Genomic DNA, 141,997 nt, shown 5'->3' with positions numbered 1-141,997 from the left:
AGACCGAAAAAGCCCTACAGCGCCCAGCATCCTGTGCATGTTTAGACAGGAAAGACTCCTCCAACTCCCAGCGTCCTGTGCATGTTTAGGCAGAACAAGCCGTACAGCTCCATGCTGGGATCGTCTGCTTAGGGCGCAATCCTATGCATGTTTAGACCGAAAAAGCCCTACAGCGCCCAGCATCCTGTGCATGTTTAGACAGGAAAGACCCCTACAACTCCCAGCATCCTGTGCATGTTTAGGCAGAACAAGCCGTACAGCTCCATGCTGGGATCGTCTGCTTAGGGCGCAATCCTATGCATGTTTAGACCGAAAATGTCCTACAGCTCCCAGCATCCTATGCATGTTTAGACAGGAAAGACTCCTCCAACTCCCAGTATCCTGTGCATGTTTAGGCAGAACAAGCCGTACAGCTCCATGCTAGGATCGTCTGCTTAGGGCGCAATCCTATGCATGTTTAGACCGAAAAAGCCCTACAGCGCCCAGCATCCTGTGCATGTTTAGACAGGAAAGACTCCTACAACTCCCAGCGTCCTGTGCATGTTTAGGCAGAACAAGCCGTACAGCTCCATGCTGGGATCGTCTGCTTAGGGCGCAATCCTATGCATGTTTAGACCGAAAAAGCCCTACAGCGCCCAGCATCCTGTGCATCTTTAGACAGGAAAGACTCCTCCAACTCCCAGCGTCCTGTGCATGTTTAGGCAGAACAAGCCGTACAGCTCCATGCTGGGATCGTCTGCTTAGGGCGCAATCCTATGCATGTTTAGACCGAAAAAGCCCTACAGCGCCCAGCATCCTGTGCATGTTTAGACAGGAAAGACTCCTCCAACTCCCAGCGTCCTGTGCATGTTTAGGCAGAACAAGCCGTACAGCTCCATGCTGGGATCGTCTGCTTAGGGCGCAATCCTATGCATGTTTAGACCGAAAAAGCCCTACAGCGCCCAGCATCCTGTGCATGTTTAGACAGGAAAGACTCCTCCAACTCCCAGCGTCCTGTGCATGTTTAGGCAGAACAAGCCATACAGCTCCATGCTGGGATCGTCTGCTTAGGGCGCAATCCTATGCATGTTTAGACCGAAAAAGCCCTACAGCGCCCAGCATCCTGTGCATGTTTAGACAGGAAAGACTCCTCCAACTCCCAGCGTCCTGTGCATGTTTAGGCAAAACAAGCCGTACAGCTCCATGCTGGGATCGTCTGCTTAGGGCGCAATCCTATGCATGTTTAGACCGAAAAAGCCCTACAGCGCCCAGCATCCTGTGCATGTTTAGACAGGAAAGACTCCTCCAACTCCCAGCGTCCTGTGCATGTTTAGGCAGAACAAGCCGTACAGCTCCACGCTGGGATCGTCTGCTTAGGGCGCAATCCTATGCATGTTTAGACCGAAAAAGCCCTACAGCGCCCAGCATCCTGTGCATGTTTAGAAAGGAAAGACTCCTACAACTCCCAGCGTCCTGTGCATGTTTAGGCAGAAAAAGCCGTACAGCTCCACGCTGGGATCGTCTGCTTAGGGCGCAATCCTATGCATGTTTAGACCGAAAAAGCCCTACAGCGCCCAGCATCCTGTGCATGTTTAGACAGGAAAGACTCCTCCAACTCCCAGCGTCCTGTGCATGTTTAGGCAGAACAAGCCGTACAGCTCCATGCTGGGATCGTCTGCTTAGGGCGCAATCCTATGCATGTTTAGACCGAAAAAGCCCTACAGCGCCCAGCATCCTGTGCATCTTTAGACAGGAAAGACTCCTACAACTCCCAGCGTCCTGTGCATGTTTAGGCAGAAAAAGCCGTACAGCTCCATGCTGGGATCGTCTGCTTAGGGTGCAATCCTATGCATGTTTAGACCGAAAAAGCCCTACAGCGCCCAGCATCCTGGGCATGTTTAGACAGGAAAGACTCCTCCAACTCCCAGCATCCTGTGCATGTTTAGGCAGAAAAAGCCGTACAGCTCCATGCTGGGATCGTCTGCTTAGGGCGCAATCCTATGCATGTTTAGACCAAAAAAGCCCTACAGCGCCCAGCATCCTGTGCATGTTTAGACAGGAAAGACTCCTCCAACTCCCAGCGTCCTGTGCATGTTTAGGCAGAACAAGCCGTACAGCTCCATGCTGGGATCGTCTGCTTAGGGCGCAATCCTATGCATGTTTAGACCGAAAAAGCCCTACAGCGCCCAGCATCCTCTGCATGTTTAGACAGGAAAGACTCCTCCAACTCCCAGCGTCCTGTGCATGTTTAGGCAGAACAAGCCGTACAGCTCCATGCTGGGATCGTCTGCTTAGGGCGCAATCCTATGCATGTCTAGACCGAAAAAGCCCTACAGCGCCCAGCATCCTGTGCATGTTTAGACAGGAAAGACTCCTCCAACTCCCAGCGTCCCGTGCATGTTTAGGCAGAACAAGCTGTACAGCTCCATGCTGGGATCGTCTGCTTAGGGTGCAATCCTATGCATGTTTAGACCGAAAAAGCCCTACAGCGCCCAGCATCCTGTGCATGTTTAGACAGGAAAGACTCCTCCAACTCCCAGCGTCCCGTGCATGTTTAGGCAGAACAAGCCGTACAGCTCCATGCTGGGATCGTCTGCTTAGGGCGCAATCCCATGCATGTCTAGACCGAAAAAGCCCTACAGCGCCCAGCATCCTGTGCATGTTTAGACAGGAAAGACTCCTCCAACTCCCAGCGTCCCGTGCATGTTTAGGCAGAACAAGCCGTACAGCTCCACGCTGGGATCGTCTGCTTAGGGCGCAATCCTATGCATGTTTAGACCGAAAAGCCCTACAGCGCCCAGCATCCTGTGCATTTTTAGAAAGGAAAGACTCCTACAACTCCCAGCGTCCCGTGCATGTTTAGGCAGAAAAAACCGTACAGCTCCACGCTGGGATCGTCTGCTTAGGGCGCAATCCTATGCATGTTTAGACCGAAAAAGCCCTACAGCGCCCAGCATCCTGTGCATGTTTAGAAAGGAAAGACTCTCCAACTCCCAGCGTCCTGTGCATGTTTAGGCAGAAAAAGCCGTACAGCTCCACGCTGGGATCGTCTGCTTAGGGCGCAATCCTATGCATGTTTAGACCGAAAAAGCCCTACAGCGCCCAGCATCCTGTGCATGTTTAGACAGGAAAGACTCCTACAACTCCCAGCGTCCTGTGCTTGTTTAGGCAGAACAAGCCGTACAGCTCCACGCTGGGATCGTCTGCTTAGGGCGCAATCCTATGCATGTTTAGACCGAAAAAGCCCTACAGCGCCCAGCATCCTGTGCATGTTTAGACAGGAAAGACTCCTCCAACTCCCAGCGTCCTGTGCATGTTTAGGCAGAAAAAGCCGTACAGCTCCACGCTGGGATCGTCTGCTTAGGGCGCAATCCTATGCATGTTTAGACCGAAAAAGCCCTACAGCGCCCAGCATCCTGTGCATGTTTAGACAGGAAAGACTCCTCCAACTCCCAGCGTCCTGTGCATGTTTAGGCAGAAAAAGCCGTACAGCTCCATGCTGGGATCGTCTGCTTAGGGCGCAATCCTATGCATGTTTAGACCGAAAAAGCCCTACAGCGCCCAGCATCCTGTGCATGTTTAGAAAGGAAAGACTCCTACAACTCCCAGCGTCCTGTGCATGTTTAGGCAGAAAAAGCCGTACAGCTCCATGCTGGGATCGTCTGCTTAGGGCGCAATCCTATGCATGTTTAGACCGAAAAAGCCCTACAGCGCCCAGCATCCTGCGCATGTTTAGACAGGAAAGACTCCTCCAACTCCCAGCGTCCTGTGCATGTTTAGGCAGAACAAGCCGTACAGCTCCATGCTGGGATCGTCTGCTTAGGGCGCAATCCTATGCATGTTTAGACCGAAAAAGCCCTACAGCGCCCAGCATCCTGCGCATGTTTAGACAGGAAAGACTCCTCCAACTCCCAGCGTCCTGTGCATGTTTAGGCAGAACAAGCCGTACAGCTCCATGCTGGGATCGTCTGCTTAGGGCGCAATCCTATGCATGTTTAGACTGAAAAAGCCCTACAGCGCCCAGCATCCTGTGCATCTTTAGACAGGAAAGACTCCTCCAACTCCCAGCGTCCTGTGCATGTTTAGGCAGAACAAGCTGTACAGCTCCATGCTGGGATCGTCTGCTTAGGGCGCAATCCTATGCATGTTTAGACCGAAAAAGCCCTACAGCGCCCAGCATCCTGTGCATGTTTAGACAGGAAAGACTCCTCCAACTCCCAGCGTCCTGTGCATGTTTAGGCAGAACAAGCCGTACAGCTCCATGCTGGGATCGTCTGCTTAGGGCGCAATCCTATGCATGTTTAGACCGAAAAAGCCCTACAGCGCCCAGCATCCTGTGCATGTTTAGACAGGAAAGACTCCTCCAACTCCCAGCGTCCTGTGCATGTTTAGGCAGAACAAGCCGTACAGCTCCATGCTGGGATCGTCTGCTTAGGGCGCAATCCTATGCATGTTTAGACCGAAAAAGCCCTACAGCGCCCAGCATCCTGTGCATGTTTAGACAGGAAAGACCCCTACAACTCCCAGCATCCTGTGCATGTTTAGGCAGAACAAGCCGTACAGCTCCATGCTGGGATCGTCTGCTTAGGGCGCAATCCTATGCATGTTTAGACCGAAAATGTCCTACAGCTCCCAGCATCCTATGCATGTTTAGACAGGAAAGACTCCTCCAACTCCCAGTATCCTGTGCATGTTTAGGCAGAACAAGCCGTACAGCTCCATGCTAGGATCGTCTGCTTAGGGCGCAATCCTATGCATGTTTAGACCGAAAAAGCCCTACAGCGCCCAGCATCCTGTGCATGTTTAGACAGGAAAGACTCCTACAACTCCCAGCGTCCTGTGCATGTTTAGGCAGAACAAGCCGTACAGCTCCATGCTGGGATCGTCTGCTTAGGGCGCAATCCTATGCATGTTTAGACCGAAAAAGCCCTACAGCGCCCAGCATCCTGTGCATCTTTAGACAGGAAAGACTCCTCCAACTCCCAGCGTCCTGTGCATGTTTAGGCAGAACAAGCCGTACAGCTCCATGCTGGGATCGTCTGCTTAGGGCGCAATCCTATGCATGTTTAGACCGAAAAAGCCCTACAGCGCCCAGCATCCTGTGCATGTTTAGACAGGAAAGACTCCTCCAACTCCCAGCGTCCTGTGCATGTTTAGGCAGAACAAGCCGTACAGCTCCATGCTGGGATCGTCTGCTTAGGGCGCAATCCTATGCATGTTTAGACCGAAAAAGCCCTACAGCGCCCAGCATCCTGTGCATGTTTAGACAGGAAAGACTCCTCCAACTCCCAGCGTCCTGTGCATGTTTAGGCAGAACAAGCCATACAGCTCCATGCTGGGATCGTCTGCTTAGGGCGCAATCCTATGCATGTTTAGACCGAAAAAGCCCTACAGCGCCCAGCATCCTGTGCATGTTTAGACAGGAAAGACTCCTCCAACTCCCAGCGTCCTGTGCATGTTTAGGCAAAACAAGCCGTACAGCTCCATGCTGGGATCGTCTACTTAGGGCGCAATCCTATGCATGTTTAGACCGAAAAAGCCCTACAGCGCCCAGCATCCTGTGCATGTTTAGACAGGAAAGACTCCTCCAACTCCCAGCGTCCTGTGCATGTTTAGGCAGAACAAGCCGTACAGCTCCATGCTGGGATCGTCTGCTTAGGGCGCAATCCTATGCATGTTTAGACCGAAAATGTCCTACAGCTCCCAGCATCCTATGCATGTTTAGACAGGAAAGACTCCTACAACTCCCAGTATCCTGTGCATGTTTAGGCAGAACAAGCCGTACAGCTCCATGCTAGGATCGTCTGCTTAGGGCGCAATCCTATGCATGTTTAGACCGAAAAAGTCCTACAACTCCCAGCATCCTGTGCATGTTTAGACAGGAAAGACTTCTACAACTCCCAGCATCCTGTGCATGTTTAGGCAGAACAAGCCGTACAGCTCCATGCTGGGATCGTCTGCTTAGGGCGCAATCCTATGCATGTTTAGACCGAAAAAGTCCTACAGCGCCCAGCATCCTGTGCATGTTTAGACAGGAAAGACTCCTACAACTCCCAGCATCTTGTGCATGTTTAGGCAGAACAAGCCGTACAGCTCCATGCTGGGATCGTCTGCTTAGGGCGCAATCCTATGCATGTTTAGACCGAAAAAGTCCTACAGCGCCCAGCATCCTGTGCATGTTTAGACAGGAAAGACTCCTCCAACTCCCAGCGTCCTGTGCATGTTTAGGCAGAACAAGCCGTACAGCTCCATGCTGGGATCGTCTGCTTAGGGCGCAATCCTATGCATGTTTAGACCGAAAAAGCCCTACAGCGCCCAGCATCCTGTGCGTGTTTAGACAGGAAAGACTCCTACAACTCCCAGCATCCTGTGCATGTTTAGGCAGAAAAAGCCGTACAGCTCCATGCTGGGATCGTCTGCTTAGGGCGCAATCCTATGCATGTTTAGACCGAAAAAGCCCTACAGCGCCCAGCATCCTGTGCATGTTTAGACAGGAAAGACTCCTACAACCCCCAGCATCCTGTGCATGTTTAGGCAGAAAAAGCCGTACAGCTCCATGCTGGGATCGTCTGCTTCGGGCGCAATCCTATGCATGTTTAGACCGAAAAAGTCCTACAGCTCCCAGCATCCTATGCATGTTTAGACAGGAAAGACTCCTCCAACTCCCAGCATCCTGTGCATGTTTAGGCAGAACAAGCTGTACAGCTCCATGCTGGGATCGTCTGCTTAGGGCGCAATCCTATGCATGTTTAGATCGAAAAAGTCCTACAGCTCCCAGCATCCTATGCATGTTTAGACTGAAAACGTCCTACAGCTCCCAGCATCCTATGCATGTTTAGACAGGAAAGACTCCTACAACTCCCAGTATCCTGTGCATGTTTAGGCAGAACAAGCCGTACAGCTCCATGCTAGGATCGTCTGCTTAGGGCGCAATCCGCAATCCTATGCATGTTTAGACCGAAAAAGTCCTACAACTCCCAGCATCCTGTGCATGTTTAGACAGGAAAGACTCCTACAACTCCCAGCATCCTGTGCATGTTTAGGCAGAACAAGCCGTACAGCTCCATGCTGGGATCGTCTGCTTAGGGCGCAATCCTATGCATGTTTAGACCGAAAAAGCCCTACAGCGCCCAGCATCCTGTGCATGTTTAGACAGGAAAGACTCCTACAACTCCCAGCATCTTGTGCATGTTTAGGCAGAACAAGCCGTACAGCTCCATGCTGGGATCGTCTGCTTAGGGCGCAATCTTATGCATGTTTAGACCGAAAAAGTCCTACAGCTCCCAGCATCCTATGCATGTTTAGACAGGAAAGACTCCTACAACTCCCAGCATCCTGTGCATGTTTAGGCAGAACAAGCCGTACAGCTCCATGCTGGGATCGTCTGCTTAGGGCGCAATCGTATGCATGTTTAGATCGAAAAAGTCCTACAGCTCCCAGCATCCTATGCATGTTTAGACAGGAAAGACTCCTACAACTCCCAGTATCCTGTGCATGTTTAGGCAGAACAAGCCGTACAGCTCCATACTAGTATCGTCTGCTTAGGGCACAATCCTATGCATGTTTAGACCGAAAAAGTCCTACAACTCCCAGCATCCTGTGCATGTTTAGACAGAAAAAGTCACACAGCTCTGTTAGTATCATCTAGTTAGGGCACAATCTTATGCATGTTTAGACAGAAAAAAAGTCCTACAACTCCCAGCGTTTCTCAGCCAGCCATGGTGGCTGGGGGATGCTGGGAGTTATAGGAGTTTTTTTTCTGTCTAAACATGCCTAGGATTGCAGCAAAACAACAAAGAGTCTCTGTGTATCAACTGCGCTGTATATAAACCTGGAACTCTCCATAATACTCCACGTGTCTGATGAAGAGGGCTATAACCCATGGAAGTTTATGGGAGAATGCATTTGTTAGTCTTTACGGTTCCAGAGGGCTCTTTGTCAATTATGCAGCGCACACAGAATCTCTCTTCTTCTTTTTGGGTTTCTGCTGGGGTCAGCCTTCGTTTTTTTCCTCCCTAGACTACACCAGGAAGAAGCTGGCACCAGAGACTCTGCAGTGTTCAGGTTTAACCTTTTTGATTTGTCTCATTCTGCCCCCCACCCCCGAAACAGGGACTCCCATCATACAGTCTCCCCAACTTGAACTCCTTTCACTTGCATCTGTGTCTTGGTCCTCTAATGGTTAAATCCACAGAGGCTGATCTCATGGCTCAAGAGGTCAGGTTTAATGAAGCTAAGACAACACTTCAGGCAATGGTGCAGTTAGGTAATTTAGTCTCTGGACTGAATAGTCTTGTTGGCTGGGGAATGCTTGGAGTTGTAGGCCTTTTCTCTGTCTAAACATACATAGGATTGTGCCCTAAGAAGATTAAAAGATTATAACACCAGATCAAAATTATGCTATTTTTAAAAACAATACCAATAAAAACCATGACTGGTGAATTAAGGAATGCCTCCTGGAACAGTGTTGTTTTTAGGAGGTGCCGGAAACAGCACAGTGTTGGTGCCTGCCTGACCTCCAGGGGCAGGGAGTTCCAAAGAAAGGGGGCCACCACACTGAAGGCTCTTCTGGTGGACTCCAGTCAGGCCATAGGTCCATGCATGCCGATGACCTCAGTGACCAGTCAGGTTGGTAAGGGAGAAGGTCCTCTCTCAAATCCCCTTTCTCTCTAGGAATCCATCTCCTTCGCTTGATTTAACTCTTTGATCCAGCTACAGGGCAGATCAACGCTTCCCTGGAATAAGTCCTTGCTTGTTTGCTTGCTTGCTTGTTGCATTTCTATGCCGCCCAATAGCCAAAGCAATCTGGGCAGTTCACCAATCAAAACTTTAAACCAGTGCCACCTCCAGGTTTCGGAGGCACCTTGGGCAAGACACCCTCAATGAGTCCCCTCCGTCAATTTCTCATCACTGTTGCAACCAACTTCTACTGTTCCTCCTCCTCTTTCTCATAATTGCCATCACTTGCTTGCTTGCTTGCTTGCTTGCCAGGCAGACAGCCGGTGAGCAAGGAGGCCAGGCATAATCTTCTGATCTTCCTTCTCACCCCACCATTGTCTGGGCCAGAGTGAGAGGCAGGTGAACAAGCAAGTTGCAGTGGTGAAGAGGAGGAGCAACTCCAAGCGGCTCTTGTCAGAGGGCCCCTGATGGGGTGTGGGCCCTCGGCAGGAGCCTGACCTGGCTGACCCTTGGCGCCGGCCCTGCTTTAACCCAGCCTCTCTCTGTGCATCAGCCTCCAGCTTCTCTCCAAGGAACATTTGCAGAAGGCAGGATGGGGAGGTGTGTTTTCCCTGGGGGATCCCCTCCTCCAATGCCCTTCCTCCCTAAGAATCCATCTCCCTCGGCTCATTTAACCCTTTGGGCAGGGGCAGGGAATGCATGGCCTTCCAGATGCTGGTGGACTGAAACTCCCATCAGCTGTGCCCTAGCCTGCATAACTAATGGTGAGACGATGGGATTTGTAGTCTAACATAAGGAGGCCCACACGTTCCCCATCCCTGCCTGAGAAGATGAAGGAACTGTCTTTCTCTAGGGGAAATCCTATCCGCACTTCCATAGGATTAAGATCTCCCTGGATGCAGCATACTTACTTCTGAGTAAGCATGCATAGGACTGGGCTGGAAAAGTAGGACCTAATGATCCTGCTTTTAGGACCATTAGCAAACCATTTAGCAGGGTTTGCTTTCTGCTTGGGCCAGTTTCTGCCTATCCCCCCCACCTTCGCAGGCTAAACTAGGAGGAAGCAGGCAGAGAACATTGTACTAATATGTGTTCATTTGGTTTCTCCAACAAGAGAGAAATTCCATTACCTCCTACCAAGCCCCCAGAACTCCTCTCAGTTCAGTGATCAGAACTGTGCCTGCAGCTGGCTGGGGCACGCTGGGACCTGCAGGACTTTTCTTCTGTCTAAACGTGCATAGCACAGCAGATGAACAATCAGTAGGACCAAGTGGTGTCAACTGTTGCCTGTTAACAACAGTTTAAAACAGGGCGACCCTCCAGATGTTGTGGGACTACAGCTCCCATCATCACTGACCAATGGTCATCCTGGCTGGGGCTGCTGGGAACTGTAGTCCAAAACATCTGGAGGGCTCCAGGTTGCATCACGGTGCTTGCCGCATTTATTATTACTATTATTTCATTTCATTCATCCCATTTCTATACTGCCCAATCGCTGAAGTTCTCTAGGTGGTTTACAAAGATTTAAAACCATTGGAAATACATTATACATAGAATAAAAAACCATTTACATATTATTATTATACATAGAAACAGACAGCACGCGCACACGTGCACACACACACACATCTAAACAATTTTAAACAATCAACAATAAGAAAAATCCAGGCCCTGATTAAAATCTCCTCATCTGGTGCCAAATGCCTGAGAGAACAGGAAGGTCTTGGGATAAAAAATGTAACAAGGTGGGCGCTAGGCGTCGGGGAGATACAACTGTGGGGCCACCAGCAAGAAGACCCTCTCCCTTATTGCCGCCTAATTACATCGGAGGGCCACGGTTTCCACCTGAACCCTCTAAAAATTACTGAAGGTTCAGTCGTGTTAGTATTTTGCAGCAAAACCAGCAGAGTCTTGTGGCACCCTGTTATAAAACTGGGGTGCCTCCAAGGCCTTTATTGCGATCCCTGCCCCAAGGATTCCCTGATTCCCAGTTGGACAGCATTGAAAACAGGCTGCAATCCCATACACACACATGGCTGTGGGTGAGTCCCACTGAACTCACCCACAATGGGACCCGTGTCTGAGTAGACATACATAGGATTGCAATGTTAGTCAGGCTGTTTTGAATGTTCTTATAAAGGGCTCAATAAGTTCATGGCATGCATGACGTCTCTCAGCAGCTGTTAACCACGAGAACTAAGAATGGAACCGCCACACCCAGGGGGCGTATATTTCTCGATAACGTACTGTAGCAGAACCCAGTTCCTAAAACTGAACAACGGGGCAAGATCAACATAAATGTATAAATAAAGGAAATCTTCAGTACAGAATTCAGGTAATAAAGGAGGGGAGGTCAATACATATAACAATGATGCCAGAGTAAACAAGTGCTTCCAGCACTGAAATAACTACTCTTGACAAAACTGTAATGCTCCTGCCATGGTTAGTTTGTTACAATTCTGTCAGGGCTGGTTGGGGAATGCTGGGAGTTGTAGGGCTTTTTTTTCTATCAAAACGTGGATAGGATTTCGCCCTTAGAGGTTTTAGTACATTAAGCAGCATACAAATGTCATTAATAAAGAAATAAATCACCGTGAGAACTAAGGGTAAAAATCCAACATGAGTCCTATGCTGGCTTTTACCTTAAGAATGGAACCTCCAACTGCAGGGGCAGTTCAACTCTCTGCTTTGCAAGCCCCACTTAAGTTTCTTAAGTGGTTATAATGTTGTAACATTATGTTATAATGTTATAATGTCGCAGAGGCTTTGGAGCAAATGCAGAGCCTGGGCAGACCTGCTCCAGCTAGACGCAAGCATGGGGCAGCCTGAGGCAAGAAAACACTCTTGGCACACTTGCACCAGCAGTCAGCAAGAGCATTCTCATTGCGGGTTTGTTTTGCCTTCTAAATTGGGTGAAATGAAAATGTTAAACAAGGGAGCTCTTGATTCCTAGAAAGAACCCCCCCCCCTCCCCAAATATGAGACCCGGATGTCAGCTGTGGCAGCCGCTTCCTGTTCTGGCCCCGCCCATGGGATCCCCCCCCCCCAATGTTTTTCTTCCCCATCCATGCCACGTGGGAGTGATTGGTGTCCAGCCTGCCCAGGAGGGTGACTGTGGGGGACCTGAGTGAGTCTGTGGGCGGAGGAAGGCGGCCGAGAGGCAGCAGTGGTCCAAGGGAAAGTTGCTTTGGCGGCTTCAGCAAGAGGAAGGGAGGCAAGAGAAGTCCCTTGCTGGAAGAATGGAGGAGGACAGGAAGGCAGAGAAACAGCACGCAAGTCATTAATCACTGGGCTGTTTGAGGGTTCTCCCCCACCTTAGGACATCTCATATGGAAAATTATTATAGAATAATAATAATAATAATAATAATAAAAAAGTGACATGCACGCCAATGAAGCTTCCGTCAATGAAGCTTCCCTCCTGATGTTCTGAAATACAACTCCCAGCATTCCTGACCACTGCCTATCCTGGCTGGGGCTGATGGGAGGTGAAGTGCAAAACATCTGGAGGGCTCCAGGTTGGGGAAGGTTGCATCAGAGTGCATATCGCTTTATTATTATTACAATTATAATTAATATATGGATATAAGAATATATCCATATATATGGTGTCCCATGTGGGGGCGGGGGGAGAACCTCAAACACAGCCCAGTATGAACTGAGCATACCCAGTGACCGCAGAATGGTGGCTTAGTGTGGGCAGGGTGGGGCGGGGCATGGAAACTTAAGTTGGGGGAAGCATGGAATAGAGTGCCTGGAATCCTGGTCAGCAGCATTCCACACTGTAATATTGAGTTAAAGCATCCAGTTGCTGTCCTTAATTTTGATTTTGCTCCGTACTTGTTTCATTGTAATATAGCATTTAATTTATCTTTACTGGATTGTTTTTGTATTTGATTTTTTTTTCTTATTGATGTCTTGTAACAAACTGTTATTACTTTTAAATGCTTTTCTTTCGATAATGTTTCTTGTGAGCTGCTTTGAGTATATTTTGCTGTAGGAAAGTGGCATGGAAATATACTAAGTAAATCGATATTCTGAAGAGGAGCAATCCATGCTGCAGCTTGTTGTTGTTGGTCCCACTTGTTAAATCAGGGGTGCAGAACCTGTTTCAGCCCAAGGGCCAAATTTCATTTTTGGAGACGCTTTTGGGGGGCGGCAGTATTGCAACCGAAACTCTCCCCATGACCTGAGTTCAATCCCAGCGGAAGCTGGGTCTTGGGTAGCCAGCGCAGGTTGACTCAGCCTTCCATCCTTCCGAGGTGGGTAAAATGAGTACCCAGCTTGCTGGAGGAAAGGTAGTCACAACTGGGGAAGGCAATGGTAAACCACCCCTCTACAATCTGCCAAGAAAACGCCAGCGCAAGTGGCGTCCCTCTAGGAGTCAGCAATGACTTGGTGCTTGCACAGGAAGAACCTTTCCTTTTCCTTTGGGGGGCACGTTTCAGCAGTGGGTGAGCCCAAAGGCAAAAAGGACAGTTCCAAAATACCGAAAAACACCTGCTGGTAGCTGTAGGCCTCTTTTCTGTCTAAACATGCACAGGATGGCGCCTTAAATCTCTTACTTCCAGTAATTAAGCCTTAGGAGAGATGTTTCAAGCTTTTAAAATGGGAAAATAATGTGCAAAAGCCAGGATGCCACCGAAATGTTGGAGAAAAGGGTGTGGGGCCATCTGGGAAACACCAGGTGGGTCCGGATTTGGCCCACAGGCCTGAGGTTCAACACCCATGATCTAAACCTTCATTCAAACTAACCCCAGGGCACATCTTAGGATTTTCCTTCTTCTTCTGCATTCCGACAGGTTACAGGAGAGTGAACAAGTGTGAGAGAAAAAACGACCTGCTGGAAATTCTCCAGGTTTCCCAGGATGAGAATTGGGAAAGCAGCTCTGTGGATCAACGCAGACTAAACAGGCGGCAAAGAAACCACTGCAGGGACAGAACGAGCAAACCTGTTCCTTGTGTGGCGATCGATGACACACATAAACAACCTCTAGCACAGCACCAGTAATGCTGGATGTCGTTCAGGGCAGCACAACTTACTTTCCTGCCCATTATCTCGCTGTAATAATGTGTACAATGCAAAATCTCTCACTCCTAGTGTGAGTTGTCCTGCCATTCCCAAGAGGCCGCAGCAACCTGGCAAAATATTACTCAAATATCTTAGGGGTGAGATCTTCTCACCATGGTAGAAGGACCCTAGTTGGCTCCCTCATCTCTCCTCCAAAGGAGGCTTGCAAGAGCTGGGTTTGGAAGTGAGGGTGGCACCTCTCCATATCTTCCTTGTTCAGGCTGCCATGCTATTTGGACACTTTCCAACTGGACACTTTTTAGTTGTCTCTGGAATTTAGCCAGACAGACTGGAAGCAAAAAAGGTATCCCTTCGCAAAATGTATTGCATGTCTTTAAAAACGTGCACCCTGGCTTTTTAACTCGAAAACTTAAGGGCAGCTTGCTTGCTTGCTTATTTATTTACTTGTGATATTTGTTGTTCAGTCGTTCAGTCGTGTCCGACTCTTCGTGACCCCATGGATCATAGCACGCCAGGCCTTCCTGTCCTGCGCTCTCTCCCGGAGCATGCTCAAGTTCATATTCATTGCATCCGTGATGCTATCTAGCCATCTCATCCTCTGCCGTCCCCTTCTCCTTTTGCCTTCAGTCTTTCCCAGCATCAGGGTCTTTTCCAGGGAGTTTTCTCTTCGCATTAGGTGGCCAAAATATTGGAGCTTCAGCTTCAGTATCTGTCCTTCCAATGAGCAGTCAGGGTTGATTTCCTTTAGGATGGACTGATTTGACCTCCTTGCAGTCCAGGGGACTCGTAAGAGTCTTCTCCAGCACCACAGTTCGAAAGCATCAGTTCTTCGGCGCTCAGCCTTCCTTATAGTCCAGCTCTCACAGCCATACATTACTACTGGGAAAACCATAGGTTTGATTAGACGGACCTTTGTCGGCAAGGTGATGTCTCTGCTTCTTACTATGCTGTCTAGGTTGGCCATAGCTTTCCTCCCAAGGAGCAAGCGTCTTTTAATTTCATGGCTACAGTCACCGTCTGCGGTGATCTTGGAGCCCAAGAAAGTAAAATCTGTCACTGCTTCCATTTCTTCCCCTTCTATATGCCAGGAAGTGATGGGGCCAGATGCCATGATCTTCGTTTTTTTAATGTTGAGTTTCAAACCAGCTTTTGCACTCTCCTCTTTCACCCTCAACAAGAGGCTCTTTAGATCCTCTTCGCTTTCTGCCATTAGGGTGGTATCATCTGCATATCGGAGGTTGTTGATAATTCTCCCAGCAATCTTAATTCCGACCTCTGATTCATCCAACCCGGCATTTCTCATGATGTACTCTGCATATAAGTTAAATAAGCAGGGTGACAATATGCAGCCTTGTCGTACTCCTTTCCCAATTTTGAACCAATCGGTTGTTCCATGTCTGGTTCTTACTGTTGCTTCTTGACCCTCGTACAGATTTCTCAGGAGACAGGTAAGGTGGTCTGGTACTCCCATCACTTTAAGAATTTGCCACAGTTTGTTGTGATCCACACAATCAAAGGCTTTAGCGTAGTCAATGAAGCAGAAATAGACATTATACCGCTAAATATAATAAAATCCCTCAGCGGTTCACATATAGCTGGGTTGCAGTTAAACCTCAAACACCCCCCCCCCCGCCCCAGATTATGGCAACCAGCTTGATTGATAACTGGCAAATAGAGGGAGAAAATGTGGGGACAGTAACAGACTTTGTATTTCTAGGTGTAAAGATTACTGCAGATGCTGACTGCAGGCAGGAAATCAGAAGATGTTTACTTCTTGAGAGGACAGCAATGACAAATCTTGATAAAATAGTGAAGAGCAGAGACGTCACACTGACAACAAAGGTCCGCATAGTTAAAGCAATGGTATTCTCTGTAGTAACCTATGGCTGCGAGAGCTGGACCAGAAAGAAGGCTGAGCGAAGGAAGATAGATGCTTTTGAACTGTGGTGTTGGAGGAAAATTCTGAGAGTGCGTTGGACGGCAAGCCCATACTCCAGGAAATAAAGCCAGACTGCCTACTTGAGGGAATGATATTAAAGGCAAAACTGAAGTACTTTGGCCACATAATGAGAAGACAGGATACCCTGGAGAAGATGCTGATGCTAGGGAAAGTGGAAGGCAAAAGGAAGAGGGGCCGACCAAGGGCAAGATGGATGGATGATATTCTGGAGGTGACGGACTTGACCTTGGGGGAGCTGGGGGGAGCGATGGCCGACAAGAAGCTCTGGCATGGGCTGGTCCATGAAGTCATGAAGAGTCGGAAGTGACTGAGTGAATAAACAACAATTAAAAGCACAACATTAAAAACAATTCCAGTTCCAATAAAAGCAATGCAAGGAGCAGTAAGATGGAGCAGCAGGATTAATTTAATTGCAGCCCAGGGAAAGCCTGCATGAACAAGTGTGTTTTCAGGAGGCATTTGAAGGATGCCACGTTTTCTGCCTCCTGAACTGCAGGAGGGAGGGTTTTCCAAAGGGTGGGTGACCCTGTTTTAACTACATAACCATCAGCACTCACTGCCTAGGTTAGCTATTAGATGGAGTAATTATTCAGCTTCCTACTGCTTGACAAAGGAAGGAACCCTGCTTGGAGTGACACTCATAGCCATATGTTCTGTTCTCTTATTTGTCAGTGGCCCCATTTTGGCTAGAATGGTGTTGGCACTCAACACCCAAGTTTATTATTATGGGGGGGGGGGAGAGAGAGAGATTTTATAGGATCTGTCTATCTTCTGTACCTGTGCGTACCAACTGAAAATAATACTTCATGAGTCTTGATTCAGTGGCATCTGGTCTGTGAAAGCTTATGCCACCATAAATATGTTAGTCTTGAATTTTAAGATGCCGCAACGCTCTTTGCGGTTTTATCACACAAGCCACTTTAACACCTGTGGGCCAAGCAGAAATTCAACACGCGAACATGTCTGCCCCCATCCCCAAAATGGGCTCAGCACCTTGGATAGCTGCTTTGGAGTTCTGGCTGTTTCTGACTGAAACCAGAATGAAATCAGAGCCACCAGCCTCCACTGACAAGTGGGACCCACAGCAGAATCTTGTAAAGTAAAATCATAGAATCACAGGGTTGGAAGGCGCCTACAGGATCATCAAGCTCAACCCCCTGCTCAGTGCAGGAAGCCTGATTCCCAGGTGGTCTCGCATCCATGTACTAACCAGGGCTGACCCTGCCTAGCTTCCGAGATTGGGCGCATCCAGCCCTTTGCTCAACTTATTTTCACCTTCCAATAGAAACTCCATACAGCCAGCCACACCCTACTCCAGCATACCATTCCTTCCCCCAACCCCTCTCCAGGTTTCCATTTTTTTCCTTTTCAACAGTCAGCATTCCACAGCTACTGAGCACGCTCCGTCCACGTTAGGTTGTTTTGGAGTTGTGTGTGCCTGTGTGTAGAAGGGGGTGTGCCTCCCTTATTACTGAAACAGAAATACGAGACATCTCAGGCCGCCTTGAGTGCCGTTTTGTGGTAGACAGGCAGGTATAAATCAAATAAATCTCACCATACTAAATCTTGCCATACTAAGTAGGACAGAGATCTCCAAACTAGGATAGGGTGTTCTTTCTGGCAGGGAATGGTTAAAGAAGCTCCTTGCAGCTGTTCCTTATGGCTGGTGGAGGAGGCCAAAATAGTGACACAATGTTCATCCTAGGAGACGGGCGAGATAGAAATCTAATTAATAAACAGATGAATGAATAAAATAATACTTTTTACTTTCTAACTAAATAAAGGTGTTCGGGACATAAGAAGCTGCCTTCTACTGAGTCAGCCCCTTGGTCCGTTTAGCCCGGTATTGTCGATACTGACTGGCAGCAGCAGCTCTCCAGGGTTTCAGGCAGGTTTCTTTCCTAGCCCTACCTGGAGAAGCTGGAGATCGAACCTGGGACCTTCTATATGCAAAGCAGGAGCTTTACCACTGAGCTACAGTCCCTCCCAGATGTTGTCATTCAGCATTTTGAATAAGCCCCCCCCCCGCCCCGCCCAGAAACAAATTGGAAGCCAATGCAGCTCTTTCAGCAGGGGAGTTATATACTTTGCAGAGTCAGCATCATTTGCTTTTATTGTAACGTTCGATATTTTATTTCATTATTGTACACCACTCTGTTATCTCTTGATGTGGAGCGGATTATAAATTCTATAATAAATAATCAGTAATAAGAAAAGAGGATGTCTGTCTGTCAGCTCCATAGTGCCAAGACCATGAAACCTAGACATCTGAAACTTGGCATGGGGGGCGGGGGGGGGCAAGGGGTCTGTAGTGGTGTTACTTGGGGTTACTTTCATTTTTAAAGTGCATTAATTAATTTTAATTAAGGTTAATGTGCCCACGTGGTTGAGGCCTGCAGTAACAGCTTCAGCAACATGGGGCAGACTTCTCTAACCAATACATAGTTTTGCTGTCCACACAGTTTGAAGCCAGGGGAAAGTAATAGACCAAGGGACAGAGTTATAGGCCAGTGCTGTGGGGCAGATCCTCTCAGGGGAATAGAGTGGGCAGACGCCTCCCTCAGGGTGCTATGGGGTGCACCATGGCAGGGGCTGTGCCTGCGGGTACCACTGGGCATGGCTGTATTCCGGCGGGGGGTGGGGCACAACGTGTCCAACCCGGACAGCCGCATGACTTTGCCAGAAGGCAAACCTAAGGGCTGTTCCCAACAGTGTGAAGCCGGGTCCATTCACGAGTATATTAATAAAAAGAACCTAACTTTTTAGGAGTTTAGGAGACTTGGGGATCTTCTCAAACTGGGGAGAGGTAATGAGCGGGGCAACTCAGTCCTGGGCCCAGTGTTCTTCCACATTTTTATGAATGACTTGGAGGAGGAGGTGCAGGGAATGCTGATCAAATTTGCAGATGACACAAATGGGGCAGGATAGCTAATACTTTGGAAGACAGAAACAAAATTCAAAGTGATCTTGATAGACTGGAGCGCTGGGCAGAAAACAACAGAATGACATTTAATAGGGACAAATGCCAAGTTCTGCACCTAGGAAAAAGAAACCAAATGCACAGTTACAAGATGGGGGATACGTGGCTCAACCACTACAAGCGAGAAGGATCTTGGAATTGTTGCAGAACACAAGCTGAATATGAGCCAACAATGTGATGTGGCTGCAAAAAAGGCCAATACTATTTTGGGCTGCATTAATAGAAGCATAGCTTCCAAATCCCGGGAAGTACTAGTTCCCCTCTAGTCAGTACTGGTTAGGCCTCATCTGGAGTACTGTGTCCAGTTCTGGGCACCACATTTTAAGAAGGATGCAGACAAGCTGGAGAGGTTTCAGAGGAGGGCAACAAAGATGATCAGGGGACTGGAAACAAAGCCCTATGAAGAGAGACTGAAAGAACTGGGCATGTTTAGCCTTGAGAAGAGAAGACTGAGGGGAGATAGAATAGCGCTCTTCAAGTACTTGAAAGGTTGTCACAGAGAGGAAGGCCAGGATCTCTTCTCGATCATCCCAGAGTGCAGGACACGGAATAATGGGCTCGAGTTACAGGAAGCCAGATTCCGGCTGAACATCAGGAAAAACTACCTGACTGTTAGAGCAATACGACAATGGAACCAGTGACCTAGGAAGGGTCTCCCACACTGGAGGCCTTCAAGACGAGGCTGGACAGCCATCTGTCAGGGATGCTCTGGCTTGGATTCCTGCACTGAGCAGGGGGTTGGACTCGATGGCCTTGTAGGCCCATTCCAACCCTACTATTCTATGATTCTATGAACTGCCAACTTCCTTGTTCCTCTAATTATGGTCTTTGTTACCTTGGCTCCCCATGGCTACTTCCCCCCCTTTTTCTCCTTGTGTCACCCCTGTTAATTTAATACGTGTCATAATGGCTGCGCTGGTGGAGAGAACAACCTCGATCGCCATGTAATATGGGGCCATCATTCAATACTAGAGCTGTGCACAAATGGCCCCTCAAAATTCTTGAGCCTATTTGTGGGCAGAGACAATTTCACCAAACTTCTCCTAGGGGTGGAGAAATTCTCTAACAGTTTCTCGCAGACAGGGCTCACTATTGGCAGGGGTTGCAGCACAAGTTCATTCCTTTTTCCCTCAGGGTTTTTGGTTTATTGCACTGCTTCTGTAAGTGGCAGCGGCATCAACTGTGTTGAGGCTTCCACTCTTTTGAGACAGAATTTTGAATTTCTTTTGGTGGTACTTTTGAGCTTGTCCTCTCACTGTGAGGTGGCTGAGGGTGCTTTTCCTGAACTGAAAAAACACCCATGGGAGGAATTGCCTTATGATGTCTTCCTCATGATGGCTTTAACTGCAGTGTGGGAAGCCAAGGAGGCTACAAGCTGCCACAGAGATTACTGTACAATGACAGGACAGTCATGCACACTCCTCAGCCACCTCATAAAGTAAGCACAAGAATCCCAAAGCCAACCCATGAGGATTTCTCCTAAATTTCTTCTCCTTTGAATTTCTTTGGGCGGCATTTTTGAGCGTACCCAATCATTGTGAGGTGGCCAAGGGTGCTGTTTGTGTTTTCTCTCTCTCTTACCCATCTTTCCATGGCTCCGCAGCCTCCCAGGCTTCCTTTTTCACCTGCACTTTGTGAACTGAAAAAGCCCACGGGAGGAATTGCCTCATGATGGCTTTAACTGAAGTGCGGGAAGCTGAGGAGGCTACAGGGTGCCACGGAGATTACTGTACAGTGACAGACAGGACACTCACGCACACTCCTCAGCCACCTCACAAGTAAGGTAAGCACAAGAACCCCACACTCGACCCGTGAGAATTTCTCCGAAATTTCTCCTCCTCTGAATTTCTTTTCCAGAGCCATTTCTTTTCTACCAAATAGAACGAGAATGGTCGGAAAAGAAATGGAGGAATTTTCGGCACAGAATGGGAGCTTGTAGTCGCAAAGATTTGTACTGGTTGCGTGAGGCTCTTCTGCAGGGGGAATGAGGGAGAAAATGCCGGAAGGGCCACGGAGGCCCTTGTGGGTTTTCCTCAGAAATAGTGGACCCCTTGGGAAATTCTAGGAATGAGCAATGCAGTGGGCTGATGTCCAGTAGGTGGCAGGCGTAGAACTTACTTTGGCTCTGCGACGCCATTAAACAATAGGCAGAAGGAGGAGGACAAGAAGGAAAGGGAGAAAGAATGGCTGCGGCAGGAGAGGTGAGTGGAAGGAAGGGGGAAAAGAGCCTCTGGGCAAGGAACAGTGCGCCCTCCGGGCAAGCGGGGCCTGTAGCCCAGTGGTAGAGCCCCCGCTTTGCATGCAGAAGGTCCCAGGTTCAATTCCTGGCATCTCCGGTTAATAAAAGAGGATCGCTCTCCGGTGGCAGAACTGGGGAAGACCTCTCCGCCAGAGAGACCTTGTTGGTGAGTCACTGCTGATCAGAGTGGTCAATATTGGGCTAAGATGGACCGCTCTGGGTCCAGATGGAGGCTGGGGAAGCTGGTTGGAAGGGGGCACTGTGGGAACACCAGGTTATGTAGTGCTCAGTACCGCCGATCAGCTTGTTCATTGTTTCTTGTTTGTCGTGCCACTGACTGCGTGTGGACACATTTATTTACAGCTCGCCCAGAAAGGCTTCATTAGGATATTTTTGATCAGTTCTTTCCCAAAGGAGGCAAATCACCCACTTGCCTCCTTCACGGTCCAAACCACGGCCCAACCCCATGCTGTTGGCTATGAAATAAAAGAGAGTGGGGGGAGAAGGCATGTTGCTATATGCATGAGCCATGTCAGCATCCAGGGGTGTCTGAGGCCAAGAGGGTGTCTAGCGACTCAGCAGTGCCAGCAGCGTAATGGGTGGCCAGAGGCAGCTGCCAACAAACAACAACCCCTTTTTCTCTCAGCGGGCCTTTGACCTTCCAAATTGAATTCAGCCTACCAGTCTTGCAAGGTAGACTTCCAGGTCCTCACCAGTGGTTGTTCCATTTTTTGGCTGCCCGGTGGCCAGGTGTCCTGCTTCACAGAGCGTAGTCCTCTGTTTGAAGGACTGCCCAGCCGAAGTCTGGTTTAAAGATTAAAATCAGAAACATAAGAAGGGAGAACAGGAGCCTTGAAGTTGCACGCCAAGTGTTGGTGCCTGGATAGCCGACTGCGTAGGAGGCACGCAGGTCGCCCAGGCGAGGTCTAGACCTCTCATATCCGTCTTGCGCTTTTATATCTTGTAGCACACACAGTGACATCTGCGGCACTACTTGGGACAATACGGAATAAAAAGCAGGGAATAATGCTAGGAAAGCGGTATATGGAATGCGTAATATGGGAGCCAGTGTGGCGTAGCAGCTAGAGTGTTGGACTGGGAGTCGGGAGATCCGGGTTCTAGTCCCCACTCAGCCAGGGAAGCTCACTGGGTGACTTTGGGCCAGTCACAGACTCTCAGCCCAGCCTACCTCGCAGGGTTGTTGTTGTGAGGATAAATTGGAGAGGAGGAGGAGGATAATGTAAGCCTCCTTGGGATCCTTGCAAGAGGAAAAAGGCGGGGTATAAATGCAATCACTCAATCAATCAATCAATCAATAATGTGCCCCAACAGTTATCTGCGCACTCCAGTACCAACAAAACCCACTAGTATAGATCTAGTCCTGGTCACATTCTCATCCCCTGTGGTGAGTATTTTTCTATTTAAATCATAGGAATTCATTTTACATTTTTAACTGTGTTTTACAATGGCATTTTAGTTCTTTTTAACTGCGTGTAACCCGCCCAGAGAACATGAGTTACTGGGTGGATTAGAAATGTCCGAAATTAAGAAATTAAATAAATTAATGTGCATCAGTACGTGGCAATTGGCACGTGCAAATTTTATGCGGATCTGTGCCCTCTTTTGGGGGGGGCGAAGCTCAAGCGGCCCCCCCCATGTCCTGAGCGGGGGGGCAAAAACGTTCCTGGTTTATCGAGCCCTCAAGCAAGAAGCTGTGGCCGCTGGGGTGGTGTTTGGCCTGGCGTGTCATCACAAGTTTCGAGGTGCTGGGAGCCCAGTGGGCAAGATGCCATCAGTGGGGGTCACTTCCCTGAGCGCGCCCACCTTCTCTCCCCGCTGTTGTCCCTGCCCTCTTGCCTCTCCTAGCGCACCCAGTCTGCACAACGCCCCAGCGGGAGAGGACAAGGGGTGTGGCACACTTATTTCTCCTTCTCCTCCCTCCTCTCACTGCTCACTTGGTCTGAAAAAACAAGATGGTGCCTGCTCCGCCCCCCCCCCCATGCCACTTACAGAAGCTGGCAAGACTAGCAGTTAAATCTTACTTCAACCCTGGCAGTGGAATAGGGGCCTCCTTGTCATGGCCCCATCAGATGAATGGGTGGAAGAGTTAGAGGCCCCCACTGAGGACGATGCCCAGGCGCTGCCAGGACCCACGCCGAAACAGGGGCCTGCCTGAGTCCTTGGGGGAGGACTTCAGAGGAGGAGGCTGAGCGACCCCCAAGTCTCGGGGAATCCCAGAGAACGCAGGCCCAATCAGAAAACCTCCACAAAGTGCCAGGCTGCAGCAGAGTAGAGGGGCTCCTCACAAGTAGAGGCCCCTTCTCATGAGGAGGACTCTCTTCAATCAATGTGAATGACTGCAGCTGGGGCTTGGGGGGGGGTTCTTTCAGCTCCAGGATAAAAAGCCCAGTAGAAACCTACAGAAGCTGCTGGAAGCCATCTCTGTATTGGATTATAGCTGGCTCTCCTGTCTATAGACCCTGCCTTCTGTTTGGACCTGTCTCTATAAGTGTTGTGGATTTGATTACTCTCTTTGTATAACTCCTTTTGAGCCTTTCTATGTGAGGTATTTATTGTCTGCTCATGCTTCCTCACTTAGGGTAGTTTACGGTTCTTTACACAATGCTGCCGTCCTCCAGGGCCTCTCCCATGCTCTCCAACCATTTTAGCGGCATTTTTTCTACCAAGGAAAATCGGGTATTATTTGTGAATGGTGGGATAAAGCCTAGTGTAATTGTGCAATTCTGCTATACCACAGCACCACCTAGTGCTTGTGTAATGGAACATAAGGAAAGGAAGAGAAAGAACCCCCCCGGGGGGGGGGAACACATGTAAAGGAGCCAGTCTTACTCTTGCAAAGAATCCAGAAACAGAAGTCTTGGTAAAGTGGTGGGTTAAAAGCCTAATGTAGAAAAGCCCTTTATCTGTACTGCCTGACTTGCTATTTGTTACTCTGGATCTGACTCGGACTGTTTGTGGACTCTGGTTCTGCTTGCCCCTCTGTTGTACCTTCAGTCGTGGATTTGCCAGCCCCACCTGAGTACTGGTGGAGGGGAGATGGGACAGTCCTCTACCACACCTAAGGGCAGCAGGCCAGTTTATGGGGTGCAGGACAGAGTATGTGGCATACTCAGCTCTGTTCTCCAAGGGAGGGGAATGTCAAAGGGGCTCAGGAGGAACAGCTGAGAGGCTGTTCCTGCTGCCCCCCAGCACCTGCCACCTGAGGCAGTTGCCTCACTCAGCCTAATGGTAGGGCTGGCCCTACTTACTGCATTTTGAAGAAAGTGAAGTAATCTACTTTATGTATTTATTTTATTACATTTCTCTGCTGCCCAATAGCCAAATCTTTCTGGGTGGTTCACAACAGTTAAAACCACAGACTGCAGCGTAAGATACATTATCAAAAGTTTAAAAGTTTACAACTAGAGTATAAAATACAAATTACAACCAAAATTAAAACCTAGCAGCAATGCAGAGATTTAAAATGGAATAACAGATTTTAAACAACAGAATTAAAACAGAACATTACCCTCTAAAGAACACTGCCATGTGCACATGGTGGTTTGAAGTAGGTGTTTTTATCGTTTACTGTTTCGTTGTAGGGTGGGCCGGGTGTCCTACTTTACAAAGGACAGTCCTCTGTTTGAAGAGCTGTCAGAGGACAGCGCTGAAGGCCTGTCTTGACCAAGTCTGGTTTAAAGATAAAGAACCATCAGAAAGGAGGAAGAACAGCAGGGGCCTTGAAGCCGCCCATCCAGAGTTGTCCACCTGGACAGCCGGCTGAGCAAGAGGCATAGGTCACCTGGTCAGTTTTCTTTACTAGGGGGAGACTTACTGCATTTCTATTTAAATTGCAGCAATTGTTTCTAAATATGCAGCTGTACATATAAATTAGCATACGGCATTTCAGTGTGACCCTGTGTCCCCTTTTGCCCTGTTTTTTTGCCATGAATAATTGGCTATCCTATTTGAATGTGACATTTTTAATTTACTTGTACAGCGCCCAGAGAATTCCGGTTATTGGGTGGTCTAAAAGTGTAGTAGGTAAGTAAAACACGTTACCAGATGAACAGGCAGCAACAGCCAGGAGGAGAACCAACAGGGCGAGGTGTCTCCAGGGGTTGGCTGTGGGACCCCCTACCAGGACAGGGCCTTAGCAGCTGCCTGATAGTGCCGACTACTAACCCCAGCAAGAAAGACATAATATTCAGCACTAGGTGAACCTCTCTGGGAAAATATTCCAGAGGTGGGAGGCCACCACCAAAAAGGCCCCTTCCCCACCTCTACATGTATCCAAAGAAGGCCTCAAGATTCGGGCAAGATCATGGGAGAGTAGGTGGCGCAAGGCCGTCTTTAATCTGTGGACCCCTGCTTATGGACTTCCTACACCTACACAAATCCTGGGGGAAGTACCTGCAAGTGAGACCTGCAAACAGTGTGTCTTACTCCTAGCAGAAATGCTCCTGTTCAGTGTTCTAGCCAGCCAAGCAGTAGCAGGCTAAAGCAGGGCATTCTAGTGGGTTTTTTAACTGCACCCTAGTTTTCTGGTTTTCTTTTTCAACCATTATTGAACATTCCATGAGCATGTTCTGAGCTTCTGAGCATGTTCTCACTAAGCAGTTTTGGGGGGCATTTTGCCCCCTAGGTGTCTCTTAAAAAGCTTTTTAGTACTTCTGTAAACCTCGGAGGTTCTCCGAATATGCTGATAACGTCCTCTTGTTCTCAGTGGCCTTGTTTTGGCTAAATAGCCTTTGGCACACACCACCTGTGCTAGTTATTAGCAGGAATGATAGTTAGGCCTCCTACTACTTGACTGTGCTCAGCTGACAGTCAGAGCCAGTGCTGGCTCTGGGTTTTGGAGGGCCCTTGGGCAAGGCCCCCTCAGCAAGTCTGCCTTCTCACTGCCATGGCCACCAGCTTTTATGGCTCCTCATCCTTTTTCTCATCAGTGCTGCCATTTGCTTGCTTGACAGGCTGAGAGCTGGGGCGTGAGCAAGGAGGCCATGGCATTCCCCCCCCCCCCCGCCACCATTGTCTGGGCTAGAGAGAGAGGCAGGTGAACAAGAAGGCTGCAATGGTGAAGAGGTGGAGCACGTCCAAGGGGCTCTTTTGTACAGGGGTGTACTAGACTATGCAGGGGGCGGAGAATGTGGACAGGGAGACATCTCTAGTAATATTAGAATCCAGTGGGGTCATCCCATGAACCTGATCAATGGGAGATTCAGGACAGGTAAAAGGAAGGGCTTCTTCACAGAGTTCAGTTCACTTCCGCAAGATGTAGTGATGGCCACCAATCTGGATGGCTTTAAAAGGGGTTTAGATAAATTCCTGGAGGAGAAGGCTATCAATGGCTACTGGTTCATCAACTGGGATGTTGACCTGGTGTTGAATGGGGTACGGCTACCCTTGAAAGACCAGGTCCGCAGCCTGGGGGTCATTTTGGACTCCCAGCTGTCCATGGAGGCTCAGGTGTCAGCTGTGAGCCGGACAGCGCTGTATCAACTCCATCTGATACGGCGGTTGCGCCCCTTCCTTCCCAACCATCTGCTCCCATCGGTAGTACATGCCCTGGTCTCCTCTCGTTTAGACTACTGTAATGCGCTCTACGTGGGGTTACCCTTGAAGACGGTTCGGAAGCTGCAGCTGGTACAGAATGCGGTGGCTCGCCTGATTAATGGCAGCCACCGGCGAGATCACATCACTCCAGTGCTGAAGGAGTTGCACTGGTTAGCAGTTGTTTTCCAGGCCAAATTCAAGGTGTTGGTTTTGACCTTTAAAACCCTATATGGTTCCGGCCCAGCCTATCTTAAGGAGCGCCTCCAGCAGCACCAGACAGGCCGCTTAACAAGATCAGCCTCGGATGGCCTTCTCTCTGTCCCATCAGCCAGGACAGCTAGACTGGTGGGGACAAGGGAGAGGGCCTTTTCTGTGGTGGCCCCCACTCTGTGGAACTCCCTCCCTAGGGAACTCCGCCATGCCCCCTCTTTAATGAGCTTCCGCCGTGCATTAAAAACATGGTTGTTCAGGCAGGCATTTGGGGTGGGTTAGGGTATTTTAGGAAATGTTTTTATTTTTGAATTTTATTGTTTTAAACTGTTTTATTGTATGCTGTACATCGCCCAGAGTGGCTGGGTGACCAGCCAGATGGGCGATTAATAAATTTAATAATAATAATAATATTGTGTGCTCTTCGGTTTTAATTTTTGTGAACCGCTTAGAGAGCTTTGGCTATTGGGCGGTGTAGAAATGAAATTAAATAAAATAAATAAACAAATAAACAGTTGCTGGGGGACATGGGCAGGAGGGTGCTGCTGCACTTGTGTCCTGTTTGTGGGTTTCCTGTAGGCAGATGGTTGGCCACTGTGTGAACCGAATGCTGGACTGGATAGACCCTTGCTCTCAGCCAGCAGGGCTCTGCTTATGTTCTTATGTTGTTAGGGGCCCTCTGTTGGGGTATGGGCTCTTAGCCGGTGCCCGACCATGCCTAGCCTTGATGCCGGCCCTGTGAATCATAGCTGTATGTTCTGTTCTGGGTTTTCTCAGAACTTTCAACCCCTCTTTCTTTCTCTCTCTCTCTCTCTCTCTGTGCAGAAGAAACTTCCACTCAGTGGCAGTGTGTCCTGGAAATGCTGTTGGGAAGATAAGCAATTGTCAAGAGACCATGGTCATCAGCATTGCTAGCTGGAGACACCGTCAGCCTTGCTGTGCCCCCCTAGTAAGTTTGGAGACTTAAACTTTTTTTTTTTTTTTAGGATATCCAGAGAACGCTGGGGAACTCTAAAGTTCTTCAGGAGGAAAAACCAAAGGCCCTTCCCAGGTAGATAAGATGCCAGCAAAAGAAGATGCAACAGCATCTCTGGGTGTCCCCATCTGGGCTGCTCTGGACCAGTGGATGTATTCCAGAATGGTCAGTGGGAAACAGATGTCAACAGGGAAGGTTCCAGAAGGAGCAGGAAATGTTGCTTGTGCCATTGAAGATGGCGGCAGTCTGGATACCAGAGGCATAAGGGACCACAGGAAGGTAAACGTTGCCGCCCTACGAGGTGATGCTGTTGAAATGGAGGCGCACCGCCGGCACTTCAGAGGTTTCCGCTTTCATGAGGCTGAGGGGCCGCAGAGCGCGTATGTCCAGCTCCGGGAACGTTGCCACGCGTGGCTGAAGCCGGAGAGGCGGACGAAGGAGGAGATGGTGGACTTGCTGATTTTGGAGCACTTCCTGGCCATCCTTCCTGGGGAAATGCAGAGCTGGGTCAGGGAATGTGAACCGGAATCCTGTACCAAGGCAGTGGCGGCTGCTGAGGACTTTGTGTGGATTCTCGAACAGCAGGTGAGGATGTTCCATAGGGCTGCACAAAAATGTGTCATCATCCCCACACACACAATTTGCCACCTCATTTGCATACAGCAGTTCTGTAGGAGAGGGGGCAAGGGTGTTGTTAGAGATAGGCTCATGGGGCCTGAGCCCTGAATCTGTTTCCCAGTGCCCCGGATTTATTACACAGAGCCCTGAGTGTCCATTGCTGCCAGTGGAAGGGATCCTCCCACCTCAAATTGCCCTTCAGGGGGCAATTTTCAAAGGAGTGAAAGGGTGAACTCTCCCCTTCCCCCATGCTGCAACACCCCCTGCCACTGTCTTCCCCTGCAGGGCAATTCAGCTTAGAAAAAAGAACCTTTTCCATTGGTATGGGATGATTTGGATCAGGTCCAAATCAGCTGAAGAATTTATTTTATTTGGCATGATTAGGATGAGAAATTAATTGGCTTTGCCTCCTGTGGAATTTAAACAAATCCTAGTAATTATTTCTAGATTTGTTTATATAGGTATAAATTAGCACATGCAGATCTGTTTCTTATGAGCCTAGGCCCTGAATCTTTTAAGTGCCTAGCAACATTTTGGTGGATTGGGGGAGGGGAGAATGACTTATTGCTGATAACCAGAGCTCTTTCTGGTAGCTGGCAGCTGCCATTGTCCTATCCCACAAGCCCCTAGGAGTGATGCTACGTGATTTATTTATTCATTATTATGACATTCATATCCCACTTTTTTCCCTCTTGCAACAAACCCCAAACAGCCCATGCGGTCCTCCCCCCCCTCTCCATTTTATCCTCACAACAACTCTGTGAGGCAGGTTAGGCTGAGAGTCAGTGACTGTCCCAAAGTCACCCAGTGAGCTTCATGGCTGAGAGGGGACTCGAATCCAGTTCTCCCAAGTCCCAGTCCAACACTATGACCCATTTCGCCCATGGGAATCGCCCATGGGAACCGCCCATGGGAACCACCAACGGCGCCTGTAAAGCTTTCCACCCCCTGCCCTCTTCAAAACATTTTTTTATTTAAATCTTGAAAAACATTAGGGTGCCAGGTTCTCCTTCCTGCCCCTGAAGCTGCTGCTGATCAGCTGTTCAGTAGACAGGAAGAGAACAAAAGAGTTGCTTCCTGGCCCTAGCCAATGTTCTTCTGTCCACACAGGTCTTTCACCTTTGCTCTCTGTCCCCAGCCTTTAGTCTCGCTATTTCTCTCCCCCATCCCTTTCCTTGCTGTTTCTCTCTCTTCCCCGCCCCTAGCCTTCTTTCTCTCCCTCCCTAGCCTTGATCTTTCTCTCCCACTCACCCCTTTATTTTGCTGTTTCTCTCCCCTCCTAGCCTCTAGCCTCGCTGTTTCTTTCCCTACCACACACCTCTTTTGACTGGCCAGGTCCTCACAGCATCTATCCACAGCACAGGAGCCATTTTGTGATGGTGCCCACAGCAGTTTCTCAAATTCCCATGAGTCCAGAAAGGTTGGGGGGCCCTGCTGTAACCACTATGCCACACTGGCTTTTAGTGAAGATGTAGTTTTGCTCTTAGTGGCTTCGGGGAAAGGAAAATGCTCCCACAGCAGGAGCTCCAGGGAGTAGTGGTAAATTTGGCCTTGTCCTCTAAAATTTGTAAGGAGAAAAAGACAGAATAGCTGCCCAACATCTCCTGATAGTTAGTACCCTTGTTTGTCCCTCAGTTCCATAGGAACGATAACAAAGCGCCATTTGAACTCGCATCTCTCCACCTTGCGAATTGAAGGGATTGAAGTCACTCCCTTCCTATGTCTGAACTGTTGTGTGTTATTCATTCTGCCAGAGGGGGATTGAATGTATTTTGGAGGATGTTTTCTTCTTTTCAGGGCCTGGTGACCTTTGAGGAGGTGGCTGTGCGCTTCACCCAGGAGGAATGGGCTCTCTTAGATCTGGATAAAAAAGCCCTACATTGGGAAGTCATGCAGGAGAATTATGCAAACGTCATGTCTTTGGGTAAGGCATCAAAATGGTAAATGTGGTTCAATGTAAGCAAGTGTAAAATGATGCACCTTGGGGCAAAAGATCCCAACTTCACGTATAACAGGATGTGAACTGAGCTAGCAGTGACTGACCAAGAAAGAGATCTTGGGGTTGTGGTGAACAGCTCAATGACAATGTCAGCCCATGTGTGGCGGCTGTGAAAAAGGCAAGTTCCATTTAAGGCATAATTAGGAAAGGAATTGAGAATAAAACTGCCAATATCATACTGCCCCTGTACAGATCAATGGTGTGACCACACTTGGAATACTGTGTACACTTCTGTTCACCGCACCAAAAAAGAGATGATGTAGAGCTGGAAAAGGTGCAGAAAAGGGCAACTAAAATGATCAAGGGGCTGGAGCAACTCCCCTATGAAGCAAGGCTACAACGGCTGGGTTTGTTTAGCCTGGAAAAAGGTGAGGAAGGGGGGACATGATAGAGGTCTACAAAATTATGCATGGTGTGAAGAAAGCAGAGAGGGAGACATTTTTCTCCCTCTCTCATAATACTAGGTCTTGATGGAGTCACCCCATGAAGCTGATCGTTGGGAGATTCAGGACAGATAAAAGGAAGGACTTCCTCACACAACCCACAATTAAGCGATGGAATTCACTTCCACAAGATGTAGTGATTGTCACCAACTTGACTGGCTTTAAAAGGGGGTTAGACAAACTCCTGGAGCCAAGTGCCATTCCGCCTCCAGTCCTCCCGGAGCGGAGGTAAGTGGTCCCGATCTGCTGCGGTTTCCTGAGGCTGGATTCCAAAGAATCTGGCCTCATTTGAATCCGCAGAGGATTTCTCTGACATTCCTACCCCCAGCCCTTAGATACCAAGCCCAAAAGCAACCGTTGCAAAGATACGAAGCTGCAAAAATGTGCAAAAGTGTGATTAAATAGATGAAAACGCCCCTCTGTGCCTCTGTAAGGGATGGGGGAGCAAAGGGGCATCACAGAGTGATGCAGGCACTATGCACGCCTACAACACAGCCCCTGTAAGATGCGAAGTCAGTTTGGGGAAGGAACAGACAGCCCGCAACTGTGGTGGAACCTGCAGCAAACCCAAAAAATCGCAGTAAAATGACTCCTTGGAACTCTGCTTTTTCCGGGCAAAAACCATGGATGGCTGCGAAGTTGCAACTACGTCATCTGTCACGAGGGACCTCGACTCGCACCCACCCTGGGGTAAAAGCCCGGTGTAGATGGGGCCCAGGTTTGGGGGCAACTTTCTTTTCTTTTAGCCTTCTGGGAAATGTGCATTTTGTCATTGGCCGTGTCTACCATGGTAACCTTTTTGTGAGAGTATCCACAACACCCTCTCAAAATTCCAAATGCGCCCACTGATCCAAAACATTGCCAGTAACTAGTTGCCAATAAATTAAAGCAGGAGACATTTGTCTTAAGAATCTCTGCAGACTTTTTCATAACCCCCCAAAGAAGGCCTTAAAATAGAAAAGAGGCCGAAATGCATCAGGCTTTTCACAAATAAAACCTAGCTCCAGCATCCTGAGACATTCTCTCTTTTTTGGGGACCCCTGGTCTGGACCCTCACTCACGTATGGATTGTGTTCTTTTTCCATTCCAGCAGCTTATGGGCACCCGAGTGAGTCAGAAGAGACAATGGATTGGCAGGAACATCGCAATCCAGCAGAACCAGACAGGACGTCCCAAAGAAGGATGGCAGAGTATATTTCCAAGCTTCAGGGAGAGAGAAAATCACCTAAGGGTCAGCGTGGCCCAAAGAGGTTGCAAAATGCCCAGCCCAGAGGTGGCCCCAGGAGGCAACGAAACCCGGCAAGGAAAAGAATGGGTAAATCTGTACCCGTTGTGGCAAACGCAACCCTTGGCGAGAAGCTACCAGGGCACGAAGAAGAGGCACGCACTACGCCTGAGGAAGGCTGCAGAGAGAAATCAGGCCCTCCCAAACCCAGGAGAGTCTATAATCAGGAGACACCGTTCCAGTGCGGCGACTGCGGGAAGCGCCTCAGCCGCAAGGACCATCTCATGAGGCACCAGCGGCTCCACAAGGAAGAGAAGCCGCACAAGTGCTCTTACTGCGGGAAAGCCTTCAGCCAGAGCTCGCGCCTGATTGCGCACGGGAGGACCCACACCGGGGAGAAGCCGTACGAGTGCCCGCAGTGTGGGAAGCGGTTCCGTACCTGCACAGGCCTCGTCCACCACCGCAGGGTCCACACAGGAGAGAAGGTCTACAACTGCTCGTACTGCGGGAAAAGTTTCCGTCAGAACTCGCGCCTGGTGATGCACGAGAGGAGCCACGTTGAAGGGCGGCCGTACAACTGCTCGGTCTGCGGGAAGAGCTTCAGCAGCAACTCCGAGATCGTCCGGCACGAAAGGACTCACACGGGAGAAAAGCCGTACAAATGCTCCTTCTGTGGGAAAACCTTCACCCAGAGTTCCCACCGCATCGCGCACGAGCGGTCCCACACGGGGGACAACCCGTACAAGTGCCCCGTGTGCGGGAAGCGCTTCAGTTGCAACTCGCACCTTATCGTACACGAGAGAATCCACACCGGGGAGAAGCCGTTCAAATGCTCCGCCTGCGGGAAGAGCTTCGGGTCTCGCTCGCACCTTATCGTACACGAGAGAATTCACACCGGGGAGAAGCCGTACAAGTGTTCAACTTGTGGGAAGGGCTTCACTTGCAAGTCGTACCTCATTCTGCATGAAAGGACCCACACCGGAGAGAAACCACACAAATGCTCCGTCTGCGGAAAGAGCTTTGGCCGCAATGCAGACCTTGTCATACATAAGAGAACCCACACGGGGGAGAAACCGTACCAGTGCTCTGCCTGTGGGAAGGGCTTCAATCGCCACAAGCATCTGGCTGCACACGAAAAGACCCACATGGAGGTGTTCACGTTAATCATAAAATGATCCGTGATGGCATTAAAACTCTGAGAGTATGGGAGGAGGCATGCGGGTAGGAGGGTCATAGCCCGGTGGTGTAATGCATGCTTTTCATGAATGAAATCTCAGAGCATCCAGGGGTCCCCAATCTTTCTGGGTCAGTGGGTGCATTTGGAGAGGGTGTAGTGGGCACTCTCTCAAAATGGCTGCCATGGGCAGGGTTGCCCATTCATAAAATGGCTGCCATGGTGCCTGCAGCCAGACACAAAACACTCATTGCCCAGAAGGCAAAGAGCAGAGGCTAAAAGAAAAGTAACTTGTCCGCAAGCCCAAGCCATGCGCTCCCAAACAGCCTCTCAGAGATGTATTTTAAATGTTAAGAAATAAGACAAAAACCAGGAGGCTGGCAGGTGCCAAGAGAGCTATCTGCAGGGGCATTGGTGCCCACAGGGCCACACACTGGAGAGCCCAGCGTTAAAGGATCTCGGAACTGGGAAGGGGACCTCCACCTGGAACATGGCACCATTCAAAGGCAGGGTTTTGACCTATAAAGCACTTGATGGTTTGCTTTCTGCATGCCTCAAAATGGTTCCATCCCGATGTTTCAGTGTGCATAAAAGCCACGAGCTAGCACAGGTTTTTTTGCCCTGTGCGATGAGCCCAAATTCCTTTTACCATCATTCTTCAAATGACGCACGTACCAGCCTCAGCAGGAACTGCCAAGTTCTTTGACGGTTCAGACCCTCCCCTCGCGTTTCCGTTGAGCTGTCTGCCTTTTAAAAAGCGTGTTGGTTGGATTAAAGCGCTTTTTGTATGATTTTACATTTTCATTTCATTCGTTCCTTGATTCATTCGTTTTTGTATGACGTTACCTTTTTACAAGAAATAACTCAGCTCCTTTGTTTTTAAGTTGGAAAACTGCTCCAGGGACTGGGCAGAGAGTGCTTTGCGATGTCACAGGCACCAACCAATCAGCACCCCCGCTTTTGCTTCAAATGTGTGGAAGTTGTTCCTCTCACCCCACCCCCAAACTCCATCTTCAAGAGACAATTGTGACAACAGCGTGGTGACAACACTTTCAAGAGTCAAGTGGCTCCTGTTGTAACGTACATCTAGAGACACACACCAAGGATCAACCAATGGTGTCTTTCTGAGTATACCCTCTATGCCACGGATTGGATCCAGGATCTGTCTTCCAGGAGAGGAAGTGCCCTGCTTGTGGGAGGTCCCTCTGCCTGATTTTGGGGGATCCTCCTCCCCCAACATAGCTCACACCATTCAGCAGCGTCTCCTGATCCTCTGTGTAGCATTTTCAGGGGGCTGGAGGGGCTGCTGTGGGGAGGAGGAGGTAGGGAAGCCCACTTCTGCCAGTGCAGTCGATCCAGCATCAGTCTGGATCCAACCCTGTGTTCAAAGAGCAAGGGCACACATGTTTGTTCTTTGGGGCTCCCTTTAGATGGTTGGATTTCCTTCCTTTAGAACAAGGGTGGGGAACCTTTGGCCTACAGGCTGGATTCAGCCTACACAGCATCCCTGTCTGGCCTGCACGCCTCTTCCCAGGCTCCGCCCCGTTTCCTTGCCCATCTTTCCCTCGCTGCTGAGCTGCAGTCTCCGATCAACTGAGCAGTGGGAGGGGAGATTGCAGGGCCTGCTCAGCTGACAGTTCAGTAGTGGGGAAAAGCAGGACACAGTGCCTGGCTGTGTCCTGCTTCTGAACTGTCCACAGAGGGAGAGGGAGATTGCTCTCTCACTCCATGGACAGTTTGCTGCATTACCATGCTGCACAGTGAGAAAGGGAGCTGCTCTCACTCTGCACAGCACGCAAGTAAAGCAAGACCCCTCTCTTCCTCCATGGGCATCTCTCTTCTTCCATGCGTATCCCTCTCGTGTTTTCCCACAGCTGCTTCTGTCTTTTTTTTTTTTCTTCCAGTGAAAAATCCATTAAGGAACAAAAGTAGACAGAGCTGCATGATGGCTTCTGACGTGCAGTGCTTAGAGCCCTCCGTCTGGAACCACCCACAGGGAGAGAATGTATAAGCGTGTGAGAGAGGAATGTATGAATCAGGTGTGTATGCATGCGAATGGTGTGGTGTGTGCATCTGTATGACTGCTTTGGCCCTGCCCATTGCCTGTACATTCCCTCCGCCCCACCCTCCGACTGCTTCCCTGCCCTAGAAGTCCATCAGACGGAGAGGGTGTGTGTGGGGGGAGATTTCTCATGCCTTATGAAAGAGAGAAGAACCAATGGAGAGAAAAAGTATCACGGAGTGGGGAACATGTGGCCCTGTTGTGAGCCTGCTTCTGCAGGGAAACTTGGCATTTGGGGATGGGGGGTGAGGTTAATGCCTCTCTTCCCCATCACGAATCCTGTGTGTGTGTGTGAGAGAGAGAGGAGAGAGAGAGAGAGAGGAGAGAGAATGTGTGTGTCTGTGTGTCTGTCTGTGTCAGAGAGAGAGAAAGTGTGTGAGTGAATGTGTGTGAGTGTGTGTGAGAGACAGAGAGAGAGTGTGTGAGTGTGTCTGACTGAGAGAAAGCGTGTGTGCAAATGTGCCCTGCTCGCTTGAGCAGCCGCTGAAGCATTCCCTGCAGGCCGTGTGCCCCCCCCCCACAACCCAAAAGGTTGTCCACCCCAGGTCTATTGGAAAGTCAAGGTAATTTTGATGAGCCTGTGTAGTGACGTTGATGTGAGACATAAGGAAATCCTGGCTGAATCCCAAGACCCTTCCATAAAACTCACTGGGTGACTGTGGGTTAGTCTTTATCTTTCAGCCTAACCCTACTTCACAGACTTGTCGCAAGGCTAAAAGGAAGGGCTGAATCATGTACACTGTCCCAAGCTCCCTGGAAGAAGGGTGTGTATGTGTGTGGATAAAATAATTTCCACACCGGGCGACTGAGGGGAGGAGAAGAGCGAAGCTGAGTACCAAACAAATCAGGTGCTTTGTTTGTGTGGTGGGTGGGGAGAAGATGCCCAGAATCCACTCAAAACATTCACAAGAGTGGTGGATTCGGCCTGTCTGCTTGCCGCACTGCATATTCACTTGCCTTAATCCAGAAGGAGACTGAGTCCAGACAGGATGTCGACTCCAAATCAGTCCGCATCCGTTGTGACCCTTCTCTCTCTGTTGAGGAACATGTAAATATTTCTGGGATGGTGCAAGTTCCAAATCAATCATTGTATTCCGACAGGCCATACATACAGTCAGGGCCAGAAATATTGGAACAGGGATAACTGTTTTGGTAGTTGGCCTCTGTACACCACCACATTGAAGTTGAAAGAAAACACACCCAGATGGGAGCGAAGTCGGGACTTCCAGCTGTAATTCAAGGGGTTTGGCAAAAGTAGGGCACTAACCATTCAGGAAGGACAGCCAGTGGCATACACCGCCCCCCCCCATTGTTTGTGGCTCATAAGTAATGGAACAAACCAACATCATTTCAAACTTAAGGATCGCCTTTAATACCTGGATGAAAATCCTTTGCAGTCACTGACTGCCTGAAGTCTGGAAGCCATGGACATGACCAAATGCGGAGTTTTCTCCCTTGAGATGCTTTGCCAGACCTTTACTGCAGCTGCCTTCAGCTGCTGCTTGTTTGTGGGTCTTTCTGCCTTCAGTCTTGTCTTCAGTAAGTGAAAAGCATGCTCTATTGGGTTGAGATCAGGTGACTGACTTGTCCATTGAAGAACATCCCACTTCTTTGCCTGGAGAAACTCTTGGGTAGCTTTTGCTGTATGTTTTGGGTCATTATCCATCTGCAATATGAAGCAGCGTCCTATCAGTTTGGCAGCATTTGGCTGAATCTGAGCAGAAAGTATAGCCCTATACACTTCAGAATTCGTCCTGCTGCTTTTATCAGCAGTCAGGTCATCAGTAAACACCAGTGACCCGGTTCCATTGGCAGCCATACATGCCCATGCCATAACACTGCCTCCACCATGTTTGACAGATGATGTGGTATGCTTTGGATCATGAGCTGTTCCTTTCATTCTCCATACTTTTCTCTTCCCATTATTCTGGTACAAGTTAATCTTGGTTTCATCAGTCCAAAGAATGTTATTCCAGAACTGGGCAGGCTTTTTTAGGTGTTTGCTGGCAAAGGCTAATCTGGCCTTTCAGTTCTTGAGCGCTACCAGTGGTTTGCACCTTGTTGTGAAGCCTCTGCAGTTACATTCATAAAGCTGTCTCTTGACTGTAGATGTTGACAATGACATGCCTATTTCCACAAGAGTGTTCTTGACCTGGCTAGATGTTGTGAAAGGGTTCCTCTTCATCATGAGCAGAATTCTGCGGGCATCCACTTTAGTTGCCTTCCGTGGTCTGCCAGGCCTTTTGCTGTTGCTGAGCTTGCCAGTTAATTCCTTCTTTTTCAGGATATTCCAAACTGTTGTGCTGGCCACTCCCACTGTTTTTGCAATCTTTCTGATGGGTTTATGTTGTTTCCTCAGCCTAATGACGGCCTCCTTCACTCGCATGGGCACCTCTTTGGACCTCATGTTGCGGGTTTCAGTGAACAGCTACCAGATGCCAATGTAACACTCAGAACCACCTCCAGGCCTTTTATCTGCTTGACGGTCATGGGGCACCAAGGAAAGAGGCCACACCTGGCCATGCAGCTGCTTGTCAGCCATTCGTTCCATTACTTATGAGCCACCAACGATGTGGGTGTGTGTATGCCACCGGCTGTCCTTCCTGAATGGTTGGTGCCCCACTTTTGCCAAACCCCTTGAATTACAGCTGGAAGTCCTGACTTCGCTCCCATCTGGGTGTGTTTCCTTTCAGCTTCATTGTGGAGGTATACAGAGGCCAAATGCCAAAACAGTTATCCTTGTTCCAATATTTCTGGCCCTGACTGTAGCTCAGTGGGTAGAGCCCCAGCTTTGCACGCACAAGGCCCCAGGTTCAATCCCCGGCATCACCAGATAGGGCTAGGAAAGAATCCTGCCTGACTCTCTGAAGGACTGCTGCCAGTCTGTGTTGACAATACTGGGCTAGATGGACCCAGGGTCCGACTCGGGAGAAGGCAGCTTCCTATATTCTATATTGACAGCCATTATGGGGCCTTTTCCGTGGTCATTCAAACTCCTGGAGGCCTGGAGAACGTTCAGTAAAGGGTTCTGATTGGTTGTTGGGAGGGGTGTGTACGTGTGTGACATCGCAGAGATTGCGATACCCCTTTCTATCCATCGGGACGGTTTCCCCCTTCACTAGGGATGGAGGTATTTTCCATCCCACGGACATGAGCTGGTGGGACTGAATGAACGGAGGCTCGTGGCAGAGGCAGAAACTTGGAGCAAAAAACGCCTATGACCTATTACAGTGGGAATTGCTGATGAGTATTCTGATTGGCTACGGTAATGTACTCTGTGTGGGGCAGCTCCTGTAGACTGTCCAGAGGGCACTCAGCAATGTGACTGCTTTTCTCTTGTGTGGGAGCTGCCATAAGGGAATGTGGGATAGCAGTTCTCAGCTGCAGTAGCAGCAGCTTCCTTTTGCTTTCTTGGCACAATTAAAGGATCAGAAGCACTTTCACCCATCTAAACTCTGTTCATCGTTGAGATTGGATATAGCTTTGCCTTTTTGCCTCCTCCCCAGCTGGGAGAGAAAGCTGACTGGGGTGGGGGGTGAGCTAAACGTCTTTTCTGTTGTGAACCCTAGTCCAAGACAGGTCACCCTAAGCCAGGAACATTGAACTTCTTTCAGCCCAAGTGCCAAAATCCTTTTCGGAGAAGTTCTCGAGGGGCTGCAGTGGGTGTAGCTAAGGAAAAGGGGGTGGGGCCAGAGGCATATGGGCAGGGCCAGAAATACCAAACCTTCCTGCATAATTGAGCATAAAGCTCTTCCTGCCGGTCACTAAGCCATAGGGGAGGCATTTCAACCTTTTAGAATGGGGGGAAAATGTTCAAAAGCCGGGAAGCCACCCAATGATTGGTGGTAGTGGGAAGGGGGCGTGGCCAGCAGAAAGGGGGCATGGCCATCTGGGGCGCTGGAGGGCTGGATGGGGCACTTCTGCCTTGAGCCCTGACGTTGTTTGTCAGACTGGTATTTGGCTGTGTTGTTGTTGTTCAGCCGTTGAGTCATGTCCGACTCTTCGTGACCCCACAGGCCATAGCACGCCAGGCATTCCTGTCCTCTGCTGTCTCCTGGAGTATGCTCAAGTTCATGTTCATTACATCGGTGATGCTATCTAGCCATCTCATCCTCTGCCATCCCCTTCTCCTTTTGCCTTCGATCTTTCCCAGCATCAGGGTCTTTTCCAGGGAGTTTTCTCTTCGCATTAGGTGGCCAAAATATTTGAGCTTCAGCTTCAGTATCTGTCCTTCCAATGAGCACCAGGGTTGATTTCCTTTAGGATGGACTGATTGGACCTCCTTGCAGTCCAGGGAATTCGTAAGAGTCTTCTCCAGCACCACGGTTCGAAGGCATCAATTCTTTGGCGCTCAGCCTTCCTTATAGTTCAGCTCTCACAGCCATACGTTACTACTGGGAAAACCATAGCTTTGATGATATGGACCTTTGTCGGCAAGGTGATGTCTCTGCTTCTGACTATGCTGTCTAGGTTTGCCATAGCTTTCCTCCCAAGGAGCAAGCGTCTTTTAATTTCATGGCTACAGTCACCGTCTGCGGTGATCTTGGAGCCCAAGAAAATAAAATATGTCACTGCTTGCATTTCTTCCCCTTCTATATGCCAGGAAGTGATGGGGCCAGATGCCATGATCTTCGTTTTTTTAATGCTGAGTTTCAAACCAGCTTTTGCACTCTCCTCTTTCACCCTCAACAAGAGACTCTTTAGATCCTCTTCGCTTTCTGCCATTAGGGTGGTATCGTCTGCGTATCTAAGGTTGTTGATAATTCTGCTGGCAATCTTAATTCCGACCTGTGATTCATCTAACCCGGCATTTCTCATGATGTACTCTGCATATAAGTTAAATAAGCAGGGCGACAATATACAGCCTTGTTGTACTCCTTTCCCAATTTTGAACCAATCAGTTGTTCCATGTCCGGTTCTTACTGTTGCTTCTTGACCCTCGTACAGGTTTCTCAGGAGACAGGTAAGGTGGTCTGATATTCCCATCACTTTAAGAATTTGCCAGAGTTTGTTGTGATCCTGTTTCCCGCCTCCTAGCTGAGCAGAGCAGAGCAGAGCAGAGCAAGCTGCTCCAGGGACTACAGAAGCAGGCAAGCTCCCAGAGAGCGAGCGAACAGAGCGAGCGAACAGGGAGAGCGAGCGAACAGGGGGAGCAAACGGGACTTGGCCTGGGGAGTTCAGCAGGGGAGGTCAAGGGGGAGGCCCCTAACATTTTTTTAAATTTTGTAACTAACTTTTTCCCATTTATTTGTCTTGTAACACACACTTTCACACCAGTGGGACTCTGCTTTTAACTTCTACTGAGTAGAGGAGCAGGCACAGGCTAGTCTAGAACAATCACAAAGCTAGACACAAAAAGGGAAAAGAGGCTATGGAAGGACAAGACTCTCCAGTGGTGGTAACTTGCAAGGTGTGTGCAATGTTTGTTTTCTTGTCTGAGAACAACATGGCCTACACCTGCAACAAGTGCAAGTTGATCACACTGCTGGAAGAAAAAGTAACTGGACTGGAGCGGTGACTGTCGACCCTCCGGGGAATAAGAGAACACGAAGAGTTCTTGGACAGAATGGGGGAACTACAGAAGCAAAGGGAAGACCAGAAGCTTGAAGAGCAACAGCAAGATGAGGCAGAAGTGGGAAATGCTGAGGTGAAGAAAAATGGAGTAGAGGATACTCCTTGGAAAAGGGTGACAGGAGAAGAAGAACTAGATGCCACTCTGCACCAGTGGAAGCAGTGGAGCTGTGGAACCAATTCCAGGTACTTGCGGATGAGACTGGAGGACAGCCTGCAGAGGAAGAATCACAGGGGAACCTGCATGAGAGTGAGCAAAAGGCTGAAGGTCAGTCAAACAGAGGCGATGAAACCCAGGCCTACAAGAAGAAGAAGAGAAGAGTAGTAGTAGTGGGAGACTCCTTGCTGCGTGGGATCGAGACCCAAGTATGTCGCGGAGACCCATGGACTCGTCAGGTATGTTGTCTCCTGGGAGGACAGATTAGAGACGTGACTGAAAGGTTGCCTGCACTCATAAAGCCCACTGACAGGTATCCCTTTCTTCTCATCCATGTGGGAACAAATGTTACCGCCAAGCGGAGCTACGAAGAGATCACATCAGACTTTGAAGCTTTGGGAAGGAAACTCAAGAACTTTGGGGCCCAGATAGTTTTCTCATCCATCCTTCCAGTAGTTAGAAGAGGGATAGATAGAAAGGGAACGAAAAATACTCCGAGTGAATGACTGGCTACGAAGGTGGTGCCGATGAGAGAGATTTGGATTCTGGGACCACGGGCTATACTTCCTGGAAGATAGGCTGTTGGCTAGGGACGGGTTGCACCTCACAAAGGATGGGAAGAATGTGTTTGGCCACAGCATGAAGAACTTCTTCAGGAGGGCTTTAAACTGAATCCTACGGGGAAGGGAGATGTAATGTTGGGGGTAACAATGGACGTAGGCGCATGCACTGCAACGGAGAGAACTGCTCTGATAGCGCCCAATAATAGTCTTCAGACACATGTAGGAAGCCAGACTATGAAGCACATGGTCTTCGATGTCTATATACTAATGTCCAGAGTATGGGAAACAAACAGAACGAACTTGAACTCTAAATACAAGAGGGAAATTATGACCTGATAGGTATAACTGAGACTTGGTGGGATGACTCTCATGACTGGAATACAGCAATTGAAGGATATAACTTGTTCAAAAAGAACAGGAGGAACAGAAAGGGAGGCGGGGTTGCACTGTATGTGAAAAATACACATCTCTGCACAGAAATACAGGAGGAGGAGCTTGGTAGCCCCATCGAGAGCATCTGGGTTGAAATAAATGGAGCAAAGAATAAAAGCAACCTGGTGGTCGGAGTCTACTACTGGCCACCAATCAAGGAGAAGACAAGGATGAAACTTTTGAAAAGCAAATAGCCAGTGTTTTAAGGAAGCATGATGTAGTAGTAATGGGGGACTTCAATTTCCCTAATATTTGTTGGGAGACAAATTCTGCAAAACATGGCCCCTCCAGGAAATTCCTGACTTGTGTGGCGGATAACTTCCTCTTACAGAAAGGAGAGGAAGGAACTAGAGGATTGGCTATCCTTGACTTGATCCTAACCAACAGAGATGACTTAGTGGATCAAGTAGCAGTTACAGGAACTCTGGGAGAAAGCGACCATGTTGTACTTGAGTTCTTGGTTCTAAGGGAAGCAAAAGCCGAGTGTACTCAAACGCGTACCCTGGATTTTAGGAAAGCTGATTTTAATAAACTCAGAACAATGATCAGTAAGGTCCCATGGCAAGTGACGCTAACGAGAAAAGGAGTCCAAGATGGGTGGGAGCTTTTAAAAAAGGAAATTCTCAAGGCACAATCACAAACAATTCCAACAAGAAGAAAAGGTGGAAGACAACAGAAGAAGCCAATGTGGCTTCACAAAAAGCTTAGGGATGACCTGAAAACAAAAAAGGACACATATAGGAAGTGGAAAGAAGGCCAAGTAACAAAGGAAGAGTACAGGCAGGTAGCACAGAATTGCAGGGATGGCGTCAGGAAGGCTAAAGCTGAGAACGAGCTGAGGTTAGCAAGGGATGTTAAAAACAACAAAAAGTCTTTCTTCAGCTACATGCATAGTAAAAGGCAGAGGAAAGAAATGGTGGTTCAACTATTAAATAAGGATGGCAAAACAATAACAGATGACAAAGAAAAGGCAGAGGAGCTCAATTCCTACTTCAGCTCAGTCTTCTCCCAAAAGAGGGTCTATGACCCCCCTGGCAAAGGCGAAGTACAGGCTGAAGGGGCAGGATTGCAGCTTAAGATTGATAGGCAGATGGTCAAGGAACAGCCAATTACTTTGAATGAGTTCAAATCTCCAGGGCCAGATGAACTGCATCCTAGAGTCATAAAGGAACTGGCAGAAGAACTCTCAGAACCAATGTCTATTCTCTTTGAGAAATCATGGAGGACGGGGGAAGTGCCAGATGACTGGAGGAGGGCTAACACTGTCCCTATCTTCAAAAAGGGTAAAAAGGAGGAACCTGGGAACTACAGACCAGTCAGTCTGATATCAATCCCTGGGAAAATTCTGGAGCAGATGATAAAGGAATCCATCTGGAAGCACCTTGACAACAATGCCGTGATTACTCGAAGCCAACATGGATTTGTCAAAAACAAGTCCTGCCAGACAAATCTGATCTGATTTTTTGATCAAGTAACCTCCCTTGTAGACCGTGGGAATGCTGTAGACATCATATACCTCAACTTCAGCAAAGCTTTCGACAAAGTGCCCCATGATATCCTGATGAGCAAACTAGCTCAAAGTGGGCTAGGTGAAACAATGATCCGGTGGATCCACAGTTGACTCAAAGAGTGCTGATCAATGGGACCCTCTCAAACTGGGGGAGGTAACGAGTGGGGTACCGCAGGGCTCAGTCCTGGGCCCAGTGCTCTTCAACATTTGTATTAATGACTTGGAGGAGGAGGAGGTGCAGGGAATGCTGATCAAATTTGCAGATGACACAAAATTGGGTGGGATAGCTAATACTTTGGAAGACAGAAACAAAATTCAAAGTGATCTTGATAGACTGGAGCGCTGGGCAGAAAACAACAGAATGACATTTCATAGGGAGAAATGCCAAGTTCTGCATCTAGGAAAAAGAAACCAAATGCACAGTTACAAGATGGGGGATACGTGGCTCAACCACACTACAAGCGAGAAGGATCTTGGAATGGTTGTCGATCACAAGCTGAATATGAGCCAACAATGTGATGTGGCTGCAAAAAAGGCAAATGCTATTTTGGGCTGCATTCATAGAAGCATCGCTTCCAAATCCTGGGAAGTACTAGTTCCCCTCTATTCAGCACTGGTTAGGCCTCATCTGGAGTACTGTGTCCAGTTTTGGGCACCACACTTTAAGAAGGATGCAGACAAACTGGAGAGGGTTCAGAGGAGGGCAACAAAGATGATCAGGGGACTGGAAACAAAGCCCTATGAAGAGAGACTGAAAGAACTGGGCATGTTTAGCCTTGAGAAGAGAAGACTGAGGGGAGATATGATAACACTCTTCAAGTACTTGAAAGGTTGTCACAGAGTAGAAGGCCAGGATCTCTTTTCGATCATCCCAGAGTGCAGGACACGGAATAATGGGCTCAAGTTACAGGAAGCCAGATTCCGGCTGAACATCAGGAAGAACCTCCTGACTGTAAGAGCAATACGACAATGGAACCAATTACCTGGGGAGGTGATGGGCTCCCCCACACTAGAGGCCTTCAAGACGAGGCTGGACAGCCATTTGTCAGGGATGCTCTGTCTTGGATTCCTGCATTGAGCAGGGGGTTGGACTCGATGGTCTTGTAGGCCCCTTCTAACCCTACTATTCTATGATTCTATGATTCTATGATCCACACAATCAAAGGCTTTAGCGTAGTAAATGAAGCAGAAATAGACGTTTTCTGGAATTCTCTTGCTTTCTCCATGATCCAGTAAATGTTGGTGATTTTGTTACAAAAATTGTGTTCTTTTCTCTGGTAGACTTTCCAATTTGTTTACCAAGAATGAGAGGAGGCTGAGATCTGGTCCAACATGATTTTATTCTGCAGAATAAGGCAACCCTTGGGGCTAACGCTCCAACAAAGGTTACAATCAAGTGATGTGATTCAAAAGTTTATATAGGCAAGACCTTTGGGGCTGTCTTACGCTTGCGCTGTACTAATCTCTTTGTCTAGCTGAGAGGGAAACAGAAGACAGGCAGCACCTTTGACATATCTAGGCATGCGCAGAGAGGTAGCCTTGTACTCTAGTAAACACATTCTTGGCATTCCTGAGTCTCTGATAAGGCGCTGTGTCTTTGTTTAGCATGGCAGTCTCACACTGAGGTAAAACAGACATAGCCTAGCTTATAAAATCATGGGATAACAGACATACTACAACTGAAATTTCTATAACACTCCCCCCTCAAAAGGCTTTTCTTAAATCTCATACCTCTCTTTGGTCCAGCAGTGGACTACACACTTAAAGGCACAAACCATCATCAATAGTATCATAACAAACAAGACTGCATTGATTACAAGTTGTTTTAACCATGCAAAATCAGGGAGCCAGGAAGTCAACTATAACCAAGGATCACTTGCTCCTGAATAATTCTGTCCAATCATATCTTGTAGTTTGGCGATTTTATCTTCTATGGTTTTGTTTAAATCATGGAACTTTACTCTACACCCTTGCTTCACTAGGGTGCAGGAGCCACCTTGGCCTGCTAAGAGATAATCTAAAACAAACTGATACTGGGCCACTAGCTGGCTGAGATCTTCAATTTCAGATTGCATGGCCCTTACCATTATGGCTGTGGCACTGATGGTCTCTTCTAAATGGCAAGTGAGGCCTAGGATGCTTTTTCTGCAATAATTTCTGGGTATAAACCCAGGGTAAGCAATCCTGTAACTAGTTCACCCCCTACCCTGTTTGGTTCTGAATCTGACAGTTGTTTTCCAATTATTACAGTGTCATCACAGTTTTTACTCATTTGTTTTATAAGTTGCCCTATTTTTTAGTGGTTTGCTACTTTAACGGTGGCCTTCAGGTGGGTCAGCTTCCGGTGTGACCCTCTCTGGTGCAGGTGATGCTTTTATGCAGGTGTGATGGATCCACTTTTTTCTTCTAGCGACTTTTGTAGCCGTTTGAGTGGTGAGTAGAACCTGGAATGGACCCTTTCATTTCTAAGTAAGTGGTTCATCTTTCCAGGACTGGATCAGCACCTAATTACCAGGACTGAAATTATGCACAGGAGCATCTAAAGGCAAGGATTGGTATGGTGCTGTGAACCTGTGAAGACAAGACAAAAGAGACTGCAAGGCAGTAACATATTCTTGGATCTTTAAAGCCCTTACTTTTAAGTTTATATTTAAGCTATCAGCCATAGGTAACATCTGAGGTGGTCGCCCATATAACATTTAAAGGGTGTCAATTTAATACTTTCCCTGGGGGTGTACTGTATTCGAGTTGAAGCGATTGGCAAGGCCTGCGGCCATTTTAATTTAGGGGCTACACTGTGTCTCACGAGTAGATCTTCTATTGCAATTTTCCTTAGATGTGTAGCCTGGTGCAAGTCTCTCACTATAAAGCTCAGAAGAGGCCTGGATATGAACACTTTGCCTCTTGGGACTATCTACCATCCATCTTTAGTTTGCTTTGCCTTGTATTCAAGAGCTCTCTCATGCTCACCTGGAGAGTAGATTGGAACCAAATCTGTACTCAAATATGGGATTAGGTCTCTTTCATAATGCACCTCCTCACTTCTCATTTGTGCGGCTTCTTTTGCAGCCTTATCTGCCAAAGCATTGCCTCTTATTTTTTTCGGGATTGGCACTCTTTCCATGCGCTTTTTCGAGAGTAACTACTGCACATCTTGTATATCTACAAACACCTTAAGGTTTGGCTTTGGTAACAAGGAATCAGTGAGGTCAGGCCTGATCAGAGTCGCCTGACTCAAAATTTTTAAACAGTCATGACAATTTAGATCTGGCTTAGGGAGCAAGGTGGCAGGATGAGGCCTGGGCTTGAAAGCAGGGAGATCTCATAGCGTGACTGGCATGACGGATAAAAGCGCAGTTGATGCCACGGCCCTTAAGCAAGCAGGCCATCTCTTTGCGGTTGGATCCAGAGTCTTCGAGTAGTATCCTACAGGTCTCCAGGAAGGACCTGTCCTTTGGGTCAAAACCCCTGATGCCACTCCTTTATTTTCATGTACATAGAGCTGGTACGGTTTGTCGGGATCTGGTAAGGCCAGAGCGGGTGGTGACACCAAGGCTTGCTTCAGCTTAAGAAAAGCCTTTTCCATTTTATTTGTCCATTTTCAGTGGATGATATTTTTTTTGTCAAAGCTTCATACAGGGGCTTTGCTTTCCCTCCATAATCAGGTATCCACATTGTACAAAACCCGGTGAGCCCAAGGAAGGCTCGCAACTCTCGAGGGTCTTTAGGCCTCTGTGTCTTCTGTATGACATCCAACCGAGCAGTGCTCAGGTCTCTGGTTCCCTTTCGAATCAGGTAGGCCAAGAAGGTGACATGGGTCTGGCAAATCTGAGCCTTTTCTCTTGGCACTTTATAGCCTTTCAAGTTTAATTCTTGCAAGAGGGAGATAGTAGCTTTAGCACATGAGTCCTCTGTCTGGGTGGCCAGAAGAAGGTCATTTGAATATCGAAGCAAGGACATCCACGGCTGGTCCTCTTTCCCTTTTATGGCCACCATCGCCCCCCTCTTCTTCCCCGTTCGCTTTGGGCAGTCTTTTTGCCAATGTCCTTTCTCTTTTTTTCCCCTGCCTTTTCTGCTTTACAGCATTGAAATCTAACAGCATGACTGAAAAACATTTTTTTCATTGCAGGGCATGGTGGAGCAGATCTGGCAATCATACTGTTCTTCTGGCTGCACAGCCAGGGCCCATTAAGATCAAGGGAAGGGCATTTTTATATATGCAAAAAGTTTTAAGCCACCATTTTTGCATCGGCAACTCCACACTTTATGAATTTTGACAGAGTGTCAGGCTTGCCTCTGAGCATATAGAGTGTCCAGACAGTTCAGATTTTGAGAAAGAGCTGGAACACGTGGGGCAGGAACTTTCTCAGGCTTTAGAAGCACAGCTGGGCTTAGAGATGCCACAGGAGAAGGGGAGGGAGAATTTTCCTCTCTCACTTTTAAAGACAATTTATTGGCCCCCTTTTTTTAAACTAACTTTCGTAGTTTCTCTTTGAACTTTTTGAAGGCTGTTTCCTTTGTAGTCTGTGAATCTCTCAAAGCCTTGGAAATACAGCTTTTTATCTGAGTGTTGAAGTTACAAATCAAACTGTGCACTGAGCTGATCACAAACAAACACACAATCTACAACAACCGGAGTTTATGGCTATGACAAGCCTCACAGTACGGTTCATGGCAAGTCTCTAACAGTCTAAAGTTCTAATCCATGTGCAGAGTGCCTCTCAAAAATCCAAACAATAATGGATCCAAACAAAAAGCTTTGGGCAATAAAAATGGGATGTTAGCAAAGGCTGTCTGTCTTTTCATTAGTTTAAGAGAGGAAGGTGTAACCTTACACCTCTGTTAGATTCTTCGACAGATAAGAGCAAGGTCTGCTCAGCTTTCCAGCTGTGATGCTTTAACTTGGGCAATTCTTTTGCAAATCTTACTGTTTCTATTAGGTCCTTACAGACATCTTCTGGTGGGGCCGGGCAACCCCCCCTTAGCTCTGCTCTCAATAGACTGGCAGAGATAAGCTTACACAGACCCAGACATTGCTCTGTCTTTGTTCCTTTAATTTTGCCATAGTCTTTAAGACTTCAAACAAATCTCTTTCTTCAGAGTTTACAACTTTTGTTGTTGTTGTTGTAGCTGTTCTTGCTTCCTCTAACGAACTTGAATACACTGGAAGATGTTTCAACTTAGAAGGAGCTAGACCGAGCGAGACTTGGGGATGTAACAGATGGGTTCTCCGTGGGGGGGGCTTCTCTCCCTCCCCCCTCCCCCCAGCAACCTCTCCTTCCTCCCCCCAGCAACCTCTCCTCCCCCCAGCAACGTCTCCTCCCCCCAGCAACGTCTCCTCCCCCCAGCAACCTCTCCTCCCAACCTAACAGGCCAAATAGGGCAGGGGAAACCCAGGGAGTCTTGGGCAGGATCTCTTAATCTCCAAGCTCTTTCCGTGGGGCTTGAGTCAGGGAGAACAGGGGCTTTGGGCTTCATCTCGGAGCATACCATCATGACTTTACAATATTGACCTTTATGTTTTCTTATTCAATCAGGATTTTTCAATATCCACATTTGCCAAGCATCAATATAAGGCAGCTGATCCCCATGGTTATCAACAATCACTTTATTATATACCTTGGACCCAACATTTTTTTCAGCTTCCCCCAGTTGGCCAGCCAACACTAAATGTCACCCATTCCCCATTACAAAACTTTATGAGCTCATCTTTTGTCATCTTGACACCATAATCTAACTTAAACAACTTAAAATTCTTAAGCATGCATCCCAGTGGGTCTTGGCTGTTTTCTCCTACGAAAGTTTCGATCCTATCCTGTTGGCCAATTTTTTTTTATTTTTTCTTTCCCAACTGCTGCTACTTGAGCAAGGCTCAGTTAGACAAGATTGGGAGATTTGCACTCCCCAGACGGCCCAGACAGTGCGATCCAACTTACCTCGTAGCTCACCCTCCAAATGACCCCAGAGTCAGACAGCGTTTCGTCCTGTCCTCCAAAGACCGCCACCCATCTCGTCTCTTCAGGAGTCCTTTGCTAGCTGGGTTGCCAGGCAACAGCTGCCTCAAACCTCACGGTGAACCAAACAAGGTCCAGGGCGCCCTCCGCTTGGGTTGATCCAGCGTTTGCCTAGCTCCCAGGTCACACAGGGCGTCTCGGTGGCAGAGTCGCCAAATTTGTTACAAAAATTGTGTTCTTTTCCCTGGTAGACTTTCCAATTTGTTTACCAAGAACGAGAGGAGGCAGAGATCTGGTCCAACACGATTTTATTCTGCAGAATAAGGCAACCCTTGGGGCTAATGCTCCAACAAAGGTTACAATCAAGTGATGTGATTCAAAAGTTTATATAGGCAAGACCTTTGGGGCTGTCTTACGCTTGCGCTGTACTAATCTCTTTGTCTAGCTGAGAGGGAAACAGAAGACAGGCAGCACCTTTGACGTACCTAGGCATGCGCAGAGAGGTAGCCTTGTACTCTAGTAAACACATTCTTGGCATTCCTGAGTCTCTGATAAGGCGCTGTGTCTTTGTTTAGCATGGCAGTCTCACACTGAGGTAAAACAGACATAGCCTAGCTTATAAAATCATGGGATAGCAGACATACTACAACTGAAATTTCTATAACAATTTGATCTCTAGTTCCTCTGCCTCTTTGAAACCCAGCTTGTACTTCTGGTTGTTCTCGGTTCACATGCTGCTGAAGCCTAGCTTGTAGGATTTTGAGCATCACCTTGCTGGCATGAGAGCCAGTGTGGTGTAGTGGCAAGAGTGTTGGACTGGGAGCTGGGAGATCTGGGTTCTAGTCCCCACTCGGCCATGGAAGCTCACTGGGTGACTTTGGGCCAGTCACACAGTCTCAGCTCAACCTATCTCACAGGGTTGTTGTTGTGAGGATAAAATGGAGAGGAGGATGATAATGTAAGCCGCCTTGGGTTCTTTGCAAGAGGAAAAAAGGCGGGATATAAATGCAATAAATAAATAAATAAATAAATAAATAAATAAATGTGAAATGAGCGCAATTGTACGGTAGTTTGAACACTCTTTGGCATTGCCCTTCTTTGGAACTGGAATGTAAACCGACCTTTTCCAGTCTTGTGGCTACTGCTGAGTGTTCCAAATTTGTTGGCATATTGAGTGCAGCACTTTAACAGCATCATCTTTTTAAATAGCTCAGCTGGAATACTGTCATCTCCGCTAGCTTTGTTGTGACTAATGCTTCCTAAGGCCCACTTGACTTCACTCTCTAGGATGTCGAGGTCCAGTTCAGTGACCACACTATCATGGCTATCAGGGACATTTAAGATCTTTCTTGTATAGTTCTTCTGTGTATTCTTGCCACCTCTTCTTAATCTCATCTGCTTCTGTTAGGTCCCTGCCTTCTTTTGTCCTTTATCATGCCTGTCTTTGAACAAAACGTTCCCTTGATATCTCCGATTTTCTTGAAAAGATCTCTAGTCTTTCCCATTCTATTATTTTCCTCAATTTCTTTGCATTGTTCATTTAAGAAGGCCTTCTTGTCTCTCCTTGCTATTCTCTGGAACTCTGCATTCAGTTGGATATATCTTCCCCTTTCTCCCTTCCTTTTCGCTTCCCTTCTTTCCTCAGCTACTTGTAAAGCCTCTTGCTTTCTTGCATTTCTTTTTCTTTGGGATGGATTTCGTTGCTGCCTCCTGAACAATGTTACTGACCTCCATCCATAGTTCCTCAGGCACTCTGTCTATCAGGTCTAATCCCTGAAATCTATTCCTCACCTCCACTGTATATTCATGAGGGATATGATTTAGGTCATACCTGAATGGTTTAGTGGTTTTCCCTACATTCTTCAAGTTAAGCCGAAATTTTGCAATAAGAAGCTCATCATCTGAGCCACAGTCAGCTCCAGATCTTGTTTTTACTAACTGTATGGAGCTTCTCCATCTTTGGCTGCAAAGTACATAATCAATCTGATTTCGATATTGACCATCTGGTGATGTCCATGTGTAGAGTCGCCTCTTGTGCTGTTGGAAAAGAGTGTTTGCTATGATCAGTGTGTTCTCTTGGCAAAACTCTATTAGCCTTTGTCCTGCTTCATTTTGTACACCAAGGCCATGCTTGCCTGTTATCCCGGTGATTTCTTGACTTCCTACTTCTACAGTGCTGCAGGTATCAGGTTATCCGCCCAGGGTTCTGGGACAAAGAAGCAACAGCTGACTCCCATTTCTGAAAACATCCAAGCTGCCTGCTGTCTGGGTTTGTCTTCTGCCTTGGGCATGAGACACGCAGGTGCCTGGGCGGGCAAACAGCGGAATTAAAGAGAAACGTGACAAACTTTACATTAGCAAAGCCAGAGGTTAACTTTGGGTGACGCACAAGGTCTAAAAGTCTGCTGAAGCCAAATTGTGTGGTATTACCCAGTGGCTGAAGGGAGCGGAACCCTCAAAATTTAAAGTATTGCATTTTCAAAGTAGAAAATTATTCCTCTGGTTGTAGATTCTACCCTGAACAGCTAAATATGGCAGGGGTCCCCAACCCCTTTCAGTCAGTGGGCACATTTGGAATTTTGAGGGTTATGGGCACTCTCACAAAATGGCTGTCACAGAGGGGCTGCCCAGTCATAAAATGACTGCCATGGTGGGCATGGCTAAGTCACAAACCCTCCCTTTCCCAGAAGGCAGGCTGATAAGGTGAAAAGTGAGTTGTCGAAGAGACCAAGTACAAAGTGGAAGTGGGGTCTGAGCTCCGAAACCCCAAACCACTCTTTTTAACACAAATGAAGATGGTGCTGGAAGACAGCCCTGTGCTTTTCAACACGCCAGCCTCCCAGTTCAAAAAACATTGTCAATTTCCAAAAAGATCTTAAGAAAGATAATAAAAATCAGGAGGGGCAGGGAGCCTGGTGGGTGCCAAGAGAGGGGTCTGCAGGTACATTTCTGCCCCTGGGCACCATGTTGGAGACCCCAGAAATACGGTATTGTCCAAGGCACATAGGGGCTGTTCACATATCGCAACAGCATACATGGGTTAATTAACTCACAATATGCACAGGCGTTCATTTTATTTTATTTAAAACATTTGTATCCTGCCCCATATCATTAAGATCTCAGGGCAGTGTCCAGATAAAATCTATTTAAACAGTATAAAACAATAAATAATTTAAACAGCTAAAAATAAATCAAACCATTAAACAAGCTAATACCAATTAAAGTCTAAAACAATGAAATGGTTAAAACACTGTGCAACTTTAGGGAATGCATTTACCCCTCAAAAGCTTTGGTAAAAATGCCATGTTTTAACTTGGTGCTGAAATGAAACCAACGTCTGCGCCAATCGGGCCTCCAAGTGGAGGGGATTCCACAACCAGGGTGCCACAGCAGAGAAGGCCCTCTCCCATGTCCCACCATAGTATGTGTCTCGCACTGGTAGGATGCAGAGGAAGTCCCCTTCAACAGATCTCAGTGCTCGGGCAGGCATATATAGGGGGAGGCGCTCCCTCAAATATTGAGGTCCCAAGCTGCTTAGGGTTTTAAATGTCATCACTAGCACCTTGAATTCCGACCAGAAGCATATCGGCAGCCAGTGCAATTCCTTTAAGACTGGTGTTATGTGATCTTTACGTGATGTTCCAGTCAACAGTCTAGCCGCTGCATTTTGCACTAGCTGCAGCTTTCGAGTCACCTTCAAGGACAGCCCCACGTAAAGTGCATTGCAGTAGTCTAATCGGGAAGTTACCAGCGCGTGCACTACTGTGGCTAGGTTATCCCTGTCCAGGAAAGGCCATAGCCAGTGGATCAGCTGAAGCTATGTTGCTCACGAGCCACTTCCATTTTCTGTAAACAACCTCCAATCAGCGCGATTGGAGGCTGGCGGCATGATGTGCGAATCTGGAGGTTTGTTGGCATGTCACTCAGCATGACATGCGAATACACCATCGGTTAACCCATGGTCTGGGATTGGATGCCCCACTGCCAAACTGCAGTTGCGCCAATCGGAGATGGTTTACAGAAAGCGAAAAGAGTTTGCAGGCGGTGCAGGTTAAATAACCAAGGGATTAAATAACCCACAATTTGCCACTGTGATTGCAACTAGGTCACAGAAACCAAGGTTCATGAGGACCCCCCCTCTGAAAATCCACAGTTGGGCAATACCTTTAAAACTAGCTAAAATGTCATAAAATGTCTCCCTTTAGTATTATTTAGTAACTACCCTTTAGTTCCAAAATCCAGTTGGGCAGTAGCTTTATTAGGAGCAACCCAAATGCCACAAAATAGCATGTAACCTTTATGTGCTCCAGAAGTCTCCATCAAGCTAGCGGTACAAAAAGCAGGGGATGTGGGGAGAAATGCTTCCTTTGATCTGTCCCGAATCTCCCACCAATCAGCTTCATGGGATGACTCCTTTGGGTTATACTATTGCAATAAAAATTATAATGCAAAGTTGCACATAGAGAGAGTGCAATTCAGATAGCAACAGCACAACCCCATGCATGCTTCCTCAGAAGGAAGTTGCTCAAGATAAGAGCAAGTTCACAGATTGCTGAGTTAAACTAAGGAATTCACTTCCACAAGGTGTGGTGATGGCCACCAATTTGGATGGCTTTAAAAGGGGATTGGACAAATTCATGGAGAAGGCGATCGATGGCTATTAGTCCTGGTGGCTGGTCCAGTATCAGCAGTTGCTGGGGAACATGGGCGGGAGGGTGCTGTTGCAGTCAAGTCCTGCTTGTGGGTTTCCCCTTGGGTCAACTGGTCTGCCACTGTGTGAACAGAAGGCTGGACTAGATGGACCCTTGGTCTGAGCCAGGAGGGCTCTTCTGATGTTCCAATGTCCCACTTTTTCATTGGGCTTACTCCCAGGTAAGTGTGCACAGAATGGCAGTCTAAGGGTGCAATCCCATGCAGGTTTAGACAGAAAAAACTCCTGCAACCTATTTTTTAAAGAATATTTATATACTAAATAAATATTTAGAATATTTATATGGCAGTCTAATGTTGCAATCCTTTGCATGTTTAGACAGAAAAAAGTACTACAACTCCCAGCATGCCCTAGCCAGCATGACTGGCTGGGGCATGGCGGGAGATATAGGGCTTTTTTCCCGTCTAAACATGCATAGGATGGCACCCTTAGGTTGCCATCCTTTGCACACTTCCCTGGGAGTAAGCCCAATTGAACTCGATGGGGTTTACTTGTAAGTAGACATGTACAGGATTGCACAGTTAAGACTTTTTCAAACATGTGATCTCCTATTTCCCTTTAAGTATTTTTAAGCCATTCTAATATTGCGTGGGTGATGCAAAGCAAAACGAAATCCAAGGAAGGACGCTCCACGTTAGAGGCGGGGAGCGGACTGCGGGGGGGGGGGGAGAAATCTTGCACAAACCAGCCCCCACCCCTCATCTTGGTGGGTTTGGGGGCTGAGATGCACAAAGAGTTAAACAGAAAGAGCTTGCATTTCCTAGCGAGGACCTAACAATACTGGATTGAACACAACGCTCTTCCTGTTGTTTCCCCCCCCCCCCCGGAAAGTGTGTCTTTCTGTGGGTGCTTTGATTTGTGGTGCAATTTCTGCAAGGAGCGTGGCTCGAGGGTCTTTCGGGTGAGTTGGAAAGGGGGAGAAAAGGGGGTGGGTTCATTGATGAAAGAAAGGGGCTTTGTCAGCAGATTATGCCCTCCTCACCCATTTTCCCTGAAGGTTCTTATTCTGCAGCTGTGCCTTCCAGATGTGCTGGACTGCATGCAACCCCCCCCCAATTGGCCATGGTGGCTGGGGAAGATGGGAGTTGCGGCTCGACACATTTGTGGGCGCCGGGTTGAGGGCGACTGGTAATGCCGGTTTCTGCACAGCAAGAAGCTGTTAAAAGTGTGCAGGAGGGGGCTGTGCTGTTCTCGTCTGTTTATTTAATTATCTCATTAATTAACAATATATATGAGTGGCTTACATTAAGAGGAACGTATTTATTTAATTAGCAATATGTATGAATCATTTACATTAAAAGAAACGCATTTAATTAGTAATATGTACGAGTCCCTTACATTAGAAGAATTTTTTTTATTTAAGCAGCAATATGTATGAATTGCTTACATTAACAAAAATGGATTTATTTAATTAGCACTATGTATGAATTGCTGACATTAAAATCAAATGATTTAATTAGCAATATTTATGAATCACATTAGATTACAATCAATTATTTATTTAATTAGCAATATGTACAAAGAGTCGGACACGACTTAACAACTGAACAACGAGTTGCTTACGTTAAAAGAAATGTATTTATTTAATTAGCACAATGTATGAATCGCTTACATTAAAAGAAATGTATTTAATTAGCAGTGTGTATGAATCGCTTACATTAAAATCAAATGATTTAATTAGCAATATTTATGAGTCACATTACAATCATTTATTTATTTATATATTTGATTAGCAATATTTATGAGTTGCTTACATTAAAAGAAATTCATTCATTTAACTGACAATATGTATGAATCGCTGACATTAAAAGAAGTTTCTAAGCGATGCACAAAAAAGACAGTATAAGATCATAATGAAAGACTGTATTACTGTGCACAGAGGACAGGATAAGTTTCCTTGCTGGAAAAACTATGTTTTCAGTAGGTGCCGAAACCCAGAAAGGTTGGCGCCTGTCTAATCTGAGTGTTAGGGACTTCCAGAGACCAGGTGCTATGATACTAGAGGCGCTATTCCAAGCCATCATGGACTGGATATCCAAAATCTTGGGCACCACCAGGAGGGTTTCTTGTTGGTGATTGTTTCGGTGGTTGGTTTCCTGGTCATTTTGGGGGTTGCGGGGGGATCAGACCAAAAAAGATGTCTGAGGGCACAATGCTAGGCATGTTTAGACAGAAAAAAGCTCAAGAACTCCCAGCATTCCCCAGCCAGCCATGGTGGCTGGAGACTTTGGGGAGTTGTAGGGTTTTTTCCTGTCCAAACATAGCTAGGATAGCGTCCTTAGCCAGGCTTAGAGTAGACACACTGAAATCTGGGAGACTGAATTCAGGTCATGGCTAATTTAAGTCCCAGTGATTTTAGTGTGTCTGCTCTAAGCCTGGCTAAGGACGCTATCCTAGCCATGTTTGGATAGGAAAAAGCCCTACAACTCCCCAAAGTCTCCAGCCACCATGGAGCTGGAGCTTATCCATGAATAAGGACTCGACCCTGTGCATATTTAGACATACAAAAGTCCTACAACTCTCAGCATTTCCCAGTATTTTCTTTTAACTGCCGTTCCTTGGGTGGTTTGCCAGCTTTTGCATGTTTTTTCCTCGTTCTAATAGCCTGAAATGCCTCTCCTGAGGCTGAGTTACTGGCAGGAAAAAAGGTTAAGCTGGTAAAATATGCTGGTGTTTCGGCCTTGCCCCTTTGCCTTTGGCTCTGCCCGCCACTAGGATGTGGCTCCTGAGAGCTTCTTTGAAATGGAATTTTGGTACCCCTGTGCTAAACACTCCCAAAGTAATGTCTTTTTAGCCCTTTCTTAAACCTGTTGCTCTTCTGTTACCCCCAGGGTGAAACCTTCTCATGACCACCTAGAATGTGGTAACATTGTCCACGGCTCTTTACCATGAGTCCTTGAAACATTCGGATCGGCCAAGGTGTAGCCGGCATGAAAATGGAGCAGCAAGACTCAGCAGGCTGTGTGCAAGGGGAGGGGTCCCATAGTAGTGGGAAAGACCCTCAGGCTCTCCAGGCTGGAGGTCTTGGAGACGTCCTTCAGAGAATACCAGGAGCAACTCTGGTGAAACAGGAACCCTGTGAGGGCCTCCTTCAGCACTGGGAAGCCCAATGGCAGGACTTCCTGAAGACCGTGGAGGCCCCTCAGCCACACTGGGCAATCCCACCACTGCCAGAAGAGCCCAAACCATGGGGCGACCCTAAGGCCTTCCTCGCCACCTTTGAGCAAGTGGCTGAGGCCTGCCGCTGGCCCAGGGAAGAGTGGGCGGCCCGACTCTTGCCCGCCCTCAGCGGAGGGGCCAAGCAGGCCTTTAGCAGCCTGGAGGCCCGAGACAGAGAGGACTATGGGAAGGTGAAGGCGGCCATCTTGCGGTGGGACGGCCTGAGGCGGGAGAAGCAGCGGCAGCACTTCAGAAGCTTCTGCTACCAGGAGGCCGAAGGGCCGAGAGGGACTTACAGGAGACTCTGGGAACTTTGCCAGGGGTGGCTGAAAATCGAGAGACACACTAAAGAGCAGATCCTGGAGTTGCTGGTCCTGGAACAGTTCTTGACTGTCCTTCCTGCAGACATCCAGAGCTGGGTGAGGCAATGGGGCCCAGAGACGTGTGCCCAGGCGGTGGCTCTGGCCGAGGACTTCCTGCAGAGCGATGCAGAAAGGATGGAGAAACAGGTGAGGAGGTTTCAGGCAGGTGACCGTGAGTGGGCCAAGGTTTCCAATGTGGTGCCTGTGAGCGCCAATGTGATGCTTCCAGGTGCCAACGTGGCGCCCGTGGGCACCCGAATCCCCCCTCCCCGTTTTTTTAGTATACCTACATGGATTTGTATGAAATGCATACAACTTCCTAGCAATTATACATTGTTGTTCAGTCGTTAAGTCATGTCTGACTCTTCGTGACCCCATGGACCATAGCACGCCAGGCCTTCCTGGCCTCCGCTCTCTCCTGGAGCGTGCTCAAGTTCATATTCATTGCATTGGTGATGCTATCTAGCCATCTCATCCTCTGCCGTCCCCTTCTCCTTTTGCCTTCAGTCTTTCCCAGCATCAGGGTCTTTTCCAGGGAGTTTTCTCTTCGCATTAGGGGGCCAAAATATTTGAACTTCAGCTTCACTATCTGTCCTTCCAATGAACACTCAGGGTTGATTTCCTTTAGGATGGACTGATTTGACCTCCTTGCAGTCCAGGGCACTCGTAAGAGTCTTCTCCAGCACCACAGTTCGAAAGCATCAATTCTTTGGCGCTCAGCCTTCCTTATAGTCCAGCTCTCACAGCCATACATTACTACTGGGAAAACCATAGCTTTGATGATATGGACCTTTGTCGGCAAGGTGATGTCTCTGCTTCTTACTATGCTGTCTAGGTTTGCCATAGCTTTCCTCCCAAGGAGCAAGCGTCTTTTAATTTCATGGCTGCAGTCACCGTCTGCGGTGATCTTGGAGCCCAAGAAAATAAAATCTGTCACTGCTTCCATTTCTTCCCCTTCTTTATGCCAGGAAGAGATGGGGCCAGATGCCATGATCTTCGTTTTTTTAATGTTGAGTTTCAAACCAGGTTTTGCACTCTCCACTTTCACCCTCAACAGGAGGCCCTTTAGATCTTCTTCGCTTTCTGCCATTAGGGTGGTATCGTCTGCATATCTGAGGTTGTTGATAATTCTCCTGGCAATCTTAATTCCGACCTGTGATTCACCCAACCCGCCGTTTCTCATGATATACTCTGCATATAAGTTAAATCAGCAGGGTGGCAATGTGCAGCCTTGTCGTACTCCTTTCCCAATTTTGAACCAATCAGTTGTTCCATGTCTGGTTCTTACTGTTGCTTCTTGGCCCTCGTACAGGTTTCTCAGGAGACAGGCAAGGTGGTCTGGTACTGCCATCTCTTTAAGAATTTGCCAGAGTTTGTTATGATCCACACAATCAAAGGCTTTAGCGTAGTCAGTGAAGCAGAAATAGATGTTTTTCTGGAATTCTCTTGCTTTCTCCATGATCCAGCGAATGTTGGCGATTTGATCTTTAGTTCCTCTGCCTCTTCGAAACCCAGCTTGTACTTCCAGTAGTTCTCGGTTCACATGCTGCTGAAGCCTAGCTTGTAGGATTTTGAGCATAACCTTGCTGGCATGTGAAATGAGCGCAATTGTGCGGTAGTTTGAACACTCTTTGGCGTTGCCCTTCTTTGGAATTGGAATGTAAACTGACCTTTTCCAGTCTTGCGGCCACTGTTGAGTATTCCAAATTTGTTGGCATATTGAGTGCAGTACTTTAACAGCATCATCTTTTAGGATTTTAAATAGCTCAGCTGGAATACTGTCATCTCCGCTAGATTTGTTGTTACTAATGCTTCCTAAGGCCCACTTGACTTTGCTCTCTAGGATGTCCGGCTCAAGTTCAGTGACCGCACTATCATGGCTATCAGGGACATTAAGATCTTTCCTGTATAGTTCTTCTGTGTATTCTTGCCACCTCTTCTTAATCTCATCAGCTTCTGTTAGGTCCCTGCCTTCTTTGTCCTTTATCATACCCGTCCTTGCACAGAACGTTCCCTTGATATCTCCGATTTTCTTGAAGAGATCTCTAGTCTTTCCCATTCTGTTGTTTTCCTCGATTTCTTTGCATTGTTCATTTAAGAAGGCCTTCTTGTCTCTCCTTGCTATTCTCTGGAACTCTGCATTCAGTTGGCTATATCTTCCCCTTTCTCCCTTTTCGCTTCCCATCTTTCCTCAGCTACTTGTAAAGTCTCATCAGACAGCCACTTTGCTTTCTTGCATTTCTTTTTCTTTGGGATGGATTGAGTTGCTGCCTCCTGAACAATGTTACGGACCTCCGTCCATAGTTCCTCAGGCACTCTGTCTATCAGGTCTAATGCCTTAAATCTATTCCTCACCTCCACTGTATATTCATAAGGGATATGATTTAGGTCATACCTGAATGGTTTAGTGGTTTTCCCTTCAATTAAAGTTCTTCAATTAAAGCTGAAATTTTGCAACAAGAAGCTCATGATCTGAGCCACAGTCAGCTCCAGTTCTTGTTTTTACTGACTGTATAGAGCTTCTCCATCTTTGGCTGCAAAGGACATAATCAATCTGATTTCGATATTGACCATCTGGTGATGTCCATGTGTAGAGTCGCCTCTTGTGCTGTTGGAAAAGAGTGTTTGCTATGATCAGTGTGTTCTCTTGGCAAAACTCTATTAGCCTTTGTCCTGCTTCATTTTGTACACCAAGGCCATGCTTGCCTGTTATCCCGGTGATTTCTTGACTTCCTACTTTAGCATTCCAATCCCCTATGATGAAAACAACATCTTTTTTTGGTGTTAATTCTAGAAGGTGTTGTAGGTCTTCATAGAACTGATCAACCTCAGCTTCTTCAGCCTCAGTGGTTGGGGCATAGACTTGAATTACTGTGATGTTGAATGGTTTGCCTTGGATTCGTACTGAGATCATTTTGTCGTTTTTGAGATTGTACCCCAGTACTGCTTTTCCCACCCTTTTGTTGACTATGAGTGCTACTCCATTTCTTCTAAGGGATTCTTGCCCACAGTGAAGATATGATGGTCACCTGAATTAAATTCGCCCATGCTTGTCCATTTTAGTTCGCTGATTCCCAAGATGTCGATGTTCAATCTTGCCATCTCATGTTTGACCACCTCCAGCTTACCTTGATTCACTGATCTTACATTCCAGGTTCCTAAACAATATTGTTCTTTACAGCATCGGACTTTCTTTTCACCACCAGACACATCCACAGCTGAGTGTCCGTTCGGCTTCGGCCCAGCCGCTTCACCCTTTCTGGCGCTACTTGGAAACACCCGCTTCTCTTCCCCAGTAGTATATTGGACACCTTCCGACCTGAGGGGCTCATCTTCCGGCATCATATCTTTTAGCCTTGTGATACGTTCCATGGGGTTTTCTTGGCAGGAATACTGGAGTGGGTTGCCATTTCCTCCTCCAGTGGACCACATTTTGTCAGAAGTCTCCGCCATGACCTGTCCGTCTTGGGTGGCCCTGCATGGCATAGCTTATGGCTTCCCTGAGTTACGCAAGCCCCTTCGCCACAACAAGGCAGTGATCCATGAAGGGGAGCAATTGTACATAGGCTTCAACAAAGAGCAGACCAAATATCCAAATAAGTACACATTTGAAGGTGGCGTCTATATGCCACTTGTTCCAATATTGGAAGCGTTGTAAGGTCCTCAATCCATTGCATTATAGGAGGTGAGTGTTTATCATTCCAAAGTTGTACTATCAGTCTTTTAGCTGTCAAAAGGGAATCCATTTATGTGGACCATTTCTTAATTTCTGTGAAGCAGGTAAATAATTTGAAAGAGCGTGTACATCAATGAATATTAAAGACTGTTCCAGTACAGTATTTATCTGTGAAATAACCTCCTCCCCAAAAAGAAGCAACTACTGGACATTGCAGGAATATATGTTTAAAAGAAGCGTTAGCTGCATTGCAGCACCAGCAATTAGCTGAATTAGACTATCCCTTATTAAAGAGACATTGCGGTGGCCAGTAGACATGAAGCACGCATTTTTGCTGAATAAGATGCAGCCTATGAACCATAGAGTACAGACGCCAAGGCAGCGATCCAGTGATTAGGCATTTTTTTGGGGTGCCCACAACTGTTTCTCAAATTCCCAAATGTCCCCATGGGGCCAAAAAGTTTGATCTCTGTGCATTGCAGACTCCCTCTGCATTGGTCTGCTGCTGGTCTCCCCATCAATCAATCAATCAATCAATCAATCACACACACACAATTTATTGGACAAGCCAAGAATATCCCATCAAAAAATACAAATAACTGGGAAATTAAAAAGAGAAACATGTATAAATACAGTGTGTACCCTTACAGCCCCAGGTTCCCCCAATAAACCAACAAAGTTTGCTCTGATTTTCATTGGTGATGGTGCAAACATCGATACTCTTTAAGGAGCACTTCTCCCGACATGAACCTACCTGTACACTACACTCATCATCTAAGGTCCTCCTCCGAGGTCCTCCTCCAAGGAAGGCTCAGAAGGGGGCAAAAAAAGGACAGCGCCTTCTTGGAGGTGGCCCCCCAATTCTGGAATGATCTCCCCAACAAGGCCCGCCTGGCGCCAACATTGTTATCTTTTTGCTACCAGGTTAAGACCTTTCTCTTTTCTTGGGCATTTTGGCAGCATATGATGACTTTTAATCAGGTCCTGGATTTGTCTTATGGTTATGGTTGATTGCTCAAAGTTGTTTTTAGATATATACTGTCACTGTGTGTACTGTCTGTTTCTGTGTTTTTATGTAAATGGTTTTAAAACTTTCTATGTTGTTGTTGTTGTTGTTCAGTCGTTCAGTCGTGTCCGACTCTTCGTGACCCCATGGACCATAGCACGCCAGGCCTTCCTGTCCTGCGCTCTCTCCCGGAGTGTGCTCAAGTTCATATTCATTGCATCGGTGATGCTATCTAGCCATCTCATCCTCTGCCGTCCCCTTCTCCTTTTGCCTTCAGTCTTTCCCAGCATCAGGGTCTTTTCCAGAGAGTTTTCTGTTCGCATTAGGTGGCCAAAATATTGGAGCTTCAGCTTCAGTATCTGTCCTTCCAATGAGCAGTCAGGGTTGATTTCCTTTAGGATGGACTGATTTGACCTCCTTGCAGTCCAGGGCACTCGTAAGAGTCTTCTCCAGCACCACAGTTCGAAAGCATCAATTCTTTGGCGCTCAGCCTTCCTTATAGTCCAGCTCTCACAGCCATACATTACTACTGGGAAAACCAAGGCAGTGATTCATGAAGGGGATAAGACGCAGTATAAAACTTTCTATACTGTATAGATTTTAGGTATAATGGGTTTTAATCTTCGTAAACTGCCCAGAGAGCTTCGGCTATGGGGTGGTATAGAAATGTTGTTGTTGGTGTTGTTGTTAATAATAATAATAATAATAGAAGTGCTGATAACAGACTGTTTTTACATCTGAAGCAAACTGAAGAGATCCTAGGAGACAAGGACAAATGTAATTCTTACCCATATGCACATTTTCCCACCAAGCAAACACAAAACATCACTCAGTCCCATGCATGTCTGCTGACAATTAAGCTTCAGCACAACTGCTCTCATACCTGCAAAAACAACAATCCCGTTCTGTGTGGGGTGTTCAGAGTTTAATGGCCTTTAAATACCCCATTATCTCCAATCACTGTTCGGAGATAACAGCAGGAGAAACTTGCGGGCCGGCGGTTCCACATCCCCGTCTTAGAGGCTGCTGGTCTTCATCAAAGGCTTCTCACTGTGGAAATTGCCGGTGGTTTTGTCTGTGTCCTCGGAGCCTTCTTCCTAAAAGCGCTCCTCTCCTCTGTTTCAGGTGCTAACGCTGCTCGCTGAGGCAGCTGTCAGCTTCTCCGAGGCAAGCCAAGCACCTGTTGACACCGGGCAGAGGCAGCTCTGTGTGGAAACCAAACAGGAGGACGAAAACGGGGAGGCCGGCCTGCTAGGTAAGGACTGGTCATGTCTATATCCTTGCGTGGGCGGAGGGTTCGAGACATAGGTCAGCCGGGGACCGTAGCTCAGTGGCATTTATGTATGTATGTATGTATTTATTTTCTTTCCTACTTTTCTGCCCAAAAAATGGTGTTCAAGGCAGTGAACAGTACAATCCTGATGAAAAAGGAAATCTTCATTAAAACAGGATGTAGAAACAGATCAGTGAAATAAAACACCAATAGAGGGAAATAAGCAGAACTGGCCAATTAACCACCCTGACTTCAGCAACAGATCGGCATATATGTCAAAGGCCCATCTGACTGTTGCTGATTGTGCAAAGTTGTTTTAGATTTTTGTATGCCTATGGTTTATATTACGTTATGTAATTGTATTTTTAAGGTGCAATTCTATTTCATTTCATTTATTATATCTCTGGGTGGTTCGCAAAAATTAAAAACCATTAAAACACATTATGCAAAATACAAAAACCGTTTACATCAAAACATATAAACAGATAGCACACACACAGACAACATATATCTAAAAACAATATTTAAACCATCAGCCAAAGATAATCCAGGACCTGATCAAAAGACTCGTTATATGCTGCCAAATGCCTGAGAGAAGAGGGCAGTTTTAACCTGGTGCTGAAAAGATAATGATGTTGGCGCCAGGGAGATTGTTCCACAATTGGGGGGCCACCACTGAGAAGGCCCTCTCCCTTTTTGCCACCCCCAAGCCCCCCGAGCAATGCTGGCTGGGGAATGCTGGGAATTGTAGGACTTTTTCTCCATCTAAACATACATACGATTGCGTCCTTCGGGTTTTAATCGTTGTAAACCGCCCAGAGAGATTTGGCTGTTGGACAGAATTAGGGATGTGTGAATCCCTTACCTGGCTCCACGCAGGGGCATTCGCGGTGGGGGGGAGGCGCTCCGTCCCTCCCCCCAGAATCCTCCCTGGCCGGCTCCACTCCGTGGCAGCTCCATGGAGCCACTAGCTGGGGCCAGCCACAGCCGGAGTTCCAGCCGCGGCTGTGCTGCTGTGGCCACAAATGGCGGCTGTCGTAGCGGCCACCATTTGCATCCTTGCTAGTAGCCGTGATAAGCTACGTAAGTATTTACGTAGCCTATCACGGCAAAGAGCAGGGATGCAAATGGCGGCTGCTATGCCATTTGCACCCCTGCTCTTTGGCGTGATAGGCTACATAAGTATTTACGTAGCCTATCACGGTAAAGGCAGCCACGCAAATGGTGTAGCAGCCGCCATTTGCGTGGCTGCCTTTACCGTGATAGGCTACGTAAATACTTATGTAGCCTATCACGGCTGCAAGGTCGCAAATGGTGGCTGCAGCAGCCCAGCTGCAGCCGGCCGGGAGACCAGCTGCCGTTGCCGCCACAGCTGCCGCCACCGCCGCATCTGCCCCAGGTAAGTTCCGTCCCGGGGGGATGTGGCGGGGGGCAGGAGGCCATTCTGCCCCGGATTCCAGGGGGCCGGATTCTAATCCGTGGTGGAATTCTCTGCCATCCCTAGCCACGGAATAGAAATGTAATGAATGAATGAATCAAAACGTCTTTGCTTGCCGGCCGAAGGACAACACAGATGGGTCCAACTTAGCATCGCTCGGCAGGGAGTTCCACAGCCTGGGAGCGGCCACCAAGGAGACCTTCTCTCGTGTCCCCACCAAAAGCGCCTTTGGTCGTGGTGGCGGTTGCAAGAGAAGGGCCTCCCTTGAAGATCTTAAAACCTGGGCAGGCTCGTATGGGAGAAGGTGGTCTTTCTGGTAGCCTGGTCTGAGGTCACAAAGGACTTTATAGGTCTTGTGAAGTGGAGCTCCTGCTTTGGATGCAGAAGGTCGCAAGGTCAGTCTCAGGCGCCTTTGGCAAAAAGGATCTTGTAGCATGTGGGAAGGACCCTTCCCTGCTTCAGACCCCTGGACAGCCACTGTCAGAGTAGACCAGTGTCAGCGGGGCTGTGAATCCATCCTGGGTTTCAGCCAGAACTCTAAAGGAGCTATCCAAAGTGCTGAACCTATTTTGGGGGTGGTGTTCAGCACCTTGGAGAGCTACTTTAGACTTCTGGCTGAAACCCAGGGCGGATTTGCAGCTCCACTGACAGCGCAGCCCCCAGCCCCCACTGGAGTCAACCATACTGAGCTAGAGGGACCAAGCCTCTGACTCAGTAGAGAGCAGTTTCCTATTTGAGTTTCAAATACTTAGGTTTCATTACAGTAGGGCAGGGGTGGGCAACATTCATGGGTCTGGGGGCCAATTTCTCCTCCGCTCCCTAGAACGTACCAGGGCCCGCGCCCCTCTTGCTGCTGCCACAGCTGCCACCGTGACGCTGATTTTACTGCCGAAATTCAGCAGCACAGTGGCTCAAAAGCAGCGATTTTGCTTTAAAACAAGGCCTGCAGGAAGCGCACGTCTTCTTTTAAAGCAAAATCAAGCTTCTGGGGCTGCACTTGGCTTTAAAATACGTTGACTGAGTTTGCACAACACATCTCTGTGACAAAGACCCAGGTTTAAGATACACAGAATCCTAGAATAGTAGGGTTGGAAGAGGCCTATAAGACCATTGAGTCCAACCCCCTGCTCAGCGCAGGAGTCCAAGTCAGAGCATCCCTGACAGGTGGCTGTTCAGCTTCATCTTGAAGGCCTCCAGTGTGGGAGAGCCCACCGCCTCCCTGGGTAACTGGTTCCATCATCATATTGCTCTAACCGTCAGGTCATTTTTCCTGGTGTTCAGCCGGAATCTGGCTTCCTGTAAATTGAGCCCATTATTCCGTGTTCTGCTCTCTGGGATGATCGAGAAGAGATCCTGGCCTTCCTCTCTGTTTGACAACCTCTCAAGTACTTGAAGAGTGCTATCCTGTCTCTCCTCAGTCTTCTCTTCTCAAGGCTAAACATGCTTCCTGCATGCCTAGTTTTAAAGCAAAATGGCCTCTTTTTTTCCCCTGCCGCTGCGGTAGCAGCATCAAATATCAGCGGCGGTAGTGGAGCTGCAAAAAAGGCCAAGGGAGGCTGCCTACAGCATGTGGGCTGCTAGTTGCCAACCTCTGCAGTAGGGCATTGGGTCTAGGGGGCTGTGCCAAGGCATCATGTAAAAAGGTGGGTTTTGAGAAGGCATTAGAAGGTTGCAAAAGAGGTGGCATCATGCTCAAGAAATCATATTATTAATTTAATGATGTTACTTACAAGCCGCCTTAGAACAAACGTTCTTCTTCCTGATGTGGTTTTATTCTTCTCTTGGCTAGGGACTATTTTACTTTTGTGACGGGGATTCTCTCTTTTCCCCAGCTGCTAAAGGGTGTATGAACGTGTGCGAGGAAGAAAAATATACCCCGGATGGTTTGGAGCACATGGGACTGTCCGTGGGGAGAACAGAAGAGAGTGTCTCCCAGTGGGGTAAGCAGGAGAACTTCTCAGAGAAGAGGCACAGACGAGAGATCCATCAGGAAACCTGCCCAGACAAGAGGGCGCGTGAAGCTGTTCCTTGTAGAGGAGACCACAAAGATGTCAATGAGGCTACAGTTCTGCAAAGAATCCCCAATGGTAAGAGACCGAATGCAGTGTTTTGTGGGGAAACCAGAGGCCTACTGCCTCTGATACTGGAGGTAGCATATAGCCACCAGAACTCGTAGCCATCGATAGCCTTCTCCTCCAGGAATTTGTCCAATCGCCTCTTTCCATGAGTTAATTTGGCTGATCCCAAGTTGGCCCGGGTTCTCCTCACGCAGGAGTGCTTTGTTTTTCCTTCCCACAGATTGCAGGCCAGTGAGAGTGTGCAAAGAGCAACACAGTCAGCGGGAAAGTCTGGAACAAGTGGAGTGGTACGGGACTACTCCTGGAAGTTCAAGGGAAGGCACTTCCCTCCTGAGACGCAAAAGGGCCCAAATTCATAAGACGCCGTACCAGTGCGCCGAGTGTGGGAAGAGCCTCAGCCGTAAAGACAACCTCATGAGGCACCAGCAAACGCACGTGGGGAAGAAGAAACCGCACCAGTGTCCTTCCTGCCTGAAAACCTTCAGGGACAAGTCGCACCTGATTAGGCATGAGAGAATCCACACGGGGGAGAAGCCTTTCAGTTGCTCCGTCTGCGGGAAGAGCTTCAGTTGCAACTCGTACCTCATTGTGCATGAGAGAATCCACACGGGGGAGAAGCCGTGCACGTGCACCGTCTGCGGGAAGAGCTTCCGGTGTAACTCGTACCTTCTCAGACACAGGAGGATGCACACGGGCGACAGGCCGTACAAGTGCCCCGCGTGCGGCAAGAGGTTCACTTGCAGCTCAAACCTGATTCTGCACAAACGGACCCACACTGGCGAGAGGCCGTACAAGTGCTCCTCCTGCCCGAAAACGTTCCGCCAGAGGTCGCACCTCATCTTCCACGAGAGGATCCACACGAAAGAGAAGCCCTTTAAGTGCTCGGTCTGCGGGAAGAGCTTCGGCCGCAACGCGCGGCTTCTGCAGCACAAGAGGAGTCACACGGGAGAGAAGCTCTACAAATGCGCCGTCTGCGGGAAGAGGTTCAGCTGCGTGTCGTACCTGAACCAGCACACGAGGATCCACCAGCGGGACAAGCCGTACCAGTGCACCGAGTGCGGGAAGAGCTTCCGGCGGAGGGCGGAGCTCTCTTCGCACCAGAGGACCCACACAGGGGAGAAGCCGTACCGGTGCTTCGAGTGCGGAAAGACTTTCAGCTGGAGCGCCGGCCTGACTTCACACCAGAGGACCCACACGGGGGAGAAACGCTACAAATGCCCCGACTGTGGGAAAGGCTTCGGCCGTAAACAGCTCCTCCTCCTTCACAGGAACAGCCACGTGGAGGAGAAACTATTCTAAGCGCTCTGCCTGTGGGTGAGCTTCAGATGAACTGCGTGTCTTCGTGGACATGAAAAGAACACATACAGGGGAAGCCATATCAGTGGGTGCCGTCGTCTTCTCTTTGCGGGATCTCTGACAGAGTGCCGTCACCCGGCGAAGAAACCTTGGATGATTGGTCCTAGGAGTTTGTCAGATAATCAGAGCCTCTAGGAATGAATTTACCTTCCACTTAAGTAACCAATCTTTTAAAAATAAGTGAATGTCCCCCAGTGAAGTTTCAGGTTTCGTTACCTAGGAATACTTGACTGTCCCAGATAGGTGCATCCAAGTCCTTTCTTACAGGAAACTTGTTCCACCATCCTGGGGGCTGGGTAACATTAGCTCAGTCTCAGCATGCCTGGTTTGCATGCAGAAGGTTCTTGGTTCAACCCTCGTCATGTCCATTTAAGACAGGACTGGGGAACTTGGTACCCTCCAGATGTTTTGGACTAAAACTCCCAGAATGCCTGACAATTAGCCATGTTGATTGGGGCTGATGGGGGTTGAAGTCCAAAACATCTGGAGAGCACTAGGTCGGGGAAGGCTAAGGTAGCAGGTTTCCTATAAGTAAGGCTGGAATCTTGTACCTGCTTACCTGGAAGTAAGCCAAATGGACCTAAATGGGGCTTTGTTTTGAGCAGACATATAGGATTGTGCTGTAAATCTTTCTACATTTGTAGATGAGGAAAAAACACACAATAGTTCTAGGGAAGACCAATCATACTTCCCTTCATTTAAAAATTTTGTTTGAAGATGTCTTCTGCAGAATTTGTGTTTTATTGGCATGACACTTTAAGTAGATTTGATTGATTGATTGATTGATTGATTAAGGCTAGAGGATCCAGATGCAAGAGGGGATGGGGCTCCTGCACCTTTAATAGTTGTGTAGAAGGAATTCCCTCTTTTATACAACTACTAAAGTTGCAGAAGCCCTATAGATCATAAGAAGAGCCCTGCTGGATCAGACCAAGGGTTCATCTAGTCTAGCTTTCTGTTCATACAGTGGCCAACCAGCTGCCCCAATGGGAAGCCCACAAGCAGGACATGAATACAACAGCACCATGATGCTGCTCATGTACATGGTGTACATAGGTCTACTGGCTCTGGTACTGGAGGTAGCATAGAGCCAACAGGACTAGTAGCCATCGATAGCCTTCTCCTCCAGGAATTTGTGCAACCTCCTTTTAAAGCCATCCAAAGTTGTGGCCATCACTACATCTTGTGGAAGTGAATTCCATAGTTTAACTCTGTGCTGTGTGAAGAAGTCTTTCCTTTTACCTGTCCTGAATCTCCCATGGGATGACCCCTTTGGGTTCCAGTACGATGAGGGAGGGAGAAAAATGCCTCCCTGTCCACATTCTCCACCCCATGCATAATTTTGTACACCTCTCTGTCTTTCCCTTCATTTGCCTTTTTTTAGACTGAAGAGCCCTAAAAGTTGTAAACCTTCCTCGTGCATTGTCGCTGAAAGATTGCTTTATAACACAAGTCAAAGCGATGGGTGAAAATTGACAGATGTTTCTAGGCTGTCTTGAGCAACTCCGGGACATAGCTGGATGTTAATCCTATGAACATCAGAAGAGCCCTGCTGGGTCAGACCAAAGGCCTGTCTAGGCTAGCGTTTTGTTCCCACAGTGCCCAACCAGCTGCCTCTCTGGGAAGCCCACATTCAGACATGAGTGCAATAGTGCCCTCCTGCTTTTGTTCCCCAGCATACTGCCTCTGAGACTGGAGGCAGCATATAGCCATTACAGCTAGTCGCCTTGTCCTCTTCTTGCCATCCTAATTAAGTCTCAGGTAAGTGTCTATAGGATTGCAGACTTAATTAGGATGGCGAGAAGAGGACAAGGCGACTAGTTATAATGGCTATATGCTACCAAGTAAACCCTCTTGGACTAAATGGGACTGAGTAGATATGTAAAGGGTTATGTTGTAAAGCTACAGATGTAAACGTTTGGGAAATTTTGAGGCCATGGGGGAAAAAAATGTTTTTTTCCATTTTTTTTCCAGAAGAAACCCAGAAATTTTGGGAAACATTGAAAAATAAGCAATACTTATTTTTTAGCGCTCTTTACAGATCTAAAGTTATTTTGTTGCCTTAAGACAGCCTTCCCCAACCTGGTCCTTTCCAGATATTGTGGACTTCAGCTCCCATCAGCCTCAAGGAGCATGGCCAATGGTCAGGAATGCTGGGTACTGTAGTCCAAAACATCCAGAGGGGCTGCTCCAGGGACACTGAGCAGCCTTTCTGTTCCTAAAGTTATTTTATGTATGACTTAGTTTGCTCATAAAATTATCATTATATTTTAAAACTTTTAGAAGCAAACTCTTTGTAATTATTGTCTGAGATTAGAACTCCATTAAATGACTGCTACACCATCAGAAACACAGGACTGTATAGAACAAAACCCAGGCTGCCAAGAATACACGTTTACTGCCAAGAATGCTCAATGGTGACTCTACTCACATGTTGGGAAACTGAGCATAAATGTCCATCAGTAAAATAGACTTTAGATCAATAATTTTAATAAGGAATGAAAGAAATAACTATGCTGAGAATCTTACAGAGAGGATTAAAAAAACATTCCCCCCCACGGCTTCGTTATTTCTAGACATCTTATATCTCTAGTCTTTCTATAAAAGTGTTCTTATTACATAGTTTTAAGAAATCATTTTGTGGGTGTAATGGCTGGGTAACAATATATAAATACTTCGTCTTAAATTCTAAAAGAAAAGATTTCATCATCCAAAGCTGTTCAATTTTTCCAGTTTTTTGGGAAAAAACAAAAACAGTTCTCGGGAAAAAATGGATTTTTTTCCGGGCCTTCACATCTCTATGTAAAGCTCATATGCATAATCAACAGTTTTCTTTGATGGAGTGACTGTCCCGGTTAACAAGACATAACTCACTCTCGGCAAGCCCCAATGAAGTCAGTAGGAACAATCTTGATCTCACCTGATTAAGAGCTTTTCTACACGAGGCATTTATTGTGCACTCGTGATTACTCACGGTTGTTTACAGGCTCTTTAGACGATGTTGCGATCCTGCAGTTTCACAGATTCAGATTTTTTTAGAATGGGGAAAATGGGCTATTTTGTTTAGAACTAGGAAAATGGCGCTGTTTGTCCTGGTGTATTTGAGCTATTCTGCTATAGCGCAGCTCCGCCAGAGGTTATGTAGGAGAAAAGCAGGAAGAGAAATGCTCTGTGCAGAGCTCGGATTTCAGTGCTGCGACGAAACTGAAAGTAGATGCCGCGGTCAACAGCCTCATGTAGAAAAGCCCTAAATAAAGTTGGGAAATCTTTGGATTCTTACAGAGGGATGACAGAATAATAGAAGATGGGGATTGGAAAATGTTTTGTGAAGCTTTGGGCCTTGTGCAGACCAAACCCGGATCAGTACATGTACCGCTGAATGAATGCAAGGACTATTTGATTTTAATGTCCTACACTAGTCCATACTGCCTGGGTGACATAATAAAATGATTTCTTGGCTCAGTATTGTTGAATTGCTTGTGAGATGCTCTTCAGTGGCTTCACGATACCGAGAGGGACAACCTGAATTATTATTATACTTACTTTTAATTAAATTTAATTACAATAAATTATTTTTATTAAAAATAATAGTCATACGTATTATTATAATTATTATTATACTAACTTATTATACTACCAACCACAACAGAAAATAAGTTAATTTGATGGAAAGGGCAATGAAAGCCCCGAGATCTTACATCTGGATCTTACTTCATATTTTTCATAATTTGGTGACCTCAGGAGATTATGTTATGTTGCTTTTTCATTCTTGGGAAGAGCGGCCCTGTTGGACATGAGGCAGGATTAATCAGAATATAAAAATAGCTCCGCTGAATCATACCAATGGTTTGTCACAGGGGTGTTGAACATCAGGCCCACGGGCCAAAACTGGCCTGCCTAAGGTCCCAATGCAGCCCTCCAGTGTGTCCCAAATGGCCATGCTACCTTCCCCCGCCCCCAACTGCCAATCGTTTGATGGTTTTCTGGCTTTTGCGTGCCCTTGCCTGCCTCTCACCCTTCTTTTCTAAAAGGTGGAAATACCTCTCCTTCTTTCTTAAAAAGATTCTTTAATGTTCCAAAATAAAATTAGACAAATCAACAGTAAAAGAATAAAGAGCCAGTGTGGTGTAGTGGTGAGAGTGTTGGACTGGGAGCCTGGAGATCCAGATTCTAGTCCCCACTCGGCCATGGAAGCTCACTGGGTGACTTTGGGCCAGTCACAGACTCTCAGCCCAACCTACCTCACAGGGTTGTTGTTGTGAGGATAAACTGGAGGAGGAGTAGGATAGTGTAAGGCGCCTTGGGTTCCTGAAGGAGGAAAATAGGCGGGATATAAATGCAATAAAATAAATAAAATAAAAAACACATTGGATTTAAATACAATTATTGACTGAGGGTAATACATTTAACATATATGTATATTTTTCCTTTACCTTACAAACCAAGGTGTAGGTGGAATCCATAGGCTTCTTTCTTTCTTTCTTTCTTTCTTTCTTTCTTTCTTTCTTTCTTTCTTTCTTTCTTTCTTTCTCTCTCTCTCTCCCTCCCTCCCTCCCTCCCTCCCTCCCTCCCTCCCTCCTTCCTTCCTTCCTTCCTTCCTTCCTTCCTTCCTTCCTTCCTTTCCCATGCTGAGAGAAGCATGGAGAGAAGGACTCGGCTGGCGCTGGGAGGAATTCCAGACACCGGCCAAGTCCCTGGCTTTCTGCAGCGGCTGGCACCCTGCGGACACCCACAAAGTTACTCCGCTGCCAGCTGCCCTTCCCAGCGCTGACAGAGGCCCCCAACGTCCCACTCCTCCTTTTATCTCTGATCTAAGATCGGAGATAACAGCGGAAACGCCCTCTGGGAGGCGGAGCTTCCTTCCGGGGGTGGGGCTTGGAGGCCGGATTGGTGGGCCTAGTGGGCTGGATGAGGTTCGTGAGTTCTGCACCCCTGAATGAGACCAGCGGCTCTTTCCAGTGATCATGCCGTACAGGGCATGTCTTCCTTCAGTCATTCCAGAGTGGGCACTGAAATACATAATGTATGGCCATAGAGCTGGAAGGGACTTTGGAGGTCCTCTAGCATCCAGCTCTCTGCTCAATGCGGCACTTTCGGAGACGGGTGTCCAGCCTTAAATGCTTCCAGCGAAGGTGACTCTTGAGGCAGCCTGTTCCACTGGCTGGCGGCTGCATCCTCAGTGGGGCTGTGAATCCGCCCCGCGTTTCAGTCCGATCCAGTCAGAACTCGGAAGGATCCATCCAAGGTGCTGAACCAACCCCCCCAATGGGTACAGCACCTCGGACAGCTCCTTTAAGAGTTCTGGCTGGTTCTGACTGAAACCCGGAGCGGACTCACAGCCCCACGGATGTCGGAGCCACCAGCCTCCGCTGCTCTTACCACAAGGATGTTTCGCCTAATGTTTAGCCCACATCCGCTTCTTTGCCGTTTCCAACCACGTTCCTGGTTGCAGGCCACGCTGATGGCTGGGAAACCTTTCAGGGCTGCGCTGACGGGTCGGGGCGGCCCTGGCAGTAGATGGGGCTGCACCCGTGCACATCCATGCATCCTCCTTCAGGGCCAGCATCAAGGGTAGGGCCCGCACCCGATCCATTCGTCGCAGGAGCCTGTCTCAGACTGGCTGTTGTGGATGCTTTGATGAAGTGTGTAAGTGTATGTCTGGGTGTGTAACGGGAACTCTGCAGCCCCCCTTCATCCCTTTCAAGTGTTTTGTGGTGTGTGTGGATATACTTCGGAAGAGCCAACTTGAGGGAACAGGGATGACTGAAAAAAATCTAAGTATAACTAAGACATCCACATCCCATTAAGATAACTCTTCATAGAGAGACTGTTGAACGTTCTCTTTAATAGTTGGGACAAGGATCTGAGTGATTCAAATATATATTTATATTTTCCTATCCTGTCAGAATTGTTGGACATAGCAGGTTTTCTCCTCCTCCCTCCGCGTGGCCTGAATTGCAAATGTTCCTGCAGGGTCTTACTCCCTCCTACTCTAAAACACTAAAAACACAACCTAAAATCATGGGAAAGTTAACCCTTTCCCACCATATCTTTGGCCCCATGAGGCCTTCTCCTTGACAGTTCCCCCTAATGTTCAACCTAAACCCGCTTCCCCATAATTTCCACTCATTGGTTCCAGTCCTCCCCACTGAAGAACAGAAATCAAATCTGCTCCATCTTCTGCAAGACCGGCTTTCAGATATTTGAAGACAGCTATTGTGTCTCCCCTTATTGCTTTTGTTTTAAGCTACTTTGGGGCTTGATTTATCTAATCCCCCTCCTTTGTTTCCCCCCTCTTTTGATTGTATTTCTGATATTATTGCGTTCCAGTGATCTTGAACAGGGGCATTTGAACCTCTTTCAGTGTGTGTGAAAAGGCATTTCAACCTTTTAGACTGGGGGGAAAACCCATGCAAAAGCTGGGAAACCACCAAATGGATCAGTGGCCACGGGAAAGGTGGTGTGGCCAGAGGAATGGGCGGAGTCAAAGGAAGGGGTTTGGCCATTGTGGGTATCCTAGAAGGCCAGATTTGGCCCCCAGGTCTGCCAGATTTGGTTCTGTGCCCCTGCTCTTGAACGCCTCAGACATTCTGTGGCAAGGCGGGGTATACATGTTTTAAATAAAAGAATGAATCAAATCAATCCAAATGATTTATTTATTTATTTGGTTATTTAAAACATTTGTATCCCACCCTGTATCATTAGGATCTCAGGGTGGCGTACAGATAAAAACAATTTAGACAGTATAAAACAATAAATAATTTAAACACTAAAAACATATTAATTATTAAGCAAGCTAATACTAATCTAAAATCTAAAACAATAAAACAGTTAAAACGGTGTGCAACTTTAGGGAATTCAGTTAGCCCTCAAAAGCTGTGTTTTAACTTGGTGCCGAAATGAAACCAGAGTCTGCACCAATCGGGCCTCCAAGGGGAGAGGATTCCACAACCGGGGTGCCACAGCAGAGAAGGCCCTCTCCCACGTCCCACCGTAGTGTGTGTCCCGCACTGGTGGGACGCAGAGGAGGGCCCCTTCAACAGATCTCAGAGCTCGGGCAGGAATATATAGGGGGAGGTGCTCCCTCAAATATCGAGGTCCCAAGCTGCTTAGGGCTATAAATGTCATCACTAGCACCTTGAAGCCAGTGCAGTTCCTTTAAGACTGTGTTATGTGATCTTTACGTGATATTCCAGTCAACAGTCTAGCTGCTGCATTTTGCACTAGCTGCAAATTCTGAGTCGTCTTCAAGGGCAGCCCCATGTAAAGTGCATTGCAGTAGTCTAATTGGGAAGTTACCAGCGCGTGCACTACTGTGGCTAGGTTATCCCTGTCCAGGAAAGGCCGAAGCTGGTGGATCAGCCGAATCAAATCAATCCCTTGTCGCAAATGAACGCAGCCAGCAAAAAGAGCACCCTGAATGGTCATCTTAAGACTGTCGCACCTTTTCAGAGCGGGGCTACTGCTCTGCCCCGTTGAGCAACTTTCTGTCTTCCTCATATTTCTTTCTTCATCCAACCTGAGGAAGGTTTCTGTGATACTCAAAAGCTTGCTCACTACTTTGTGATCTTTCTATTGGCTCTAACAGAATTATTCTGTTCCTGTCAGGATGCTTTCTAGGAGTTAAAACGAGCGAGTTCCTAGGAGGACCTTTCTGTCTCCTAGAGAGGAGCAAGCGGAAATGCTATAACAAGTAGCCCAGGATGTAAACGCTGAAAGCCCCTTTTCCTGTTCCGTCCTTTTTCTCCCTCCTCCCGGAAATTGACTTCGTTGGGGGCTTTGGAATATATTTAAGGGGCTATTTTTTCTCTCCCTCCAGTTTTTACACAGTAAGTTTATGAAAGTGCTGAGTGAGAAGCCAAATTCTGAGAAATTGGGTGAGTATTATTGGTGAAAAGCAGGAAATGTATTATTATTATTATTATTATTATTAGGGGGCTAGGAAGCATGAACAAAGGAGGGAGTTTGCACCTCCAAATAGGGCACGGATGAGGAAGGTGTGGTGTTTCAGATGTTGTTGGACTGCAGTTCCCATGATCCCTCACTATTGGCTGTGCTGGCTAGGGCTGATGGGAATTGCAGTCCAGCAACCTCTTGAGGGCCACGCTTTCCCCATCCCTGAAACAGAACTTCAGCAGATGGGCTGGCCAACTTGTATCTGGACTCCACCAGTTCAGACAGAAGGAAGGGGTTCCTCAGGAAAGAGTCCTGACCCTTCCACTATAAGGTGTGTGTGTGTGTGTGTGAGTCTTTCACAAGATTGGGATGCTCCCCAAGGCTGAATGCGTCCCCATGGGCGGGCAACCCCTACAGGTAGAAAACTAGCAGGGGCAGGGTGGAGAACGGCGCTAGCCTAGCTTCCCCCTGACACACTAGTTTTCTTTTTTTCTCATGATATTTTCTTTTATTTTGAAATAAGGTTAACAAAATAAAGGCAACAAAAAGAAGAAGACGAATGTACATAATAATAAAACCATGAAAGAAATAAAGGAATTTACTAATTATAAATCTTAGTCTATAATAGATGTGTTTAAGGAACATCTACGCTAAAACATCCGGAGTAGGAGGTCAATATCTAATGAAAGTAAAAATACAAGTTCTACAAGATAAAAAAGGAGCGTGCGTAAGTATATGCCATTTTGTGTGTTTGTGTGTGTTAATCCAAAAAAATACAGGCAACTGTACGTTGTTGGAACTTTATTGAAAGTTCGAAGTGCCTGAACATAGGAAACGAATGGAAACCCTGGTGCCATAATATCATTCTTTGAGTTAGGATTCCTTGCTCACTGCACTTGCTGAGTAAGTCATACATACTCATAGTCTCCCAGGTTTTATCAATCCACAGTTCTTTAGTTGGTTGCTTTGGGGACTTCCAGTTATACGCATAACTTTGCAGCTGTATAGAATGGCTTAAAAAGGTCTTTATGCAGGAATCCCGGATCATTAAGTTCAAAAAGATGAAGCAGCACGGCTTTAGGAGTGACCAGTGGTGACCTGAAGACATTCCTGACGGTAATCAGCAACCATGTTCCAAAACTCCTGCACCTTAGAACATTCCCACCAAAGATGAAAATATGAACCAATGTGACCACACCCCTTCCAACAATATTGGCTATGATTTGGATATAACAATATTGGCTATGATTTGGATTACACGCCAGTTTTCTATATGCAGGTGTTTCTATGCAGGTTAAAACCTTAAGGTTATAAACCAGGGAACATTCGTATACTTTTTAACTCATCCCCAACCCCAATGTGGCGGGAGACACCTCCTGTGCATGACCTAGGGTGGCCATGTGTCCTCTTTTACAGTGCTCTGTTTGAACAGTGGGCAGAGGACCGTCCCCTATTTGAAGGCGTCCTCTCTTTGAAGAACTGTCCTGTCCAATTCTGGTTTAAAGACAAAGAACCATAAGAACTTTTGCCCATCCACAGTGAGCACCTGAAGAGCAGACTCATGCCATTAGTTTCCCCTAATATTTAACCTAAATCTGCTTCCCTGCAATTTTCACCCATTGGTTCTAGTCCTCTGTAAAAGAGCACACAGGTCACCTTGCCGCATTCTTCCACACAAAACAGTGAGATGTATTGTATTTCCATTGAAATTATAACAGTGACTTCTCAATTTGCATCTGTCCATGTACTTTAGCACATGCAAGTGTTATGCAAATTGGTGTAGTCGGTTCTGCTCATTCTTGGGGATGCATGTCCTCTTTTTTGGCACTTCAGAAGTGGCCACCCTACCCCTCCCTGGCACATCCACCCCCATCCTTCCTGCCTGTTATTATTGATCAGGACTCTGGGCAAGTGTTACACAGCAAGCAGAGTGTGTGTGTCTGTGGGAATGAATGCCAGGCAGTTGCGATGGCAGAAAATGCCTTCCAGCCTGGCTGTTCGACTTTCTCTTCTCCCCTCTTCCTGCTGCCCTGGATGCTCACTTCTCCTCCCAGCCCCACTGCTGCCACTGTTTCCTCCATTTTTCTTATGAACCAAGACAGCTTCCTTTGCGTTGAGTTTAATTGCGATCCTGTTTTGATGATGTGGATTTGTTTTTATGCCTACCCTTTAGAGAGGGTCCAAAGCAGCATGGCAGAACACATCCTCTGCATGTAGAGTCAGTCACTACCTTCTCCCCTCGAAAAAGAACCACGTAGCAGGTGATGGGGTGCAATGGCCCCAGGCCTGTAACCAAGTCACCAGTAGTGTTAGAAGGGCCAAGAGATCCATAGTGCTTTCTGCTTTGGTTCATTATTAGTGCAGTTCTCTTGCTAGTGGGCCTCTTGGCTGGTAAGATGAGTCAAAGGTCGATATCCTCGCCTCAGCACATTCCATGCAAATAGTCTGACCCAGTATAGGTCTATGTGACTAGGCTGTTCTCTACTACAGGCCCATGGGAAGGAAGCATGATATAACAGAGCACAGAGTAAATAAACTGGTGTTCACCACTTTGACCCGTTTTGGGGGGAAGTGGTATATACATTTGTTAAATAAATAAATGGATTAGTTATTTGTTACATTTATATCCCGCCTTTTTTTCCAAGGAGCCCAAAGCGGCGTACATGATCCTCTTCCTCTCCATTTCCTCCTCACAACAACCCTGTGAGATAGGTTAGGCTGAGAGTCATTGACTGGCCAAAAATCACCCAGTGAACTTCATGGTCAAGTGGGGACAAGAACCCGGTTCCTCACAGTCCTAGTTCAACACTCTAACAGTGGCTCTTAAATAAATCATAAAAACCAAGGAAATGTTTGCTGATTATTAGCTTGGAAATTGGAAGTTTTCACTTGTGTTCCTTCTTCCTTTTCTCCCCCCAGGAAGAAAGCCCCTTGGGCCAGTCTCTGTAACCTCCTGTGTGTGTTCCTTCTTAACTGACAGAGAGAGTCCGAGGGGGTGAGTGGGCGGCTGAGGCCTTGCCGCTGGCTTGAAAATGGAAGAGCCGCTGGCAGGCCTCAAACTGGTGGAAGGACTGGAGGGAGCAGGAAAAAACCCTCACGTTGTTCAGACTGGGAGTATCGGAAAATTCCCCAATAGGACATCGGTGCAGCAAAAGGTTAAACAGGAGCCAGGCGAGGGGATCCTTCAGTGTTGGGAAGCTCAGTGGCAGCAGTTCCTGAAAGAAGTAGAGTCGCCTCACTCAGGATGGGGGATTACACAGTTGCCGGAGGAGCCCACACCCTGGGACGACGCCAAGACCTTCCTGGCCTCCTTTGAGCAAGTAGCCGAAGCCTGCCGGTGGCCCAAGGAAGAGTGGGCAGCCCGGCTCCTGCCGGCCCTCAGCGGACAGGCTGAATGGGCCTTCAGTGGCCTGGAGGCCAGAGAAAGAGAGGATTATGGGAAGGTGAAGGCAGCCATTATACGAGGGGACGCCATCAGCAGGGAGAAGCAGCGCCAGCACTTCCGGCGTTTCTGCTACCAGGAGGCCGATGGCCCGAGAGGGGCTTACAGCCGGCTCCAGGAACTTTGCCGTCGGTGGCTAAAGGTCGAGAGACACTCCAAGGAGCAGATCCTGGAGCTGCTGATTCTGGAGCAGTTCCTGACCATCCTGCCCTCAGAAGTCCAGAGCTGGGTCAGGGAATGCGGCCCAGATAGCTGTTCCCAAGCGGTGGCCCTGGCCGAGGATTTCCTGCAGAGACAGCAGGAAAGCGAGAGGTGGGAACAACAGGTGAGGAAGTCGAGCCCCAATAACCCGGAGAGTGGGCATGGTGGGGAGTGGTGGTCGTGGGGTAAGATTCCACCCCTGTGTGGGAAAGAGGAATGGCAGACCACCCATGGGATGCTTCCAGGGTGGGTTTTTTTTAAACACTACTCAGGCATGGCTTTTCCTCTGCGAACTAGATCTGGAAATGTCACCGACTTTCCACCCGCTTTGTGCGGGTGTACATCCTGCTACGTTCCATCTACACTTGGGGCCATGACCGAACTGTCTGTGGTGTGGGAGGGACAATACCGTGTGTGTATTTAGCCGTGTGCTCGTTTTTTGGACCAACTTTTAAATATGTGCTTGTGAAGGTGTGAGGCCTACAGAGGCAAGGTAAAAAGGTCAGGCCTAGAGCTCCTTCACACTGGGCTTTTATCCCGCGATTGTGATGACTTCTTCACGGAAGTTTGTGGGCTCTTTACATGCTGCCGTGACCCTCCTGCACCAAATGCCCTTTGTTCCATTTTTAAAGAGATCGCAGATAATGAGCTATCGAATTACCCCGTTGTGTTCTGCTTGAGTTCCCTCTGTGAAAAGAGGAAAAGGGGCAAGAAGAGGAGCGAGATCAACGACAGATTGATCTGTCTGGACCAGCCTGGAAGCATCCCATGGGTGGTCTGCCATTCCTCTTTCAGATCAGTGACTCAGATAAGGGTGGCGGGGAAGGGAAGGGAAAAAGGAAGCACATGTAAAGGGAGTCACTTGTGATCCTGTATTTAAACGGAAGCAGAAATCCCCGTTTTAAATGTGGAATTTTAGGCTGGTGTAGAAATGCCCCTAGAGGCCTGAGGTGCTTTTCGGGGGGGAAGGGGGTATTCCTGAGAGGAGGAGTTTCATTTCCCTGGTTAGGTTTCATTTTCCCAAGTAGATTTCATTTCTCCACATCTGAAGCAGTACTTTCGGTTTGGGGGAAGGAGGGAATAAAAAGGCAGAGAGAGAAAGACCAGAGCATGAAGAGAGAGCAGGAAGAAGCAGCCTGGAGAAGTCTAAGTGCAACTAGGGTAGAGGTGTTTTAGCAACCTTTATTTTCTCTTAATGCCTTTTGTATCACTCAGCTCTATCCTGTAAATAGCATTAATTGTCATTTGCTTGCTTTAATTTACCAGTAAACTGTTGTGGTCAACACCCAAGTGTCTGGAGTGCTAATCACCCCACGTCTACAGCCTAAACCCCACGTTATTGGGAAGGGAAAGTTTAAAAGAAGGAAGGTGGGACTTCTAAAGGAGGGAAAAGATCCTTAAGGAGTTGCTCAGGGGTTTCCATGTCATAAGGGAAACCCTGAAAATGCTAAAATGCTTTTTCCCCTATGGTTTCAAAATAAAATAAAATGTACTTGCTTGCTTACTTATTTATTATTACATTTATATCCTGTCCTTTTTTTAGTTTTGCAGGGAACCAAAGGTGGCTTACATTGTCCTCCTCTCCATTTTATCCTCACAACAACCCTGTGAGGCAGGTTAGGCTGAGAGTCAATGACTGGCCCAAAGTCACCCAGTGAGCTTCATGGCCGAGCGAGGACTTGAACCTGGGACTTCCCAGTCCAACACTCTCACTGCTACACCATGCTGGCTCCAATATTTGTTAAATAGAGCTTAATTGTAATTGATCGTAGATTTTAAACATTTCTTTGCAAAAAGGCTGGAAAAATTTGCCACACAGGGAATGCACATTTCCCAAAGGACTTCTGTAAGAAATGGAACAAACGCATGATCAATTACAATTAAGCGCTATTCCATGAATATTTTAATATTTTCCATTTTAATATTTTACTTTTCAATATTTTATGTTTTAATATTTTACTACGTTTTACAGATGCATGTGAAAAAGCATTATAGCACAGATTAAAAATGTGGTTAAAAAAATACACACACTCCACAAACAGCTGGTTGGCCACTGTGTGAACAGAGTACTTGGCGAGATTGCAGAGCCTGCATTGAGCAGGGGGTTGGCTGGATGATCCCCGAGGTCCTTTCCAAATCTCTGTTTCTGTGCTTTTTATGCCCTACTTTTAAACTTTCCAGCAGCAGAAAGAAAGCTTTACTAGATGGACCTTTGCTCCAATCCAGCAAGGAAATCCTTACCCTAGCTACTGGAAATCCTTATGCTAGCTACTGCCTTATGCTACAGAGAGGGGGAAAGCAATCCTTATGCTGAAATCCATATAATTATACTGCCTTATGCTACAGAGAGGGGGAAGGCAATCCTTATGCTGAAATCCTTATGCTTATACTGCCTTATACTACAGAGAGGGGGAAGTCAATCGCCCCTCCCATGGACTTCGTGGCGGTATCTTGGCTGTCCAATGTCAGGAACAGAATGCTAGGTTAGATGGTGTCAAGAATGAAGGCCTGCTTCTGCCGTGAGAATAGGCCGGGCTGTCACATCCAAAGCGTTATCTAACCGTTTCTCGGCTCTGCAGCTCAAGGCCAGGCGCAGTCCCTGTTAACTGGGAGATAACAGCTGGGTTTGGTGGGAAGATCCTGCCTCTTCTGAGGTGAGGGTGGTGTGCACTGGGCCTGAGCTTTGGTTGGCCATTTGAATTATAAGGGCATTGCTTTTTTCCCGCCTCCCAGTTGAGCAGAGCAGAGCAGAGCAAGCTGCTCCAGCTGGTCCAGGGACTACAGAAGCAAGCAAGCTCCCAGAGAGCGAACGATCAGAGCAAGCGAACAGGGGGAGCAAACAGGAGTTGGCCAGGGGAGTTGCAGTGGTTGAAGAGACAAAGGAGACAAAGGAGGCAGAGGCTAAGAGATAAGTGGGCTTCAGGAAGCCCAGCGGGCTGCCCTTTATCCTTCTGAGTGGCTGTGAGCTTACCAGGTGCTTCTGAGAGCTCCAACTGAATTGGGGTCATGTGGCCTGAGTACTCCCAGCAGCTGAGTGGGCGGGAAGCTTCAGTCTGTTTCCCGCCTCCCAGCTGAGCAGAGCAGAGCAGAGCAAGCTGCTCCAGCTGGTCCAGGGACTACGGAAGCAAGCAAGCTCCCAGAGAGCGAGCGACCAGAGCGAGCACACAGGGGGAGCAAACAGGAGTTGGCCAGGGGAGTTTGGCAGGGGAGGTCAAGGGGGAGGCCCCTAACATTTTTTTTCATTTTTCATTTTATTTTATTTTTTAACTAACTTTTTTCCATTTATTTGTCTTGTAACACACACTTTCACACCAGTGGGACTCTGCTTTTAACCTCTACTGAGTAGAGGAGCAGGCACAGGCTAGTCTAGAACAATCACAAAGCTAGACACAAAAAGGGAAAAGAGGCTATGGAAGGACAAGACTCTCCAGTGGTGGTGACCTGCAAGGTGTGTGCAACGTTTGTTTCCTTGCCTGAGAACAACTTGGCCTACACCTGCAACAAGTGCAAGTTGATCATGCTGCTGGAAGAAAAAGTAAGTGGACTGGAGCGGCGACTGTCGACCCTCTGGGGAATAAGAGAACACGAAGAGTTCTTGGACAGAATGGGGGAACTGCAGCAGCAAAGGGAAGACCAGAAGCTTGAAGAGCAACAGCAAGATGAGGCAGAAGTGGGAAATGCTGAGGTGAAGAAAAATGGAGTAGAGGTCACTCCTTGGAAAAGGGTGACAGTTAGGAGAAGAAGAACTAGATGCCACTCCACACCAGTGGAAGCAGTGGAGCTGTGGAACCGATTCCAGGTACTTGCGGATGAGACTGAAGGACAGCCTGCAGAGGAAGAATCACAGGGGAACCTGCATGAGAGTGAGCAAGAGGCTGAAGGTCAGTCAAACAGAGGTGATGAAACCCAGGCCTACAACAAGAAGAAGAGAAGAGTGGTAGTAGTGGGAGACTTCTTGCTGCGTGGGATCGAGACCCAAGTATGTCGCGAAGACCTGTGGACTTGCCAGGTATGTTGTCTCCTGGGAGGACGAATTAGAGACGTGACTGAAAGGTTGCCTGCACTCATAAAGCCCACTGACAGGTATCCCTTTCCTCTCATCCATGTGGGAACAAATGATACCACCAAGCGGAGCTATGAAGAAATCATGTCAGACTTTGAAGCTTTGGGAAGGAAACTCAAGAACTTTGGGGCCCAGATAGTTTTCTCATCCATCCTTCCAGTAGTTAGAAGAGGGATAGAAAGGGAACAAAAAATACTCCGGGTGAATGACTGGCTACGAAGGTGGTGCCAACGAGAGAGATTTGTTGGATTCTGGGACCACGGGCTATACTTCCTGGAAGATGGGCTGTTGGCAAGGGACGGGTTGCACCTCACAAAGGCTGGGAAGAATATGTTTGGCCACAGCATGAAGAACTTCATCAGGAGGGCTTTAAACTGAATCCTACGGGGAAGGGAGATGTAATGTTGGGGGTAACAATGGACATAGACGCATGCACTGCAACGGAGAGAACAGCTCTGATAGCGCCCAATAATAGTCTTCTGAAACATGTAGGAAGAAAGCCAGACTATGAAGCACATGGTCTTCAATGTCTATATACTAATGCACAGAGTATGGGAAACAAACAGAACAAACTTGAACTCTTAATACAGGAGGGAAATGATGACTTGATAGGTATAACTGCGACTTGGTGGGATGACTCTCATGACTGGAATACAGCAATTGAAGGATATAACTTGTTCAAAAAGAACAGGAGGAACAGAAAGGGAGGTGGGGTTGCACTGAATGTGAAAAACACATATCTCTGCACAGAAATATAGGAGGATGAGCTTGGTAGCCCCATTGAGAGCATTTGGATCAAAATAAATGGAGCAAAGAATAAAAGGAACCTGGTGGTCGGAGTCTACTACTGGCCACCCAACCAAGGAGAAGACGAGGATGAAACTCTTGAAAAACAAATAGCCAATGTTTTAAAGGAGCATGATGTAGTAGTAATGGGGGACTTCAATTTCCCCGATATTTGTTGGGGGACAAATTCTGCAAAACATGGCCCCTCCAGGAAATTCCTGACTTGTGTGGCGGATAACTTCCTCCTACAGAAAGTAGAGGAAGGAACTAGAGGATCGGCTATCCTTGACTTGATCCTAACCAACAGCAATGACTTAGTGGATCAAGTAGCAGTTACAGGAACTCTGGGGGAAAGCGACCATGTTGTACTGAGTTCTTGGTTCTAAGGGAAGCAAAAGCCGAGTGTAGTCAAACGTGTACCCTGGATTTTAGGAAAGCTGATTTTAATAAACTCAGAACAATGATCAGTAAGGTCCCATGGCAAGCGACGCTAACGAGAAAAGGAGTCCAAGATGGGTGGGAGCTTTTAAAAAAGGAAATTCTCAAGGCACAATCACAAACAATTCCAACAAGAAGAAAAGGTGGAAGACAACAGAAGGAGCCAATGTGGCTTCACAAAAAGCTTAGGGATGACCTGAAAACAAAAAAGGACACATATAGGAAGTGGAAAGAAGGCCAGATAACAAAGGAAGTGTACAGGCAGGTAGCACAGAATTGCAGGGATGGTGTCAGGAAGGCTAAAGCTGAGAACGAGCTGAGGTTAGCAAGGGATGCTAAAAACAACAAAAAGGCTTTCTTCAGCTGTGTGCATAGTAAAAGGCAGAGGAAAGAAATGGTGGTTCAGCTATTAAATAAGGGTGGCAAAACGATAACACATGACAAAGAAAAGGCAGAGGTGCTCACTTCCTACTTTGGCTCAGTCTTCCCCCACAAGAGGGTCTATGACCCCCCTGGCAAAGGCGAAGTACAGGCTGAAGGGGCAGGATTGCAGCTTGAGATCGATAGGCATATGGTCAAGGAACACCTAATGACCTTGATTGAGTTCAAATCTCCAGGGCCAGATGAACTGCAGCCTAGAGTAATAAAGGAACTGGCAGAAGAAGTCTCAGAACTGCTGGCTATTCTCTTTGAGAAATCATGGAGGATGGGGGAAGTGCCAGATGACTGGAGGAGGGCTAATGTTGTCCCTATCTTCAAAAAGGGTAAAAAGGAGGAACCTGGGAACTACAGACCAGTCAGTCTGACATCAGTCCCTGGGAAAATTCTGGAGCAGATGATAAAGCAATCCATCTGGGAGCACCTTGACAACAATGCCGTGATTACTCGAAGCCAACATGGATTTGTCAAAAACAAGTCCTGCCAGACAAATCTGATCTCATTTTTTGATCAAGTAACCTCCCTTGTAGACCGTGGGAATGCTGTAGACATCATATACCTCAACTTCAGCAAAGCTTTCGACAAAGTGCCCCATGATATCCCGATGAACGAACTAGCTCAAAGTGGGCTAGATGAAACAACGATCCGGTGGATCCACAGTTGGCTACAGAATCGGACTCAAAGAGTGCTTACCAATGGGACCTTCTCAAACTGGGGGAGGTAACGAGCGGGGTACCGCAGGGCTCAGTCCTGGGCCCAGTGCTCTTCAACATTTGTATTAATGACTTGGAGGAGGAGGTGCAGGGAATGCTGATCAAATTTGCAGATGACACAAAATTGGGCGGGATAGCTAATACTTTGGAAGACAGAAACAATTCAAAGTGATCTGGATAGACTGGAGTGCTGGGCAGAAAACAACAGAATGACATTTAATAGGGATAAATGCCAAGTTCTGCACCTAGGTAAAAGAAACGAAATGCACAATTACAAGATGGGGGATACGTGGCTCAACCACACTACAAGCGAGAAGGATCTTGGAATTGTTGTCGATCACAAGCTGAATATGAGCCAACAATGTGATGTGGCTGCAAAAAAGGCAAATGCTCTTTTGGGCTGCATTAATAGAAGCATCGCTTCCAAATCTTGGGAAGTACTAGTTCCCCTCTACTCAGCACTGGTTAGGCCTCATGTGGAGTACTGTGTCCAGTTCTGGGCACCACACTTTAAGAAGGATGCAGACAAACTGGAGAGGTTTCAGAGGAGGGCAACAAAGATGATCAGGGGACTGGAAACAAAGCCCTAGGAAGAGAGACTGAAAGAACTGGGCATGTTTAGCCTTGAGAAGAGAAGACTGAGGGGAGATATGATAGCACTCTTCAAGTACTTGAAAGGTTGTCACAGAGAAGAAGGCCAGGATCTCTTTTCGATCATCCCAGAGTGCAGGACATGGAATAATGGGCTCAAGTTACAGGAAGCCAGATTCCGGCTGAACATCAGGAAAAATTTCCTGTCTGTTAGAGCAATACGACAATGGAACCAATGACCTAGGGAGGTGGTGGGCTCTCCCACACTGGAGGCATTCAAGATGAGGCTGGACAGCCATTTGTCAGGGATGCTCTGACTTGGATTTCTGCATTGAGCAGGAGGTTGGACTTGATGGCCTTGTAGGCCCCTTCCAACCCTACTTCTATAGTTCTATGATTCTATGATCCTATAATTGTCCCTTGGGTTGCTAGGGCCAGACCTTAAATAGAGGGACTGAGGAAGAGGCGGGCTGTCTTCTTGTCCCTGATGGTTTGGGGGGTACGTTGCAGTCTGGAGGCTGTCCTGGAAGGCCCATAGCTTGGTATGTATAGGATAGATTAGCCAGCTTTATTGTTTTGCTCTTGGGAGTGCATATAGAGGCTCTCTGCATTTCTGAGCATTTCTTATACTTGTAACCTTGCTTGCAATTTCCTGTACAATCGACTGCCTCTCCCCTTCCCTTCCCCATCGTGCCTTCTCCTAATAAACTTTCCCCAGCTTTTAATTGGTGTGTGTTTCTGAATAACTTCAGCGCTAATTTCAGTGCCTGCTGGCCAGAGTTGGAGGCTACTAGGTTATTGTGGGAATCTGTGGCCAGGTTTGGCCAATCCTACCTTGCAGGGTTGTTGAGTCTAGGCTCAACTACCCTTCACAGATGGAATTTCGTCTAATTTTGAAAGGTGGTTCTTGCTTCTTTCCAGGCATTGTTCCCTGTGCTAACGTGAGTCTTCACTGCTGTTTCAGGAGCTCATGCCGTTCGAGGAGGTAGCCGTGGGGTTCTCAGGAGCGGAGCATGCTTCCCTGCATCCAGGCCAGAGCCAGCTCCACAGAGAAGCCAAGAAGGAGAGCCACTGCAACGTCCATGTGCTAGGTAACGGCTGCTTACATCCTAAATTCTTGGATGTTCTGAGGTTCCGCTCCCCCGCCGCCACCTCCCTGCTGCCAAGTGGGGTTTGTGTAAAATTCTGACTTGGGAAACTTTCCCAGATTTTTTTTTTATGGGAAGTTTTCTGATGCCCTAAATTGGTTGGGATCTGACTTGGGACATTTCTTTGGCTGATACTTGGTAAACAAAACTTTAAAAACACACACAACTAAACCATGTTAGGTATTTCTCATATCTGAGAAGGACAGACAAACAACAGGTTAATTTCAAAATCTATTTAGCGCTCAACATTTCGCCTTCTGCCCTCATCAGTATCTGTGACGTTGCTAAGTATATTTTGAAATTTCTATCTTTCTTATATATTTTACCTTGGGGCCACCTACACGGCACTGCTTTCAACGTTCTCTCTGTTGTAACTGCGCAGCATCGCAGCTGCGAATTAGCTTCTGCTGCGGTACATGCGTGATTTACTGTGGACTTCTCCAGCGGGAAAATCTGCTGTGCCCTGACACATGGCCGTTAAAGCGAAGTAAACTGTGGCAGTCGCACTCTTTTTTTTTGACCATTGTATTTAAATACGCAACTGTGCAGCCATGAGAGGGTGGGGGTGTGACACTTTGGGTTTTAGTGGCCGTTTTGTATTTTAGGGGTTCTTTTGTGTCTGTCCGTTCCTCTTTGGTAAGGCGTGGGTAGTCTGCTCCTTTGATACCATACCAGCTGCTTGTACGCAGTCACAGCGGCAGTTGTCCAGCCTCGCACTCTCGCGATGGTTCGCACATGCGAAGGGGTGTGCCCATGTGAGAGGTACGCGCCTACCCATCATTCCAAAATGTATCCTTCTGAGCTTCGGTGTAGTTCTCTGCTACTGTGCGGCTGCAAAGGAATGGAGGAACAGGGAAGAGTGAAAAGGCGCCACAGAGTGACGCGATCGCTAAGCACACCTACCCCACGCCCACCGCAAATTGTGAAGTCAGTTTGAGGAAGGGACAGACAGCTCAGCAACTGCGGTAAACCAGCAGCAAGCTAAAAAATCATAGCAAAACGCCTCTGCGGAAATCTGCTATCTTAGGCTGCAAAGTAGCGACTTCGTCGTATGTCCCAAAGGTCCTCTGATTGCAGCAGCCCCAGAGTAAATGGCTCATGTAGATGGGGCCCTTAAGTCTGACTGCATCCATATTGGATCCAGAGCCTCCTTGTTTCTTTGCTGTTGGGCTGCTTTACACCTCTCTCTCTCTCTCTCTCTATATATATATATATATATATATATATACACACACACACACACGCACACGCACAATATTTTCAGTAGCCAAAAGTACTTGAGCTAAAATATTTCAAGTGAGGACAGAAAATAAATAAAACAGTTGCAGTGCAACACTCTGCATGTTCACCACTCAAGAATTTTCTTATTTATTTATTTTCTTTGATTTGTTTCATTTATATCTTGCTTTTCCTCCAGGGAGCCCAAGGCGGCATACGTGATCCTCCTCCTCTCCACTTTATCCTCACAACAACCCTGTGAGGTAGGTTAGGCTGAGGGTCAGCAGCTGGCCCAAAGTCACCCAGGGAGCTTCAGGGCTGAGTGGGGATTCGAACCCGGATCCCCTGAGTCTCAGTCCACTACAACACACTGGCTCTCCAAATTTTTTTATCTATCTATCTATCTATCTATCTATCTATCTATCTATCTATCTATCTATCAATCTCACACACGCACTTATATTTATAACCTCCCTGAACACACTGACTTTAAAGCGGCCATTCTGGAGCCAAGGAATTTCAAAGAGATACCGAGGGTGGACTAGAACCCGGGTCTCCCCGGCCCTAATCCAATGCTCTAACCACTGTTTGTTTATTTGTTTTGTATCCCACCTTTCTACCTAAAATGGCACTCAATGGCACTTACACCATATTAGCATTCACTATTTTAAAGATAGAGCAGTTTATAAATGTTGTAACATAAAAACAAATGCTTGTTCAGAAGTCAGTCCCATTGTGTTTGTTGGGCTTACTACCAGGTACATTTGCTGCTGCAAGTTAATACTCATACAGGGTAGAATAGGACTGCACCGTTAAGTCAACTAAGGGAGCAGCCCTGTCCAGATGCCCATCAGCCTCTGAACCTGGAGGCTGATGGGCATCCTACTGTGGCAGATCAAGCAAATATTTCATATTTGCATGGTCTTACCCCTGCTGCTCAATTAGGAAATTCTATAATTAAATGCCTCCAAGAGAATTCTGGCATTAAAAATGGGATCTCAATGGCTAAGATCACTCAGTATGGGCTTCTGACCCAAGCGTAATTAAAACATCTTAGCTCTGAGGTTTGCCAGATGAGAGACAATTGTACCAGGCAATTACAAATAGATCCTTTTATTGCTTAGAAAGGAATCCAGATAAGGAGGTGTCAGTGTTAAATTTCGGTTTACGACTTTCAATCAGTAGAGTCTCATAAAGTCATTAGGTCAGATGGGCCATCAGATAAGAGACTTCACTGGGGACTGTAAATATGTAAGAAAAATAAGCTCACAAGACAGGATGATATTGAGTGGATTTGTGTCAAAAACATACCTGTAACATGCCAAAGAAAGTTAAGATGTTTGGATAAGTATGTTGGTATGCACATGAATCTCGATAAGAAACTTCAAAATTTGATACTCTTATTTAGACATTTAGAGTAGAAAGGTTATCTTTGGAATTCTTGGATAAGAAATATAAGCCGTAGTAAAAATAGTTTAGACATATTTTATAGCATCCCAAAAGTATATAAAGGAGACTCAGAACACACAACAGTGGAAGCTGCCCTTTAGGATCAGCTTTCCCCAACGTGTTGCCTGTAGAATCAACCTGGTAAGCTTGATCTTGATTATCGTTGAGAGCTAGCAAATGTACTTGACTCTGCTTAGAAGCCTTTGGAGTAAAAGACAAAAAGACAAAATCTTGTCTGAGAGAGTATTTCCTAGGAACTAGAATTCTGTATTACTCATATCAGAGTGAAGTATTGAACTGGCTCTAGATGGTATCTGGTTGTAAGAGAGATCTGATTGTATACACAGTAGACAGGGGGATCAATGGTTACCAATGCACTGACAGTATTATTTGAGAGAATCTCTGAATCAGGGCATATTTATTTATTTATTTATTTATTTTCTTAATCGCCCATCTGGCTGGTCATCTGGCTACTCTGGGCGATGTACAACAGTACAAACAGTTTAAAACAGTAAAATTCCATGTTGAAACATTGTGTCTCTAAAACTACCCTAACCCACCCCAAATACCTGCCTGAACAACCACGTTTTCAATGCATGGCGGAAGCTCATTAAAGAGGGGGCATGGCGGAGTTCCCTAGGGAGGGAGTTCCACAAAGTGGGGGCCACCACAGAAAAGGCCCTCTCCCTCGTCCTTACCAGCCTAGCTGTCCTGGCTGATGGGACAGAGAGAAGGCCATCCGAGGCTGATCTTGTTGAGCAGCCTGTCTGGTGATGCTGGAGGTGCTCCTTGAGATAGGCTGGACCGGAACCGTATAGGGTTTTAAAGGTCAATGCCAACACCTTGAATTTGGCCCAGAAAACAATTGTAGCCAGTGCAACTCCTTCAGCACCAGAGTGATGTGATCATGCCGACGGCTGCCTTTAATCAGGCGAGCCGCCGCGCTCTTCACCAGCTGCAGCTTCTGAACCATCTTCAAGGGTAACCCCACGTAGCGCGCATTACAGAAGTCTAGACGAGGAGACCAGGGCATGTACTACCGATGGGAGCAGATGGGCGCAGCCACTGTTATCAGATGGAGTTGGTACAGCGTTGTCGGGCTCACAGCTGACACCTGAGCCTCCATGGACAGCTGGGAGTCTAAAATGATCCCCAGGCTGCAGACCTGGTCTTTCAAGGGTAGCTGTACCCCATTCAACACCAAGTTGACATCCCCCAACCTCCTCTTGTCTCCCACCAAAAGTACCTTGGTCTTGTGAGGGTTCAGCTTCAGCTTATTCCTCCCCATGCCACACTATGCAGGGCGGAAGGTGCACGGAGGGGATCATTGCCTTAGAGCTCCTCTCACCCCACATTTTTGCTAGACAGGCTTTTTTGCCCATCTAGCTGGGGCTGTGCGGAGTGGGAGGGAAGGAGGCTGGGGCGGCCGGAGGATTCTTCATAAGCCGGCTGCCCCGGTCTCCTCCCCTCCATGGCCACAGAACCACCCCCTTTCCCTCCTCTCCAAGTGTGTGTTTGCGAGCTCGGAGAGGCAGCTGGCGTGCTTTTCTCCATGCCAGCTGCGAGAGGGAGGAGGTGGGGAGCTCGGACTCCTGGCTTTGAGGCCGGAGCGCTGTCTCTGGCCTCGGATCCATGAACCTGAAAAATCCTGTGGCCCCCCCAGATGCTGTCTAGGGGTCAAAGGATTGCTCTCTTAGATTTCTTGAATTGAGGGAGACAGCTCTACAAATCATTTCAAAATTCTTTTCTTCCTTCTCTCTCTTTTCCCTTTCTAACAGATTACAGGCAAGCGAATGATCACCAAGAGAGAAGTGCTATGCGGGAAAGACCTGAGCAAGTGGACCCATGCTGGGCGTCCCAAAGAAGATCTGCCGAGAGCAACTCCCAGGGTCTCGAGCCAGGAAAAGCGACTCTGAATCAGCACAGGCCAAAGATCCAGCGAGGAAACCACGGGAACGAGAGAATAGCGGTCTCTGTCCCTTCCGTAGCACACAGAAAAGTCCTCGGCGAAACGCCGCTGCTCCAAATGCAGAAGCCAGGCGACGTGTCTGGAGGGGCCTTCCGACAGGATTTGGGTGACAATGTCCCCGTGCAGGAGAGGCCTTATCACAAATGTTCGATCTGTGGGAAAACGTTTGGTCAGAGTTCACATCTGACCTTCCACCAGAGGACCCACGACGCGGAGAAGCCGTTCCAGTGCGCACAGTGCGGGAGCAGTTTCCACTCCCGCCAAGGCCTCATCTACCACCAGCGCAGCCATGCCGGGGAGAAGCCATACAAATGCTCGTTCTGCGGGAAGACGTTCAGCCAGAGCTCACACCTCCTGGTACACAAGCGGAGCCACACAGGCGAGAAGCCCTTCAAGTGCCCGGCCTGCGGGAAGTGCTTCAGCCGTAACTCGCTCCTCACCATCCACGAGAGGACCCACACGGGGGAGAAACCCTACAAGTGTTCGCAGTGCGGCAGCCGCTTCCACTCGGGCTCCGGTCTCATCAACCACAAGAGGATCCATGCCGGCGTGAAGCCATACAAATGTGCCGAGTGCGGGAGGGATTTCATCCGGAAAGCGCACCTCACGCGGCATCAGAGCGTCCACGGCGAGGACAAGACGAGTGCTTGATCTGACGTTTTGGGGGAAGGGGGAGAACTTCCTTCAAGGACTCGCAGCTCATGAGATGGAACAGAAGCCAGAGGGGAGATTGGCCACTGCTTCTGCCTGAATAACAGCTGTAGCTCACACTGGGGCTGTTCACACAACACGCTAACCAACACTCAGTGGTTTGACTTTGACTGGGATTCCTGCATTGAGCAGGGGGCTGGACTCGGTGGTCTTATAGGCCCCTTCCAACCCTACTATTCTATGATTCTGTGGTTGAACCCTGGGTCGTTTATTGAACCGTGGGTTAGCATGTTGTCTGATCCCAGGACGTTTTCCACAGGTTGGCTTGTTAACCATGCAGTGTGGCTTGTTAACCACCCTGAACAACCCAACAACAAACCATGGGTTCTCAAGGTGGTTTGTTTGAGAAAAATAAGCCACACTGCATGGTTAACAAGCCACCATGTGGAAAACACACTGCATTCAGGCAACATGCTACAATGGCAACCCATTGTCACTGACAACCCATTGTTCAACAATGACCCACACTCAGCCGCTGAGTGCAGGTTAGTGTGTTGTGCGAACCCAGTCATTGGGTTAGGGGCCGGAGTGAAAGGAGCATTCTTGTATGGCAGAGTGTGGGGAGGTGAAACCCCCAGAATTCATGGCCTTGTAAATAAACCCTCAAAACTTGCAAGCAAATTTTCACTAGCTTGCTAAGAGGCTATCATCCTGCCTTTCCATGGGCATGAAGGAGGGAAAGTTCCCCCCTTTGTTGCCAGCATAGAAACACAGGCCTCTAGCCGCTTAGGAGGCTAGTAAAAATATTTACTTTCAACCAAGTGGATTGGTGGAGAACAGATGGAGTGATCCGTTTCCCCCTCCACTAGTCTGCATTGTTTCCATCCTGGTTGTGGAGGAAAAGACTCCCTCCATGGTTAGTCTGGAAACCAAGCCCACCTGCTCGCCTGCGTGGAGTTCCTAGTCGCCTGTGGTGACCAGGCAAGTTGTTAAATACAAGGCTGGCTTATGTTGATTTCCTAAGTTTGGTATTTCTTCCCAGTGCTCTGGTTTATTTAGATCATCTACCTGACTTAGGATGGTGCTCTCTGAAAATGGATCCAGTGTGGCTTAACAAAATAATACCCATATTGTGGCCTTCCCAAGTTCAGCATTCCTGTGGATTTGGGTTCTCCTGGAGTTTGCAGAATGACGACCTTTTCCTTCCAGAGGTTACCAGCACAAAGAGAAAGCCATCTCAGCAGTCATCGGCACTTGAGAGAGAAGGAGGGGTAGAAAGAAGCCCTGTTCCCATTATGTAAAGCAGCAATAATCCACGAGTCAATTGATAGTGGGTGAGATGCGTATTATACAGGGCTGGAATAAACCTTCCATGCCAGCGATTACCCATTCGACAGATTGTGAGGCTTTGGCATGCAGCCAAAAACAGAGCAGGAGGCTGGTTTTCTAAAGAGTTAACTACACCAGCCACAAGCCAGACAGAATTATGACCCAACCGAACCCATCTTGGGACTTTGACAAGCCTGTGAGCTCCCCAGAGTTCTCCGGGTGGGCTTTCTGTGGAAGACCCAAATGCTAGAAGTGATGGTCTGATCCAGCACGTTCTGTTCATAAGACAGAAGCAAAATGGGGGAATCTGCCAGGTATCCAAGGCATGCCTAAGGCAGAGTGTGTTTTTTTTGTTTCGCTGCTCTCGTTTTATTGAGTAATGAAACGCGAGTGGTTAATGAAATTGAGGGGAGGGCACGTGGCAGGGGTGTTGAACCTCTTCCAGCGGGAGGGCCGAAGCTTCCATTCCAGTGGCTGAAAGCAAAAGGGGCAGAACCAAACATACCCCAAATACCAGCTTATTTTAGCTTCAAGTTCTTACTGCTAGTGGCTAAGCCTTAGGAGAGGCATTTCAACCTTTTGGAAGGGGGGTGTGTGAGCCAGATTTGGAGCCCAGGCAGGCTGGGTTTGGCCTGCGGTGCTGAGTTTCAGTGCCTCTGGAACATGGCAAGGACAGCTGGGGAGATGGGTGCAGTGTACACGGAAATACAGAAAATCCCTCGCCCATCAGAGCTCTGTCAGTTGTGAACCCAAGCGACGCACGGCAAAGGGCTGGGCCCTTGACAGTTCAAAACGAGGTTGTGCCGGTGGACCGGTCAAATATCATCAACCCCTTTTTGGAGCATTTTAAAAAAATTATTCTGGGATGACAAAGTCAGCTTACCATTACAGTTTAAAAAAATATCATCAACCCCTTTTTTGAGCATTTAACTTTATCAGAACATCCAAAGAAAATCCTTTGATCATCCCCTGGATGCATATTGATGCAAATCACAGAAACGAGTTAGTTCTCTGCTATTGAGAAATGATGACGTCAAGTTAGAAATGAAGCAATGAATTATTGTAACATCAAAGAACGTGAGGTAAGGATTCTAGGAACTTGAACGATTCACTGAACTTTTTTTTTTTTAAGTAGTATTCTGGGATGCCAAGGTCAGTTTTTAAAGATGTTTCGAAAGCTGCCCATCTACCTGGTTCGTTCATCTTGGCTACCGCTGTCTGCTCCAGGGGTCCTCAACGTAGCACCTGTGGGCTCCATGGCACCCGTGGGGAACTCCAATGGCACCCACAAAGCTTTGCACTTAATAAAAACCTTGGAAAATGTTAGGGTAGCCTTCTTTCTCTCCCTTTCTGGCCTCTCACCTTGCTCTTTTTCTCCCCTCTATCTCTTTTCCTTGCTGTTTCCCCCTCCATCCTTGCCTCTAGCTTCATTCTTTCTCTCCCCCACCTCTTTTCCTTGCTGTTTCCCCCTTCCTCGCAGCCTCTAGCCTAAACACAGTAAGCGTTGATTGCTTTTGGCACATGGGGTCCTTAACTCTGCCTCAGATTTTAAATTTATTCCATAGAATTTATTGGGAAGTGACTGAGAATTGAGCCTCTCTCTCTCTCTCTCTCTCTCTCTCTCTCTCTCTCTCTCTCTCTCTCTCTCTCTGCATGCTTCTGCCCTCGTTCCCTTACCTTGGTCACATCAGAGTTTGACAGTACCTAGAAACTGGCGTAGATGAAGTTATGCACTCCCCCAAGTGGTTCCAAGGTAGGGTCCAGTTTCCATTGGGCAAAAAGAGCACCGGAGAATTATGGTGCGTGGTTTAGTATTTCCTTCATGGATATATATACACACAGGGCAGCACAACAAAGATGATCAGGGGACTGGAAACAAATCCCTATGAGGAGAGACTGAAAGAACTGGGCATGTTTAGCCTTGAGAAGAGAAGACTGAGGGGGGGATAGGATCGTGCTCTTCAAGTACTTGAAAGGTTGTCACAGAGAAGAAGGCCAGGATCTCTCCTCGATCATGCCAGAGTGCAGGACACAGAATAACGGGCTCAAGTTACAGGAAGCCAGATTCCGGCTGAACATCAGGAAAAACGTCCTGACTGTTAGAGCAATACGACAATGGAACCAGTGACCCAGGGAGGTGGTGGGCTCTCCCACACTGGAGGCATTCAAGACGAGGCTGGACAGCCACCTGTCAGGGATGCTCTGACTTGGATTCCTGCATTGAGTAGGGGCTTGGACTCCATGGCCTTGTAGGCCCCTTCCACCCCTACTACTCTATGATCTATGATTTTATGCCATTCTGCAAACTCAAATAGGGTTGGCGGAGCTCTGCCGAATCTTTCCGCTGAGCAAGCGGTTGCCCATTCTGGTTGTGCAAGAGCTAAAGTTACATTTGCGCAGGCATGGTTGCGCCAGCAGTTGTGCATTACTCTCGTCAACCTGTTGTGCAACCAGTTGCGCATAACTCTTATGCAACCGGTTGCATCATGGGTTTATTTATTGATTTACAACATGTGTATACTGCTCTACATCAAAACAGAGTACAGACCAACGAGGAATAAAATGAACAAAAGATAAAAAGTATGAAACATGATATTAAGATTATTCTTTAAAAAATAGAGTGCTGATAAAACCGAGGCTGGTTAAGCAAGGAAGGCTGTTTTTAGGAGGCGCCAAAAACAACCCAGAGTTGGCACCTGCCTGACCTCTGGAGGCAGGGAGTTCAGAACAGGTTGCACAAGAGTTATGGGCAAGAGGTTGCACAAGCATGATGCCCAGCCACAGGCACAACCATGCTTGTGCAAATGTAACTATAGCTGGATTCTCTCCTGCGCATAGTTCAGAATCTAGTTTCATAGAATCATATAATAGAATAGTAGGCTTGGAAGGGGCCTATAAGACCATCGAGTCCAACCCCCTGCTCAGTGCAGGAATGCCAAGTCAGAGCATCCCTGACAGATGGCTGTCCAGCCTCGTCTTAAATGCCTCCAGTGTGGGAAGCCCACCACCTCCCTGGGTCACTGGTTCCATTGTCGTATTGCTCTAACACGAAGTTTTTCCTGATGTTCAGCTGGAATCTGACTTCCTGTAACTTGAGCCCTTTATTCCGTGTCCTGCACTCTGGCATGATCGAGAAGAGATCCTGGCCTAGTTTCCGCTAGCACGACATCATTTGTGCTAATGGGATGACACAGTTGGATGCCGTCCACAGAGCACAGGGGAAGCGAGTAGGGAGGGGCTGTAGCTCAATCAATACAGCATCCGTCTTGCATGTGAAGGGTCCAACGTTCAATCCCAGCCATCTCCTGTAGAGAGTAGTGATGGTCACCAACTTGGATGGATTTAAAAGGGGGTTGGACAAGTTCCTGGAGTAAAAGGCTATCAATGGCTACTAGTTCTCATGGCTATATGCTACTTCCAGTATCAGAGGCAGTATGCCCATGTACACCAGTTGCTGGGGGACATGGGCGAGAGGGTGCTGTTGCACTCATGTCCTGCTTGTGGGTTCCTGGTTGACAGCTGCTTGGCCCCTGTGTGAACAGAATGCTGGACTGGATGGACCCTTGGTCTGATCCAGCAGGGCTCTTCTTACGTTCTTATAGGATCATAGAATTGGAAGGGGCCATTTAACCCATTGAGTCCAACCCCCTGTTCAGTGCAGGATTCCACTTTAAAGCATCCCTGACAGATGGCTGTCCAGTCCCTGCTTGAATTCATCCACCGACAGAGAGCCTATCACCTTCCTAGGCAGTTGGTTCCATCGTCTGACTCCTCTGACAATTAGGACGTTTTCCTGATGTTCAACCAAAATCTGCCTTCCTGTAACTTAAGTCTTCATGTCCTTCAGTCCTGGATGATAGAGAACCGGTTACAGCCTCTCCTAACAACCCTTTAGGTTAAGAGTCTCCAATATTTTTGGACCCATGAGCACATTTGGGAATTTGAGAAACTGTTGCAGGCACCACCACAAAATGGCTCCCATGGAGGATGTGGCTAGTCATATGGCTGCCGTGGGGGTCTAGCTAGTCAAAAGTGAGCTAAAGAGGAAGGTGGAGTAGTGAGGCTAGAGGCTGGGAGGAAGGGGAAATAGCAAGGCAAAGTGGGAGAGGGGAGAGAAAGAACAAGGCCTGTAGGGATGGCGGAGAATTTCTCCACGAATCTCGGGGAGGCCGAATGCCAATGCATTCGGCCCCCCGAAATTGGCGGTGAAATTCTCCGCCCCCCCCGGGATGGGACTTACCTCCCTCGAATGTCCCTCTCGGCGGCGGGTCCTGGCGGCGTTTCGGCGGGGGCAGCGGCCGGTCTTCCGACCGGCTGCCGCTGCCGCCATTACAAAGTGAATGTAAAACAAAACAAAACACACACACATGATAAGCTACGTAACGATTTACGTAGCCTATCACGGCTAGATTTCCAAAGTCAGCAGTGATAGGCTACGTAAATCGTTACGTAGCCTATCACGGGTGACTTTGAAAAAAAAAGAAAAAGTGCGTACGCAAATGGCGGCGCCCATGGGCGCCGCCATTTGCGTTCCTTATTTGGGACTGGGTAGTCTACGTAAAGATTTACGTAGACTACGGCGAAAATAAGGGCAACGCTATTTGCGTAAAGCGTTACGTAGCCTATCACGTATGTGTGTGTGTGTGTTTTTTTACATTCACTTTTTTATTTCGCGGCCGGGGAGACGGGGCGCTTCTCCCCGGCCTGAATTTCGGGCGGGGCGGGGCGCCTCCCCCCCTGGCCTGAATTTCGGGGGGAGAACCGAAGCGCCTCCCACCCACCGCAAAGCAAGCTGCGGGACCAGGTAAGTGACTTTCGTATATCCCTAGCCTGCTGCAGAACAGAGTGCTGCCCTCCAGCACCATCTTGATTTTGGTCCAAGCTAGCAGTTTTGTGTTTTGGAGCTCAGATCCCACACCTCGAGGGAAAGTCGCTTTTTTTTTTTTCCGTCTCACCGCTTTGCTTTCCAGGGAATGAGTGGTTTGTGACTGGCCATGCCCACCGGGGTAGCCATTTTATGAATGGGCAAGCCCTCCACCCCCATGGCAGCCATTTTGTGAGAGCACCCATAATGCTCTCTCAAAATTTCAAATCTGCCCACTGACCCAAAATGGGGGACCCTGCAACGTGACATCCTTTTTTTTTGTTTTGGACCAGCGATGTCAGGGGTTGAACCTGTGACCAACTGCATGTAAATCATATACTCTACCCCTAGACAGGCATGGCCACGTTAATTGCTTCACCTCCGGCTACTCATAGCTCAAAAAATAATATCTCTTCCTCTTCCCCCTCTGCCCTGCACTATCTGAATTCAGAACTGCTTTTAGCTGTTCCCTGGCTTCCCATCTCCTGGATGAGCGTCATATTCTCTGTGTTCTGATGGGTATCCCATTTCAAAAGCTGGAGGGAGATTCCCAGTCATCAAGAGACTTTCTGCTAGCCTCAGCTCTCACTGATGAAACATCAACCAGGCATCGTATTATTCGCAGGCAATGAACTTTACAAACCGGTGGTCTGTCGTCATAATAACTATATAAAAGAGCAGGGTGGGCATTGCTTTGGGGATGGGGTGGTGGTGGAAGGAAAGGGACGCTAGGCTATCGGCAGCAGAGAGAAACGTGTACGCCACAGGACTAAAGGTGATGTAGTACGTATTGCATGTGTTTCCCCCCCAATAAAGTTTAATTTTTTAAAAATAATAATTAAGAAACTGTTTTGAAACCGTTGCTGTGGTATCACTAAGATGATTCTGCAATTTGTGTAGCTGGGGTGTTGGTGTTGGAAGAGATTCTAACAGAGCCATCCCATGGCTGCTGCGCAGCGTCGGGGGGGGGCATAGGACACTTTGGAATCCCAGTTCCCCGAGGTCAGAGACGGCGCTCCAACCGTGGAGGAGGGAAAATGTGCTCCGCCCCCCCCCCGCAGCTGGTACACCAGCGATGGTCACCTCCGCCGCTCCTCCCACTCCGCGCTGGGCGCTCGTTGGCCTCTGAGTTCGGAGGGTGACGAGTGTCGAGGGTGTAAACAATAGGATTATGCCCTAAAGCAGTTCTTTGAGCCAATTATGAGGCTTGGGATTTATTTATTTTTCTTGTTGCAGTGAATACAAACTCGTATGTTATTTATCTACTTTATTTACAACATTTGTATACTGCTCCATATAGTTGGCCGCCTCCGAACTTGGAGGCGACCGACCGTCCAATGCAGGGCGGGCGGAGCGCGGAGTGGATCTTCTCCTCTGTGCTCTGGCCACCCTGCATTTGCGTCTCGGAGCGAGGTGGGGGAGCCGCACGGTGCATAGGAAGCGTTGTATTGACGCTTCCGCTGTCCCCGCCCCGCCCCCAGGAATGCCCTCTTTCCCCCCACTCTGCACTGCTCTTCAGAGCATGGAGCCAGGGACGAACCGTGCCACCTATGAGGGGGTGGGGAGTGGGTTTTCTGGGAACTGACCTCAAGGTCAGTTCCTGGAAAATGAAAAAAACCTATGGCTGTCTAGGATTGCACCCTGAAAGAATAAAAAGATTAAAACACCATATTAAAATTATGCTTAAAACACCCCAATGCCAATAGAAACTGGTCAATTAAGGAATGCCTCCTGGAACAGTGCTGTTTTTAGGAGGTGCCGGAAACAACACAGTGTTGGTGCCTGCCTGATCTCCAGGGGCTGGGAGTTCCAAAGAAAGGGGGCCACCACACTGAAGGCTCTTCTCCTGGTTGACTCCAGTCGGGCCATAGGTCCGTGTGGAATCATCAGGAGCAAGCCCTCCGATGACTTCAGTGAGTGGGCAGGTTGCTATTACAAAATGAAAGAAAAGGTCTAATTAGAGGACGTCAATAATTAAAGCCTCTCCCCACACCCAGCAGAAACAGAAACTGACATCAGGGCAATTTAGAGAGGCTATTCAGGGTGCTATTCATCACTAATCCCCCAGCTGGGTTCAACAGGAAGCAATACAGGAAACTTTTAATTGAAGGCGCTGGTGCCCTGAAACATCTCAATAACTCCTTGCCTGTCCACATTAGTGCACATTGAGTTTTATTACAAAAGTAAATTAAAAATGACCAGAAAATGGATCTGGAAAACACAAAAGGCAAAGAAAACCCTGGACTCCTACGATCAAATGACATAATTTCATTGTCACTTTTAATTTGTATGCCACTTTTTCCACATAATATGCCCCAAAGTGGCTCTCAGCACAGGAACAGTGTTAAAAATAAGAACGCATATCAATATATGAATTGCAATAATACGTCATTCCCAAAGCACACCAAGTGTTCATTTCACAAATATTAATGTAACATTTTAAATTAATTTCAAAATAGACAATATTTTGAATAGACAATATCAACCATTACGACGCCATATTAATGTATATTAATCAGCAATGCATAAGCCAAAGATGAATACACCATTTGGGTGCTCTGCAAAAAAAAAGGGGGGGGCAGGGAAAGGATGGCGATTCTGGAGAAAAGCGCTCTTCAGGTGCAATCCTATGCATGTTTAGACAGAGAAAAGGCCTACAACTCCCAGCATGCCCCAGCCAGGCATGGGGCATGCTGGGAGTTGTAGGCCTTTTCTCTGTCTAAACATGCATAGGATTGCACCCTTAGCTGTGATAGCTAAATGAAATCACGATGTTTAATGGCAGAATACCACTGAATAACAGTTGCTGGGATGGGGAAAGAGCAGCAGATGGCAGGGCAGCGCTTTTGCCTTTATGTCCTGCATTTGAGCTTCCCAGAACCAGAAGTACCTGGCTGACCTCCATCAGCAACAGGATGCTGGGTTAGATAGGTTTTTGGTCTGCTCCAACAGGGCTCTTGTAATGTTTTTATTAGAATAAGAAATATTACAAGTGGGACCTGCAACAAAAATGTTGGAAGTGGAGAGTGCTCCCTGTTCGGGATTCCTGCCACTCTTCCATTCCTCCATCTATCTACCCACCCGTTTTTTTAACCCCCTCCTCCAATAGTTGGCATTCCATGACCACAGAACAGACTCTACCTCCTTAAGGTTGTTTCCCCCCTAAAGTTGTTTTGTACTGCTGCAAATCTTGGCGTTTCCCCAAGCCTGCTGATAAGAACATAAGGAGAGCTGTGCTGGATCAGACCAAGGCCCTATCTAGTCCAGCATTCTGTTCACACAGTGGCCAACCAGCTGCCCCAATGGGAAACCCACAAGCAGGACAGGAGTGCAACAGCACCCTCCCGCCCATGCTCCCCAGCAACTGGTATACATAGGCTCACTGCCTCTGATACTAGAGACAGCATATAGCCATGAGGACTAGTAGCCGTTGATAGCCTTATGCTCTATTAATTTGTCCAATACCCTTTTGAAGCCATCCATGTTGGTGGTCATCACTACATCTTGTGGAAGTGAATTCCATAGTTCAACTCTGCGCTGTGTGAAAAAGCCCTTTTATCTGACTTGAATCTCCCACCAATCAGCTTTATGGGATGACCCCTTTGGGTCCTAGGATTATGAGAGAGGGAGAAAAATGTCTCCTTGTCCACTTTCTTCACACCATGCATAATTTTACACACCTCATGTCGCCCCTTACTCCCATCTCCTAAGCTAAACAGTCCCAGCTGTTGTAACCTTCTCTCATAGGGGAGATGCTCCAGCCCCTTGATCATTTTAATTGCTTCTTTTCTTCACTTTTTCCAGCTCTCCAATATCCTTTTTTAGGTGTGGTGGCTAGAACTATACACAGTATTCCAAGTGTGGTCGCACCTTAGATTTGTATAAGGGCAGTATGACCTTGGCAGTTTTATTTTCAATTATTTTCCTAATTATGCCTAACATGGAATTTGCCTAACATGGAACTTCCCTCTTGTGTGTGTGCCATTTTGGCTACATAAACAATGCCACTCCCAGCATGAATGTGGCAAATAGAGGGATTTTTTAAAAAACTAAATGAGCCCCCAAAGCTCAGCAATGCACGAGAGAGCGGTGTGTCACGGTGCTATGAGAAGCACAAAGCCCAGGGTTGCCTCCCCTCTGGTCAGTTCCATGACCAACTGTATTTATTTATTATTAACATTTATACAGCTCCTTATCTGCTAAAAAGCCATCAAGGCAGTGTATAACAATGTAAAATATTACAACTGTAACACAATAAAAAACAAGAATGTTAAAACAGGAAAACATTAGAGCTATTGCACATTTTAAAAGTTTAGAATCATAGGATAATAGACTCCTACAATAGTAGGGCTGGAAGGGGCCTATAAGAACCTCGAGTCCAAGCCCCTGCTCAGTGCAGGAATCCAAGTCAACGCATCCCTGACAAGTGGCTGTCCAGCCTCGTCTTATGCCTCCAGTGTGGGAGAGCCCACCACCTCCCCAGGTAATTGGTTCCAGTATTGCTCTAATAGTCAGGAGGTTTTTCTTGATGTTCAGCGGGAATCTAGCTTCCTGTAACTTGAGCCCATTACTCTGTGTCCTGCACTCTGGGATGACTGAGAAGAGATCCTGGCCTTCCTGGCTAAATTGAAAACATGTCTTTACCACCCTTTCGAAAGGCCAAGAGAGTGAGTGCCAACCGAAGTTCCTGGGGCAGCTTATTCCATATTTGGGGGGCCACATAGGAGAAAGCCCTTTTAAGTGTGCCCGACAAACAGCCCTCTGTAGGTAATGATGCCCTCAGAAGAGCCTCTCCTGCAGATCTTAGTACTCAGGCAGGTTCACAGCAAGCAGGCGATCCCTCTGATAGCAAGGTGCAATCCTATGCATGTTTAGGCAGAAAAGTTGTCAGACTTTTTTTCTGTCTAAACATGCATAGCACTGTCCCCTAAGCCGTCCAGGGCAGACTTCCCCAACTTGGCAACACCGACAGGCTGCTTAACAAGATCAGCCTTGGGTGGCCTTCTCTCTGTCCCATTAGCCAGGACAGCTAGACTGGTGGGGACGAGGGAGAGGGCCTTTTCTGTGGTGGCCCCTACTCTGTGGAACTCCCTCCCTAGGGAACTCCGTCATGCCCCCTCTTTAATGAGCTTCCGTGGCATTAAAAACGTGGTTGTTCAGGCAGGCATTTGGGGTGGGTTAGGGTATTTTAGAAAATGTTTTTACTGTAGAATTTTATTGGTTTGAACTGTTTTATTATATGCTTTGTACATCGCCCAGAGTGGCTGGGTGACCAGCCAGATGGGCGATTAAGAAATGTAATACATAATAAATTGGCAGCCTCCAGATGTTTGGGACTACAACTCCCACCATCCCTGGCTACTGGCTGATGGGGATTGGAGTCCAAAACATCTGGAGGCTGCCGCGTTGGGGAACCCTGGTGTAGGGCTTGAGAGGTTAAACCCCTTTTACCGCTTCGTTACTGTGCCGTGGTGCTGGAGCTTGAGCACCTCAATGACGTCATGAGCTAAACTGTGAAGGGACACCCAAGACGGGAAGGTCATGGCAGAGAGGTCAGACTAAATACGATCCCTGCGGAAGGTAACGGCAACCCACCCCAGTATTCTTGCCATGAAAACTAAATGGATCAGTACAACCAGAGAGATGTCGGTATACCATCGGAAGATGGGACTCCCAGGTCGGAAGATGGTCAAAATGCTCCTGGGGAGGAACAGAGGATAAGTTCAACTAGCCCCAGATGTGATGATGCAGCTAGCTCAAAGCCGGAAGGACGGCTAAAGGCTGACGGTGCTGGTGGTGAATGACGAATCCGATGTTCTAAAGATCAACACACCATAGGAACCTGGAATGTAAGATCTATGAGCCAGGGCAAATTGGATGTGGTTATTGGGGAGATGACAAGATTAAATAAAGACATTTTGGGTGTCAGTGAACTGAAATGGACTGGAATGGGCCACTTCACATCAAATGACCACCAGATCTACTACTGTGGACAAGAGGACCACAGAAGAAATGGAGTAGCCTTCATAATTAATAATAAAGTGGCTAAAGCAGTGCTTGGATACAATCCAAAAAATGACAGAAGGATCTCAATTCGAATTCAGGGTAAGCCATTTAACATCACAGTGATCCAAATATATGCCCCAACCACAGATGCTGAAGAAGCAGAAGTAGATCAGTTCTAAGAGGATCCGCAGCACCTACTGGATAGTACGCCAAACAAAGATGTTATTTTCATTAACTGCAAGAAAACCAAACCGGTCCATCCTCCAGGAAATAGAGCCAGACTGCTCACTGGAGGGAAGGATATTAAAGGCAAAACTGAAGTACTTTGGCCACATCATGAGAAGACAGGACACCCTGGAGAAGAGGCTGATGCCAGGGAAAGCGGAAGGCAAGAGGAAGAGGGGCCGACCAAGGGCAAGGTGGACGGATGGATGACATTCTGGAGGTGACGGGCTCGGCCCTGGGGGAGCTGGGGGTGGCGACGGCCGACAGGAAGCTCTGGCGTGGGCTGGTCCGTGAAGCCCCGACGGGTCGGAAGCGACTGAGCGAATAAACAACAAGCCGCTTGCTGAAAAGTCGCCCGAACTTCGGGGTGAAACTGCTTCAGCTGGCAGCGAAGTCCTGCCGCTTCGCGCTCAGAATCGCTCTCGCCCGTGCCGTTGCGGGCGATCCCCGCTGCCTGAAGCACGCTCTCTTCACGACCCTGCTGAAAACTCCCGGGGAAAAGGGAGGGAGGGGTGTGCAGCCCCCCGCAGAGGGTGCGGGAGACCCCTTGGCCGGAGCTCGCTCGCTCGGCGCATGCTTAGGCGGAGCAGCGTTGCTCGCTGCAGGCCCGCCTGGACGTCGCTCTTTACCGCCCTCCGTTGCCTCCCGCTCAGGTAAGTGCCGGATCGGAGCCTTACACGCATGTCTACTCAGAGGTAAGCCCCGGGGTGTTGAATGGCGCTTGCTCCCCCGTAAGTGTGGACAGGATTGCAGCAGCTTGAGTTAAGGATCCTTCCAAAAAGTAGAGCGAGGGAGAGAGATTTTTGGGGGGGGGGGAATGCTTAAAACAGCCTTCCCCAGACTGGGACCCACCAGACGTCCGGGACTACAACTCCCAGCATCCCTGACCCTGGGCCATGCTGGCTGGGGCTGATGGGAACTGAGGCCCGAAGCAGCCGGCGGGGCCACCAAGTTGGGGAAGGCTGGGTTGAAATGTTGCATATGCCTTGATTAGAGTTACTGGGTTGAATCCAGATGTAAGATGGATTACCCGCGCTGGCGAGGTGGCCCCCCCTTGCACCCCCTCCTTCCCACAGCGGCCTTTCCAGCCCCCCTGAAAATGAGACACAAGAGAGTCAGGGATGGGGTGAGCGGTGCTGGGGGGCAGGGGAGCCCCCCAAAATCAGACAGTGGGAAGGCAGATCCTGGATCTAAGCCGTTATGCACTTTGATAGAGCATTCCATCCATGCTTTGTAATCAATTAAGGTATTGACTGTGTATATGTTCAGCAAAATTGCATTATTTGTATTATTGCCCTTAGCTTGTTGGGTAGCGTTCATATTCTAGCCATTCAGCCTGGCCCAGAAGAGAGCAATTGTACTAGAGCAGGTAGGCAACTTTGGGGTGATGGTGGTTCAGGGGCCATTTTTGCCCCCCATAGCCCCCCCCATAGTGGGACATTGGAGGAAAAAAATGGCTGTTTGCTGCTGAATTTGCATCAGATCCCTACAGTGCACTAAAACAGTCAAATTTAGTTTGAGAACAAGCTAAATTTGACCTTGTATGTGCTCCGTAGCACTAAAATTGCCGTCCCCCCACCCCGCAGTCTCCTGCCTCTGTTGAGTTTGGCAGGGCAGGAGGGCGGGTGCCTCGAGCGCACCCCTGTACATTTATTTATTTATTTATTTATTTGTGGCATTTATATATCGTTGAATGTGATAAAATCTCTCAGCGGTTCACACTATTAAAATGCAGTATTAAAAACGCAACATTAAAACACAGCATTAAAAACACTTACCAACCACAGTAAAAAATCAAAGAGAGGTAAAATGGAATGGCATGGTAAGGCCTTGCTGTTTTTACAGATTTGCGCTCACTACTTATATAGGATCTGAGCGTCCAGGAAAGAAGGTTTTCCCAACGTCTGGTGTGCAACCAGGACATCTCTGCTACACATTCAAGCAAACTGAGCCCTCTCGCTCACCCAGCCTGGACTCCCCAGTGTCTCATGACTAGACGAGGCACTGCGTGAACATAACGTGCCCCTTTTTACAGTCGGAATGGATACTTTCATTATAGAATTCTGTTACAAAGATGTCAACGTGAAAGAAGATGGAAATAATTTCACCGCTGACTGCCGAATTTGCCCAAATAAGACAATATCAGGGAGCATCAGAAGTTCCAGCAACTTCCTGAAACACGTGAAAGTAAGTCCGCCTAGCAAACGCAAGCCAATTTCATATTTACTGACTGCAGTTACAAGCACATGATGTTATAACAGGGTCCTCTGCTCCCCTTTTATCCTCACAACAACGCTGTGAGGCGGGGTTAGAATCATAGAATAGTGGTGTTGGAAGGGGCCTACAAGACCCTTGAGTCCTTGGATTCAAGGCAGGAATCCAAGTCAAAGCATCCCCAACAGATGGCTGTCCAGCCTCGTCTTGGATGCCTCCAGTGTGGGAGAGCCCACCACCTCCCTGGGTAATCTGCTCCATTGTCGTATCGCTCTAACAGTCAGGATGTTTTTCCTGGTGTTCAGCCGGAATCTGGCGTCCTGCAACTTGAGCCCATTATTCCGTGTCCTGGAGTCTGGGTTAAGTTAAGAGCGAATGACCAGCCTAAGCAAACCCAGGGAGTGTCATGGCGGAGTGGAGGCTTGAACCTGGGTTGTTGTCCAGATCGTAGTTCAACAGTCTAAACACACTATGCCACATTCACTAATGCTGGTATACCTTGGTTCGCATCGCGGGCTGACGAATGGGCACCCATGTTCCCTTGTTGCAGAAATGTTGCAAAAAATCTATATTTAAATTTCTGAAATGGTTTGTTTGAAGAAGAAGTTGATGTTCAGCCTCTGTGGGTCATGATTCATGTATATAACTCACACATACACACACCTGACACATATATATGCTCAGTGCTCCAGGGTTTGGCGGTCTCTTGGGCAAGACACCCTCAGTAGGCCTCAGTGAGTCTACCACCTCACCGCCATTGTCGTCTCCTCCTCAGTTCTCATATTCTTTCTCATCATTGCTGCCACTGGCTTGCTTGACAGGCAGAGAGCCTATGAGGCTGGGGCAGCTACTTGTACTTTTTACCACCATCACTGTTTGGGTCAGAGCAAAAGGCAGGTGAGCTAGCAGGTTGCCATGGTGAAGAGGAGAAGCAAGGCCAGGGGGCTCTTGTTGGTTGGATCCTGCTGGGTTGTGGGCTCTTGGCAGGTGCCCAAACATGCCGACCATTGGCGCTGGCCCTGACTATGATTTGGGCTTGGCCCCAGAAACCATACCCCTACCAATGCAGGGTCAGCTCCAGGTTGGATGGGCGTTCCCAGGGTCAGCTCAGTAGGCCCGCTCCTACCATAGTGGGCTCTCGCTGGCTTTGGGGTTACCTGGCAACAGGAGCAGACAGCCATGAGCCGCCATTTTAAATTTTCCACAATCTCCTAGCTAAGGTGCTCTGGGGCACCGAGGAAAATTGGAAATGGCATAAAGTAATTACATTTAAGAATCCTCTCTCTCTCTCTCTCTCTCTCTTTATGTCATTTCAATTTTAATTTTTTATGGAAAGAATGACAAGAAATATACACAATAAATGAATAAACTTATCCTACTAATACACAAATTCAAACTAATGAAAATAATGGATATGGCCAAATGCTTTCCCGGAATTTATCATTCCAAAATCTAACACACGTGCTCCATTTTTCAATAAAAGTATTCTTAGACATTTGATGCTCTTATATATACATATATATTCCTCTTTTAGGTACAACACCCCCTCCATTTCAAGGAGTACGAAAGAGAGAAGGATGTGACTTGGAAGAAGAAAAAGAGGGTATTATAGGAGGTTGCATGCTAGAGGGATAAATTAGTTTTTTAAAAAAATATTTTATTTATTTAGCTATTTCATTTCTATACCGCCCAGTAGCCGAAGCTCTCTGAATATGAAAAAATGAATATAGGATGATGAAACAAAAAGAGGTGATCAGAAAGGGATATTCCTAGAGGCGAAACCAGATTCACCCCTTCATTTGTAGTCTAACACATCTGAAAGGTTGGGAAAGGCTCACCTGAGCTTCCATGGACCAGAGTCCACTTCATCAGGTGTATTTATTTATGCATCACATTTATATCCCACCATCCTTTCAAGGAGCTCAAGGGGTGGGTGGGGGGATGCGTGGTCCCTGCCCCAATTTCTATCCTCACAAGAGCCCTGTAAGGTAGGTTAAGCTGAGAGATGGCGGTTGGCCCAAGATCACCTAGTCAGTTTTATGGCTAAGTGGGATTTGAACCTGGGCATCCCCAGTATAGGCCCAGGGATGGGTTGTTTTGGATCATCCCTTACTGTTGGCTATGCTGCCTGGGGCTGGAGGGACCTGTACTCCAAAAGACCTGGAGGGCATCAGGTTGTCTACACTTGCTCTAACCATTACACTACACTGACCCTCATATAGGTTAAATGAGCCTTTCCCAACCTGTTGCCCTCCAGAGGGTTTGAACTACAACTCCCACCAGCCCCAGCCAGCATGGCCATTGGATGTGTTGGCTGGGGATGGTGGGGATAGTAGTCCAATGCATCTAGAGGTCACCAGATTGGAGAAGGCTGGGTTAAACACTCAAAAGGATAATATTACCTCCTTTTGAGTACATATAAATGTTATTATTTTGTGTGTGTTTTTTCCAAAAAGTGATGCTCCAAAGGAGAGTTTTAATACTTTGGCCTTTCAATATTCAGTGGGGAAGGAATTTTTTTTCCATCTATTTTTTAAATTTAAAACATTGACTTTTTGCCCTCCAGGGCAATTTACAAAACATGCTAATGCAATTCCTCCCCACCACCGCAAAAGTGGAAACATTTTATTTCTGTTCATTCCCTCCTCTCCGAACTGCTTCCAAACCTTTTCCCTCCCTCAGGGAGAAGCTTCTCGTGTCTGCCTCAAACACTGTGGAACCGGACAAAGCATAGCCAGAAACGACATGGAAGGCTCTGTTGAGTCCAAACCACAGAAGGGGTCAGAGGCAATAGTGAAAGTCCCTCGCATCATCCAAGTTGGGAGTATCAAGGACTTTGTCAATCATGGACCAGTACAACAGATTAAACAAGAACCAGGCGATGGCCTGCTCCAACACTGGGAAGTCCAGTGGCAAGAGTTCCTGAAGACACTCGAGTCTCCTCACTCAGGACTAGAAACACCACTGTTTGTAGAGGAGACCACACCCTGGGATGATGCTAAAGCCTTCCTGGCCTCCTTTGAGCAAGTGGCCGAGGCCTGCCGGTGGCCCAAGGAAGAGTGGGTGACCTGTCTCCGACCGGCCCTCAGCGGAGAGGCTGAGCAGGCCTTTGACAGGATGGATTGCCAAGACAGAGAGGATTATGGGAAAGTCAAGGCAGCCATCTTGAGAGGTGACACCATGAGGAGGGAAAAGCAACGACAATGTTTCCGCCATTTTGGCTACCAGGAGGCTGAGGGGCCGAGAGGAGCCTACAGCCGACTCCAGGAACTTTGCCGGAGCTGGCTGAAGGTCGAGAGGCACTCCAAGGAGCAGATCCTGGAGCTGCTGATCCTGGAACAGTTCCTGACCATCTTGCCGCCGGAGATCCAGAGCTGGGTGAGGAACGGTGGGCCCGAGACCTGTTCCCAGGCGGTGGCCCTGGCCGAGGATTTCCTGCTGAGGCAGCGTCAGGCTCAGGTGTGGGAGCAGCAGGTAAGGGGTAGTGTGATGGATTTACTCCAGTGGAACTGACGGCGGTGATGGATTGTCCGTCGCTGGAGGCGTTTAAGCAGAGGCTGGGCGGCCCTCTGTCAGGGATGCTTTAGTTGCACCCTCGGCGGAGCCTGCATTGAGCAGGGGGTTGGGCTAGATGACCGCTGAGGCCCCTTCCAACACAATGATTTCAGCGGAGGTTGGTGGCTTCGATTTTAGCGGGGCTGTGAAGCCACTCCGGGTTTCAGTCAGAACCAGCCAGAACACTAAAGGAGCTATCTGAGGTGCTGAACCCAATCCCCAGCATGTGGAAAAGCTCCTTTAGGGTTCTGATTGGTTCTGACTGAAACCCAGAATGGATTCATAGCCCCATTGAAATTGGAGCCACCAGCCTCCGCTGACTGATTCTGTGACTAGCATAGAGGACATTTTGGGTTCCCAGAGAACGGGTTTATCAGTGGCAGGAGCCATCTTATAATAATAAAAGAGAATGTGGTGGGTCTGTCTGTCCGCACCATAGCAGCAAGACCATGAGACCTAGACAGCTGAAACTTGGCATGCATACTAAGGGGACCCTAGCAGTGCGCAGCTTGGGGTTATTTTGTTTTTAAAACATTTATTAATTCATATTCTTTAAACTTTGTCCATGTAGTTGAAGCCTGCAGTAACATCTCCAGCCACTAGGATCAAACTTCCCTAACCAGCTCATTGCTTTGCAGTCCATTAGAGTTTGAAGCTAGGGGAGATTAGTAGGCTGAGGGACAGACCTATGGGCCAGCCCCTCCCTGTTGCTGTGGGGCAGCACCCCTCCGGATAATGGAGTGGGCAGACCCCTCCCTGAGGGGGCTATAGGGGCTGTGCCTAGGGGTGCCAGCAGGCGTGGCTTCATCAAGACTGGGCGGGAACAAATAGCCCAACTCGGACAGCTGTGTAGGTGTCACAAATCCCTTGGCCCCCTCTATCCTTAAGCACTCTCACATCCAAAACAGAGAGGCTTCAGTCTCACGCCTTTAATTCATTAGTCACAGGTTCATTACAGATGCAAATCCTCGAAGACTCTCCGGCTACAAAGGGATGCCTCCAGGGGGTTCAAATGGGATCGCTGACAGTTGCCCGCAGTTTGAAAGGGCGGCTGTCTGGCTAGGCTAACTTAGGGAGGGAGGTCCCACCAAAAGATGGCGGAGAATTCTGCCACGGACCCCAATGAGGCCGGATTCCAAAGAATCCGGCCTCCGGAGTCCATGGCGGAACAGAGCACTTACCTCCGCCTCCCTCCGGAATCCGTCTGACCCGGTTCCTCTGTGCGGTGATCCCGCGGAGCTGGCCACCGGTTCCGCATCGCTGGCAATACAGCCGGCTGCCATTGCCATGCTGTATTGCTGGCTGAGTGAGGGCTAACTCCAGACGCAGATGGCGTAGTGGATGCCATTTGTAGCCATAAAGCTGTTAGATTAACCTAAATGCAGCCATTTACGGTGCTGGTGGCCGGCTCTGCGGGATTGCTGCGGAGCGGAGCTGGCTCAGATGGATTCTGGGGGGAGGGAGGATCCCCACCTGGACCAGCAGGTAGGGAATCTGCCCATCCCTAGTCCCACCCCTAGTGTGATGCTGCCCTGCATAGCCTCTCACGCGTCGCTGCCCGGTTTGACCGTCTGAGCTCCGCCCCTGACGTTTCCCTCTTAGCTCTGCACCGCCGCCTCGCGTCTCTTAGGTCTCAGTCCCCAATCCCCTCCTCCTCCTGCTCACTGCTTCTCACAGAGGGGGGCAAGGAGGAAGCTTCGTGCCCGGCCACTTCGGAGTTGGTAACCTGAGAAGCACGCCTACCCATATCTGAACTGGCTTGTGAAAAAGCCTCCCCCAGTTCTGGCTGCTCCTCTTCTGAATCTGAGCTGCTAACTATCACCCTGTGCTCAGAATCCATCCTGACATCCGGTTTGCTTGAAGGCTTCGTGGTATCAAAGCTGGGTCCATTTGCTAGCAGTAAATAAATAGAACTTCCACATCCAGAGGCAGTGTACCACTTCATCTCTGTTGCTTGGGGGGCAAACAGTAGGACTGTTGCCTTCGCGTCCTGCGTGTGGGCTTCTGGAGGCATAGGGACAGCCACTGCTGGGTGCAGGATTCGGGACTCGGTGGACCGTTTTACACCGAACAGGCGAGGGAGCTCTCAAGTTCATGCCAGTAATCCTAAATCAGCCACGGCGCAGTGATGGCATATGGCAGGGGTGCTGAACTTCAGGCCCGAGGGCCAAATCTGGTCTATCTGGGGTCCAATCCAGCCCTCTGCAGTTCCCCAGATGGCCACACCCCCTTTCCCCCTGAAACTGCACAAAAGCCACGAAGCCACCAAACGGTGGGTGGTCATGGGAAAGGGGGTGAGGCTGCAGGAATGGGGTGTGACCATCAGGGGAACCTGGTGGGCCGCAGTGAAATCCCAGGAGGGCTGGATTTGGTCCCGGGCCTGAGGTTCTACACCCCTGGGTTATAATATACTACTCTTTTTTATTTTGAAGCCGCATTGCTAAAATTTAATAGGACATCCCAAATACATAAGCCCATCATTCTTCCTTGCCGATTGCAGTCAACACTGTCAAGGTCAAAGCTGGCTCATTGCGGAGCACACCCTGGTCGTCTTCCCTCCCCACCCACCCCGATTCCCCCTGTCTTGTCCCTGTGCTCTGAAAGGTTTCCTCGGGGTTGTTTTAGGGTCTGGCAAAATTTGAGGAGGCCGCTGGATGTTCCACGGAGGCAGAGTCAGCACCGTCTTGTTCAGAGAAGAGGCCGCAGCATGAGAGAATCAAGCAGGATGAAGATGGGGATGCCAAACTTCTGGGTAAGGATGGGTGGTGCCTAAATCCTTGGATGCTCCAAGGTTCATCCGGAGTTCAACTATGACATCTTTCCTCCCTGCGTGGGGGTTCTGGAGCTGCTGCACTCATTTTATTGAGAAACTTCATAGAATTTTTGAGTTGTAAGGGACCCTGAAGACCAGTATAGGAATTTTGTAACAACAGCATCCCTGGTAGAAGGCCATCCAGCCTCTATTTAAATACTCCAGTGAAGAGAACCCACCATCTCCCGAAGCAGCCTGTTCCACTGTCGAACAGCTCGTGCTATTAGCAAGTTTCTCCTAATGTTTCGCCAAAATCTGCTTCCTTGAAATTTCCACCTGTTGGTTCTAGTCCTGTATATAAATAGGATCTGAATAGATGAGCTGGAATTCATATGATACAATTAACTGACAAGTTAAATACTTACTGAAAAGTATAAAATGCAGACTCACACACACACAAACGGGATATTCAGTGTAATTCCTGTCCTACGAAGGAATTTGGATGTGCTGCCTCCTCTGTTAGCTACCAGTAGGAATGATCTCTTTGGAATGGAAGATTTCAGGAGGTTACCAGGTTGAGGAAAGCTGCTTTAGCTGGTATTGAAGCTTCCTTGTTCCAAACCCAGAGCATGCTTATATTTTGTGTGTGTAGTCATTTCCCCAAAGCTAATATTATCTAGCTGTCCCATAAATTAGGGCTCACAGTCTCAACCCCCTAAAATATCCATAAAATTAAAACATATGAGGTAAACTTAGAGAGCACTCCTATGGTCGCTAGTCAGCAACTAAACAGCCATAGGATATGTGGTTTTCTGGGTACCAACCTTGGAGCTCGCGCTCCAAGGTCGGTTCCCAGAGAACTGACTTTCCCCCACCTTCCGCGCTGCTTCGCAGGGAGCACAGAACGGCCCTGCTCAGAAGAAGAGCACAGAGAGGCCGAAATGGGGTGTTCTGGGGGGCATTCCAGGGGGCGTTCCGGGGCTGGGAAGGCGGAAATGCCGGTACGACACATCCTATGTGTCGTCCGGCAGCCTCCTCCCCCACCCTGCCATCCTGCGGCTAGACAGCTGAAATCGGCTGTCTAGCCGCAAATGCAGGGCAGGAGAAGTGCGGAGGGAACAATCCCCTCCGTGCTTTTCCTGCCCTGCATTGGATAGGCGGTTGCCTTCATCAAGTTCGGAGGTGGCCGCCTATCCCCATAGGATTGCGCCCTGATAGCCTTTCTACATGAGGCATTTATTGTGCGCTCATGATTCCAAATGGTAGTTTCTGGGTCCTTTACATGATGTTGTCATCCAGGGCCTCTCATAAGAACATAAGAAGAGACCAGCTGGATCAGACCAAGGGTCCATCTGGTCCAGCATTTTGTTCACACAGTGGCCAACTAGCTGTCGACCAGGAACCTACAAGCAGGGCATGAGTGCAACAGCACCCTCCAGCCCATGTTCCCCAGCAACTGGTGTACATAGGCTCACTGCCTCTGGTATTGGAGGTAGCACATAGCCATCAAGACTAGTAGCCACTGACAGCCTTTTCCGCCAGGAATTTGTCCAACCCCCTTTTAAAGCCATCCAAATTGGTGGCCATCGCTACATCCTGTGGTAGTGAGTTCCATAGTTTAACTGTGTGAAGAAGGACTTCCTTTTATCTGTCCGGAATCTCCCACCAATTAGCTTCCTGGGATGACCCTGTGTTCTAGTATTTTGAGAGAGGGAGAAAAATGTCTCCCTATCCACCTTCTCCACACCATGCATAATTTTATAGATCTCTATCATGTCTCCCCTTATCCTCCTTTTTTCCAAGCTCTCCTGTGCTTTTCAACCATTTTAGCATGTTTGTTTCCCCGCCCCCCTTTTTAACAAAGATGGTCTGGTATTTTTGTGAATGGTGGCATGGAACCCTCATGTGGTTCCACAATTCTTCTGCACCACAGCACCACCTAGTAGTTGTGTAATGTAACATATAGAAAGGCAGAAAAAGACCCCCCCCCCAGAAAAAAAGTGTAAAGGAGCTGATCTTAATCCCACAATGAATCCGGAAGTAGAAGCTTCAGTAAAGTGGTGGATTAAAAGCCTCATGTTGAAAGCCCTTTAACATGCACCTTTCAGGCTAGATAAGATTAATTCTGAATTACATCTTTGAGAAAACAACTCCTAACACAAAGTTTACTAATTAAACCTAAGCATAAACATTCTTCTAGAGCTCATCAAGCTCATCAAGTTTTTTGATGTTTATATCTCATACAATATTTTTTGCTCATTCATTGATAAGCAAAAACTTTAAGTATACTTTTGACCCTGAATATCACTCTTCGTTACCCAAATAACTCTTGATCCAAGCATTCTCGCTTTAGATACCATCCAGGTAATCTTGCCAATTAGTTTTTGATGTCAGTTACCCAGCATTCATTGTGAACCGGCTTGTGTCTTTGTGTGTCTTGTCTTTAATACCATTTAATAACATGACATCCTAATTATTGCTTGGAGGGAGGTTGGGGTAGCGGTTTCATGGTTTTCCATCCACCATCTCTGATATCCTGCTGTAGTTGCCTCCCTCCTGAGCCACTGGGGTTGTATCCAGACTAAGGGCATTTCTACGTGAGGTCTTTATCCCACACCTTTACCATGGCTTCTGCTTCTGGATTCTTTGCAGGGTTACGCTCGCCTCCTTTGCCCATGCTTTTTTCCGAGGGGTTTCTTTCTCCGCTGTTCTGTATGTTTCATTATACAGCCACTAGGTGGTGCTGTGATACAGTGGCATTGCACAAATACACGGAGCGTTTCATAGCGCCATTCAGGATATTCCAGACTTTCCTCAGTCTAAAAAATCCCATGATAATGGTTGCAAAGCACAGGAGAGGCCCTGGAGGAGGATGACGTCATGTAAAAGACCTGCAAACTAGCATGAGTGAGCAATCACGAGTGCACAGAGAAAGCCTCATGTAGAAAGACTTGGAAGTTAGCTGCACTTACTTGCTGGCCCCATTAATTTCTATGGAAGCTAAGTCCATCTAATTTGTAGCACAATCCTATATGTGTCTTCCCAGAAGTAAACCCCACTGAGTTCAATGGGGTTTACTCCCAGGTAAGTAAGTATAGAATTCCCCCCATTTATCCTCACAACAACCCTGTGAGGTAGGTTAGGCTGAGAGAGAGTTACTACCCTAGCATCACCCAGTGAACTTCATGGCTAAGTGGAGATTTGAACCCAGAACTTCTTGAACTCAAGTCTTTTCAATAATCTCATGGGGTAGTTTCCAATGGTGGTGCAGCACTAGTGCGAATGGTGTTGCACTAGCATGAATGGAATGCTTACGCAACATCATTAGCACTTGCTAGTGCAAAGATGAAAAGTGATCAATTGCTGCTTTTCCCTTTCCGCTTGCACGTGCTAATGACATTGTCGTGCTTGTGGGTTCCCCATGGGCAGCTGGTCGGACACTGTGTGAGCAGAATGCTGGACTGGATGGACCCTCAGTCTGACCCAGCAGGGCTCTGCTTATGTTCTTATGTGCTAGTGTTTGGGTTACGCTAGTGCAATGTCATTAGCGGTAGCACTGTGCCATCTATAGATGCTACCTATGCTCTTCATTCCTTAATTTTGTTTTATTTTTCACTTATTTATTTATGTTAAGATCCTGCCCTTCCTTGCAAGGAGCCCCAGGCAGGTAACAACCCATATAACAACAATGCAACCCATAAAAACCGTGAAAATCAGAACTCTAAAATTACAAATACACAATAAAATACCATAAAACCATCACTACTACACTAGAAAACAGATAAACTCTTGCCCAGGACCCAAAAGCACATACAAAAAATACATTTTGAATTGGTACCTGAATAACAACAGCATGGGGAAGAGCCAAATCCCTACTGGAAGGGTGTTTCACTGCTGGGGGGATGCCACCACCGAGAAGGCCCTGCCATGAGTGGTAGCCCACACTTTCCTCAATGGCACTATGAAAACAGCCTCCCCAGCTGATCTTAGATCCCGGGTTGTTCGGTACCGAGGAAGGTGGTCCTTCAAGTACCTGGGTCCTGAGCCATTTAGGGCTTTGTGAACAACAACAACAACCCAGGAATGATTTGCCTTTTTTTCCCTCCAGTTTCAAAAGAATGGATGAGCATTGGTGAAGGCGGAAAGTACATAACCAACACGTTGGAACTGGTGGGTCTTCATGAAACATCTGCAGAGAGAACAGAAGATAGTTCTTTGGAGAACACTGCTGAGATTCAGCAAAGATTAGAAATTCAGCAAGATGCCCATCCAGGTAAAGAAATAAGGGAAATGGCATCCCAACAACAAACCAGCATTGGTAAGAGATCCAGCACAAATTATATTGGTGTGGAAAACTCGGGCCAGAATCTTTTGAAATGCAAAAGAATCCACACCACAGAAAAACCACATGGATGCTCGATCATGGATGCTCTTTTTCTGAGCTCTGTGCTCATCCCTCAGCAGAAAATCCATACTGGCGGAAGCCAACACAGCTTCTCAGAGACTGAGGATGCTCTCTGTTGCGATTCACCATCCTACAGTCACAAAAGAATCCACACAAAAGAGAAACCATACCTTTGTTCAAACTGTGGGCTGAGATTCAGCCACATTTCTCACCTCAGCGAACATCAGAGAATCCACAGAGGAGAGAGGCGGCACCTGTGTTCACACTGTGGAGAAACCTTCGGTCAGAGTTCAGAACTCACTATGCACCAAAGAATACACACCAGGGAGAAATCGTACACGTGCTCTACCTGTGGGAAGTGCTTTATCAGTCATTCCCACCTTATTGTACATGAAAGGATCCACACGAGGGAGAAATTGTGCACGTGTTCACGGTGTAGAAACCAATTCTATTCAGCCTCGAGCCTTATTAATCATAAGAGAAGCCATGCAAGAGGGAAACCATATCTGTAGAGGAGAGGCTTTGGTGGGAGGTCATATTAAAGACTCCACAGCCAGATCTGTGTGTGTCATTGTAGTTCTTGAGCTCCACCTGTTAAGCGACAGCAGAGGTAAGGATATATGAAGAGCCGTGCTGGATTGGAGCAAAGGCACTCTTGTACAGCAACCTGATTCCCACAGTGGTCAGCCAGATGCAGGTGAGGAGGCCCACAAGCAAGGCCTGAGCACAATAGTACCCCCCCTCTGCTATTCTCCAGCAACTGGGGTTCAGAGGCGTACTGCCTCGGATAGTGGAGGTTCAATCTATCCATCATCATCACGCCAATAGCAAACTCCGAGATGCATGCCAACAGGATTGTAGCCAAAAGGGGGCCACGAAGAAACAACAGGGAGGTGTCAGCATGCTCAGGGGAACCCTAAAGTTTGCACAAGTAAAAAAAAAAAATTACACCCCCCCCCACACAAGGGGCCAAAATAGCTCATTGAGGATTGAGCATATTCAGTGGGTGCAGAATGCTGTGAAACTGGGGCAGCAGGGGTGGGGCAGAGGAATGGAATAGAATACCCTGGAAGAGGGCATGGCTGGCTGGCACCCTGAACAAGATCACTCCACACTGCAGTGCTTTGCTGAGAGTCCTACTTTTTCCAGGCTGTTTTTCCAAAATAACTCTTATTCCCTGGAAAGGGTAGCAGAACATGGATTTGTGGAAGATTTGTGGAACAGTACTTCTTTCCCATCTAGTCTAATATAATGTGCATTTGGAGGTATGGATAGATTAGAAGTTGGTAACCTGGCCCATTTTTCCGGAATACCATTTATTGCACGGGAATAAGTACCAGAACGTGGATTTTATGGACATTTTGTGCCTTATTACATCATTCCCATCTAGTGTGACGGGTGAATGTGGTTGGTTTGGAAAGGTCAGAAGTTGGCGTTCCAGGTTATTTTTCCCACAGTCCCATTTACTGCTTGGAAAGGGTACCACAGCATGGATTTATCTGGAACTTTCCTGTGTCTGGTCTGCTTGTCCTTTGTGGCATGTGGATTTAGCTCTAGACCCAGCCATACTAATCTGTTTTTTGTTTTCTTGAATCTGGCTGGAATGGGCTGATAACATTTTAATAAAGCAGGGATTTCATTTCTAAAACATTGCTTTTCTGCGTATTTAGTACATCCCGTTAGGCTTCTTTGGCAAATCAATTCAATTCAATTAAAATGTCCATTGTGTTCTGCTCCAGGGGGATTCTGGTTGTGGAAGGGTGAATAAAAATACAATAATTTGAGAGCTATAGTTCTAAACTGTTGTCCTCAACTGTCTCTAACACATCTAATTGCTATCTGTGCTGTCATCAGTGCTCAGGGTGCTTCTCAAAGTATATGAGGACAAGTCCCTGCCCCAGGAAGTTTACAATCTACAATCAAGCAGAGTGAAAACAGAGGAAGGTGAGGGAACTGGAGTGGGGAAGCAATACCCAGTTATTCCAGTTACACCCAGGGCCAGCGTCAAGACTAGGTATGAGTGGGCGCCTGCCCAGGGCCCACAGCCCAGCAGGGGCCCACTGACTAGTGTCCCCTGGAGTTGCTCCTCCTCCTCTTCGCCACGGCAACCTGCTTGTTCACCTGCCTCTGGCTCAGGCCCAGACAATGGTGGTGGTGAGGAGGAGGCGAGCAGATGCTGCTGCAAGTGGTACCAAGAGATGGGTGTCAGATGTGTGCCGAAGGCTTTGCTGAAAGCGATTGCATCCATTTTATTCAGTCATTCTGGCCCCTTCTGTGCCGGCTATCATACAATCGTCCTCGGATGAAGTATTATTGTCATTGCTTCTCTCGGGCCGAAAATGATGAGGTGATGAACGAAACAATGAAATGAAGGTCATCTTCTACTCCATCCTTCCCCCAGCCTGTGCCCTCCAACTCCCCACATTCCTCCAGATGTGTTGGACTACAACTCCCAGCATTCCTCCAGATGTGTTGGACTACAACTCCCAGCCTCCAGGCGGGCTGGAGGGCACCAGGTTGCGGAAGAGGGCTTTACTGCAGCAGTCCCAAGAGCTTACGGCTGGGATCGTTCCAACCTCTTCCTGTAGCTGTGTCCCTTTTGACAGCAGTTTGATCTATGGATATTGGGAAGGAAGACCTGGTGAAACTCCGCCCCAGGAAAAGCTCCAGCTGTTGATTACTCCAAGTCTAGTGTATCTTATAAGGCACAGGAGCAGGCTGTTTCCCCCCCGATCAGTTGGCAACCCTTAACACCCCCCCCCCCCCAACACACACAAACAAAAAAATCCACCGGGCCTTGTGTGCCTTTACTCAGAAGTCAATCCTGCTAAGTTCCATGAGACTTTTTCCCAAGTCCATACTCCTATACCCACTTACCTGGATGCACACTTGCTTTCTACTCCCATTCCCCCCCCCCCCCCGATCCTTGCCTCTAAGGTTTTAGGCTCCTTCTTTCCTGGCTGTTCATTTTATATTATCATAGAATAGTAGGGTTGGAAGGGGCCTACAAGATCATTGAGTCCAACCCTCTGCAGGAAGCCTGAATTCCAGGCGGTCTCCCATCCAAGTACTAACCAGGGCTGACCCTGCTTAGCTGACGAGATCAGGCGCATCTATTATATCATCATCATCAATATCGCCCAATAGCTGAAGCTCTCTGGGCAGTTCACAAAAAATACACATCCTAAAACAAGATAATAAAAACATAATATAAAATATCTTAACATACAAAATTTAAAACAATTTAGGGTGCAATCTTATGGATGTTTAGACAGAGAAAAGGCCTACAACTCCCAGCATGCCCCAGCCAGCATTGCTGGCTGGGGCATGCTGGGAGTTGTAGGCCTTTTCTCTGTCTAAACTTCCATAGGATTGTGCCCTTAAAGAGCTAAAACATTTGCAGTAAGATACTGGAGAGGCCTGGTGAGAATTGGGGACTTCCCGGGGCTAATAACAGTCTGAAATACAATTTAAATAGACCGATATCAGAGGTTTGCAAGGGTGTGATTTGTGTTCAAACTTTCTGGCCTTACTCTGTATTTGAGGCCTTGCTACCCCGATCCCAGCACAAGCTGGGTCTCAGGTAGCCGGCTCAGGTCAACTCAGCCTTCCATCCTTCCGAGGTGGGTAAAATGAGTACCCAGCTTGCTGGGGGAAAGGTGGTCACGACTGGGGAAGGCAATGGCAATTTGCCATGAAAACGCCAGCGTCCTGAGTTCAATCCCAGCAGAAGCCGGGTCTCGGGTAGCCGGCTGAGGTCGACTCAGCCTTCCATCCTTCCGAGGTCGGTAAAATGAGTACCCAGCTTGCTGGGGGAAAGGTAGTCACGCCTGGGGAAGGCAATGGCAAACCACCCCGCTACAGTTTGCCATGAAAACGCCAGCGCAAGCGGCGTCCCTCTAGGAGTCAGCAATGACTCGGTGCTTGCACAGGAGGAACCTTTCCTTTCTTTCCTACTCTGAAGTCACACCCTGGCTCCTTTAAAAATCTTAGTTGAAAGGGAATAGATGGGGAAGCGGCTGACTTGACCCTCCATTGGTATGTTCCTCGTCCTTCCATTCAGTATTATATGAAATATATATGTAATAAATTATTTAATAAGACTCTTGGTTGTTGCTGTATTATTATTATTGCATTTCTTCAAATAGGGACCCTCCAAAGGAGAGTTTTAACACTTTTTGGCCTTTAAATATTCAACAGAGAAGGAAATGCTTTTCACCTATTTTATTTTATGTAAAACACTATTTTCTGCCCTTCAGCGAAACATCTGGAGCACCTGACAAAAGCCCATGCAATTCCTTGCCATCACCCCCAAAAGTGGAAAGTTTTTTATAAATATAACATTTACTAATACATTATATTCAATATATATCTAATACATCATTTAATAAGACCCTTTGTTGTTTTGGCTGCGAGAGATGAACACAGCCACCCTTCTGGCACTTAATATATTAAATAATACATTACTAATATATTCTAAAGGAAATCAACCCTGACTGCTCATTGGAAAGACAAGATACTGAAGCTGAAGCTGAAATATTTTGGCCACCTAATGCGAAGAGAAAACTCCCTGGAAAAGACCCTGATGCTGGGAAAGACTGAAGGCAAAAGGAGAAGGGGACGGCAGAGGATGAGATGGCTAGATAGCATCACCGATGCAATGAATATGGACTTGAGCACGCTCTGGAAGAGAGCGCAGGACAGGAAGGCCTGGCGTGCTATGGTCCATGGGGTCACGAAGAGTCGGACACGACTGAGCAACAATATATTCTGCTAATTCATCATCACCATCATCATCAAGTCTCCCTTAATATTTTCTCATGTCCTTACGAAGGTTCCCCGGGAATTGTAGTCCAAAGCAACCAGAAACTACAAACCCCAGGATTCCCTTGCAAGTCCAGCGGAGAGCGAGCCAGCCCCCCGCCTCGCCTCTTCTGTGCAAAGACGAGGGAGGTGCTTTCAAAAGACAAATATTATTATTGAGCAAATGCACAGCCAGAAGGGATCGCCCCCCCCGCCCCCCAAAATCGGGGATCAGAGACGAAAAGAAACCAGGAAAGGAGAAGCCCCTTTCTGCAACTGCATCTGGGCCCCGCTGGAACTCGCGGCTTTTGGTGAAGCGGGGGAGAAAGAAGCTAGAGGAGTCCTAGGAAAGAGACCAGCATTTGCACGACCTTCTCTGCCTCTCGCCTTCTCCACCCTTCTCTCCCCACCCGCTCCCGGCAGCTCCTTATGAGGCGAGGGGGCTGCACAGTCTTTCTCGGAGAAGCAAGCGCGCGCGGCTTCGGAGGACCTGGGTGAGTGACACGGAAGATCGTGCACGTCTGAATCGAAGCGGACCTCGGGCGATCCCGAGTGGGGGAGGGCGGGGTCACGGCGAGGCAGTCGGGCAGCCCTTTCCGCCCATGCAGAACAGCGAAGTTTGTGTGGACTTCTCTATTCAAAGTCTGAGGGGTGGGATGAAGCGGGGAGGGGGATGTCCTTGCAGCAGCTTCTAACGCAGAGGAACTCCCCTACCAGTAACTGTAGAGGACCCCAACATTTTTGTGCGCTGCCCAGAGAGCTTTGGCTATTGGGCAGTATAAAAATGTAATTAATAAATAAATAAAAGCAGGGAGAAAGTGCTAAGGATGGATTTTCACATGAGCATCATAATGGTTTGGATCCAGGATCTGCCTTCTATAAGACTTGCAGAAGATCCCCTCGCCTGATTTGGGGGGATTCCCCCCTGCACCCTGACCCCACACCTCACTCCATTCAGCAGGTCTCCTGACTCTCTGTGTAGCTTGACAGACAACAGTCCTGTCTAAAATTAACAACACCCGCCCCCCCCCCTTCATCCATGGGTGGAAGGACACGCGGGGGGAGGCGGTAAGTATAGGATAGAAGTTCCAAAGGTTGGGTTCAGCCATTGTGAAGGCCGTGACTTCTACACACGCACCATAGCTCTGGCTTGAATGGATCAGATTCCATACCGGCTAGCTAGCTATTTGTTTATTTACTTACTTATTTACTTAGAATGCAATCCTATGCATATTTAGACATGCTGGGAATTGTAGGACTTCTTTCTGTCTAAATATGCGACTGCCTATCCAGTGCAGGGCAGGAGACGCATGGAGGGGATCATTCCCTCCGCTCTTCTCCTGCCCTGCATTTTCGGCTAGACAGCTGATTTGGCCCTTCTCCTCCTCCTCCGAAACTTGCGTTCCCATGGCGGAGGAACGGGGGAGCCGCTCAGGCTGGGCCATCGGTGTGTCAAGGTCTTGGGAAGAAAGTCTCACCGTATCTGGGCTCACTAGGGAGGGTGCCTCCCTCTGTTCTGGCTGTGCCCATTCTGATTCTGAATCTCAGGCCAGACATCTCCACTCGCTCAGATTCATTCCTGACAGGGTGGGACCAGGAGAAGGGGGAGTGGCTATCTAGGGAATTCTGATAGGCTGGATTGGGACGCCGAATATGGCCCAGGGGCCGGAGGTTATCCACCCCTGGTTTAGAATTGCCTCGCTGTTGAGTTTTTAGCGTAGTGTCTCCTTCTCTGCCAGTTGATGTCAGGCAGGCACCAACACTGCTTTGTTCCTGGTGCCTGCTAAAGACATTCGTATTTAGACAAGCTGTTCTTGAATGACCAGCCATGGTCTTATTGGTGTGACGTGATTTTAAATATGTTTATTCTTTTTCCCCCCCATGAAATTTTAATTCGTTTCAAAATAAAGTTAACACAATAAAGGCAACAAAAAGAACATGCAGAATAATTAATCAAGATCACTAAGGCAGCAATCCTATGGCCGCTAGACACTGTCTAGAGGGCCATGGGATTTTTGGGTTTCTGGGAACCGAGGTCAGAGCCAGGGCTCTGGGCTCAGTTCCCAGTAGCCGTGCTCCCCACCCCCGCATAGCCAGCGTGGGTCTCTCCATGCTGGCTACGTCTCTGTGCTTGAAAATGGAGTGCAGAGGTGGGGAACAGGGGGTGGTCCTGGGGGCGGGGCAGGGCAGGGACTGCGGAAGCCACGTTATGCAGCTTCCTGTGTGCCACGTAGGAGCTCGATACCTAATGACAGAATAAAAATTCAATGTATGGAGCATATAAAAGGAGCGTGTATGAGTGTCTATTATTTTGTGTGTCTGTGTGTATTAGTCAGAAAAAAATATATAGGCACAACTGCACTTGGAATCTTTTTTATTCTGTTGTATTTTGATTTTTTTTTTCCTTTACTGTTCACTGCCTGGGAATCCGAGGTCGGTTCCCAGAGAACCGACCTTCCCCTGCCTTCCACGCTGCCTTGCAGGCAGCACAGAACAGCTCCGCGCTCTGCACTCCAAAGTGGAGTGCAGAGTGGCCAAAACGGGGTGTTCCAGGGTGGGGAAGGCGGAAATGCCGATGTCAGGGTGGACACTGAGCCCATAGAACCTCAGAGCAGTTCTGATTCTGAGGAGGAACAGCCGTCCGTGGGAGAGGAGCGCGCTCATTCCTCCCAGGTCCTGCAGCTGGCAGAGATTCCTCCTGCCGGCATTCCAGATATAGATAGCGGTCCTGGGAGTGAAAGAGCGCGGGGAGGAGAGCTGGCTGGCTGCTCAACGCAGACGCAAAGAGTGACGAGCTATGGAGGGTGCGGAAAGGAGGCGTAGCGCCCGTTTGGCGCACAAGCAACGGTCGCGTCCAGAGGACCCAAGGGAAAAGGGGAGGGACTCTCCCTAGCCCATAAGTTCAGGGTCTGCAAGTGATTCTCGTTTAAACGGGGACCAACTGTTTCCAGCCCGGGGCATAGGTTACTCTGCTGTTCATAGCTTAGTCGCTGGTGATAGAGTTATTAAGTTGTAAAAGGAATAAAGCCTTGAAAAGAATCCTTTGTCTGTGTCTGGAGTTGGCTACTGGAGTAGACTGGAAAAGGCTGGCTAGGGCCCCCTGAAAGCCGATATGACACACTCTACGTGTCATCCACCCTCCCGCCTTTGAGGGATGCTAGGATCCGTCGCAGAGCAAAGCGGGAAGAGTGAAGGGCAGGTCTCAGACGCCCTGCCAGGTTGGCCGCTCGTGGAAGCCAACGTAGGAGGGAGCCACCCTAAGGGAAGCAAGTCTGGCCAAGAAGATCATGCCCAGACTGCTGGCAACTGCTCTAACTTCCACTGTGTCTCCTCTATTGATATCAGTAGATGTGTGGATTAGCTGGTTCTATGCAGTCTGAGAGTTTCCTAGAATTCGCATATGGAAGGGGAAGAAATGGAAGCAGTGAGAGATTTTATTTTCTTGGGCTCCAAGATCACCGCAGACGGTGACTGTAGCCATGAAATTAAAAGACGCTTGCTCCTTGGGAGGAAAGCTATGGCAAACCTAGACAGCATAGTAAGAAGCAGAGACATCACCTTGCCGACAAAGGTCCGCATAATCAAAGCTATGGTTTTCCCAGTAGCAAAAAATCTGATGACTTCAGCGACTCAGCAGGCTGATAAAATAATAATAAATTGGAACCCTTCTTTATTAACAGTGTGAAATTATGCATTTATAAGCTACTACGATATACCCCAAAATGGCAATTATAATTTGCATATCCATAACTGGAAGGCTAGCATTTTTAACAAGTTGCGTGGCTGGCCCTATCAGAGGCTGAATGTTTTATCCATGCTCTCTCTCATTCTTGTTTCCTTTCCCCCACCTCTAGGATCAGCACACCCTGTTTTAGATCATGGTAATTTGTTTCTGAAACTTTGATGGCCTGCCGCTGTCTTTGGGAGACTATACAGGGATGAAAGTAGAAGAGCAAAACCTCACAGGCTCCTCTGCCTCTGGGGAGAGACAGGAAACACTCCTCTCCGCCTCCGGGGAGAAACAGGAAACGCTCCTCCCAACATCTTGAATGCTGTGGGTTGCAAACCCAGGCTGGATTTAGAAGGAGGAAGTGGGCCCCTGAAGCAATGCATTCTGGGACTGCTGAGGGCTCCCTCCGGCAGGCAGCTTCGCATCAGGTGAAGGAGGAGCCGGAGGAGGGTTTGGACCAACGCTGGGAAGTCCAGTGGCAGGAGTTTCTAAGGACAGTGGAGTCTCCTCGCTCGGAATGGGGAACCTTACAGCTGCCGGAGGAGCCCACGCCATGGGACAACGCTCAGGCCTTCCTGGCCTCCTTCGAACAAGTGGCTAAAGCCTGCCAGTGGCCCAAGACAGAGTGGGCGGCCCGGCTCCTGCCAGCCCTCAGTGGAGAAGCCAAACAAGCTTATAGCAGGCTGGAAGTCAGAGACAGGGAAGATTATGGAACGGTGAAGGCAGCCATCTTGCGAGGAGCCGCCCTGAACAGGGAGAAGCAGCGTCAACACTTCAGGCATTTCTGCTACCAGGAGGCCGAGGGGCCGAGCGGGACTCACAGCCGACTCCGGGAACTTTGCTGTGGGTGGCTAAGAATAGAGAAGGACACCAAGGAGCAGATTTTGGAACTGCTGATCCTGGAGCAGTTCTTGGCTGTCCTGCCGCTGGAGATCCAGCACTGGGTCAGGGCAAGCGGCCCGGAGACCTGCTCCCAGGCGGTGGCCCTGGCCGAGGATTTCCTACTAAAACAGCGGGAGGCCCAGAGACAGGAAAAGCAGGTGAGACCGAGTCAGTGTGATTTGGGGTGTCTGTGTGTGTGTGTGTGTCACTACAACCCAGTGTTCAGTATGGGGCAGGGTACATCTCTTCTGAGAAAACAAAACCACCCTCAGAGCCTGGCATCTGCTGGAAAGCGCCCAGCACAGCTCTCCGGAGCGTCACCTGCCTGCCGCCAAACTCTGAGAACCCTTCAGAGCTAGGTGTGCGATGGGGGAGGCTCTCTGGGAAGCCCTGCCAGCCGCTTCCCTTCTGTGTCTAATTTTGTAGCAGAAAAATGTCTGGTGTGGCTCTCCAGAGAGCCTGCCTAGCCCAAATGCCTCAGGGTGCGGGGGGGTCCTTCCTTGAGCAAGGCATTATGGGTGACATGGCCTAGGAGACCGCCTGTGCTGCCGTGGCACAGGTGTTCTCCAGGCCACCTCACCCAGAATGCCTCGCGAGGAAGGACCCCTCACGGTGAGTGAGGCGGTCAGGTGGTGGCCAGGAGGGAGGAATAGTGGACGGTGGTGTCCAAGAGGGAGGGGGAGAAAAAGAGGAGAGGAGGAGGCAGCGGTGGCGGCAGCACTGCAAGGAGGGAGGTGGCGGTGGTGTGGCGGGAGAAGGCGAGGAGGGTAGTGGTCATGGCAGTGGCGGCAGAGAGCGGAGAGGACAGCAGCGTGTCTGCCTGTGGAACGCCAAAATACCACCTTGCCTAAGGCACCAAAAGCGGTTGAGACAGTCCTGCTTCCAACTCTATAATTCTTTTCCTACAGCAACTAGGGGGAAAAAAAAGCTTCCTGCACTTCTAAATTAGGCTGTTGAGATGGAAGAAAGCTTGGGATGAAGACCAGGAGTGAATTTTTGCGTGTGACAGGGCTGTGAGCTCAATTCAGAAAACAAATCCCTTGGCTTAGCGTGTCCTGTGGGCAGCCGTTTTGAATATTCAAGCCATGACTGCGGCTTCTTGCGTCTCCGAACCTGGCGAGGGCGGGTTGTTGGCTTGGTTAACAAACCACCCACAGCCCTAAAACAGGCCATGGTTCTGGGTGGTTTGTTAATCACGCCAACAACCCACCCTCACCGGGTTCAGATGACATGACAAGTCGTAGTTGCAGCTTCAATATTCAAAATGGCTGCCTAGAACATGTCACAACCCACCGTGGCTTAAATAAGCCACGGTGGGCTGTGGTGATCATGCAAACCCGGTCAGTGTGACTTCACCATCAAGTCAGGTATTTCCCCCCCTCACGTATTTCCCACCCCCCTGCTTTTTATAACTTCTGATGAAGTGAGCTGGAGATCTCGAAAGCTTGCACATTTTTTCTGATCTTTGGGTTGGTCCGATAAAAGTATTACACTGATATGGATTTTGGAATTGAAAAACTCAGTCCTTTGTCCCTTGTATTTGGCAATGGGTCTGCTAAGGACAGGGGTGGGGACAGAATTGGGACCTGCTCTCCTGACCTGGTCGCTCTCCCCTGAACGGGCTCCTCTCTGCTGTTTGCAGTTGGCATTGAAGGAGGCGACTCTGGGTTCCTCTGAGGCAGGCCAGACTCCAGTGGACATTGAATGGAGGCAGCTGAGCAGGGGAACCAAGCAAGAAGATGACGGCGGGGATACCAATGTTTTGGGTAAGGAGGGATGTCCTTTTCTATGCCTGACATCTTGTACGCTCTGCAGCTCTTTCCTGGGCTGCCCTCAAAAGTACAGGCTGCAGGTTGGTACCAGGTAGTTTTGAGCTTTATATATGAGGTAATATTTTCACTATTCCTTATATCGGCTCTCCAAATAGCTGGGTTATTTATTTATGTAAGGCAGCCTTCCAACCTGGAGCTGCCCAGATGTTCTGGGCTTCAACTCCCATCTGCCCCAGCGCGCATGGGCTCTGTTCAGGAATGCTGAGAGTTGTAGTCCTAAACATCTGGAGCGCACTGGGTTGGGGAAGGCTGCCTTATATAAATTAAATAACACAGCCAGTTACAGTTTTACCGCTCAGCCGTGATTGTTTTGTTGTGTTTTATCGTTGTGTGTCACTGTTGATATTGTCGCTCTGTTTGTTGCTTCGGAAATGTTGTTCACAAGTAGAGAAATTTGTGAAATAAACTGATAATGAATAAATATGAGGTAATATAATAAGGTAACATTAAAATGGTGAAGGTAAGATATTTTTGTGTACCATGACAACATAAGAAGAGCTGTGCTGGATAAGTCCAAAGGCCTATCTAGGCCGACATCCTGTTTCCTACAGATGCCACGGGGAAGCCAGTATATAGCCATCAAGACTAAGTCGCCATTAATAGCTTTATCTTCCGTATATTTCTTTGTCTGCCTTTTTAAAGCCATCTAAGTTGGTGGCCGTCTCCACATCACTGGGTAGCGCATTCCTTAGTTTAACTCTGCGCCGTGTGAAGAAGTCCTTCCTTTTATCTGTCCTGAATTTCCCACCATTCAGCTTTATGGGATAATCTTGGGTTCTAGTATTATGGAAGAGGGGAAAAAACCTTTTCTCTATCCACTTTCTCCACACCATGGATGATTTTTATAACCTTCGGTTACATCCTCACTCCCTTGCCTTTTTTCTAAACCAAGAAGCTCCAGATGTTCTAACCTTTTTTTCATAGAGCGATGGGGTTCCACAAGGTATCATCTTGCCTCCAGTGTTGCTCAACATCTGTATGAAGCCACTGGAAATGGTCCTTGGGAATCCCTTCTATTAGAACAATAGGAGGATGTTGTCTCAGCAGGGAGCTAAAGCCTTATGTAGGCTGAGAGACCTGTAGTGGGGCCAGCTCCGCCCTTCCTGGAGGAGCTGACTGGATTGTTAAAGGGCCCTCACTTGACTTTGTAGCCTGAGATTCCTATGAAACTGGGGAGATGCAAGTTCTGCTGGGACTCATTCTCTGAGCCAGAAGATGATGGCAGAGTCATGTCCTTTGGCTGGGAAGGTCCTGAATAAGGCACTGACTGTCTTACCCTTGAGAAAGTCGCCTAAGCCTCATCAGAATCCTATGCTGCACACGGGAAGATCTGAGGGCTGGGGTCATGATATCCATTACCAGAAGACCTCTGAGGAGAAAAATATCCTCTTTCTCTTAATTCCCTTTTCCTCTTTTCAAATTCTATTTTTCTCCAATCCAGGGAATAAGTTGCTTGTGATTTTTCTCATTCTGCAGCAGACAAAGAGTGGATGACCACAGACGAGGGGGAGAAATTTCTGCCAGGAGATTCCGGCCTGGTGGGACCACATGGGGCATCTACGTGGAAAGTAGAAGAGACTCTTTCCCAGTGCGGAGGGCAGGAAAATGCTGCAGCGAGTCAGGAAAGAGCAGAGTGTCAGCTGGGAACCCACTCGGCAGAGGATGTAGATGAATCTGTTCCTTGTGGGCGGATTTGCAAGGCCCCCAGTGAAGCCGCGCTCCAGACAGGTATTGATGCTGGTAAGAAACAAAATGCCTGCAGAGGGGAACCTGTGGCCCTCCAGATGTTGGAATTCCACTCTCATCAGCCCCACATGTTCCACATACATTTGCTCCTGCATACTAGAAACAACAAAGCTTCCTTATGCTCGATGAACGATTTGGAACAAATCTTGATGAATACAAGGGAATATGGATGTCCTAAGAATCAATAATAACCTTATAAAATCTTGGCAACTTTATGAGCTACTGGAATCAGTTAAAATCATTTTAGAATGTAGGAACATAAGAAGCTGCCTTATACTGAGTCAGCCCCTTGGTCCATCTAGCCCGCTATTGTCGACACTGACTGGCAGCAGCGGCTCTCCAGGGTTTCAGGCAGTTTTTCCAGATCTATCTGTAGTTTTGGATTCAACAAAAAATCCCTCCCTCGCTCTCTGTCTCTCTTTCTCAGACACAAAAACACAGTCACACTCACCCCCCCCCCCCGATTTATCTGCCTGTTGTCCGATAGGCACTGCCTGGGGATCGAACCTCGGACCTTCTGCATGCAAAGTATGCACTCTACCACTGAGCTATGAATGCTATATCATATATACCAGCAGTGTTGAACCTCCTTCAGCCCGAGGGCTGAATGCAGATTCAGAAAGGCCACGTTCCAGTGGTGGGTGGGGCTGAAAGCCAAAGCGGTTGGTCCAAAATACTACAAAATACCAGCATAGTTTAGCTTCCTGCTGGTCACTAAGCCTCAGGAGAGGCATTTCAACCTTTAGAATGAGGAAAAATGTGCAAAAGCTAGGAAGCCGCCCAATGATCGGCAGACAAGGGAAAGGGGGTTGGACCAGGGAAAGGGGTCGTGGCCAGGTGGGGATCCCCGTAGGGCCTTATTTGGCCTGAGGTTCAACACCCCTGATACATACTAACAGTGAACTCAGTCTTAAAGTCCCTCCCATGTTTTGCAGAAGTACAAAAAAAATTAGCGGAGGGAAAAACTCTAACCTGGGAGAGGGGACACTCCAAAATATCCCAGTGAATACTGGGCATGCTCAGTAGTCACAGACTGCTGGATGACTGTTGCAAGGGGTAGGGGGGTGGGATGGAGTTTCCTGGGAAAGGGCATAGAATCATAGAATAGTAGGGTCGGAAGGGGTTTACAAGATCATCGAGTCTGACCCCTGCTCAATGCAGGAATCCAAGTCAGAGCATCCCTGACAGGTGGCTGTCTAGCCTCGTCTTGAACGTTTCCAGCATGGGCGAGCCCACCACCTCCCCAGGTAATTGGCTCCATTGTCGTATTGCTCTGACAGGACGTTTCGCCTGATGTTCAGCCGGAATCTGGCTTCCTGTGACTTGAGCCCATTATTCCGTGTCCTGCACTCTGGGATGATCGAGGAGAGATCCTGGCCTTCCTCTCTGTGACAACCTTTCAAGTCCTTGAAGAATGCTATCCTATCTCCCCTCAGCCTTCTCTTCTCAAGGCTAAACCTGCCCAGTTCTTTCAGTCTCTCCTCATAGGGCTTTGTTTCCAGTCCCCTGATCATCTTTGTTGCCTGCCTCTGAACCCTCTCCAGCTTGTCTGCATCCTTCTTAAAGTGCGGTGCCCAGAACTGGACACAGTACTCCAGTTGAGGCCTAACCAGTGCTGAGTCGAGGGGAACTAGTACGTGGCTGGCTGGGACCCTGAACAAGAGCCACACTTCGTTGTAGACTCCACTTGTTAGGATATAATATTGTCCCACCATAATATCCGTTCTGTCTGTATGACTGGATGCTATTGCAGCTTGTTACCTTTATTTCTCTTTAAATTAAGAGCAGTAGGTTTCCCTCATGTTATGGATCATATCTTGGACTTTTTCTGGCAGCAGAGTTATGTTTGTGGGTTGTTGTTTTTCTCTACCTTTTCTCACTATAAACAATTGTATATTCTAAAATAATAAATAAATAAACAAACAAACATTCTGAGAGAGAACTCTTGTGATCTGTTTCTTCCAAAGTAGGTCCAGTGGTTCTCAAACCTGAACACCCCTCCTGGCCGGAGGAAGGAGAAAATCTGTTTGTCCAGGCAGCAGCAAGATCAGCAGGTATGTACTGGGTCTCCTGTCTTGTATGAATGTTGCAGGTACCTTCAACAGCGGTGCCTGAATCCCTTATGTTTGGCTTTTGCCAGGTCAGGCTAACCTTTTAGGCCTCTGGCAAAGTTATCGTGTTGTAGGGCTGGGTGGGGGTTGGGGGAGCTATGCATTAGCTCTATACAGACTTTTTGGGAAATGTTTGTGCAGTTCCAGGCCTTATTAAGCTTTGTGAGCTGCATGCCTGAAAAGAGTATAAATTCTCAGGGGTAAATTAACAGTTGCACCATGAGAGGTCAACAAGACAACAGTTCCTCCAGCAAATCATGCGGTGTACGGTATCATAGTGGAGGTCAAGGGTGGGGAACCAGTGGCTGTCCAGAAGCATTGGCCTACAAAGCCCATCAGCCCTAGCCAGCATGGCCAATGGTGAGGGATTATGGGAGCTGTAGGCCAAAACATCTGGAGGGCCACCAGTTGGCCAGTCTGGTGTAGATGAGAGGTCCGCAGAATATGGCCTGTCTCACAATGTGTATCCCATGGTTACTGAGCAATCCCTGTCCTCCTTGGGTTGTTTTGAGTTTTTAATTGTTTTTATGTATTACATTTATTAAACATTTCATAAACTAAAATGGATCTGCTGTTTTACAATAATAATAATAATAATAATAATAATAATACCAAACTATAATAAAACTAACAATATAACACTAATGAGTATGCTGACACAGCACAAAATACAATATCACGTATAAGAGGTGAAACCACATCTCAGGGACTAAAACAACAAAACAGCAAAACACAAAAATACTAAACTATTTAAAAATACTTGGAGGGAGCAATCCTATGGCCCCTAGACAGCATCTGGAGGGCCAAAGAGTAGTTTGGATTCCTGGATCCAAGATCAGAGACAGCACTCCGACCTCGGATGCTGGAGTCTGAGCTCTTCACCCCTCCCTCTTGTAGCCAGTGCAGGGAGAACCAGGCTGCCTCTTGGAGGTCGCAAAAGTGACCTCGGAGAGGAAGGAAAGGGGGCAGTTCTGTGGGCAGGGAGGGGATTATGAGGAATCCTCCGGCCTCCCCAGCCTCCTCCCGCTCCAGCTAGATGGGTGAAAAAGCCCATCTAGCTACAATGCAGAGCAGGAGCAGCGAAGAGGCAAAGAGCGGCTCTGTACTCCTCCTGCTCTGCATAGGATGCCCGTCAGCTTCCGAGTTGGGAGGCTGATGGGCATCCCGATAGGATTGTGCCCTAAAAGATTTTAAAAGCCTGGGAGAAGTGGGAGACTGGGAGAAGTCTTAGCCTGGCACCAAAAAGATAGCAGCGTGGGCTCCCCAGAGCTGTGGGGTTACCACCGAAAAAGCCCTGTTTCTTGTTTCTACATTCCGAGCCCATCATTTTATTCCTATACGTATTTTGTACTTGTGTAAAACATGGAGTCCACCCAGGCCTGCTGATACCTCCCTTTTGTGTGTGGGTGGTGCTGTTTTGGCTGCATAAGGACGGGCACTTGGAGAACTGAATTCATCATTCGATATATGACTAGCGTATAGGAGGGAATGATCTGAGGGTTTCTTTCTTCCAGTAGTTCTGATCAAGTTTCACTTTATTCCAGTAGGTGATGCACGGGAGAGTGAGAACGAGGGGGAACCGCATGGGATCGCGTCAGAAAGAAGTCAGCAGGAGGCATCGAAAGAGATGTTTGGGCATCCGGATGGCCCAAAGAAGCAGGAGAGAAGCTACACAGAAAAGAAAAGGGAGAAATCCATTCCTTGTTGTGTCGGGAGCTTCCATGAAATCCCAATCCAACAAACCGAACAGGGAAGGACTGAGTATCTTGATGGCCACTGGAGAATCTACACAGACCTTACAGAACGTGGAGTGCTCCAAGCAGATGAGAAGCCCTATAAATGCTTGGAGTGCGGAAAGAGCTTCAACCGCAGCACAACCCTCACATCGCACCAGAGAATCCACACAGGGGAGAAACCGTATAAGTGCTTGGAGTGCGGCAGCAGTTTCAATCAGAGCGCGAACTTTATTAGACATCAAAGAATGCACACGGGGGAGAAAGCGTACAGCTGCTCATACTGCAGCAAGAGCTTCTGCGATAAATCAAGCTTCATTCAACATCAGAGAATCCACACGGGGGAGAAGCCGTACAAATGCCTGGAATGTGGAAAGAGCTTCAACAAAAGCACCAACTTCATAAGGCATCAGAGGCTACACACGGGGGACAAAGCGTATTGTTGCTCGCACTGTGGCAAGAGCCTGTGTGACAAATCAAGTCTTATTCAACATCTAAGAATTCACACTGGGGAGAAACCATATGAATGCTTAGTGTGCGGAAAGAGCTTCAACAAGAGCACAAATTTTCTGAGACATCAAAGGATACACACAGGGGAGAAACCTCACAGCTGTTCAGACTGTGGCAAGTGCTTCTATGATAAACCAAGCCTTATCCAGCACCGGCGAGTCCACACAGGGGAGAAACCATTTAAATGCTTGGAGTGTGGAAAGAGCTTCAGTCACAGGGGAAGCCTCAGCGCGCACGTGAGAATCCACACAGGGGAGAGACCGTACAAATGCCCAGATTGTAGCAAGAGCTTCCGGGCTCAGTCGAGCCTTCTTAAACATAAGAGGATCCACACAGGGGAGAAACCCTATAAATGCACAGAGTGCGGAAAGACCTTTGGTCAGAGCGCACACCTCACTTCTCACCAGAGAATGCACCTAGGGAAGGGGCTGTACAAATGCTCAGACTGTAGCAAGACCTTTTGTGATGCATCAGGCCTTGTGAAATATGAGAGAATGCACCCAGAAGAAGTGGTATGAAACAAATTGCAGGCGTTCTGGGAGAGCGGAGAGCGCTCCTATCAGAGCAGGTATCTACAAATGCACATCGAAGGATTTACAGAGGAAAAAAAACACTAGAGAAAGCTTTTTTCCACTGACAAAGCCATCATAGCCTCCACCTTATAAGACAGTGTTCTTTGCTGCAAGGTCTGAGGGCCACTGGAGGCTCTCAGTCACCTCGAGTGCGGCTCTCCGCCTCTCTCTCTCTCTCTCTGCAGCAGCTGTTCATTCTCAGCAGGGGCTTTCTAGCTTTGCCTTGTTTGCTTTAGCGGTGTACCAGCTTGTGTGATCTGGGCTACCAGAGGAGTCTTCTGGGGTGGGGAGTCCGGAGACCTGCTGCTCATCAGCTGTAAGGGGGTAGGGGAAGCAGGCAACACAGAAGCAATCAGCCAATTAGCCGTGGCGGGGGAGAAGCCTAAGAAGCAGCAAGCAATGCAACTGGCTAGCTGAAGTGGTGCACTGTGCAGGCGTTGGAGGGAAAATGGAATGCGCATGCGAGATCGACATGGAGCCATGTGGGAAGATTTTGGAGCACTGAGTAGAGCAGAGCACTCTCAGCGACAAGAAAAAGATCCATCCCAATCCAAGGACCAAGTGAGCCTGTCGGAATTTTCCTACCTGGTGATTTGGTGACTGTCTGATGTGGAGGAGAGATCTGGAAAGGCCTCCAGCTGAGATCTGGTGCATTGCCACTTGACTGGAGGGGCGGGGGGAGAAGAGGCGAGTCTCCCCATGGCCCAGGAAAAGGCCCCGAAGTTCTCTTGATGGCAGTGCCTGGAGAGAGTGGCTCTTGCTTGAAAAATCGTGAAGGTCTCTGTTATAAGATATCAGGGAAATCGTACAGATGCCCAGACAGCAGCGAAAGCTTTTGTGATAAGCAGGCGGGGTTATACTTTGGGGGAGCCTGTGACTCCCTGTGAGGCCACGAGGGTTCAAGACCAAGGAGGGAGGGAAATATTTGAAAAGCTGCTGTTGTTTCTGTGTCATTCAGTTGAAATGTGAACTGGGTCAGTAGCTGTTTTTCAGATCGACGTTTTATTTGGTGAAGCTGGATTGTTTATGTAGCTTCGGGAATGCTCCGCTTCCGAATTGTGTCTTTCCCCATCCCCCGCTTTTTAAAATAGATTTTAATTAGACTTGGATTATGCATCTTACAAATTAAATTACAGTCGTACGGAGAAAGTGCCAGAGCTGTTAATTCACAAAACCCTGCCCTAACCCCCTCCTGTATCTGGGTCTAGTTCCAATGCATCTTTAAACGTACGTAAGAACATGAGAGGGTGCTTTGTTGTGGGTCAGAATCTTTGTCCCTCAAGCCTACAATCATCTAGCATCTCTCCACGGCAGGGGAATCAAAGCTGTTTTAGCCAGAGAGCCGAATTCCATTTCGGAGCAGCTCTCAGGGGCCACATTCCAGTGGTGTGCGGGGCTGAAGTCAGAAGGGGCAGAGCCAAAAATACCAGCATGTTTAATTTAAAAGCTCTTACTGCCAGTAACTCAGGCGAGGCATTTCTGTTGGAAAGTCTGGTGTGTCTTACAGCAGAGCTGCTTTATACAGAGAAAGCGTGGCAACACAGCGTTTCGTGTTGGAGGCAATAAACACAGGATAGAGCCAGTTTAGAAGAAGCTTTAGGAGAGGCCTTCACCCTCTTAGAATGGGAGCGGCGGGGACACTGTGCAGAAGCTGAGGAGCCACCAAACTGTCGAGGGAGAAGTGGGTCATGCTAGGGGAAGGGGAACCCCTGGAAGGTGTTAATTCGGTCCTGTTTAACTTCAGAACCTATACCAGTTGGGTTCTGGACACCCTGGTGGGTAACCAAGCTAAGTCCAAACAAACATCACCACAGACTGAAACATAAACTAAAATATATTAAAGGCGCAATCCTATGTGGATGGCTGTAAGCCTCCGACCTGAGAGGCTGATGGGCATCCAGTGCAGAGTGGGAAGAGCGGTGGAGGTGATCTTGGCCTCCACGCTGCTTCTGCTCTGCATTTCAGCGAGATGGGCTTCTTTGTCTGTCTAGATGAGGTATCGGGGAAGTGAGGAGGCTGGGGGGTTACTCATAAGCCAGCCTACCCAATCCCCTCCCCGGCCAAAGGAATGCCCCCTTTACCTTCTCTCTGAAGTCACCTTTGCAACCTCATAGAAGCAGCTGGTGCGATTCTCTCCACAGCAGCTGCAAGGAGGAGGGGGCGGGAAGCTTGGACTCCTGGGTCCAAGGTCGGAGCGCTGCCCCCAACCTCAGATCCAGGAATCTGAACTATCCTACGGCCCCCCAGATGATGTGTAGGGGCCATAGGATTGCTCTCCTTGTGCTTCATTTAAGAAAAATTTTAAAAATTAAGAAAAGATAGCATGGTGGTTCTATAAGTGTTAGAAGCATTTTTAAAATAACATCATCTGCAGTGAAAGAAAATGTAGGATTAACTAAAAGGTCTGCAATCGACAAAAGCTGGCACTGCAAATGTAACGAAGCCAGTGTGGCGTAGTGGCTAGAGTGTTGGACTGGAGTCGGGAGATCCGGGTTCTAGTCCCCACTCAGCCATGGAAGCTCACTGGGTGACTTTGGGCCAGTCACAGACTCTCAGCCCAACCTACCGCACAGGGCTGTTGTTGTGAGGATAAAACGGAGGAGGAGGAAGATTATGTACGCTGTCTTGGGTTCCTTAAGGAGGAAAAAAGGCGGGATATAAATGGAATGAATGACTAACAAATTTGACCCCCAGGAAAGCCTGATTTGGTTTGCTGGCCTGATGTTCTATGGTTTTCCCAGTAGTAATGTATGGCTGTGAGAGCTGGACTATAAGGAAGGCTGAGCGCCGAAGAATTGATGCTTTCGAACTGTGGTGCTGGAGAAGACTCTTACGAGTCCCCTGGACTGCAAGGAGGTCAAATCAGTCCATCCTAAAGGAAATCAACCCTGAGTGCTCATTGGAAGGACAGATAATGAAGCTGAAGCTCCAATATTTTGGCCACCTAATGCGAAGAGAAAACTCCCTGGAAAAGACCCTGATGCTGGGAAAGACTGAAGGCAAAAGGAGAAGGGGACGGCAGAGGATGAGATGGCTAGATAGCATCATGGATGCAATGAATATGAACTTGAGCACACTCCGGGAGAGAGCGCAGGACAGGAAGGCCTGGCGTGCTATGGTCCATGGGGTCACGAAGAGTCGGACACGACTGAACGACTGAACAACAACAACAACCTGATGTTCTGCATCCCTGTCATAAAGCACGAAAATTCAATTTTTAAGAAGTAAAATAGATAAGATTAGTTTTATCTCTATGATCATAGGGTAGAGAATCTCTTTGGTGAGCTGTACAAGTTATCGAGAAGGACAGAGATTACACCAGGCCAAAAATCAAGGTGTTCCCAACTTTCATGTGGTAGAAGATCATTTCCCTCCATTTCAAAGATTGCTCTCCTGGATGGCTGCATGCAGTATTTATTTATTCATGTAACAGATTTAATATCCTTTACAGTATCTACCCTCACAAGGGGGCTGACAATGTCAATGACAAATTATTAAAACCCCAACAATCAAATAATATAAAAAAATACAAAATAACAGCATTTTAAGAAGTTTATAAAGTGAATCCTAAGATCAGAGGTGGGCAATTTGTTTTGTCCTACAATTCCCATCAGCCTTAGCCACCATAGTCAATGGTAAGGGACAATGGGAGTTGTAGGCCAAAACATCTGGAGGGCCACAAGTTGCCCACCTTTGCTAAGATCGTCTGAAAGCTGACTGTAAAAAATATATTTAGGGTGCAATCCTATGGCCGCTAGACAGTGGCTAGATGGCCACAGGATGGGTCGGTTTCCTGGAACCGACCTTGGAGCTCATGCTCTGAGGTCGGTTACCAGAGAACCGCCTCCCCACCCCCTCCCCTGCTGCCTCATAGGTGGCACGGATTGTCCCTGTGCTCCACACTTGTAAGAGTGGCGCGGAGCTGGGCAAAAAGGGGTGTTCCGGGGGGGTGGGGAGTGCAGAAGTGCCAGTACGACACTTCATATGTGTGATCCGGCCTCCCCACCCTGTGCTCCGATATCCTGCAGCTAGACAGCTGAAATCGGCTGTCTAGCCACGAATGCAGAGAGGCTGGAGCACGGAGGGGAAAATCCCCTCCGCGCTCCTCCCGCCGTGCATTGGATAGGCGGTTGCCCCCGGGTTTGGAGGCGGCCGCCTATCCCCATAGGATTACTCCCTTAGGGTTCTTTTGATTCTCCAAAGGACCTGAGTGCTCTGATTATGGCTGGAGTCAGAACCAAATAGCTACTAGATTCAATATTTTTCCAAAATGGCGGAAGAACCATGATTGCTTTCTGTTCTTCTAGCGCTGGGTGCATCCTGCAGTCATTTTGCATCGAGTGAAGCTAATCCAGTTAAGGGCGCGATCCTATGCATGTTTAGACAGAAAAAAAAGGCCTACAACTCCCAGCGTGCCCCAGCCAGGGTTGGGATGCTAGAGCATGCTGGGAGTTACAGGACTTTTTTTCTGTCTAAACATGCATAGAATCACACCCTACATCTACAGGACACCTGAGACGAGAGAACCATTCCTGCCCCACTCGGCCACCGTGTTTCCCTTCCCCAAACAGGGGCGTCTGTGACTTGGCTAACCAAGAGAGAAAACAGCAGCTGTATGGACAGACCTTGCTCAGCAAAAGATTTAGAAATCCCAGCTGAGTCTTCTGGCCTTCAAGAATTAATTTTCTGCGTTCTGGTCCTTCAAGCACCCCCTTAAGCTACGTAACACAAAGTGGCACACAAAATATATATTTATCTCAAAAAGTATTAGAGAATGACAAAAATCTGCAGTGATGAAACAAGCAAAACACATCGCTACATACAATGCAATGAGGGTGATTAGCAGCATAAAGAAACAGAGGCTCGCATATTCTTCATCGAATTAAAGTGCTATTCCAAAAACGCAGTCATCACTCGGATCTTATCGTTACCTATCTGGCAGGCATGTTTGGTAGGCTTCCCGTTCTCCCAGGATTTTTCAGCTCAATCAGGTAAGATGTTTAGCTTTTACAACTAAGGCTGCAATCGTGTCGGATCCACCCTTCATACTCATAAGCTTCCGAACTTGGAGGCTTACGAGTATCCAGTGCAGAGTGGGTGGAGTAATGGTGGCAAGCAATCCTTGCCTCTGCCACACCTCCCACTCTGCAGTTTAGCTAGATGGCCTTTTTTGCCCATCTAGCGGAGGAATCAGGGAGGGGGAGGGAAGCAGGCTGGGGAGGCAGGAGGATTCCTCGTAGGCTGGCCTCCCCAGTCCCTTCCCTGCCCACCGGCACGCCCCCTTTCCCTTCCCTCTGAGGTTGCCTTTGCAACCTTGGAGAGGCAGCCAGCGCAGCTCTCTCCATGCC

At 48.0% G+C, this 141,997-nt stretch overlaps 4 protein-coding genes across 6 annotated transcripts; all 4 read left to right on the top strand.

The window, feature by feature from the left end:
* Window positions 1-20,757: 20,757 nt before the first annotated feature.
* LOC146356145 (uncharacterized) lies at window positions 20,758-71,951 on the top strand. The gene is made up of 5 exons (XM_084831275.1): window positions 20,758-20,830; window positions 27,621-28,195; window positions 30,026-30,152; window positions 31,761-33,046; window positions 67,466-71,951. Exons 2-5 carry the CDS (start codon window positions 27,695-27,697, stop codon window positions 68,318-68,320), a joined length of 2,769 nt encoding a protein of 922 aa, XP_084687401.1. The 5' UTR covers window positions 20,758-20,830; window positions 27,621-27,694; the 3' UTR covers window positions 68,321-71,951.
* LOC146356146 (SCAN domain-containing protein 3-like) lies at window positions 56,960-63,540 on the top strand. The gene is made up of 2 exons (XM_084837477.1): window positions 56,960-57,697; window positions 63,358-63,540. The coding sequence occupies exons 1-2, from the start codon at window positions 56,960-56,962 to the stop codon at window positions 63,538-63,540; spliced, it is 921 nt and encodes a 306-aa protein (XP_084693603.1).
* Window positions 71,952-76,101: 4,150 nt separating the features above from the next.
* Window positions 76,102-138,934, top strand: LOC146356143 (uncharacterized). The gene is made up of 12 exons (XM_084830023.1): window positions 76,102-80,040; window positions 87,910-88,036; window positions 92,539-93,372; window positions 94,590-94,651; window positions 106,187-106,457; window positions 120,585-120,674; window positions 123,957-124,150; window positions 127,482-128,303; window positions 129,788-129,911; window positions 131,454-131,717; window positions 133,691-133,777; window positions 135,379-138,934. The coding sequence occupies exons 1-12, from the start codon at window positions 79,306-79,308 to the stop codon at window positions 136,593-136,595; spliced, it is 4,827 nt and encodes a 1,608-aa protein (XP_084686149.1). The 5' UTR covers window positions 76,102-79,305; the 3' UTR covers window positions 136,596-138,934.
* Window positions 105,187-120,513, top strand: LOC146356144 (uncharacterized). 3 transcript variants are annotated; one of them, XM_084831567.1, is made up of 6 exons: window positions 105,187-106,457; window positions 107,673-107,991; window positions 109,553-109,621; window positions 110,701-111,492; window positions 114,199-114,325; window positions 118,434-120,513. In XM_084831567.1, the coding sequence occupies exons 2-6, from the start codon at window positions 107,845-107,847 to the stop codon at window positions 119,240-119,242; spliced, it is 1,944 nt and encodes a 647-aa protein (XP_084687693.1). In that variant the 5' UTR covers window positions 105,187-106,457; window positions 107,673-107,844; the 3' UTR covers window positions 119,243-120,513. The 3 variants fall into 3 exon arrangements, with proteins under 3 accessions (XP_084687693.1, XP_084687692.1, XP_084687694.1); XM_084831566.1 differs by having other exon boundaries at window positions 107,650-107,991; window positions 118,434-120,507; XM_084831568.1 differs by having other exon boundaries at window positions 105,187-106,499; window positions 118,434-120,507.
* Window positions 138,935-141,997: the final 3,063 nt, after the last annotated feature.

This window comes from Heloderma suspectum, chromosome 2, assembly GCF_057233095.1.
Source record: "Heloderma suspectum isolate Gila_16-S chromosome 2, 16-S_ref, whole genome shotgun sequence".
Taxonomy (NCBI): domain Eukaryota; kingdom Metazoa; phylum Chordata; class Lepidosauria; order Squamata; family Helodermatidae; genus Heloderma; species Heloderma suspectum.
Note: the sequence above shows the minus strand (reverse complement) of the source record. Positions and strands in the feature narration are given on the sequence as shown.

What these genes read in the sequence shown, in the direction of transcription:
- LOC146356144 (XM_084831567.1), top strand. Translation starts at nt 107,845, where the DNA reads ATGGATACTTTCATTATAGAATTCTGTTACAAAGATGTCAACGTGAAA. An exon ending in CTTGGAAGAAGAAAAAGAGG is followed by an intron (nt 109,622 to 110,700) that starts GTATTATAGGAG and finishes TCCCTCCCTCAG; the next exon opens with GGAGAAGCTTCTCGTGTCTG. An exon ending in TGGGGATGCCAAACTTCTGG is followed by an intron (nt 114,326 to 118,433) that starts GTAAGGATGGGT and finishes TTTTCCCTCCAG; the next exon opens with TTTCAAAAGAATGGATGAGC.
- LOC146356146 (XM_084837477.1), top strand. Translation starts at nt 56,960, where the DNA reads ATGAAAATGGAGCAGCAAGACTCAGCAGGCTGTGTGCAAGGGGAGGGG. An exon ending in CAGAAAGGATGGAGAAACAG is followed by an intron (nt 57,698 to 63,357) that starts GTGAGGAGGTTT and finishes CCTCTGTTTCAG; the next exon opens with GTGCTAACGCTGCTCGCTGA.
- LOC146356143 (XM_084830023.1), top strand. Translation starts at nt 79,306, where the DNA reads ATGGAAGAGCCGCTGGCAGGCCTCAAACTGGTGGAAGGACTGGAGGGA. An exon ending in CCACGGCGAGGACAAGACGA is followed by an intron (nt 93,373 to 94,589) that starts GTGCTTGATCTG and finishes TTTTCCTTCCAG; the next exon opens with AGGTTACCAGCACAAAGAGA. An exon ending in CCCAGAGACAGGAAAAGCAG is followed by an intron (nt 128,304 to 129,787) that starts GTGAGACCGAGT and finishes TGCTGTTTGCAG; the next exon opens with TTGGCATTGAAGGAGGCGAC.
- LOC146356145 (XM_084831275.1), top strand. Translation starts at nt 27,695, where the DNA reads ATGCCAGCAAAAGAAGATGCAACAGCATCTCTGGGTGTCCCCATCTGG. An exon ending in TGTGGATTCTCGAACAGCAG is followed by an intron (nt 28,196 to 30,025) that starts GTGAGGATGTTC and finishes TCTTCTTTTCAG; the next exon opens with GGCCTGGTGACCTTTGAGGA. An exon ending in TGCAAACGTCATGTCTTTGG is followed by an intron (nt 30,153 to 31,760) that starts GTAAGGCATCAA and finishes TTTCCATTCCAG; the next exon opens with CAGCTTATGGGCACCCGAGT.